Below are 144179 nucleotides of genomic sequence, written 5' to 3' on the forward strand. Positions count from 1 at the left end.
ACTGCATTAGTGGATAGAAACCCTGGTGACATAATCACAGCCACCCATCACCATGACTGCATTAGTGGACAGAAACCCTGGTCACATAATCACCACCACCCTTCACCATGAATGCATTAGTGGATATAAACCCTGAACACATTATGACAGCCACCCATCATCATGACTGCATTAGTGGACAGAAACACTGGTCACATTATGACAGCCACCCATCACATGACTGCATTAGTGGATCTAAACTCTGGTCACATAATTACCACCACCCATCACCATGACTGCATTAGTGAATAGAAACCCTGGTGACATTATGACAGTCACCAATCACATGACTGCATTAGTGAATAGAAACCCTGGTCACATAATCACCACCACCCATCACCATGACTGCATTAGTGGAAAGAAACCCTGGTCACATTATGACAGCCAAACATCATCATGACTGCATTAGTGGATAGAAACCCTGGTCACATTGCGACAGCCACCCATCACATGACTGCATTAGAGGATAGAAAACCTGGTCACATAATCACCACAAAGCATCACTATGACTGCATTAGTGGAAAGAAACTCTGGTCACATAATTACCACCAAACATTGCCATGACTGCATTAGTGGATAGAAATCCTGGTCACATTATGAGAGCCACCTATCACCATGACTGCATTAGTAAATAGAAACCCTGGTCACATAATCACCACCACACATCACATGACTGCATTCGTGGATAGAAAATCTGGTCACACAATCACCACCACCCGTCACCATGACTGCATTAGTGGCTAGAAACCCTGGTCACATAATCACCACCACCCATCACCATGACTGCATTAGTGGATAGAAACCCTGGTCACATAATTACCACCACCGATCACCATGAGTGCATTAGTGGATAGAAACAATGGTCACATAATCACCACCACCCGTCACCATGACTGCATTAGTGGATAGAAACTCTGGTCACATAATCACAACCAAAATTGCCATGACTGCATTAGTGGATAGAAATTCTGGTCACATTATGAGAGCCACCTATCACCATGACTGCATTAGTAAATAGAAACCCTGGTCACATAATCACCACCACCCGTCACCATGACTGCATTAGTGGATAGAAACCCTGGTCACATAATCACCACCACCCGTCACATGACTGCATTAGTGGATAGAAACCCTGGTCACATAATCACCACCACCCGTCACCATGACTGCATTAGTGAAAAGAAACAATGGTCACATAGTCACAGCAACCATTCATCATGACTGCATTTATGGATAGAAACCCTGGTCACATAATCACCACCACCCATCACCATGACTGCATTAGTGGATAGAAACCCTGGTCACATTATGACAGCCACCCATCACATAACTGCATTAGTGGATAGAAACCCTGGTGACATAATCACAGCCACCGATCACCATGACTGCATTAGTGGATAGAAACCCTGGTCACATTATGACAGCCACCGATCACCATGACTGCATTCGTGGATAGAGACACTGGTCACATTATGACAGTCACCCATCACCCTGACTGCATTAGTGGATAGAAACCCTGGTCACATAATCAGCACCACCCATCACCATGACTGCATTAGTGGATAGAAACCGTGGACACATAATCACCACCACCGATCACCATGACTGCATTAGTGGATAGAAAGAATGGTCACATAATCACCACCAAACATTGCCATGACTGCATTAGTGGATAGACATCCTGGTCACATTATGAGAGCCACCTATAACCATGACTGCATTAGTGGATAGAAACAATGGTCACATAAACAATACCACCCATCACCATGACTGCATTAGTGGATAGAAACCCTGGTCACATAATCACAACCAAACATTGCCATGACTGCATTAGTGGATAGAAATCCAGGTCACATTATGACAGCCACCTATCACCATGACTGCATTAGTAAATAGAAACCCTGGTCACATAATCACCACAACCCGTCACCATGACTGCATTAGTGGCTGGAAACCCTGGTCACATAATCACCACGACCCGTCACATGACTGCATTAGTGGATAGAAACCCTGGTCACATAATCACCACCACCCGTCACCATGACTGCATTAGTGGATGGAAACCCTGGTCACATTATGACAGAAACCCATGACATGACTGCATTAGTGGATAGAAACCCTGGTGACATAATCACAGCCACCCATCACCATGACTGCATTAGTGGACAGAAACCCTGGTCACATAATCACCACCACCCTTCACCATGAATGCATTAGTGGATACAAACCCTGAACACATTATGACAGCCACCCATCATCATGACTGCATTAGTGGACAGAAACACTGGTCACATTATGACAGCCACCCATCACATGACTGCATTAGTGGATCCAAACTCTGGTCACATAATCACCACCACCCATTACCATGACTGCATTAGTGAATAGAAACCCTGGTGACATTATGACAGTCACCAATCACATGACTGCATTTGTGAATAGAAACCCTGGTCACATAATCACCACCACCCATCACCATGACTGCATTAGTGGACAGAAACCCTGGTCACATAATCACCACCACCCTTCACCATGAATGCATTAGTGGATACAAACCCTGAACACATTATGACAGCCACCCATCATCATGACTGCATTAGTGGACAGAAACACTGGTCACATTATGACAGCCACCCATCACATGACTGCATTAGTGGATCTAAACTCTGGTCACATAATCACCACCACCCATCACCATGACTGCATTAGTGAATAGAAACCCTGGTGACATTATGACAGTCACCAATCACATGACTGCATTAGTGAATAGAAACCCTGGTCACATAATCACCACCACCCATCACCATGACTGCATTAGTGGAAAGAAACCCTGGTCACATTATGACAGCCAAACATCATCATGACTGCATTAGTGGATAGAAACCCTGGTCACATTATGAGAGCCACCGATCACCATGACAGCATTCGTGAATAGAAACCGTGGTCACATTATGACAGTCACCAATAACCATGACTGCATTAGTGGATGAGAACCTTGGTCACATAATCACCACCACCCGTTACCATGACTGCATTAGTGGATAGAAACTCTGGTCACATAATCACCACCACCGATCGCCATGAATGCATTAGTGGATAGAAACTCTGGTCACATAATCACCACCACCCGTCACCATGACTGCATTAGTGGATAGAAACCCTGGTCACATTATGACAGCCACCCATCACATGACTGCATTAGTGGATAGAAACCTTGGTCACATAAGCACCACCACCCGTCACCATGACTGCATTAGTGAATAGAAACCCTGGTCACATAATCACAGCAACCATTCATCAGGACTGCATTTATGGATAGAAACCCTGGTCACATAATCACCACCACCCATCACCATGACTGAATTAGTGGATAGAAACCCTGGTCACATTATGACAGCCACCCATCACATGACTGCATTAGTGGATTGAAACCCTGGTGACATAAGCACAGCCACCCATCACCATGACTGCATTAGTGGATAGAAACCCTTGTCACATAATCACCACCACCCATCACCATGAATGCATTAGTGGATAAAAACCCTGGTCACATTATGACAGCCACCCGTCACCATGACTGCATTAGTGGATAGAAACCCTGGTCACATTATAACAGCCACCGATCACCATGACTGCATTAGTGGATAGAAACCCTGGTCACATAATCAGCACCACCCATCACCATGACTGCATTAGTGGATAGAAACAATGGACACATAATCACCACCACCCATCACCATGACTGCATTAGTGAATAGAAACAATGGTCACATAATCACCACCACCCTTCACCATGACTGCATTAGTGGATAGAAACTCTGGTCACATAATGACCACTAAACATTGCCATGACTGCATTAGTGGATAGAAACGGTGGTCACATTATGACAGCCAAACATCATCATGACTGCTTTAGTGGATAGAAACCCTGGTCACATTATGACAGCCACCCATCACATGACTGCATTAGTGGACAGAAAACCTGGTGACATAATCACCACCACCCATCACCATGACTGCATTAGTGGATAGAAACTCTGGTCACATAATCACTACCAAACATTGCAATGACTGCATTAGTGGATAAAAATCCTGGTCACATAATCACCACCACCCTTCACATGACTGCATTAGTGGATAGAAACCCTGGTCACATAATCACCACCACCCGTCCCCATGACTGCATTAGTGGATAGAAACTCTGGTCACATAATCACCACCACCCGTCACCATGACTGCATTAGTGGATAGAAACCCTGGTCACATAATCAGCACCACCGATCACCATGACTGCATTAGTGGATAGAAACAATGGACACATAATCACCACCACCCATCACCATGACTGCATTAGTGGATAGAAACAATGGACACATAATCACCACCACCCATCACCATGACTGCATTAGTGGATAGAAACAATGGTCACATAATCACCACCACCCTTCACCATGACTGCATTAGTGGATAGAAACTCTGGTCACATAATCACCACTAAACATTGCCATGACTGCATTAGTGGATAGAAACGGTGGTCACATTATGACAGCCAAACATCATCATGACTGCTTTAGTGGATAGAAACCCTGGTCACATTATGACAGCCACCCATCACATGACTGCATTAGTGGACAGAAAAAATGGTGACATAATCACCACCACCCATCACCATGACTGCATTAGTGGATAGAAACTCTGGTCACATAATCACCACCAAACATTGCCATGACTGCATTAGTGGATAAAAATCCTGGTCACATAATCACCACCACCCTTCACCATGACTGCATTAGTGGATAGAAACCCTGGTCACATAATCACCACCACCCGTCCCCATGACTGCATTAGTGGATAGAAACTCTGGTCACATAATCACCACCACCCGTCACCATGACTGCATTAGTGGATAGAAACCCTGGTCACATAATCAGCACCACCCATCACCATGACTGCATTAGTGGATAGAAACAATGGACACATAATCACCACCACCCATCACCATGACTGCATTAGTGGATAGAAACAATGGACACATAATCACCACCACCCATCACCATGACTGCATTAGTGGATAGAAACAATGGTCACATAATCACCACCACCCATCACCATGAATGCATTAGTGGATAAAAACCCTGGTCACATTATGACAGCCACCCGTCACCATGACTGCATTAGTGGATAGAAACCCTGGTCACATTATAACAGCCACCGATCACCATGACTGCATTAGTGGATAAAAACCTTGGTCACATAAGCACCACCACCCGTCACCATGACTGCATTAGTGAATAGAAACCCTGGTCACATAATCACAGCAACCATTCATCAGGACTGCATTTATGGATAGAAACCCTGGTCACATAATCACCACCACCCATCACCATGACTGAATTAGTGGATAGAAACCCTGGTCACATTATGACAGCAACCCATCACATGACTGCATTAGTGGATAGAAACCCTGGTGACATAATCACAGCCACCCATCACCATGACTGCATTTGTGGATAGAAACCCTTGTCACATAATCACCACCACCCATCACCATGAATGCATTAGTGGATAAAAACCCTGGTCACATGATGACAGCCACCCATCATCATGACTGCATTAGTGGACAGAAACACTGGTCACATTATGACAGCCACCCATCACATGACTGCATTAGTGGATCTAAACTCTGGTCACATAATCACCACCACCCATCACCATGACTGCATTAGTGAATAGAAACCCTGGTGACATTATGACAGTCACCAATCACATGACTGCATTAGTGAATAGAAACCCTGGTCACATAATCACCACCACCCATCACCATGACTGCATTAGTGGAAAGAAACCCTGGTCACATTATGACAGCCAAACATCATCATGACTGCATTAGTGGATAGAAACCCTGGTCACATTACGACAGCCACCCATCACATGACTGCATTAGAGGATAGAAAACCTGGTCACATAATCACCACAACCCATCACTATGACTGCATTAGTGGAAAGAAACTCTGGTCACATAATTACCACCAAACATTGCCATGACTGCATTAGTGGATAGAAATCCTGGTCACATTATGAGAGCCACCTATCACCATGACTGCATTAGTAAATAGAAACCCTGGTCACATAATCACCACCACCCATCACATGACTGCATTCGTGGATAGAAAATCTGGTCACACAATCACCACCACCCGTCACCATGACTGCATTAGTGGCTAGAAACCCTGGTCACATAATCACCACCACCCATCACCATGACTGCATTAGTGGATAGAAACCCTGGTCACATAATTACCACCACCGATCACCATGACTGCATTAGTGGATAGAAACAATGGTCACATAATCACCACCACCCGTCACCATGACTGCATTAGTGGATAGAAACTCTGGTCACATAATCACAACCAAAATTGCCATGACTGCATTAGTGGATAGAAATCCTGGTCACATTATGAGAGCCACCTATCACCATGACTGCATTGGTAAATAGAAACCCTGGTCACATAATCACCACCACCCGTCACATGACTGCATTAGTGGATAGAAACCCTGGTCACATAATCACCACCACCCATCACCATGACTGCATTAGTGGATAGAAACCCTGGTCACATTATGACAGCCACCCATCACATAACTGCATTAGTGGATAGAAACCCTGGTGACATAATCACAGCCACCGATCACCATGACTGCATTAGTGGATAGAAACCCTGGTCACATTATGACAGCCACCGATCACCATGAGTGCATTCGTGGATAGAGACACTGGTCACATTATGACAGTCACCCATCACCCTGACTGCATTAGTGGATAGAAACCCTGGTCACATAATCAGCACCACCCATCACCATGACTGCATTAGTGGATAGAAACCGTGGACACATAATCACCACCACCGATCACCATGACTGCATTAGTGGATAGAAAGAATGGTCACATAATCACCACCAAACATTGCCATGACTGCATTAGTGGATAGAAATCCTGGTCACATTATGAGAGCCACCTATAACCATGACTGCATTAGTGGATAGAAACAATGGTCACATAAACAATACCACCCATCACCATGACTGCATTAGTGGATAGAAACCCTGGTCACATAATCACAACCAAACCTTGCCATGACTGCATTAGTTGATAGAAATCCAGGTCACATTATGACAGCCACCTATCACCATGACTGCATTAGTAAATAGAAACCCTGGTCACATAATCACCACAACCCGTCACCATGACTGCATTAGTGGCTGGAAACCCTGGTCACATAATCACCAGCACCCGTCACATGACTGCATTAGTGGATAGAAACCCTGGTCACATAATCACCACCACCCGTCACCATGACTGCATTAGTGGATGGAAACCCTGGTCACATTATGACAGAAACCCATGATATGACTGCATTAGTGGATAGAAACCCTGGTGACATAATCACAGCCACCCATCACCATGACTGCATTAGTGGACAGAAACCCTGGTCACATAATCACCACCACCCTTCACCATGAATGCATTAGTTGATGTAAACCCTGAACACATTATGACAGCCACCCATCATCATGACTGCATTAGTGGACAGAAACACTGGTCACATTATGACAGCCACCCATCACATGACTGCATTAGTGGATCTAAACTCTGGTCACATAATCACCACCAAACATTGCCATGACTGCATTAGTGGATAGAAATCCTCGTCACATTATGAGAGCCACCTATAACCATGACTGCATTAGTGGATAGAAACAATGGTCACATAAACAATACCACCCATCACCATGACTGCATTAGTGGATAGAAACCCTGGTCACATTATGACAGCCAAACATCATCATGACTGCATTAATGGATAGAAACCATGGTCACATTATGACAGTCACCCATCACCATGACTGCATTAGTGGATTGAAACCCTGGTCACATAATCACCACCACCCGTCACCATGACTGCATTAGTGGATAGACACTCTGGTCACATAATCACCAACACCCGTCACCATGACTGCATTAGTGGATGGAAACTCTGGTCACATAATCACCACCACCGATCGCCATGAATGCATTAGTGGATAGCAACTCTGGTCACATAATCACCACCACCCGTCAGCATGACTGGATTAGTGGATAGAATCCCTGGTCACATTATGACAGCCACTCATCACATGACTGCATTAGTGGATAGAAACCTTGGTCACATAATCACCACCACCCATCACCATGAGTGCATTAGTGGATAGAAACCCTGGTCACATTATGACAGCCAAATATCATCATGACTGCATTAGTGGATAGAAACCCGGGTCTCATTATGAGAGCCACCGATCACCATGACTGCATTCGTTGATAGAAACCCTGGTCACATAATCACCACCACCCATCACCATGACTGCATTAGTGGATAGAAACCCTGGTCACATTATGACAGCCAAACATCATCATGACTGCATTAGTGGATAGAAACCCTGGTCACATTATGACAGCCACCGATCACCATGACTGCATTAGTGGATAGAAAACCTGGTCACATAATCACCACCACCCAACACCATGACTGCATTAGTGGATAGAAACTCTGGTCACATAATTACCAAAAAACATTGCCATGACTGCATTAGTGGATAGAAATCCTGGTCACATTATGACAGCCACCTTTCATTATGACTGCATTAGTGGATAGAAACCCTGGTCACATAGTCACAGCCACCATTCATCATGACTGCATTTATGGATAGAAACCCTGGTCACATAATCACCACCACCCAGCACCATGACTGCATTAGTGGATAGAAACCCTGGTCACATTATGACAGCCACCCATCACATGACTACATTAGTGAATAGAAACCGTGGTCACATTATGAGAGCCACCGATCACCATGACAGCATTCGTGAATAGAAACCGTGGTCACATTATGATAGTCACCAATCACCATGACTGCATTAGTGGATGAGAACCTTGGTCACATAATCACCACCACCCGTTACCATGACTGCATTAGTGGATAGAAACTCTGGTCACATAATCACCACCACCGATCGCCATGAATGCATTAGTGGATAGAAACTCTGGTCACATAATCACCACCACCCGTCACCATGACTGCATTAGTGGATAGAAACCCTGGTCACATTATGAGAGCCACCCATCACATGACTGCATTAGTGGATAGAAACCTTGGTCACATAAGCACCACCACCCGTCACCATGACTGCATTAGTGAATAGAAACCCTGGTCACATAATCACAGCAACCATTCATCAGGACTGCATTTATGGATAGAAACCCTGGTCACATAATCACCACCACCCTTCACCATGACTGAATTAGTGGATAGAAACCCTGGTCACATTATGACAGCCACCCATCACATGACTGCATTAGTGGATTGAAACCCTGGTGACATAATCACAGCCACCCATCACCATGACTGCATTAGTGGATAGAAACCCTGGTCACATAATCACCACCACCCATCACCATGACTGCATTAGTGAATAGAAACCCTGGTCACATTATGACAGCCACCCATCACAGTGACTGCATGAGTGGATAGAAACCCTGGTCACATTATGACAGCCATCGATCACCATGACTGCATTAGTGGATAGAAACCCTGGTCACATTATGACAGCCACCCGTCAGCATGACTGCATTAGTGGATAGAAACCCTGGTCACATAATCACCACCACCCGTCACCATGACTGCATTAGTGGATAGAAACCCTGGTCAGATAATCAGAGCCACCCATCACCATGACTGCATTAGTGAATAGAAACCCTGGTCTAAGAACGCACAATAACTGCAGGTATCGAATGCTAACAGTGATCCGTGTTATTCTGGTGGGTCCCTCTGTCTTGTAGTTAACGAAATTTGGAGCTACTGCTTTCCACAATTACTGATGTATCTGTAAGTTAATTGCTCCTTATAGATGTATCTAACATAGCTCAAAGAAATATCTGACGGAAGTGAAATTTACTTTAATAAGCTGATTGATGATCTTGAATGTTAGACTGAACCTCTAGGCAAATGTTTAGAGCCTGGGCAGATAGTACGTATATCTCAGCAGGATGTAGATCAAGTGCCTTTGGGCATGTTACCTTTCTGACGGAAGGTTTTGTCATCAAGATGCTATTAATCCGCGATCTGAACCTAAAGGTTCTGATGGAAGATTTGGAGAATCAGCTTGATGAATGAGTGAATTATTCCTTCACTTAAGAACACTATAAAGTGTGTAGTGTAGCGTATTGTTAAACCGGAACGTTCGTGTTTTCAACAATAATGGACGGGAGGAATATATTACTCTCTAGTCTAAGCTCTGGCGTGGGAGGCGTTGGAGTTGCTGTTACTGTGTAATGTGGAATCTTTTACAACACCCAGAAGTCTAAAAAATACGAGGAACTTTCTGGAAGGTATCTAAACTATTTACGTGAACAAGCGCAGGTATCAAATCACTCTAAACGCCATTTCTGGTGTTACAGTCGTGATATTCCTGGATAATTGCAACAAAAGGCATAATACCAAACTCACTGACTCTTGGTGAACACTAAGTAGTTGTCCCTAGCGCTTTTGGGTTTTATTCATTTGCTGTTGTATTCTGTTCCTGCCTGAACCTTGTACTGCCAGTCTATCATGTACTGCCAAAGTAACTACTTTGCAGTAACATACATGTAAATCTAGTTTATGCCATTGATGCAAACTGCCTGACGGTCTTATATTGTGTGTTGGGTTTACTGTGTGTTGTGATATGTCCATATCAAGGTTATTGTATGTCTGCTAGTTGTTTGTCAGCGCCTAACATCATAAGATGCTCGACCTTGTAAATGCATTTGTCTGACATTGTTCGCCCTTGACACTGAGATTTCAAAGGTGTGACAGATTGAGTGGCTCAAACGTTAAAATCACAATGGCGGCATTTCATCTATCCCCGAACAAGAGAGATAATTCTATGTATCTGCAGCATCTGTATCACAGTGAGCGTAATGTTAGGGGTCGGATACTTACATCGTGTTTGATAACCCCGTCAGTATCTACACCGAAACGTCATACTATGTGTAGTGTAGGACTCGTATAGTTCCCTCGTTCGTACAGTGAACTTCTAAATGTCATCGTTAGAAGATATCTAAATCCTGCAGACGACTAAGAGTAGAATATCGCAGTTATATATCTTCGAAGTATAGTTAAGGTCATAATGCTCTCTGATTGTAGATGTGTAGATATGCTTTGTGTGACATTAATCCTTTCAGGTGGACGATATCAAAGAATCCCCAAAAAGTAGCCGCCGGTCAAATGGGCCCCGTACGATGTAGCAGTGTCATGCACCACCATCGTGACCGGTAGCAACAGCATCGGCACCAACACTACCAACAACATCTGCACCGGCAGCAGCTCAGTTAGAAGTAAATTCTCATATCATATATACGCATATATCTAGCCCCGACGGAAGAAAACCAACCTTTGTCAAGGATGGATAAGATGTCGCCGTGATGGGATGATTGGCTATAGGCTTCGCTTGATTGAGCGAAATCATTACCAAACAACCAATACCAAAACTCGATTTCAACCTGCAGGACATGGCCATGTTCGTGTTCAAATGAAGCCGGTTGTTGCACGATCAATCACTGCATAAAGAAAAGAAACCTTTCCGCGAACAATGCCTGTACATTTTCCCTCGAGTCGACCTGCTGGAGTCGTCGACAACATCTCTCCGTCCTTGGACACAAGTTCCACGTACGCACGAACACTGAGATTGTGGATTCAGGTACGTGGTCGTTCGATGCGACGGGGAAATGGACTCTTCCCTCATCTATCGAGGTCCCGTGACAGCCAAAACATTTCTTGCATCATCACAATTGGAAGAGAGAACCATCAGGGAGGGTTTGGCGGCTACTGCTCCCATGCACATGATGCAGGAGGATCACCTCACTCATAAGCAGGCTCAGCATTGCCACGTTTGTCGCCAACCCTTCAACAGGGATGTCGTTCAAGATCATTGTCACATCACCTGCCAATACCGAGGTGTCAATCACATGGCGTATAACTTGAAACTGAGAATCGATCCACAAACCGTCTCCATCCCAGTGGTGTTTCACAGTTTGAGAGTTTACGATGCCCACTTGATCATGCAGGCCATCTCAAAAGTCGACGGTGATAACAAATGCATTACCAACAACATGCAGAAATACATCTCATTCTTGCTCAGCAGTCTGAGATTCATCCACAGTGCTAAGTTTCTTATGTCGTCACTTTGTCGACAGTTAGGTCAAGGCCAACGACACCTTCGGCTTCATTGAGCAATACAGCGACACGGTGACTCGACCGCTGCTGCTCCAAAAGGAAGTGTACCTCTATGAATACATTGACGATTGGACCAAGTTCGACGAGACCAGACTTCTCCTCATAGATCGCTTTCACAGCGGTTTGACTGACTCCATCACCTCCTGTGAGGATTACGACCACACACAGAATGTGTGGGAACAGTTGGACTGGCAGACATTAAGTGACTATGAGGACCTGTACTTGAAAACGGACATGCTGACGCGTTCGAGACCTCCAGAATGGCGTGTTTGGAACAGTACCAGCTCGAACTCGCGTGGTACTACACCAACCCTGCCTCCCGGGGATGAAACAAAACGGGAATCCGACTTGTGTTGTTCACTGATTACGCCAAGCACCTGTTCGTTGAGAAAAGCATTCGTGGGATTTCCATGGTCTCCAAGTGGTTGGTGAAATCCAGCAGGTATGCGGAAGGCTATCACTCGAGCAAACTTTCTAACTGTTTCCTCTATCTTGACGCCAACAACCTGTGCGGCTGCACCATGGGAACCACCATGGGGACAACGGAGAAAAGTTTTACGTGATAAACATGATGGCTATCCCTGACGACTTTAAGATGGGTTACTTGTTCAAAGTGGATTTGGAGTATCCCCCAGCATTGCGCGGATTGCAACAGCTAACCCGAACGGTTGATGGTAAACTGAGGCTGACTGCAACTGTACTTATCGTTGGGCATGAAGCTGACTAAAATACATCGGGTGTTCAAATTTAATCAAAGTCCCTGGATGGAACCTAACATTCAGTTTCACACTGAGCTGAGAATTCAAGCTACCAACGACTTCGAGAAAAAAGGCAACCTAGGAACTGATGAATTCAGCGTTCGGCAAAAGCATGGTGTGATCGCACCTGGAGGAATAACTCGGGAAACTGATAGCCAGCCCTGCTTCAACCGGAACAAGCTACTAGTATTCGATAGAGACTTGGCGGCGCTACACATGAACAAAAGCTCATCAACTCAAACTCAACCGACACAAACCACACTGCAACCGACACAAACCACAGTACGACAATGCGAGTTGCTGTACACCGACACCGACATGGACACCGATACAGGCACCGACACTGTTGAATATGCGTACCGACGACGTGTACAAGGACATGGCGACACACAAGCACTTGTACGACACAACCGACTACCCAAAAGATCATCCACATCCAAATCAACAAAAAGGTCCTCGGCAAGATCAAGGACAAATGCGCAGGCACTCCAATCGTCGAATACATCGGCTTGACCTAAGATGTATTCTATCAAGAAAGCCAATGACGGTAAATATCCAAAAGGTGAAAGGGGTGAAGAAATACGTGGTGAAACATCACATCAAACACACGCTCTTCAAACGGGCTCTTTTCGATAAAAGCACTTTCAAACACCCAATGAATGCATTGAGAAGCGGCAAACACAAATTTAACCTCTATCACCCATGGATACCAAACGACGGATTGCGAATTGCATCCACACCTATAGCTATTGCTACCTACAGTCGACAGGGTGAGAAACAAAACGTACAAGTACGCCCTGACTGTCGCGGACGTGGCCAGTCGCTACAAGGAAGCGGAACCTTTGACAAGCAAAGATTTGAGTGACGTCACTCAGGTCTTTGAATGGTCTACAGTCGCTACAAGGAAGCGGAACCGTTGACAAGCAAAGATTTGAGTGACGTCACTCAGGTCTTAGAATGGTCTACAGTCGCTTGACCTGGCTGACCTAATCCCGGATACGAGTTCATGGGACGAGGCGTTCCTGAACTCACAGAAGCCAAGCCATCGTCAAAAGATTCAACAGGACTGTAGCCGTGCGTTTGTGTGGACATAAGTCAGCCCGAGAGATGGTCAACCCTGAAAAATGATCGACGGAATGGGTGGTGTGATTACTGACAGTGGTGTCGGTGATCAACAACAAAGCCGTTTGAATCCTCAATTAGCAACCTGTCGAGGCCATTCAAATGAAATCGGTGACAACCAAATCGGCGGCACAAAGAGAAAAAAATACTGCACCGTCTCGTCTTGAGGTATCTGTATCTGCCCGGTGAACTGAAAGGAAGGAAGAAACGTCGTGCCACAGACCCCGTATGGTCATGAAAACGTACCACGTGGACCGAATGGATATCAAATGCTCGAGACACACCCTCGCTCTATTTTTACTTGGGAATGGTACCGAAATTAAATAAGCCCCTAACGTACTTGAAACCCCTCTGTCATACTACTGTAATCAATCATTGATTGTTTTTATGCAACGCCATTGACCATCATTTGTAAATATGTTTACGTCGATACGTCACTACCATGTAAGCAGATGAATAAACTGCATATGGAGAACATTATCTAAGGGGTGCTGCAAAGTTCATGTCACAACGGAGAGACATGTGACTTCTCCAAGGAGTGCTGTCCAGTCGAATTCGTTGAGAACATTCCGGAAAGTACGGAGCCTCCCAAAACACTGCTGCCTTTGTAATTATAGTGTAGCGGAAAGGCTGCCTGAGATTACCCACTGACACCAACGTTAGATGACAGAACGGTGTCTGTCAATGTTTTGTCATTGTTTTTGCTACGGTGTTTTTATCCTGGTGATCTTAATTGAGAGACTGTTATGTTGAGGATCCTCACTGAGAGTTTAGCAGTTGAAATTTATCTAGATTTTAAACGAGTTAGTTAAATACATTGAGCAGGGATAGTACTTACCGTTGTTTTACGGTGAAAGCAAGTTAAACTGAAACATATAATGTTTGATTAATTTACGAGTAAACATTCATTTCAATATTCTGCTAAAATAGTAATTCGTTAATTGTGATTTCGTTTGAGAGAACGACAAGGTGGTAGGGACGTTTTGTCAGATTTCCATATTATAAGGAATTTATATAAACTATGTTGCAAATATTATATCTGACATACTATGATATATTCAATGCATAATGGACCTGTGTATATAATCTGTTTATAAGTTTTCCAGTAGTTTAGTAATTCCGGAGGAGAGCCACAATCAGTGACCTCCATTCATGGGATTATTTGTCAGTATACATATACACTGATCTTTTCGATCATGTAGGACTTAATTTGTTCCAGTTTAGTAAAATCTTACAAATGAATTATTCTTTTTAGTCATTGTCTTAGCTATTGATATGCAGTTTCGACATTGTCATTGTTTCACTGAAAATGTCAGCTTTGGAAGATGTGGATGTTGACAAGTGTCATGTTCTCATCCACTAGTTGCTGTCTTTCACCCTGGAGATAAACGTGCCTTGTTTCGATATTAGGTGCAGCCCTGCAGTAGACTGAATAAGTCTTATTCGTACTTGGAATGCTTCACCGAAACAGAATTGGTCACTCCCTGTTTTGTTTTAGTTTAACAGCATCATTATTGAAAGTATTGAATTTGACGTTTTCATCCCAGACATTCCCTAAACTACAGCAACGACATCCACGTGTTTGACAACATATACAGCAACGACATCCCCGTGTTTGACAACATATACAGCAACGACATCCCCGTGTTTGACAACATATACAGCAACGACATCCCCGTGTTTGACAACATATACAGCAACGACATCCACGTATTTGACAACATATAATTTTCTAGAGACGTCTTGATTACCTTCACCACCTTTCACTATATCAACATGCACACACTGTTCCCACTGGACTGACATACCAGACACAGAAGGAAATGTAAGTTCCAGATGCAAGTGTACACACAGCCAATTTCAGTCAACAAACTACGACATACGAGAACCCCAGCGTCTTCCTATAATCGACAGAACCAATTTGGATCAAACGCCGATATCTATCATAAAACAATTTCGCTAAACCAGACGATGAGGTTCTTTTATCTTGTAGATAGTATCATCAGTTCATGAACGTTATGTTATGGGGTAGGAGTCAATATGACCGGTCTGGAGGCAACCATGCAGATCTCTTTATCTCTCTGTCTGGACAGATTACTGGGCCCAAACAGCAGGCAAAGTCGCAAGTCAACGAGTAACGTTTGTATAATTTGTCTACTCATCTTGAAGGTTTTCATTTTGCATTACACAGATGCACCAGCTTCCTTCGTGACGAGACACGACTGGTGGTCAATCAGTTTGGTCCTGCTAGGTGTCTTGCCTCTTACATCACATTGGCTCACATGCTGACGACGATGTCGCATTGCATTTACATTTATGAAATATGACACCGTGTCGGTGTTCAGAGATCTATGGTGACTGAGGCAGAAGAATCAGGTTTACATCGAGACTTAGTTTGCGTCAGAAATGACACTAGATTCAAATCGCAAATTCATATATTCAGTTGCTTACGCTTCAAAATGAAGATCCCACGGCAAAAAACCTGCAATTTATTTTTTGTATGTCCATACAACGTCCTGTGCCTCTCTTGCATACAGATCAGGTGACTTTGGGTCACCTTGTCGAGATATAAATGCAGTTTCGGCATTCCAGGGGTTGGCAAGTGAAAACGGGATATCACTACTAAATGGATAACAATCTCTTTAAGTGCAGAGGAAGACGTTTCATTGCTGATTCTCTCACCGTTACCAAGCTAAAGGTCAATACAGCCAAGTGATGGGAAGTATAGACATTAAATGTACGCGTGCGCGTGTGTGAGTGTGTGTCTGTGTGTCTGTGTGAGTGTGTGAGTGTGTGAGTGTGTGTGTGTGAGTGTGTGAGTGTGTGAGTGTGAGTGTGAGTGTGTGGCTGTGAGTGTGTGTGAGTGTGTTTGTGTGAGTGTGTGTGTGTGTGTGTGTGTGTGTGTGTGTGTGAGACAAACAGTATATAAGCATTACCGACATGCGGTAATTGATAACACGTAGCAGACACGTAACACGTAGTAGACCAGGTGGAGAGTTAGTCATGAGGCCAATGTTCAGATAGGATTAACTGGATGATGATGAAAATATGTTATTGATAGCTATAGCTTGAGACAGACAACAACAATTGGAAAACAACCTGCGTTAAATAATTATTTTTCACACATAATTTATATTACGAGATGGCTACATCAATGGATATGAAACATAACTCGAGATCACTATTTACTGCAGGAACTGTTAATGAATCATCAACAAATAATGACCATATTTCTGTATACCTTTAAGAAACAGCATACAGCTAAATCAAAGTGTTAATCTTTTGTGGAACATTTAAAGCTTTTTTAACATTATTCAACAAATCTCAAGATATCATGGTGATAATGACTGAAACAAATAATATGCTGTTATGTTTTATCATAATAATGTCTCTCTCATAAATACTTGTCTTCAGAAGACGACACTATGTTGTGTGTTGTTGACTTTGCCCTATGGCACAGTGAGACACTCTTACTGCTAGTGCTATGCCCAGAATATGGATGACCTCAGTCAGACTGAAGATACTTCAAGTGGTCAAGAGTTGCTGAATGTTAAAAGGGAACGTACATTCATGTGCATGTCGCCAAATCCATGATGCTCTCTTGTAGTGTAAACATGACCTTTCATATCGCCACCGCGCCATGGGAGTCCGCCAGCACATACACCACACGCTTACTGTCTGAAGAAAGTATCTATTGCAACCTAATGTCATACTTTTTACTACGCACGTGAACTTATAGGAAACAAGAGCGGAAACTGGAATACATAGTGCATGCGTCTCTCTAACACCTGCAGATGCATGGGTAGGCACATGGAGGACAGCAGGCTTCATTACATGCATCCCAGCTTGAGCGAAGACTGTGAGTCACCTTCAGCTACATCTATGCTTGACGAGGGTCCTGGATCCGTGTCACATGTCACATAATTCTCTGGACGAATACACATACATCACTGCGCATCGTTAACGGAATAAAACTGTTAGATAAAATGATAATGAATAACTAGAGGCGTATAAACCATTTGATATAATTAGAAAGCATTAGTTGGTTATGTCTATGGTGATTTAAGGCGCAGTTAGCCCCCAAAGGAATTCACAAAGTTTGCATGCAATTAATCTATGACGTAACTGAACCTTCGTTGCCAACAACATATACATTAATGTTCGGTTTTTGCAAAACCTAACAGATTGAGATTATATATTGTTTCCATTGAAACTGCCTCAAACTATCACTTTCATTACCCAGAAGTAGGTTTCAATACTGCCAATAATGTTTATGTATTCCAATTCCATGTTGGCACTGAAGAAACCTTACAGCGCAGTGATTACTGACACAAAAATCTTCATGTTAAGCGTTGAACCTAAATGTCAGTCTTTCACAACACACCGAGAATGAATCACAAATCGATATTTTGTCTTTTTTGCTGGAAGTCCTTACCTCATTCATTTATATGGCAGACATTTCGGGCATTAAACATGGTTTCAGCGACTTCCAGATCCTCCAAAACGTAGTTAATAGCAATAAATGCTGCAGTCCGAACATATTAAAAAACAACACCCCCTGGCACTTTTTGTCCGCTGTAGAAGAAGTCGTGCTGCAACATCTGCGTGGAGACTCACATCTGCAATTACATCCTAGGAAAGAGAGAGAAATATGAAAATCAGTACCGCTTATATCAATGAAGGTTGCATTAATGTTTCTAGATGGTGTCGTTGTGGTCCCTTGTGGCCTCATGTAGAGACAAAGTAGCTGACACAAAGGACTCCTACTATGCAGTCAACGATTGACTATGAACACAATGGCTCACCGGTGATGCCATGTGATGGCAACTAGGTTTCCAGTGAGGCAGGGACCTTGCTGAAATGAGTTGGCCTTTTGTAGCATCAAATTTACAGATGCAGCAGCATAGCATGCCTGTGACCTCGGTAGGTAGACGTCGTGAGCTGATTGCTGTCACAATGACATGACCGTTTCTGTAGAAATCTCACGGAGATAAGAATTACACAGGTTACTGACTGAACTGAGAACATGTGCTAGCTAGTATATGCAAACTGCGTCACCTTCAAGCTCTTCAGAAATGAGCTCACACGATTTGAACACACGTTCATCCTCTTATGCTGCTAAAGAATGGAATGAACTGCCTCACAACTTCCCTTCCTGCTCTGGTTATCACAGACTTTCCTCCGGGAAGCTTTCTGTTGACTCTGTTGACATTTTGTGCGCCATGAGCAGGACATCTACACAAACATGGAACATGTACACCAGGACATGTACACAAGAACAAGTACACCGTGACATGTACACCAGGACATGTACACCAGGACATGTACACCAGGACAAGTACACCAGGACATGTACAACAGAACAAGTACACCAGGACATGTACATCCGGAAAAAGTATAATAGGACATGTACACCAGGACAAGTACATCAGAACAAGTATACCAGGACATGTACACCAGGACATGTACACTAGGGCATGTACAACAGGGCATGTGCAACAGGACATGTACACCAGGGCATGTACAACAGAACAAGTGTACCAGGACATGTACATAAGGGCATGTAGACCAGGACATGTACACCAGGGCATGTATACTAGGGCATGGACATCAGGACATGTACTACAGGGCATGTACAACAGGGCATGTACATCAGTGTATGTACGGCAGAACATGTACACCAGGACATGTACCCCAGGGCATGTAGAACAGGGCATGTACAACAGGACATGTACACCAGGGCATGTACACCATTACATGTACACCAGGACATGTACACCAGGACAAACACAGCAGAGCAAGTACACCGGGATATGGACTCATGCTACCAGGCTAATGTTTCCAGAGCAGCATTCCCAGGCTGAAAATATCAAACTAGTCTTCCCAGACGAAGATAATGATACTAAAAACCTGTTTTCGAGCATCGCACGAAGGAATTGTTCTTCGCTCATCATGACAGCCCAACATTTATAATTCCTCTGCGTCTGGGAAAATGTATGTAGGGCAGAGACGCACTGATTCATCATGGATAAAAACTAAATCCATTTAACTAGAAATAATTGCAAGGATGTTTCGTAAATTTCGGCAATTTGTAGAGCGAATAGAGCACATTTACAACGAACATCCCATGAGTAGAATATCCAGTGTTGTGTCTTGTGATTGAAATGATGCCACCAATCAAAGAACAAACCACTATTAGTACTTTTGAAACCAGAGGTACACGGGGCTCTCGTTAAAAAGTAAAAAAAAAAAAGAAAAAGTGAAAGAATTGCCATGTGTCAAGTGTAACTGCCTGATAAAAATGTTAAATGTAATCTAGTCATGATTCAGGTCTGTATTTCCACAGAGGTTTAGAGTTAGGGTTAGGGTTAGTAATCTAGTCATGATTCAGGTCTGTATTTCCACACAGATATTTGGGGTTAGGGTAAGTAATCTAGTCATGATTCAGGTCTGTATTTCCACACACAGAGGTTTAGGATTAGGGTTAGGGTTATTAATCTAGTCATGATTCAGGTCTGTATTTCCACACACAGAGGTTTAGGGATATGGTGGCTTCTCCATTGTGCTACTTTCAGCACCTACTGTGGTGCATCAACTGCAAGAATATAAAGGATTGGCACCGAGAAAACTCTATCTGCCGGCATTCTGACACATGTAACAGCATTTTCGGAGACAATACTATCCAACAAATAACATTACAAGTCTGGACATTTCAACCTCACGTCTGTAACAACTGTGAAAACATTACCAGCAATCCATGTCGTTGGACATCACAACAGAGGAGTGACGTCAACACTATTTCTGTCATATCGTGACCGCTTACACTGAAGACATTCAAACCTTTTGCAGTTTGCGGTTACAACTCTCCTAATAGCAACTAAGCTATTTCGATGGCATTAGGAACTCCCAGTATGTCTCAGTAATCTTTTGAAAAGTCACATGGTAGACAGACATATTCAGTACAGGTCAGGGATTGACGCACCGGTCACGTCCTGATTTGAATGTGTAATTGGCCAGAAATGTGGTTCAAGTGAATGCTTGACATGCATGTTCGTGTGTTTCTGCCTGCTCTTATTGTTGGAACGTGTTGGAACCTGTTGGAACCTGCTGGAACATGTTGGAACCGGAGCCAGGAGACTTAATTTTTATGATTATAGAAATGGTCTTGTCGCTTTATGATCTTACTACATGGAATTAGATGTTTGAAAGTGACATCAGGTTTTTGTTTAGTTGCCATTACCACGCTGTATCAGCTGCACCATGATCACATCGAAGCAGATTCGTTTCATCTCCTCGCGACACGTTTCTACAAGTGTTTCTTGAGACTGCTGCCCGTACCTGTTCACGCAACACCAGAGGCCAGTAGACACGTGATATACACTCTTAAACAACAATCGTATATAGTGGGACAGTCATTTTTTCTCGATGTTGGTCGTTATTGGGAATGTAATATGTATCAAACATGAAACATAGCTCAAGTGGAAGGAGACAGGATTCTTGACATTTAAACAAAAATGTAATTCAGCATTATGAACGAAATCACGGAAAGGACAGTCGTTCTCAACAAATGCCAACTGTGACTTTTCTAATGTTGGTAATATCGCCATTCTTCATTCTACTGTTTACGAAAGAAACTGCGATGTATGTCGTTTGTGTAAAGGTGCTCCCTATAAAACACGTGCATCTTCATAAGTGTACTATTGCATCTTTCCTTCTTCACTACCTCGCTAGAGCGAATACACCGGACTCAGGGCTCAAATGTTCGCCAGGACGGTCAAGCCGTACCCCGGGTCTGGATGTCAACTGTTGCTGCTAGTTTCACTATGATCAGCCTATGCCCTGCACTTGTCATTTCCCTGTAGTTAAGCTTGTATAGTATAGTCATAAACGTGGAAGTCTGTTGTCAGGAATTACTGAATTTAGAAGCTTCTACTTTCATTCATTAACGCCACAGGGAAGATTTAATGCTTTTCCCAGTATTGGCTGGAAAGTAGAACTGATGCAATTATATTGTTACATTTTACAAACTTTGTGACGTGGTGCATAACATCTGGGTTTACTGCTACTTTGATATCGGAAGGACATGACCAGAAAATCATCATTCATCAGGTTGGAAGATAATACAATGAACTGTGTTTTGTGGAGCTCCCTCACGATTGTGTGTTATTACGGTGAAGACGTATGCCACTTTTACATAAAATCCCGCGTTTCTTGAATAGCCTGAATAGTACATTTGAAAATGCGTACCATGAATAACTCATTTCACCAAATAATCTTTGTTGAACATTATATGCAAAGTAAGTGTGAGGTGGGTTAATAGGGCTTATCTTACCTCACACATAAATGACGTTTTCTGGTTGACTAAGCGCTCTTCTATCATTTTCAATGTACTCCACTTACAAGCGAGATACATTGCAATGTGCCCGTTGCCAGTGGGAACTCATTCGGCACTTCGAGGTAGTACTTCCTGATCTCGAATAACATTACATCACGCAAATGCACTGAAACTACCGACATTTTGCGAAAGCACATCTATGGAAGGGAGACAACTCTAAATTTGTTTTTCTTGTGTCGTCTCCAAAATCTAGTGATGGCTACGAAAAGATCTGCGTCGGATTTCAATAAATAAATTTTGACAAAACGTTCAAATGTGAATACTGAAATGCAAAATGTTACTAAGACAATAGCTGCGGGAAAGAAAAAACCCTACAAGATGCAAGATTCGAATCTTTTGATTCACACAGGTTGGCTAAAGTGTGCGATCCGATACCAGTGCTTCAAACATTTCAAAATTAACACTGAGTTGTCCGGTAAGATAAATGCGTTGTTCATTGGTTCACTGGCACATCATCCCATGTCCCCTCGTGACCAGTGAACAACTTGCAATATCTTTATTCTTGGACCATTCTTCCAGGGAAATATGTCATACCAAAAAGAATAGAATCGATGTATATAGGTCAGAAAGGTGGAAAGTATATACCTTTGACAAAAACAACAGGAAGAGTGCACACAGTTCTGTAAACATACCGCTGTAAATGTCAAACTGTTATGTTTTGCTTTTTGTAATGCAAATGTAACCTCTGGAATACTGGCGTACAGCTGACACGAACAACGCAACATTCAACCATTGTAAACTTCACTGTTACTATTGGAGACAGCCCAATAGTTGAACACGTGCTTTCATTGGCGGCTTGTGTGGATGTCCTTACTAAGAAATATCTAGTATGACTCATGTTGCCAATAGATTATTGAATAACCTTGAAATCTCAGTATATTTGACGTTCAATTCACGTGGATCTAATAAGTCTACTAATGATACCGAATAGCAGTGTTTCCGTATGTTTAAAGCTGACAACTGAACAGTGGAGAAAAAGAAGCAGCACGCAAATTCCACTTAACATCTCCACGTTGAAAGACAGAAATCAATAAGAACAGTCTATGTATGTCAGGCAGAAAGTCAGGATACATGACGTCGCTCTAGAACCATCGTTGTGATCCATAATACAATACTGTACGTTTAGCAAGAACCATGTATCAGTGTATGAAAACAGAATCCTCACATATAACTACATTATGTTTCTATGTAACCCCTGCATTGCACACAGTTCCAACCACGATATCTCTTCGTTTGTATGGTATTTTGAATGATACGTCTTGTCCCCAAACCTGGGATTTCACAGACGTTTCAATGAGTCAGGAACCCTTTCACTATGCGTTTATCATTTACATCAAGGGAACATATAGACAGGTAAACAAACAGACGCTTCAAACTTACCTAAGCTGAACTACATTGGTTAATGTAGTTGGAGTTATTCAATATCAAAACTGCGTACAACATCAGTTTAAACAACTGGAGTGTGTATATCCATGAAAATATACACAAGAAACAGAAAAGAAAACCACAAAAAATATTAAATATGAGAGCATTTATTCATTAGGAAGTGTCACACTTTCCCTGCACTATACGACTTCTATATCGCGCACGTGCACAGTACACCTGTTTAACGATTCCAGGGTGTAGCAGGACGTGCACAGTACACCTGTTTAACGATTCCAGGGTGTAGCAGGACGTGCACAGTACACCTGTTTAACGATCATGCAGATCACTGCCTCTCCTAAATGCTATGTATGTTGTGCCTTGTGATTTGAAACTCATACATGGCATGCTCTACCATCACACTGAGACCACAGCCTCTGCGAAATGCTCTGCATGCTGTGCCTTGTGATAGGATACTTCTAACATGCATATCTTACTATCACACAGGGATGACTGCCTGAGGTTAATCTGAACTTATGACCACTAACGAGGATGATGCACATGTACCGGGAGTTACAAATTGTGTCCGAGAGGGCGTTGCGATATACTGTCTCGACAGACTCCATGGAAACAACATAGACAGGGATCACCCACGGAGGGGTCATACTTCCTGAACAGACTTTTGTGCTCACTGGTCCTCGTTTGTAACGTTAGTTTCACCATACTCCTTTGTCACTGAAGTTGTTGTCAAATAAAGTGTCGTTACACCATGTTTGTTACTTATTCAGGTTGAAGGCATAAGACGAAGCAATGCAATTATAATCTGATAGAAACTCCAGAAATAAATCTGGAATACTTGTAAGGATATTATAGGAAATGTATATAGCGCACATATCCATGCAACTATTGCTTCAATGTATGTGTTTTAGTGGATGTCAAGGCGGTGTCTCAAGGATGTAACACTTGTCAGGGCGATCACGCAAGAATGGAACACTTGTTCGGACGATGGGGCAAGGAGGAAACACTTGTTAGGACGATGGGGCAAGGATGAAACACTTGTTAGGACGATGGGGCAAGGATGAAACACTTGTTAGGACGATGGGGCAAGGATGGAACACTTGATAGGACGATGGCTCACTGCAGGCTTTTCGTATCGTGCCCGAAATGAAAGGAGAATTTAGTTGTAGAAACTTTTCATTGTCATTGTCAATTTTGAGTAACAACAGAACAAAAACCCAAACAAACTGACCTACAGTTTTTTTGTAGCCTGAAGATATTGTTTTGAAAACACACACACACAGAAACATCTCATCATGAAAAGGAGAAGAAGAAACGAGCGATGACTAATAACAAAATACAGTTGTTACATTTCCGTTCCTATTTCCATTACATACAAATACTGTATCTTAACAATAATCTTTACTATAATTTATTATTGAACTACATTAAATATATTAATACTTTATTCGAACAAATAATTTGGTGTAAGAAACTTTAGGCTTTCTATAATACATAAACATTTAGACTTTATACCTGCAGCAGTAGCGATCTATTAATGAGTGTGTATGTATGTGTGTAAGTGTATGTGTGTGTATGTGTGTGTGTGTGTGAATATGTGTATATTTTTCTTTGTTCACGAGTGTACGTGTAAATATGCCATATACATAGGTGGTAACTGCCAAACTATCACTATCTCCCTAATTCCACACATCCTACTTCACACACCACAACAATAACACCATCTCCCTAATTCCACACATCCTGCTTCACACACCACAACACTAACACCATCTCCCTAATTCCGCACATCCTGCTTCACACACAACACTAACACTATCTCCCTAAATCCACACATCCTGCTTCACACACCACAACACTAACACTATCCCCCTAATTCCACACATCCTGCCTCACACATCACAACACTAACACTATCTCCCTAATTCCACGCATCCTGCTTCACACACCACAACACTAACACTATCCCCCTAATTCCACGCATCCTGCTTCACACACCACAACACTAACACTATCTCCCTAATTCCATACATCCTGTTTCACACACCACAACACTAACACTATCTCCCTAATTCCACACATCCTGCTTCACACACCACAACACTAACACTATCTCCCTAATTCCATACATCCTGCTTCACACACCACAACACTAACACTATCTCCCTAATTCCACGCATCCTGCTTCACACACCACAACACTAACACTATCCCCCTAATTCCACGCCCTGTTTCACACATCACGGTATTGTCCTGTCTCACGCATTGTGTGTTGTTTGGAGAAAGTAGACGGAACATGCTCTTAAACATGTGGCAGCCACAAATAATTCTCCGATGATACATGCACTTCAGACTGTCAATGTCACTGACATATTCGCCGGTTGTTTGGTAGCGTTAACACATGTCTCACACACATATACTAGAAAACTGTTCTCCAGTTATATTGCATTAAGCCCACGATGATTTCATGAATTGTAAAATAATGCCAAGTTTCTTGTTGGATTCTTGAAAACCTTTTCTCGCGTTCCGATAAACACTTGGCATGTTTTATGTGCATCTAAAGGTCACTTCAGATGTGTGTGACTAATTGTCTTGAAAGATGTGCTGTTTGAGCCTTACAAGAAAGAAGGTATGCGTTCTTTCATTTGAAATGTCATGCCCTAGTTTGACAGGCCTGCTAAACAATTGATGTGCACTGATAGAACATTCCTGAAATGTAAGAGACATTTTTTTAAAAGAACTTCAGCATTTGATTTTGAAATACGGTTGATAAATTTACAGAATTGATGAATAACGACTTCTGTAATATTCTCTCACAAAGTTGTTTTGGTATAGGCGTGAAGCAATCGTACCTCGCTCGAATAGTATAGAAGCGGATTAATGCATCATGTATCATGTTTAGTTTCTCAGCTGCTCCAACGTCTGACATACAATGTACTTCACTTAGACAAATGTATAGATGTGGTGATATGTTTTCAGTAACAGACTGTGTGCGTTTCTACGTCCCTGTTAAGGTTAAAGTCCACATCAGGGTTTACATCTGTCAAACATGATGTAGGTTTTCACCGTCCCCTGTCAGTCAAGCTGTCGTTTTATACCTACTCTGTGAGTCAAGCTGTAGGTCTACTCCAAACCCTGTCAGTCAAGCTGTCAGTTTATATCTACCTCTGAGAGTCAAGCTGTAGGCTTACTCCAAACTATGTCAGTCAAACTGTGAATTTATAGCAACCTTTACCAGCCAAACTGTAGGTCTACTCCAAGTTCTGTCGGTTAAGCTGTCGGTTTACACAAAGCTTTTTCAGTCAAGCTGTCGAATCATGAGTCTTTGGCTCTGATTTGAATGAGTCCAGGTCTTTGTCAGATCTCAGATGTTGTGGGAAGTCATTCTACAAAACCGGTCTGTCAGTTTGAAAACAGGGGCTGGGTTTTGGTGGAGGTGGTTGAAGGAGAAAATGGTCTTCATATTACAACTATGAACCAGAGGGACAGGAATCTCAACATTTGACAAGGCAAAACTGTATAAACTTTAACCCAAACCCTCAGTAGAGCAGTGTTTCAGCATCAAATGTTTTTCAGTGGTACATCGGTCAGGGCTCCAGTATAGCTTTCAAAAATTGGAATGGTAAAGTTCAAAGGTATTACAAACGATCAGTGACCAAAATTATGTCCGATGCCAGTCTTTATTCTGACCTGTGCCATAGAGTTTTACTTTTGTCAAGGGCCGGATACTTCAGCTTATTTAGTAGAACTTGGAACCATTGCTATATGATGATGATGCACTAACACACGTTCATCCCATACGTCATAACTATGGAAGGTTAAGTATCATCACATATGACTCATGAATATTCCTGTAATTACTTCATCAGGTGTATTAGGATACACGAGCCCAATACTTGAACTGTGCAAGCTCAATTAAACATTCTTGGTTCGTTACGTTGACCCCTTTAAACATTTAATAAAAAAGTTTTTACAATGTCTTATTCAAACTTGGAGAAAATTCGCTTAGACAGTGTTTGGTTAACTGTTGGTTGTTATGCGACTTGCAGTCTGCTTGCAGTCCTCAAAATAGTTTCAAGTGACTACACATTAAGAACTCAGTGTGGGTTCAAGTCTGTCTGCAACGGCAATAGGGCGTTTACACGAAGGGCTTTCCTTGTTGCCCCCATTATTGACAGAAAGCTAATGAAAAACCTAGCAAAAATCTGTCTTGAAAGATTTTGTTGACAGTGGATTAAATGCTCTCGAAGACGCCAATAGTGAGACAGCTGATGTGAAGAAAACAAGTGCGGTGAAATGTAGCTGTTTGCCATCACGTGTGTTGTTTAGTGGTGAAATATAACATATAAGAATGGTATCTATACATTTTATTTGCCTCTTTACATCTAAAGGTGAAGCTTTAAGAAAACTTTTCATATAACAAAAGTCTTCGGGGATATGACTTTTATCCGTTTATGAAAATGGACAGGGTATACTAGCTTTCAAAATATACATGAAAAAACAGCAAACCTGTATCTCTAGTCTGTTATGGATTTACTCTGAAAGTCCTATCACATGGTGTATTTGTATCTCAGACAGTGACAAACGTGAGAAAACATTCATCATATGTGGCATGCGTCGAGCTACCCTTTAGTCACATAATGACATTGGTTTTCCAAGAATATATGCAATTTGTTAAATTAGACGTATTTCCATGAAAGAGAAAACAGGTGAACAGTTTCTGTACAATGACAAAAGTTATTTCGCAGAGACCTTTTATGTGAAAGGTGAGCGACCACAGAATTCACTGAGTGATGAGCTGTGTGTCTGGAAGCAGAGTAACGAGGACAATTCTGGACAGTCGGAATATTGATTACTAGTTAAGCTCATCCGCCTGACACGATTGATCTAATCTGGAACTCATCCATGTTCAATTGGATGTTCCCGACCATTATTATAGATATTAGGATGACTATGTTAAGAGTATCCTCTTTATTCTATTCATTTGTAGGTGTCTGCGGCCCGTAACATTACCGGATGGTGAACATACCCTCCCGTGTAAACCACTTAGCCTTGGAGTAGATGACATGAGGTAAATCCTGCCCCGTAGCGATCTGCTGTGTTGGATCTATAGCGAGATATTCACTGACAATCTAAGGGGTAAACGAATCAAGGAAAATGGTTTCTCAATGCGGAAACCACACTACTTCATTTGGGCTTCATGAAAACGGTTTCCTCGCCACCGAATGAAGCTGGAGATCCCCCGCCGCGTTCAGCTGACAGGATGTACAACTGAGTTTGGTCAAAGCTGAGATGAACCAAACTTACTCGCTGTTGAAAGCTGTTGAATTTTAATAGTTTGAAGTGTTCTATTGTGAGGACAATAGGAAATGTACAGCGAAATTAAACAAATGCCATGATTTTAGACAAGAAATCGCGACAATAAATTATATCAACATTGGTATTTTTAAGTCTACACTCACTCAGTCGTTTGTCGTGGAAACGAGAACTTGAAGCGAGAAGGAAATGTGTGCAGCTTACTGCTACAAGTAATACTCGTCCATTGTTTCATTGTACATAATTCGATCTTGACGACTCACAAATAACACAGAGAAAAGAGTCCACAACTGTGAACATGATGACTCAGTTACTGCCCTAGTACCCCAACGGATTCCATACAAGACGTGGGAGTAAACTGCAATGTTATCCTTTCACTCTTGTACAGTATAAATGCCTAGTACTTTTAGTTTGTATACAGCGGTTAATCATATTGCTCCAGAACTCCCGGTCCGTTATAGTGGGTTCGAGGAAGGAAACATGCAACATTACCATAACGTCAGGGCATGCTGTCTCATATTGTATCTGTTATAGAACATATCCACCATGAATCCTTTCTGCCATGACGTAGCGAGCCTGATGTGGAGAATTTTGAGAGTTAACGTGTTTACTCTCCGTCAGCTGATGAATGGAAAATCACCACTTTGTTAGATAATCCATCTTCAAGCAATGTTTAATCAACCTGGAACATTAATTCCGAAACACGACCGTCAGTTTATTATGAAAGGGTTTTAATATGTAGATCATGATGTTTGTGTTTTACTGGATAGATCATGATGTTTGTGTTTTAATATGTAGATCATGATGTTTGTGTTTTACTGGATAGATCATGATGTTTGTGTTTAATATGTAGATCATGATGTTTGTGTTTTAATATGTAGATCATGATGTTTGTGTTTTAATATGTAGATCATGATGTTTGTGTTTTACTGGATAGATCATGATGCTTATATTTTAGTCTGTAGGCTTTCATGCTCGAATTTTTGTGTGTAGGTCACAATGTTTGTATTTTAGTGTGTAGGTTTTGATGTTTGTATTTAAGTGTGGAGTATATGGTGTTTGTGTTTTAGTGTGTAGGTTTTGATGTTTTTATTTAGTGTGTAGATCATGATGTTTGTATTTTAGTGTGTAGATCATGATGTTTGTATTGTAATGCATAGATCATGATGTTTGTGTTTTAGTGTGTAGGTTTTGATGTTTTTATTTAGTGTGTAGATCATGATGTTTGTATTTTAGTGTGTAGATCATGATGTCTGTATTTTAGTGTGTAGATCATGATGTTTGTTTTTAGTGTGTAGGTTTTGATGTTTTTATTTAGTGTGTAGATCATGATGTTTGTATTTTAGTGTGTAGATCATGATGCTTGTATTGTAATGCATAGATCATGATGTTTGTTTTTAGTGTGTAGGTTATGATATTTTATATTGTAGTGGGTAGTTCGTGATGTTTGTATTTTAGTGGGTAGATAATGATGTCTGTATTTTAGTGTGTAGATCATGATGTTTGTTTTTAGTGTGTAGGTTATGATGTTTTTATTACTCGCCCGTTGAAGATACTGCAGTGTAATATTTTCACTTTAATATTACAGTAGTGTAATACCGCTTGAAGTATGACGTCAAAATGGTTCAAAGCTGTGACGTCACAATGCTAATGTTGATGTCGCGATTTTACTAGACCTTGCTTGACTTGAAAGCTGAGTGCCCTTACACTATAGGCAATTCCGCTTCCGCTCTTTTGATACCAAATCATTAACTTTAATAACAATGGTATTACACGGAAGGTCGTTTAGAATCCTCTATTTATTTTAGTGGGTAGTTCATGGTGTTTGTATTTCAGTGTCTAGATCATGATGTTTTTATTTTAGTGTGTAGATCATGATGCTTGTATTTTAGTATGTAGGTTTTGATGTTTGTATTTAAGTGTGCATGATATGATGTTTGCATTTTAGTGTGTAAATCATGATGTTTGTATTTTAGTGTGTAGGTCATGATGCTTGTACTTAAGTGTGTAGATTTTGATGTTTGTATTTTAGCCTGTAGTTTATGATGTTCAGTGTGTTAAATAACAGAATGGTTTGTTACTTATCCCAACGAGGAGCAGGTAATATCCCCGTTGTGTGTTCAGCTAGTTCATACAGATTGAGAGTCTGTAATCTCGCGTTCCTTACCATGTGAAACACAACGTATGAAAGTATCCACCGACTGGGTTCCAGAGAGAATATGTAAGCAACACGATAGAAATTAAGCGCTGACTGTTCCTCTGCCAGGAGTTACTGAAGTACAGGGTTAGAAAGAACGAATTTCCATCCAATGAGCCAGCTGGTTCACTTTACCTAGAAAACCTGAGCACAAGACAGACATGTTCCCTAGTCACCGTCCGTCAGATCCCACTGGCTTCTTTCAGCTTCCTGACGGCAGATTTGGTGGTGGTAGCGTCCAAGATATTGTGCGGACATGGTTCTTTATGATTTGTTCGTACAAGAAGATATCTGGTCTAGTGTGATGACAGAGGTCTTGAAATTGTTTCCGTTTAGTATTAAAGGCTCTGCGAGGTTCCCCAGTGTATTAGCAAACTCAACTCAACACAGCGCTGGTATGCTGTAAGCACACACAAAATGAGAGACATGATCACCCAGGATACCCAAGCTGCCGTAGAGGCATTTCGTCATTTGACCTACAGGCTTTTTCTGTTGGGTGAGCAGAGACAAACTCATTTGTCTGAGGTGAGACCACACGTGGTTTGTTGTTTGCAGGATAGGACGTCGTATGTACGTATGTACGTATGTACGTATGTACGTATGTACGTATGTACGTATGTACGTATGTACGTATGTATGCATGCATGCATGCATGCATGCATGCATGCATGCATTCCAGGTCTTCCCTGATCACGGCGATACTCTGTTGTATGCCACTGGATGCGGTACATATCCCTGATTGTGGATGCAGTATCGTGATGTAGTGAGGAGAGGTCCCCCGCCTGCAGCAACCCTTCATCAGTGTCATGGCAAGTCATGGTAACAACGAGTTTACGCGTATTTGATGAAATTTCGCATACATACTTTTCGGCACATAATGTATACTTTTCTTTCGGCGGTTTTGTTGTTGTTCATCTTGCAAAAAGTGCAGATAAGTGATGGAAGTACATCAAAGTCTACAAGCAGTGTATACTTATCAGATCCGCTATATTCTCCGCGTTCATAACAATTTTCCACTAGGAAATCATTTTACAGAGTAGTGCCATTAACGAAGCTGTTTCTCAACAGTGTACATACGATTAGCTCATAGAAGAACGTTCGTTTCTCAACAGTGTACACACGATTAGCTCATAGAAGAACGTTTCTCAACAGTGTACACACGATTAGCTCATAGAAGAACGTCTCTCAACAGTGTACACACGATTAGCTCATAGAAGAACGTTCGTTTCTCAACAGTGTACACACGATTAGCTCATAGAAGAACGTTTCTCAACAGTGTACACACGATGAGCTCATAGAAGAACGTTCGTTTCTCAACAGTGTACACACGATTAGCTCATAGAAGAACGTCTCTCAACAGTGTACACACGATGAGCTCATAGAAGAACGTCTCTCAACAGTGTACACACGATTAGCTCATAGAAGAACGTTCGTTTCTCAACAGTGTACACACGATTAGCTCATAGAAGAACGTTTCTCAACAGTGTACACATGATTAGCTCATAGAAGAACGTTTCTCAACAGTGTACACACGATTAGCTCATAGAAGAACGTCTCTCAACAGTGTACACACGATTAGCTCATAGAAGAACGTTCGTTTCTCAACAGTGTACACACGATTAGCTCATAGAAGAACGTTTCTCAACAGTGTACACACGATTAGCTCATAGAAGAACGTTCGTTTCTCAACAGTGTACACACGATGAGCTCATAGAAGAACGTCTCTAACAGTGTACACACGATTAGCTCATAGAAGAACGTTTCTCAACAGTGTACACACGATTAGCTCATAGAAGAACGTCTCTCAACAGTGTACACACGATGAGCTCATAGAAGAACGTTCGTTTCTCAACAGTGTACACACGATTAGCTCATAGAAGAACGTTTCTCAACAGTGTACACATGATTAGCTCATAGAAGAACGTCTCTCAACAGTGTACACACGATGAGCTCATAGAAGAACGTTCGTTTCTCAACAGTGTACACACGATTAGCTCATAGAAGAACGTTCGTTTCTCAACAGTGTACACACGATGAGCTCATAGAAGAACGTCTCTCAACAGTGTACACACGATTAGCTCATAGAAGAACGTCTCTCAACAGTGTACACACGATGAGCTCATAGAAGAACGTTCGTTTCTCAACAGTGTACACACGATTAGCTCATAGAAAAACGTTTCTCAACAGTGTACACACGATTAGCTCATAGAAGAACGTTTCTCAACAGTGTACACACGATTAGCTCATAGAAGAACGTTCGTTTCTCAACAGTGTACACACGATTAGCTCATAGAAGAACGTTTCTCAACAGTGTACACATGATTAGCTCATAGAAGAACGTCTCTCAACAGTGTACACACGATTAGCTCATAGAAGAACGTTCGTTTCTCAACAGTGTACACACGATTAGCTCATAGAAGAACGTTTCTCAACAGTGTACACACGATTAGCTCATAGAAGAACGTCTCTCAACAGTGTACACACGATTAGCTCATAGAAGAACGTTTCTCAACAGTGTACACACGATTAGCTCATAGAAGAACGTCTCTCAACAGTGTACACACGATGAGCTCATAGAAGAACGTCTCTCAACAGTGTACACACGATTAGCTCATAGAAGAACGTTTCTCAACAGTGTACACACGATTAGCTCATAGAAGAACGTCTCTCAACAGTGTACACACGATTAGCTCATGGAAGAATGTTTCTCAAAGCATCCTGTAATTGTTCCTTGTTTTCCAGAGTGATGATGTCTTCCGTTAAGGTATGTTCATGATACCAATGCCAATATCGCCGGAAACAAATAACCGCTCGTATCGTATACGTTGCTGTCTCCGGGTCTCGGTAGCATGAGCCCGCACCAGATACAACGACATTAGGTAGGTTGAGGACCGGCAAGCTGTGATATTTACCGTAAGTGTGTGTAAACACATCACATTGTTTTCATTAAATCTCTTTGTATTTGTGCAGAAGGTCCGGCAGTTGATGTGATCGGATTTTAACAAACTTCTGTCTATCTTTGCTTATAGAACGTCGCATTATCTTCCACAGGGCACAGAAATGTGTTTGCAGTGTGCATGTAATATACGACTTTTTCTTGTTTTCTTGGTAATAAACGTGTGCTCGAACTTTTCAATAACCCCATGGAAACGCCAATTCTGCAGCCTGCATTGTGCCATTAAGGGAATGGTTCTCACAAGAGAGCAGGCCTCCTGGTTGTGGAAGGAAACATGTACATTCTGGTGGGACACCAGTGGTTGTAAATGGGATACTTCCGAAGAGGAAATTACCCCGACTGGCACGGGGATGGATTCTGTTTGTCAGATCACTCTAACAATATGGACGATGAGGGATGAGACTTGGGGCAAATGCACTTTAGACTATTTGTTTTTATTCAAGAGTACATTAACGGCCACTGGCAATATTGTTTCTGAAACTAAACCCAACTGGTGTGTTTCTGCTTAAGGCAATGCAAACTATATAAATACTGACACTGCGAAAGTCCTCATTCGCGATATCTTTGCTTAAATGATGAGGATCCGCAAGAAAAGAGATCTGTATCAGCCTAATCCTAACGCTGAACACACGGTTGTGTGGACTGTCAGTTTGTTCCATATTGATATGCGACGATGGCACGAACTGATAAATCTTTGCTCGTCACTCTGTGAAGCATACTACGTGCTGCTTGTTGATGAAACTGAGGTATCCCAGTCTATCCTATTGCCACTTGCGTAACAGCACAGAGCAGCTGTTGTTCCGTGTCTCGCCATCAATTTGCGTTGTGTCTGTGCTTGCAGCGTGTCTATGTCTAATGTGTGATGTTCGTAATGTTTGGAAGGGAAAAGGTAAAGTCGGTGTATGTAGAGAAACAGACGCAGAGTTACGTTAGAGGATGGTACAGTGAGTGGGGGTCTTGGGTTGGGGATGGGGGTGGTGTAGATCGAATGACGTGCTAGTTAAACGGAAGAGCGACTTCTGACAGCCGATGGAAGTGCTGAAACAGTGCTGAAAGAGAGAGGTCTTGACAATGATTTGCTGACGATATTATTTTACTTGGCACAATTTAAACTGAAAATTGCAGAAATGGAATGCCTGTTTTAAGTATTGTTGTTGATATTGTTGTCTGGGTTCACAACTAACAGGTCACGTTCAGTATAATCTCATAGCAGAGACTGCAGCTAACTCAGAGCCCAGGGATTTATGACTATTTAATTCTAAGTGTAAAACAACAGGAGGTATGTATTTTACTCAAAGCTATAAGGCACTATAGTGTAGTCTGTGACCAGCTACAGCGCATCCTAATAGGGTAATCGTGATGTATCTGTTATAAACGCAGTTTGTCACACGTCACGTTTTCCCTCAGTGCGCAACGAACTTTGCTGGCAATGGGAACACAGAGTTGGCCTCGACCTCCTGTTGTCGGGCAACAATGTGTGCGTTTAGTGGGATAGTGGTACAAAAATATGCTTTAATAAATATGCACGGTTGTTTATTAATTTTATCTAAATATGTAAGCATGCAGCATTTGCAAGTACCACTAATAGTTTAAATACGGCATTAATCTGTACAAATAATCAGGATTAGCTAATGAACAAGTTATATGAAACACTGACAAGATCGTTTAGGAAACGATACAAATAATCAGGATTAGCTAATGAACAACTTATATGAAACACTGACAAGATCGTTTAGGAAACGATACTGATGCTCCAGGTAAGATCCGCACCAACTGATCACTTGTTTTATACATGTATGTTTGCCTTTGTTGTCTTGATATATGTGCACTGTTGTCTTGATATGTGTGCCCCTGTTGTCTTGATATAGGTGCCTCATGTTGCATGGATATGTGTGCCCCTGTTGTCTTGATATGTGTGCCCCTGTTGCCTTGATATGAGTGCCCCTGTTGCCTTGATATGTGTGCCCCTGTTGTCTTGATATGTGTGACCCTGTTGTCTTGATATGAGTGCCCCATGTTGCCTTGATATGAGTGCCCTTGTTCTTTTGATATGAGTGTCCCTTTTGTCTTGATACGTGTGTCCCTGCCGTCTTGATATGACTGCCCCATGTTGCATGGATATGTGTGCCCCTGTTGTCTTGATATGTGTGCCCCTGTTGTCTTGATATGAGTGCCCCATGTTGCATGGATATGTGTGACCCTGTTGTCTTGATATGAGTGCCCTTGTTGTCTTGATATGAGTGCCTCATGTTGCATGGATATGTGTGCCCCTGTTGTCTTGATATGTGTGCCCCTGTTGCCTTGATATGAGTGCCCCTGTTGCCTTGATATGTGTGCCCCTGTTGTCTTGATATGTGTGACCCTGTTGTCTTGATATGAGTGCCCCATGTTGCCTTGATATGAGTGCCCTTGTTCTTTTGATATGAGTGTCCCTTTTGTCTTGATACGTGTGTCCCTGCCGTCTTGATATGACTGCCCCATGTTGCATGGATATGTGTGCCCCTGTTGTCTTGATATGTGTGCCCCTGTTGTCTTGATATGAGTGCCCCATGTTGCATGGATATGTGTGACCCTGTTGTCTTGATATGAGTGCCCTTGTTGTCTTGATATGTCTGTTCTTGTGTCTTGATATGAGTGTCCCTGTTGTCTTGATATGTGTGCCCCTGTTGTCTTGATATGAGTACCCCTGTTGTCTTGATATGAGTGCCCCTGTTGTCTTGACCGTTTACAAGGGTGAGCATCGGAGTATGACGTGGTAAGGCACTTCACCGTGTCCACACAGACCATCTCCAACCTGTGGACCCGATACAGCAATACTGTGACTGTTAAAGACAGATCCAGGTCAGGTCGACCTAGAGTTACCATCTCCACCCAGGACCGCTACATCCGGTTGAGACATCTTCGTTCAAACACCACGGCCACATCATCCACAACAATTTAAATCCCTGGACTGCGCCGAATGTCTGACCAGACGGTGCGTATAGGTTGTGAGAAGCCAGACTTTTCGCGACCTCGACCTGGCTTTGCCCGTGTTTGACAGGACTTCCTCCAGCAAAACAATGTTCAGGTGTTTTCTTGGCTCTTGGCTTTCCCGATCACCCGATTTGTTCCCCATTGAACATCTGTGGGATACTTTTGATACACGCTTGTGCAAACATAATCCGTCACCTCACACATTACAAGAATTGCACGCTGAACCGAACTTCACAGAGATTCAAAGCATTCCTCAAGACAGCATTCGGCATCTCCTTTCTTCTATGGGTCAGCATTGCCAAGCTCGTACGATCTGTGCCGTCTGTGGTTTTACCAAACATTTTCTGGATATATGCACTAAGTACGTAAACACCGAAACAGCATGTCTAGTTTCATTCTTCGAAGAGTATACACATACACACACTCATGCATGTGTGTGCTTCGATTACTCCTGAGAATTTAGAAGCCATGACACTGATCTGAAACTTAGATGGCGTTGACCCTAACAAAAGTATCTTGAGGTCTTCATGTCTACGGGTATCGTCACGAAGCAAACTATCTGATTGTAATGGGATTTGGCTCAACGTGTCCGGCCATGTCAGTCAATTCAGGTACATAATTTGTTTTAGCACCAAAATACTTCAATGCAGAAACTGACATGGTGAATGTTCACTGAGTGTTTACTAAATAAACTAAATCCTGGCTATGGCGTTTGGAGATCAACTTTGAAGTGTTGATAGGTTTTGTCTTGCGCTAACTTCAAAATTACAACCAAACAATTTAATGTTACAATTATAAAGGATTGCACAAGTATGAAGTAAGTACACAAGCAAACAGATAAACAGAACATCACCAAAGGAAACTGAGTTTATTTGTAGTACACTGTGTTGTCAATAACATCCACAAGCCACCCAAATATTATTATTTGACGCTTCTTGCAATAAATCCCATCACTAATTACCGAAAAATGTCAGTAAACATGCAAATTTGTTTTGACTTGCTCCATGCAAAAGCATGGGGATGTTTTAAGTTCACACTTATATTGAATCGAAAAGATTATAGTTTTATACCTCACTTAGGGCCTCTGGCATGTCAGCAAGGGTTGCTCCAAATGAATTGGAAGATTTTACGTGTGGTAGGTATCCAACCTTCCGGTACAGTTTTGAGCAGCTGCGATCAATTTTCGACATTGTGAAATACGATAGGTACCTTCTCCATTTGAACACAGTAAAACTAGAGTTTTTTCGGATACACCTTGCTCCACAATTTGTAACACTGTTTGACGTCATATCTAAGATGTAGTTTTGAATATTTTTTGTAAGATCTATTCCCAGGAAATCGTAGACTTGTTTGTATATATGAAGTGGGTCGAGTGCAATGTCCTCGTAACGCACAGTTAATACGCGGCCAGGGAATCTCTTCTTATAACCGATAGACCTTTCAACATCGGAATACATCTTGCCACATGTTGCCTCTGCAGAAGCAGTAATTCCATCAGGTAGATGCCCGACTTTATTTTGTGAAGCCAAGAGGCCTCGGGGGTCCCGTAGAAGATGAATGACCTTGAACTCAGGATATGTGGACAGGAGGTGATACATGGCGATCATGTTTGTGCGGATGACCTTGGCGAATACTACCCTTGACGTGGCACACGTTGACCGGACTGGTCCGAGGCATTCGTGTAAATCAGATATAGATTTCACATTCCTGGTGCAGTTGAAATAGTCGGTGGTACTGAGACTATTGACCAAGTGATGTTGCGTGAGGGTCATATAGTCCAGGGAGGACAGGTTACACGTCAGTAACGATTCCAGAATATGTTGGTGTCTCTCAACTTTTTTAGAGTTGAATCTGAAACAAGAAATCATTGGGTGAAACCAGAAATCATGAAATGAAACCAGAAACCATGATGTGAAACCAGAAATCACGGAGTGAAACCAATCAGCGGACGTGAAACACGTTGTCACAGATTAACCGCATTCGTGAGCTTTCATTGGACATGTCAAAAACAAAGAACTCGATTCCGTAATATTGTGGAATATTGTAGAATACGGTGCACTCTCGCACGCACGCACGCACGCACGCACTTTGTCCAGCACGAACACCAGCGGTGAGGTCTTATTTGACGTCAGCTGAGTTCAGAGATCTCGCACTGTAACAAACCCCAGTCTGGAACACGATGATACAGTGACAAATTGTAGGTGCTAACGGATGTCTATTAGAGAGTCGACATCTTGCAGGAAACACAAACGACAGGTCTGTCCAGATATAAGCCACTATGGGCATATGTACATGTAGATCATGGTATACCCTACGATAGACGTACATATCTTTGTAAACCCCACAACTGACATATGTAGTTCACGATTTACGCCACTCTTAAAATACATAGCTTGTGGAAATTCCCACGATTTGTATTTATAGCTCGTGATATACCACACTTTTGACACATTATATAGCTCATGGTATACGTTTGACACGTGCACCTCATGGCATACCGTACTATTGACACTTGTAGCTCATTATATCAAATGAAGTGACCACCAAAATGCCACTCACCTTTTGTTGTTGATGTCAAAATAGTGAGATAACTGTTTCTCCATAGAGAATAACGGTTCAAACATGTAGAATACATCCGGGCTCTGTTGTACGACATCACCCGTGAGGCTTGACCCACTCCTCATGTAGGCCAGGAGAACAACCTTCGTAGCTGTGGATGTTGACGCAGAAACATCTAAACACAACGATGGCCTGTTTCACACAGTGTGTACAGCAATATTCATCCAAGATGGCATGACATAAAGATATACTTAGTAACCATTGAATGCTATCGCTGGTCCCGACCCGTGATCTCGGGTTAGAATAATTAAGTGCATTTATGATGCCCTAAACTCCCCTGACTAGGTGAATGACCATAGTGTTTACAATCAAAGCAGGGTTATTACCCCGAATAGCCCAAGCTGTCTGTGAGGCGCAAGAAGGTTATTGCTCACATGAATTATTCCACCGGGTACCTATTTTCTGCTGGGTGAACAGAGGCAGTTTTGAAGAAACTAACTTCGCTAAGCTGAGATCGCGCGTATTACGTGTTGTAGTATCTGCGTGGTATCGATGTCTGCACAGGGGCACACCCGACGACACGCGAGTAGTTCCAATCACCCTCTCCATTCTGACGTAATACGCAAGCCACAAGTTACATCTACACATCACGTGACATCAGATGCTATAAGACATACAGCTGCATGTCAGAATACTACAATCCTCCCACAGTTAGTACTGAAAACAGCCATTATTTTCAAATATAATGTTTGTAAATGTTTAAATCTACCACTAGTCAAACATGCAATAAATATGTTACAACAAATAAATATACCATCAAACATGTTTCACTTTCATAAATACACAATCTCATAATGACATAATATAAAACATTCAAATAGTCATTTCTTTACATAGTCTTCCAAATATGCAGGAGCACCACGTGTCCTTTGAGATCTTCTGAAAAAGGCAGTATCTGCTGACAGTGTAGCAGATCCACTCAGTTCATTTTCTTCTTCAGTTTCAGTCACATTAGTACTCAGATCTACAGGTAGATCAGTACACAACTTATCCAGTAAAGTTCTCTGGCACTGAAGTTGCTTGCACTGGTGACTCAGTTCTGTCTAATACCAAGTTTCTCGGAATCATATCTTCAGGAATCTGAACAAGTTCACTGGATCCTTACATAGAACATCTCTAAAATTGAGCATTTCTTACACAGATAACACCTGTATCACAGTTCACAACCTAGAATTATCCTTGTTGATGATCACATATTTTACAGGTTTGGGAGTTAACTTATCACGCGCGAAATTAGCAATGTACACCAGATCACCAACACTAAACATATGGTGTTTCACACTGTTCTTCACATCTGCATATGTCTTCATCGTCACTGCATAACAGAGTATTCTTGATAATAATGGATAAGGTTTTGAGGAGTACAGCATTGGATACTTAGTTTTAATGTTTCTATGAAGCAATAACAGGAGGTTCACCAGTAGCTCAATGTTGAGTAGCTCTATACATTTGTAGAATTCTGGGCAACTATCGTTTCCAGTTATTCCCATCAGTTGATGCAGAACGGAATGCTTTCTTCAAGAATCTATGATTTAAGCGTTTGATCTATCCATTTCTCTTAGGAAATATGGCCAGGAACGGATATGTTTTATCCCTGCCATCCTCAAGTATTTGACAAACTGTACACTCACAACTTGGTGACCATTATTAGAAACTATACTCCCTAGGAAACCATGTTCGGAAAATATTCTTTCCAAACCTTCATTGAGAGCACTTGATGCAATGTCTTTAATCACCACTGGAAATGAATGCGAAGAAAAGTGGTCTACCAACGTTAACACGTAGGCTGAATCAATAGGACCAATGTCTTGGTGCTGGATGTACAGGTTGGAATGGAGTGTCATTTCTTAAAGACTGATTCAGAGCACAGGTTGCACACTTGTTAACAAGTTGTTCCACATCACAATCCATCTTTGGCCAAAAGAATCGTGTACGAAGGAATTGTTTAGTGCGCTCTATCCCTTGATGTGTCTCATGAGCCATACTCAAAACTCTAGACCTCAGTGATCGAGGAATCACTATTTTCTCTCCTCTCAAAAGAATTGAGTCATGTGTTGAGAGTTCGTTCTTGAACTTCAGATACTCCACCGGCACATCACTCATCCGTCTTTTCAGCACTTCAAACTCTCACAATTTGGATGAACAGTTTTTGATTTCATCTACTGTAATTGAATCAATATCTAGTACACATGTGCCAGCCACAGATCTGATATAATAGTCAGCCACATTATCACATTTCTTGGATGATAAAGATTGTCTTGAGAAGAAATCTGCAATATTAGATTTGCCAGCAATATGTCTAATTTGGGAATCATATCCATGTACTTCCATGCAAATCTGTAAATTCTCTGGGGTAACTGAACTGTTTTCTCTTGCATGAACGGACTATTGTAAAAATAAACTTCCTTGACCAACGATACTTGTGAAAATGTTCCAAAGACCAGATACATCCTAATGCTTCTCGCTCTAATTGTGAATACCTACGCTGTTTCTGTCAAGGAACGAGTAGCAAATGCGATAGGTTGAAAACTACCATCATCTTGCTCTTGAAGTAAAACTGAAACCAAACCAACTTAACTAGCATCACAAACCATAATAGTTGGAGCATCAACATCATAGAAAGCTAAACATGTGGCTTTACTAATAGCCTTCTTCAAAGATACAAATGCTGACTGACAAACATCATTCCATCTCCATTTCACGCCAGTTCTCGCGAGAAGACGTAATGGTTCAGATAGATCTGCAAAACTAGGAATATAATCTTCATCAAGTAATTGCACACTCACCGGTGCTGCCACATGTTCATTTTCAACCATATTGCTACACACTGTTTACACAGTTTGGAAAAGTCAAAATTTATGAATGTCAAGGCAAGTTCGACTAACCAAAATATGGAGAATGTTCTCAATACCCAGTTCATGATGAGAAATATTCACATTGCTTTTGAGATGGTGTAGACGACTGTAGACCAAACTTGCGACATGCCGTGAATCGTGACACTGACGGGTGAGAAACATGTGATGTACGAGAATAAATGGCATCTTCATGAGTGCAAAAGTTCTCACTCAAAGTTCTGTTCGAAAGTTCCACCAATTAGTGAGAGTTCGTATCACTAACATAGTTCATGTCGCATGTGTATCACCTTCTCTTGAGGCATTACGACACATCCCATCCTCGTCGCCATTGTAGTATCTACATCGGACACACATACAACGACATGCGAGTAGTCACCCGCTTTAATCTGACGTAAACGCAAGCTCACAAGTTACGTCTACACATCAGTTGACCTCAGATGATATAAGACATACAACAATATTTTAGAATACTACACGTGTGCTTCGGTGGCGGGACAGAACTGATGTCATGGAAACTCGCCGGAGTCAAGCTGCCACCGGCCACCTGTCCAAGAACTTGCCGAGTTCAGCGTTGCTTAACTCGAACTGATTTGTGACTTGAGCTCTATGCAGAGGTTCACATACAACCGCAGATCTTATGTCTGCTGCTAGGGCGGGTGATTAGAACAGACCTTAATGTCTATTGCTAGTGCCGCCATGGGTCCCCGGTTAGAACAGGTCCTTTAGTTTATTGCGGATTACAGTGTCTTAGGCGTTCTATATTTCCCGCTCAGTAAACCCACTTACCAACAAAATACCTGAACTTTAGTTTGTTGTCACATTTCACCCTTACTCTAAAGCGATGGTATGATATAGTTAGACAAGAAATCCAACAGGCAACTCCCTGCTCCATATGTAGATGCGTGCATACAGATTGATGTTCATAAGTCAACACTTATAATATATGACACAGCTATACATCCTATGTAAAAATATTACACATGACAATACACCGGGTAATTACACATGTTGATAAAATTACACAAATCACATGTTGCGTCTTTAGGTGAGACAGACAGGTTGCCATAAGTTACATGCTCCTACCTGGATGTTGTCCTCTTTCCTCTGCGGTAACACCAGGTACCGGTGGGGGTAGAAGTTCTCCGGAATCTTGGAAAAAAAGCATAGTGAAAACGTGTTTCTCTCTGACAAACTCTAGCACGGAATGAACAGTTTTCAACCCTATTCATCCCCTAATACGATATATATGACCTGGGCATGTGGCAAGGTGGCCACAACACAAAAGGTAGCCGATGTCAGTCCAAATGACCATTCATGTCAGGACTAATGATGATGTCAGTGAAATGTCTCCACGTTAGTATGTTTAATCAATGTCGGCTACTCAACAACACGTGCTGTTCATACACAAAACACTGATATGGTATTGCAGTTTCACTCTTTTATGAGCACGAAATATTCTATTCCCCTTCAAATGTTCACTGTTAAATAAAAAAATGTTAAGCAAAACGATCATTCGAAAGCCTTTCCTCATACATGCCCCTCCTGATATTCACGACACTCAGTACACACACATTGAAGGTGCATTTAATAAACACGCACTGCTTGCACTGTTAAGTTACGAGGCCAAAAGAAAGCAAAACCTCTGGGTTTTCCCAGTTTTTAGTGACATAAACTTCCACAAATATTATTAAAGAATTCATATGTGTTAACGTACCCATCGTACTCCAGTGACGGCTGAAGTAGATGACCACAGTCGTGACAAAGGGCACAATCCAAAGGCACACTTTACGTCCTGACATTTTCAATATAACTGAAATTATACTACGTTGGCACCTGTGGACGTAGTCGATGAAACCTAGATTGGGAATATGGGTGGTCGCAATTATCAGCGGATGACATCGATATGTGCGGTCTTGCTGGTTCCAGTAAAATGTACCAGGGGCACGCTACTGAAGCTATATGTAATTGTATAAGTTGGTACAAACGAACCGAAATGGATGGTGTATCGTTTCGGTAAAGTAAACGTAATGCCATCACATCTAGTTTGTTAATACCATATTTTAACCACGCAAATGGCACGTAATAACCAGCTTCGGGTTAGACCCCAAGTACGCTAGATGTAGGTAAACATTTCAACATTAAAGCATTTCAAGTTTATACGAGAATACTGTTAAATGTTTGTCATTTGTAACTGGGTACATCTGAACGGGATTCTCAGATGTCGGAGATATCTCTGATAAGATGTCGTATGGCCAGGCGTCACGGATCAAGAGGTGGACTGTTGAGTGCAATAACCCAATACGTGCAACACAAATATCAGACAGTTCAGTAGAATCATGTTACATTATCTCAAGAACTGACTTTGTCATGCTACATGGCATTGTAAACGTAAACCCGGCGAACAAACCTTATTGCTCATTATCACCAAGCAGTGAGGAAACATATCATACTGAAGTCAATCAGCGCAAACCCATCAGGACAGGACAGGACAGGTACGTTCAGTCTGCCTGTCTGGTTCTTTAGATAATCAACCTGTAGACAACAACTCAGAATCTGTGTCATGAAACGTCGTATATTCTGTCGTCAGGTAAACTTAGTAGGTGTCTCCAATATATTTTCCAGATTAAAGAATTGTTTCATCGAAAGGCCTTGGGTAAACCGAAAACTGCTTCACTCAGCACATGAGCTGCATCACCTATTGGAGTGTATCATCCCCCACCGTAATCAACAAAATCGGATCCCGAGTCCAGGTCAGGGTCACAAAGTTCTTTCAACGTTTTGACACAGGTAGAGTCCCGAGAAGGGATCTCTGGAGGCACACCAACAGCAGGAAGTCTTCATGATAATTGACAAAAAGCAAACTGGGCCCTAAAACTGGGTTATAATTTGTATTTGCCGCCCAGATGCTGTAAAAAACTAATATCCCGTCTACGTGTGATTGTGTGTTGTTTGAGGCATAATCAGCGATATTCCACCTGCATCACAGCAGTCTGTGGATGATGACACGGTTGGCCTCCTGTGTATCTATCTGCCTGTGCAGGTCACATGGTTGACCACCTGTGTATCTATCTGCCTGTGCAGGTCACATGGTTGGCCCCCTGTGCATCTATCTGCCTGTGCAGGTCACATGGTTGACCACCTGTGTATCTATCTGCCTGTGCAGGTCACATGGTTGACCACCTGTGCATCTTTCTGCCTGTGCAGGTCACATGGATGGCCATCTGTGTATCTATCTGCCTGTGCAGGTCACATGGTTGACCACCTGTGCATCTATCTGCCTGTGCAGGTCACATGGTTGGCCACCTGTGTATCTATCTGCCCGTGCAGGTCACATGGTTGGCCTCCTGTGTATCTATCTGCCTGTGCAGGTCACATGGTTGACCACCTGTGTATCTATCTGCCTGTGCAGGTCACATGGTTGACCACCTGTGCATCTTTCTGCCTGTGCAGGTCACATGGATGGCCATCTGTATATCTATCTGCCTGTGCAGGTCACATGGTTGACCACCTGTGCATCTATCTGCCTGTGCAGGTCACATGGTTGGCCACCTGTGTATCTATCTGCCTGTGCAGGTCACATGGTTGGCCTCCTGTGTATCTATCTGCCCGTGCAGGTCACATGGTTGGCCTCCTGTGTATCTATCTGCCTGTGCAGGTCACATGGTTGACCTCCTGTGTATCTATCTGCCTGTGCAGGCCACATGGTTGGCCCCCTGTGTATCTATCTGCCCGTGCAGGTAGGACATGATGAACACGCACAAAGCAGTTACCTTGCCACCGGATCCCCTTAGTCGACTCATACTACAAACATACTGATGATTCGTATCTGAACAGCTGTCAGAAATTGAAAAAAAATCCACTTTTCATGTGTAAAATTTGTCTATATAATATGTGAAAGTGAGAAATATCTGTTAAACAAAGTTCGACCTACTAGTAACTACAACCTCAGTGGTAGCGAGATACGAAACGTAGGAAAATGCCTTTACTGTAACAAGCGACTTATATCGAACAGACCATGGCATTTTTGCAAATTTGTATGCGATGATATTGAATTACAAAGGACGCCTTGAAAAAAGCTCATTTTGAAATTATAAACGACAGGGGACTTAAAAACATAATAACTAAAATACTGAAACTATTAAGGATGTAGATACCATGGCGTGTCACTATCACTGAAAAGAGGAGGGGTCGTCTCAAAAGTAAACTAGGACAGGTGTCGCATGATGGGGGCTGGGGGATATCAGCTGAGATAAGATAATATCCTTTCAGGGGATTAAACTAGGGAAACAAAAGGCATGTCACAACAATTTTTTATAGACCCGTCTCCGATGTTATCTACAGCAAAGTAGGTTCCTTCCAGAATCAGGTCAACCTCTGCCTTGACTGCACTGATCATTTCTGAACCCATGTTTTCAAGTACATGTTTCGAAACCTCACATCAGGTTCATAATCTTAGTTTTGAAATGACCATTATTTATGAGTAATACAATTTTGTCTTGCTATCGTTGACCATGAAGTATCACAAAGTGGTGATGACTGGTTTTGAACCTGGTCTCGAAAGCGCAAGTGCATGACACGGGTTGCGCATGTAGAGCACGTGCAAAACACATGCAAATCAAGGTGTTTGCTACCAGTTGCATCCCAATTACAACCGGCTGTTTCATCATTTGAAAGCTATTCCATTAAAGTTGTTCTGCTCAGGACATGTACGCGAAAGATTTGCACAAATTTAACATGACACATATATGTGTTTTACATTCATGACGGTTCATAAGTGGGTAAAACAGACAGACAGACAGATAGACAGACCTCAGTATAGAGGCCCTGGCCCAAATCCAAACATAATTCAATTTAAGTCACTGAGTATATTTTAAATTGATCCTCTTCTCAGCATGATGAAAGAAATGTCCAACATCATAAAGAGTGTTTGTGTTGGAATCTTTTAAAATGTTAACAACAGACATAAGGTTGTGTGGTTTCTTTAGAGTATTACTAAGGTATTTCTTTCCAATATCTGCATATAGTGCGCATATAGTGCGCATTCCAGCAAAATATGATATTCATCCTCAGTGGCATTTACATTATACGTTTAGCGTTAGCTACACAGCCTTAGACGTCTATCAGTATTAGTGTATCTTCCCGTCTCTATGGCAGTTTTAATGTTTGAACATCTAAATCTGGAAATAACAGTTCTGACATGAAGAGGTAAATCACAACATAAGTACTTTTCAACATCCAACAAAGATTTGTACGATTTGTAGAGATAACATTTAGGTGTAGACTCCAGAGACGAGTACCATGCCAGCTGTACATTATCACATAACCGCTGTTTGAACATAGATATGAAAGTTTTTGAATCTCCACCACTGTGGCCTAACCAGGCGTAACCAAAACCAAAGTGAAATAGCAAATGTTTAACCTTACTAGCCCATGTAATTCTACCATTAATTGCTAGTATTGTCTTGTTTGCCTGAGATGCTAGCACTGTTTGCGCCTAACTCCGGGCAAGTTTCGGAGTAACTGTTAGAGCTACTTCAAGAGGATCTCCTTTTAGTACCATTTCTCATAAGACCTAAGCGGACACCCTGTCTAAATACAACAACCTTAGTTTTCTTCAAATTTACACACATACCTGTATTATTGCAAAGTAGTTGTAGATTACAGTCATCTGCCAGAGCAGAAACATCATCTGTAAACATTAAGCCCTACAAGCCATCTACATTGCGTGAAATAAACATCCCTCTGCCACCTACATCCTATGGTCTACTGTAGAATAGCCAGGTCTAAAACCAGCTTGAAAGTCACCTAGCACATTATTTTCATCACACCATGTCTGCATGGGTGACTTGTTGTTTGCGAACAGTTTAATGCGAGACATAACTTCCTCTTGTGTTATGGGCTGGTTGAGTGTACCTGTAGAGGATTGAGTGTCAGTAACCTGTAGACTGTGTTGGAGTTGACTTATGTTGTCCGCAGTGAGTACTGTTTGGAAGTGATCATGCCACTGTTTACAAGTTATTAGTTGGGAAATGCGACTGGACATTCTATTAAGTTTAATAAGTTTCCAAACTGTCTAGGGTCTGATCTAGCTGCAAACCACTCCCCATCTAAGCCCTCAGTTTTACAAGCTCTGTTCCCGCTGCTCTCAGGTTTTCCATTCCCGACCAAGACCTCAGAGTTTATGCCTACTATCATTATACAGTCCTGTCGATCTTCGGGCGGTCATGCCACCTATTGTTACGAGAGTGTATTTTCTGTAAATTGTATTATTGATTAAGTGATAAATATTATTGGGTCACAACGTTTAGTGTTTTGAGTGATAGTTAATACGGCTCACATTTCGTATCATAAATATTCAGTGCTTTTCGTACAGTAACAGCAGGCTTTACGGTAGCGCTTTAGAGTTACCTCCCTTTGACTATGTGTTTTGATTAACTTTTAACTTCCGGGAGGCTGATCGAATAACGTCTACGTTGATGGAGAAGGTCGCAAAGTGCTCGAAAGTTCACGAATTAGTGACTTTATATATAACGCCTGGTTATTGTGTTGACCATACAGAGATTAGCTGGAGTACATAACTCTGCCTGCCTCCGGCAACGCTTGACCTACATAACCTCTGCCTGACCGTTTGCTGTGTTACATTCAGTATAACTGTTTCTCGTTCTCAAACGAAGACTTTGGTGCGTTGATATTATATTTCTCAGCCATTACTTTAGAGTTGACTCAGCTGCATTGTACATGAAACCTCTCTTGTGAATCTTTGTATTCTTGCCTTTGTTTGCTCAATATAAAGTAAATGAAAATTTCAGACTTCTCATTGTTATATTTTGCTGGTTCTGAGAATATTTATTATACCTTTTATCACCTCAATTTCAAAAGTAACACTACATATTTTGAAACATTATCTACGATGGGTGATCTAAAGTCTATGATACCCATGCTCTTTTACATATCTCGACATAAACTTATGAAAGAACACACGTACGATATTTATCAATAGATCAGGCATAGTCAACACTTCCAAAAACACCCCATAATCTCTCAGAGATAACCACATGCATTTCATTTCATCCGTCGTCATACCTGGCTGAGCGACCTAATGGCCATGTATAGTCGTATTTGTCCTCAGCTTCGCCCGGTAAACATAGTTTTCTGGATATCCTATTTCATGTCCCACTGAACGCCCAGTTTGGCCCAGTATAAACACTGATTACCATAATATAACTGATGTTTTATTTTACACCAGCTGCACTCGCCAGTTTGGCCCACTATAAACATTGATTATCATTATATAACTGATATTTTATTTTACACCAGCTGCACTCTCCAACTGAATGCTGTAGACACGCAGGTGCTGGTTACGCCCTTTGCAGTGGTCGCTGTCACATTCGCAAACTAGATGTATGTTTTGTTTGAATTCCGAGCACGCAATACTAGATATGGATGTGTGAATCTTCACCATTTTGAAGTCCTCGTATCATCTTCTCTGATATTGCTGGATGTGTGAATCTTCACAGTTTTGAAGTCTTTGTATCATCTTCTCTGATATTGCTGGATGTGTGAATCTTCACAGTTTTGAAGTCTTTGTATCATCTTCTCTGATATTGCTGGATGTGTGAATCTTCACAGTTTTGAAGTCTTTGTATCATCTTCTCTGATATTGCTGGATGTGTGAATCTTCACAGTTATGAAGTCTTTGTATCATCTTCTCTGATATTGCTGGATGTGTGAATCTTCACAGTTTTGAAGTCTTTGTATCATCTTCTCTGATATTGCTGGATGTGTGAATCTTCACAGTTTTGAAGTCTTTGTATCATCTTCTCTGATATTGCTGGATGTGTGAATCTTCACAGTTTTGAAGTCTTTGTATCATCACCTCTGATATTGCTGGATGTGTGAATCTTCACAGTTTTGAAGTCTTTGTATCATCTTCTCTGGTATTGCTGGATGTGTGAATCTTCACAGTTTTGAAGTCTTTGTATCGTCTTCTCTGATGTTGCTGGATGTGTGAATCTTCACAGTTTTGAAGTCTTTGTATCATCTTCTCTGATATTGCTGGATGTGTGAATCTTCACAGTTTTGAAGTCTTTGTATCATCTTCTCTGATATTGCTGGATGTGTGAATCTTCACAGTTTTGAAGTCTTTGTATCATCTTCTCTGATATTGCTGGATGTGTGAATCTTCACAGTTTTGAAGTCTTTGTATCATCTTCTCTGATATTGCTGGATGTGTGAATCTTCACAGTTATGAAGTCTTTGTATCATCTTCTCTGATATTGCTCAGGTTTGGCAAACTTCTCTTTGTGAATCTAGGATTATTTTCAAAGAGACGACAAATATACCAACAAATACAAAGTGTAGTTGTATGACGGATGGAATATGTTCTATTCCAGTAGGGCAGATAAGCTACTACACCTGTGTTTGACGTAGTGACCAGCAATCTAACTCAACTTCATTAGCGTAAGGTTGTGTTTATCACCGACCTTTTAGGCGGATCAGTAATCAATAAATGTTTCTTGTACATACTACAGGAGAGTGATCGTTATTGCAACGTGCACATTAACTAATCGTAAAAGGCCGCGATAACGTTGATCAGTTTGAATCTGTGATGGTAAATCTTACTGTGAATTCACTCGATATATGTTGCTGTCATGCAACAGTGACCTTAGACATATCTCAATCTTACCAGATACCCAGCCGCCTTGAACGGCATCACATTCAGCAAGTAGCACCAAGTAGCACATGATAAGAAAATGTCCAGAATATATAGACCAGTGTACACAACTGTATTGAGGGCCAATACAACGGACGTTATAGATCTGAAATAACAACGAATACAGAATTTTACTGGGTAATCTCTACCCAAGTCTACCCAGCGGTAATTGTATGAATGCTTGCTTGTCAAGTCCGACATGTCGGTGGCAGGAGTTGTCATGTGTTTGTCTTAATGTCAACAGAACATCAGACATCGTCGGAAACGTGAACCGTAGAGCGGCTAGCACAATGCGTCTAACGATGGATGGGTTTACCTGTCCCTGTCAGACGCCCATTCATGAAGACCGTAATAACTGTCTACATATTAGTATCAGTATCAGACATTTGGCTTGACATTTCCAAGTAATTTCAAACAAATATTAAGTACAGTCAAAGAGTAATGTCCAAACTTGGAACATCAATTCCCGGTATTCCAGCAGTATCGCATATCAAGTGACAGTACGAAATATACCTTGTACTTTAGCACGTGCTATCTGCCAATATTACACTGAGCAAATGTGAATCATTTGTATACATAAATCTATGCACTGACACGTTTCCAGTGTAACATTAATTGTTATATGCAGCATAATGTCGGTGATAAACTGGTTATCAGATGCTAATGGTGGCGGAGCGATCGTATTGCAATACTTCATTCGGCAAAGGCATCAGAGGATTGCTTTGACACTATCTCGACATTGCTTGTTCGAGAACTTTATCTAAGCTTGATCAATAACGTTGTTTCCTGCGATACACATGAGGCTCACTTATTGACAACGGTTGAAAATATGCCACAAATCATTTCTGACAGGAATACCTTTCACGTGGAAAATATTCCTACTTGATTGAAACTTGATGGTTCGAGTGTGGACCATGTTACGTGCATATACGCTTGGACCTCCATTATGGGTTTTCTGGACAAACAATGAAATGAACGATCTTCCATGGATATACGTGCAATACTATACTGCTTTGTTTGTGTTTACTGATGGGGTTGTCACTTCATCATGTGTGTCCAGATCATTTAAAAATGCATCCTAGCCAAAACTATTATCTGTAATGCTGGCAACAATTAAACAAGGTCTAATGACATACTGATAAAATATTTGCATTACACGTGGATCTTGAAATGATTTTGGTTTTGAAGATCAGGGAAATGTCTCATGATACACGGATCACTATGCACTGAAGTTGAAATTAATGATGTGGTTCATCAGGTTTTTGTATCTTTGAAGGGTTGAGGAAATTACAGGTGTCAGTCAGTGTTAACAATGGAAGTAACACAGAACAATTTAGATCTACTGGATCTCATCATCGAACATATTTATCACCATCGTGGATAGGCCATTTTAATGCTTTACTGAGGCACTGAATGATTCACAATGCGCGCCCAGCAAAACAGACGTACACTAGAAGGGACAAATATAAACAGGAAAGCAAATTGTTCAGCAGAAGAAACATGAACTAGATGGAATAAATACATGCATGAATGCACATTGTCAGCACAATGTTTAGACATAGCGTAGATGGGATTAATACAAACATGAACGCACAATATTAAGACGTGTGTGAACACCCATCGTAATACCTCAACTAAAGCCTAATTCAGATTTGCACACAACCAACGATGTGCATGGTGTCTTATTTGAATCGATCTGGATTTGCATAGCAGTTACGATGGTTTAGTAGAATGCTTGGAGAACGCGATATTTCTAAACAGGCGCTCTTTCTTGCCCATAGCCTCTGGGAAATGTGTCAGATCCCACTTTGACTCAAGCATTTTCATGGCGCGGTCATTCAATACACTCAGATACAGCGTCTTCTTCGCGTGGTTGGTAGGGTGTGTGTGTTCGAAGCCCACTTAGGTGGTGTAGTGGATACAGCAGCTGTACAGAGACAACCTCGGTGGCGTCGTGGGCTTAGGGTATATACAGAGACAACCTCGGTGGCGTCGTGAGCTTAGGGTATATACAGAGACAACCTCGGTGGTGTAATAGATACAGCATCCGTGCAGAACAAAACCTCCGTGGTGTAACGTACGCAGCATTTGTGCAGAGACAACCTCAGTACTGTAGTGGATATAGGGTCTGTATAGAGGCAACATCCGTGGTGTAGTGGATTGATGAGGTTCTCTGCAGAGGCATGCCCCGTGGTGTAGTGGATTGAGGAGGTTCTCTGCAGAGGCAACCTTCGTGGTGTAGTGGATTGTGTAGGGTCTCTGCAGAGACAACCTCCGAGGTGCAGTGGATTGAGGAGGGTCTGTGCAGAGGCATCCTCCGTGGTGTAGTGGATTGAGGAGGGTCTGTGTAGAGGCAACCTCTGTGGTGTAGTGGATTGAGGAGGGTCTCTGCAGTAGCATCCTCCGTGGTATAGTGGATTGAAGAGGGTCTCTGCAGAGGCAACCTATGTGGTGTAGTGGATTGAGGAGGGTCTGCCGAAACAACCTCCGTGGTGTATTGCATAGATCCAAAGTTACCTCATTTGTATTTCACTTAATCATTGTTCACTAATATACCAGCTCATCTGATCTGACAAACTGACATTAGAAAGGGTCAGTCTGACAGAACTATGCCCTGGAGCACCAGGGGACGTGCCAGCAAAATCAAAGGCTGACATTATGACTGTGTCGACTTGGATACATGTGGTGTAACAAGGACTGACCAGTCTTTAACGTAATCACTTTGTCTCTCATGTTGTATAAATACCTGGTGCTTGCATTTGCAAATACTCCCGATATTTCGTTTTCGTTTTCACACATTTTATTTTCAACTTAGGAAATAAATCTTTGCGAAATTACAGGGGTGTTTTTCGTCTCAACATGCTCGTTTTTTTCAAACATTTCCAATTACGATCATGTAGTACAAGCCAGCAGTGACATTAAGGACTTAAAGGAATCTTTACGAAGTTATCTATAGTTTCTCTCAGATACCAAACAGCGTTTTCAGGAGTTCGTTTCGATATATGTTGACAGCAGTCGTCATTGAGACATTGTCTGTGCTTGTCATGTTGTGGTAGATGAGTATTGCGTGGGAGCTTATGCAGGTGAAATACATTTATGTAGGAAATATAGCCTTATGAACGTGGTATACAGTTATGTAGGTGATATAGCGTTATGTTGATGTTAGCATAATTAAATATAACATTCAATAAACGTTGAAGACCATCGGGTGTACAACTTAGTAAGGTTGTATCATCTGTAGGATACCAGAGGTAGTGGCCCAACTGAGCCTTAAAACTCATCCTGAATTATCAAAGTATTTAACAGTAGGTGATATAGAGTTATGTAGGCGACATAAAATTATGTAGTGATATAGACTTATGAAGGTGATATAATGTTATGTAGGTGATATAGAGTTAGGTATGTGATATAGAGTTAGGTAGGTGGTATAACGTTGTGTAGGTGATGCAGAGTTATTGTAGGTGATAGAAGTATGGAGGCAATGCATCGTTATCTAGGTGATATAACGTTATGTAGCTGATATAACGTTGTGTAGGTGATATACACTTATGCAGCTGATATAACGTTGGGTAGGTGATATACACTTATGCAGCTGATATAACGTCGGGTAGGTGATATACACTTATGTAGCTGATATAACGTTGTGTAGATGATATACACTTATGCAGCTGATATAACGTTGTGTAGGTGATACAGAGTTGTGTAGGTGATTCAGAGTTGTGTAGATGATACAGAGTTGTGTAGGTGATGCAGAGTTATGTAGGTGATATACACTTATGCAGCTGATATTGAGTGATGTAGATAGTATAGGGGTACTCTTTGTCGGAGGGGTACGTGGTGTGGTACAGGGGAGAACACTAGTAACAGACATTATTGACATTTTGTCTTACTGCTGGTCACATGGCAACATAGGCTCTCCAGCTTCTGGCGCATACATTCAGAATCGTCACGTGATGACTATACTAGCAAACCGTTATTTGTGAGAACGTGTGAGTGGGTATTACTGGAAGCTTTCTGTCGTCTTACATTTAAAGTAATTAACTTGGAAAGGGGATTGCTACTATCTAAAAGGTCTAGCCAAGACACTTTCGGAATCAATTCCACTGAGAATGTGATTATCGCTTTAGGTATGGAGAAACCATTATTTGTGTTGCCTGAGATTACAGGTAAACCTGGCACAGCCTGGCCTGACTCTAATCGCCTATACCAGAGACGCGCTGGTTTGTCATTTCACCGTAAGCCTGCGTCGCGGCTGGCAGTCGTGAATATCTGCTTGTGTACTGACAGATTCCGGTAATGGAGCGGGCACTGAAGCGGCGGGGATTGTAGGACGGATATGTGGGTAGACTAACGACAAGTGGATATCAACGCCTGAAAGTAAGAAGAGGAATAATTTCTAGGTTCTTGTGTTCACAAATATATTTCGTCATTTACAAATACTTTCCCTATTCGATCTCGTAACTGCTCATTACCGTGTGCGAGTGTTCATTTAATCTATTTTCAGTATGAATGTTTTAATAACCCGTGCAAGACCCACAATCACGACGTCTCCCCAACCAGCAGGGTTTTGGTGTTTTCTCGATCTTGTCCAATAGGTGAATGCTACACTGTGGACATTAACAACCAAAACAGTTGATATCCAAAAAGTCTGTGTCTAAAGTTACACATATTTTAGAGGTGCTTCAAATTTCAGAGTTCCACCCATTAATTCCTTGCGAAAAACGCATACACTTCTTCACAGCAGCTTCGTCCGCGTTAGGCAAGTGACATGGCTGAGTAGGTCTTCGAACAGACCAAAAGGCTGTGTCAGCAACACAGCAGTGTATGCGCCGTCTGCAGGGTCTGCAGTGCACCAGATTGTATTGGGGGAGCATTTGGCGTTCACAGTGAACTGAGTGTCGTCTGTTGCAGGGGGCTGAAAGATTCAGACTCGTCGAAACCATGAGATGAACCGTAAAACAGAAAATACACATGTGATATTAACTTTGTCCGTTTGATTTTACTTGTGCAGATTATTTACTCTCAGCCATTAGCAGCTTGTCAGTAGCTTCCTAAAGAACATCACACATATGGAAATTGGTTGTGCGCACCCGATGTAATCCAGCATACGTGCTGTTGACGTACATGGAGTCAGTGAACATAGAAATAGTAACATTAGATTCCAAAGGTTATGCTAAAATGAACAGTCAATTGTCCTCGCTGGTTTTGAATTCAGTGTATTACGTATTTACGCAAATTGGTATTCCACGAATCTAGACTACCTAATATGACTTTGAAAGTGATGTATCGTCAGTAGACATTGTCGGTGCGAGTATTCACGAATGTGCCCAGCTTTTGTCTCACTGTATATATACACAAGTATTTCACTCAGAATTACATAAACGTATGATATTTACTTTGTGTAACGTCGTTAAAGATTTCAACCGCATGGGGTTTTAATGATATAAATGTTATCATATGTGGCCGAAAACAGCATACGTTAGGGTCACTTACATGTACAAATATATAGGCCATTTAGCTTCTCTCTCAGTGTTTAAGAACAATCAAAGTTATCCTCGTTAATCCTGTTGAGAAGTTAGCCCAGGGAATCTTCGAGAAACACCTGATAATGAGTATTGTTACGCTGATTCAGATAAACCACTGACCAGCAGTGACGTAGAGGAACCCTTTGAGGGAAAACTTGTGGAGGGCGATACGAGGGGATATTTAGGGATGGTTGGTGTCCCCACTCTAATTCACTTTAACATGATATTGCAATTTGAAATTGCTTTTTCAGCACTTTAATATATGTGACCTTTTAGCGGTTTTATACCAACCTCAAACACACAAAAGTCAAACAAACTGGGGATCGTGAGGCTGGTATAGAGCAACACCGATTCGCTTTGGGTTGTGTTACGAGTGTGTATTTTCTGTATATTTTGTTATTAATTCAGTAATAATTATTATTGGGTCACAACATTTAGTGCTTTGAATACTAATTATGATGGGTCACATTTCGTTTTAATAGATGGTCAACACTTTTGGGATTCTGGTTTTCCGGAATGTATCTGCTCCTAGTTTTCTATGTGTTTACTTCCGGGAGACTTATTCGAGGGCATTCTACAGTGTTGACGATTGTCGTAAGTGCCCGAACTTTCGAGAAATGACTTAGTATATACATATAAAGGCTGGTTGCCGTGTTGAGGGCGACACTCATTCATATTAACTGGAGGATATACATCACTGCCAACGCTTGATCGTCAAAACCGTCAACGCCTTATCTACATTATCTGCTGTCAAACCGATCGCTGTGTTTACATTCTGCATAGTTGATGATCTCTCGTACTGAGACTTTGGTGAGTTTGCTATATTATATCTTGTGATCCATTGCCTTAGATTTTGTCAGAGTGCATAGACTTGTGCTGGAAAATCGTCGAATCACACTCCACGAGTTAGAGGAGACCACAGGCATTTCACACGGATCCATCGAGACAATTCTTCATGAACATCTCGTCATGTCTAAGGTGTGCACACCATAAGCAACTCCATGCTAACCAGATACAACAGGAATCCAGAAGATTTTCTCTTTAGGCTAGTAACCTGTGATGAAACCTAGATCCACCACTATGATCCTGAGAGCAAACAAGAATCCATGGAATGGAAACATGTCACTTCTCCCAGGACCAAAAAGTTCAAAGCCTTCAGATCAGTGGAGAAGGTAATGGCGACAGTCTTCTGGGACAGCAAAGGCGTCATCCACTTAGATTACTTACCAAAAGGAAGAACTTGTTGTTGTGGCAAGTGCGACAGTCAGTCAAGGAGAAGCGCCGGGGCAAGATCAGACGTGGTATTGTTCTACATCAAGACAATGCTCCAGTACACACCTCTGGCGTTGCAGCCGCTGCTGTCCAGGAATGCGGGTGCGAAATCTTGCCGCATCCCCTACTCTCCAGACCTGGCACTAAGTGATTACCATCTGTTCCCAAATCTCAAGAAACACTTGCGTGGTCGTAGATTTCAGGATGATAATGAGCTTATTGCTGCTACCGAGGCTTGGTTTGAGGACCAAAATAGCGCCTTCTATAGAGATGGCAGAAAAGATGGCGCAAGTGTCTTGACTCACAAGGGGACTATGTTGAAAAATAAATGTGGTTCATACCAATATTTTGTGTTTTCTATGCACATCTCAAAACTTATTGACATCCCCTCGCATATCACTGTCGTGGTGAGGCTCACTACTTTTTGATATCCCCTCGTAGGTTTCCGTGTCTGTGACCTCCGGGACGCTAGTCCTATACAGACCATACAACATTTGGATTTGGCTGAACTAAAGTATTTAACGGCGTCAATATCCAATGCCATAACTCTATACCTAAAGACAATAAACAAGACGTGTCACAGACTAATGTTAGAGTAGGTTCCTTAGATGAACAGAGGTTACTCTGACGGGCGGACCGATACATTCCAGCGAAAGGTAAATACATACAGTGACAATATAAATATACTGACTGCAACAGATGTGACACGTGGGATTCTAATTATATTGACCGCAACAGATATGAGGGTCCGATATGAGACTGTAGATTATAATCATACTAACTGGAACAGATGTGGCCCTTCAGATTATAACTATATGTTGACTGCAACAGCTGCGGTACTTGAAAATGTAACTATATCGACTGCAACAGCTGAAGTACTTGAGAATGTGACTATATTGACTGCAACAGGTGCGGTACTTGAGAATGTAACTATATTGACTGCAACAGCTGCGGTACTTGAGAATGTGACTATATTGACTGCAACAGCTGAGGTACTTGAGAATGTGACTATATTGACTGCAACAGCTGCGGTACTTGAGAATGTGACTATATTGACTGCAACAGGTGCGGCACCTGAGAATGTGACTATATTGACAGCAACAGGTGCGGTACTTGCGAATGTAACTATATTGACTGCTACAGCTGAGGTGCTTGAAAATGTGACTATATTGACTGGTACAGCTGCAGTACTTCAGAATGTAACTATACTGACTGCAAAAGGTGTGGTACTTGAGAATGTAACCATATTGACTGCAACAAAGGTGAGACATGAGATTATAAGTATTAAGTATCTCTGCTATTGCAACTGTTTGAGGCATGCATCACATATATATGATATTCTAATATTCTCTTATGTGCACATTCCCGGAACACGTGCAATACTTGTGAGACATTGACGCAGCTTATTCCCCGACAGAATATGAGAATGACATTGCATGGTGCAGGGATTATTGCCACCATGTGAGTTTATGAACGGTCAGTGTCTTGGCAAGGTAGAGTAAAGACAGCGTTTATTCATACTAAAAGTCATATAGTTGCATGACGTCATCGCGCCCACTGTCGCCAACATCACATTCATTAATATACTCATGTAATGCTTGATTTTAAACACAAAATGTTTATCACTTTTGATTTGAATGTATGATTCTCTTCACGATTGTTTCATAAGAATCAAATACTACTCTGCTATTTTAGGCAGTGTGCCCGCTGGTAAGTAGCGAAAGGACGCAAGTTTAGTCGCGCACATAGCTACACACACCTGCAGACATCCTTAAGGGTTACATGTACTCTTGGGGGATACAAATACGTAAAACATTTATTGACATCGTTTGAAATGAAACCCCGAAATTAAAACTACTCATTTCGACATATAATTACCTTAAATCAACCTTTTTGACAGCAGTGCACAATTCTCTCCCGCGAACGACCACAAGCGGGGCTGGCCTCCGTGACATGAGGTATACCTATGTAGGTTGCTGTAGCATTCATGTGCATTTCCAAGGGTAGAATACATTGTTATATGTTTGTCTAAACCTACAGTCGTGACAAGTGTTTTCAAACATGAAGGCTCTATGTTTTCACTTTCCACCGCCATTTGAGTTGGTCACCTGCTTTGCATATTTTCTGTGATACAAATTGTTTGCATAGACGATTCTATCAAAATCTCTTATCATAAAGGTTATAAAGCGTTACAAGCGGTGTCACGCAAAATCTACACTAACCACAAGTCTTTCATATGTAATGGTTAAAGGAGTACTGAAAATGTGAGTTCGTTCTGTAACTACTGGTCTGTCCCGTAAAGCGAACAGGCCGTGATGGAGGTTAGCGTGGACGAGCTTGGAAGGCTGATGGCAGATAGCCAGATATGGGCTTTCCTTTTCTAGTATAATTTAAAGTAGTTGACATTTGTAATATTCGAATCGCTTTCCAAGAGGGTTCTGTATGCTATTTTGTAAATATGTGCAGCATTTGAGGTACTTTCCAACTGAAATTCGAGTGCTATTCACCCACCTATCGAACCTGACTCGTGCGGCAGTCGAAATATATTTTAAGTATGAAGAGTATTCTAACGGCATTCTGATTATTCCTACTGTATTCCCATTCAGCTGAGATGCATTAGTGATCTCATACACATGCAATGAGTAAGAATAGTTCAAGGCTGGTTCGGAGTGCAGTGTAAGTATTGCTGCAATATTCTTACACAGTTTCGCACAATTGTTTATTTTGACATTCACTCCCGAATGGGGTTCAAATTTTGGAAATATTTTTTTCGGGCTGATTCTTCCTGATTCCTGTCAATTAGTAATAAGTGTGAGGGAGCCTTAAAGAATGGACATCCATTTCCATACCCAACAATTTAACTGAAACTGTTTCCTTCCCACTGCTCTGATACCACTGACAAAACCAAATATGTGACGTGTACACCTAAACCTTCTGTTAACGCAAAACGTTCTCAGTTTTATAGTGTATGTGCTGCACTTTTGTAATTCACACATATTATGTTCAGCTGGTAAATTCACAGTTCAAGTCCTCATTCCTGGTGGAAATTTCACAGCTCTCGTAATTTGTCTTTTGCCTGTCTATCTAAGACACCTCACTGTGTTGCCACTCGTTGCCTTTTTCAGAATTAAAATCAGGTGACATCCGGATGTTTGAACGGTGTCTTAATGTACTGCTGTCTATCGTCACGACGGGAAAAAACACAGCCATATAAGTTAACTAACTTGACTTATTCCTGGTGTGAGCCATACACTCAAGGTAGTGAAGAAGTTTGACACTTCTTTGTACATATCCTTGGTACGTTATAATGGCCTGTAGTCCTTAAAAGACGAATGTTTGGTATTTTTGTCGCATTAGTTTATCCCATATCACCATACACCCTTGTGTCAGCAAGAAACCTGTAGTGGAAGGTTTTGTCACCGATATGGCTCAGTCTTCCATAAGGATCCATTGCCGTATAGCGCTTCGGCAAACATATAGTGATGACACCAGTTGTTCCTGCACCGACGGTGGACATATCTGAAAAGACCTCCACAAACATGGGGACCTATGTTTGCGGTATAAGTAGGGACGCGGCATCTAATTGTCTTCGTCAACGTTTGAAATGTACTCCATCTATCACAAAACCTTTCTAATATACACTTGCCGATGCCCTGACTGTTGTTACAGTCATCGAACAACCTTGATCAGGAGTTACTCGTCGCATAAAGCTGCTCTTTGCTTCAGCATACAGCAGCTTGTGGTGAATCAATGCGTGGATATATGAAACAGATGAGGCGACTTCAAGGTATCGTTTGTTTCTGTCATACCTTGTCAAACCAGTGAACTAGTGGACCATCAGATCATAAATATACCGGAGTCTGTTTATACCCGCCGCGGTCCTGCCATGTTAGAGACACTATCCCTGGGAATCAGATACGGCGTGCCCTGGCGCGCTCCAACAACGTTCCTTTGTGCTGCAACTGTTTGAAGAACAAAACGTATCGACATGGCACCATATTACATGTAGCTAAGATTACTCTACCAAAAGTGGGAACTAGTGTACCCCGAAATTCTCATGGAATGTTGTCTAATAAATGAAATGTTTGTAAACGAGTTATATTGACCGGCATCCCAACATAACATGACTCGCCTATTACTTGTGATGGGAAAACATATATGATCGGCGTGGAAGCTGCATGTGGCCTGCAGTCCCATTACACCTGGAGGCTGTACAATCACCTATTTCAAAACGCAGCTTGCATTTTCGCTGTATGGAAGGCTAGTTTATTTATATTTGTCTGAGGAGGTGAACAATGGTTTATTTCCGAACTGGAATATGATGTCCACATGGGGCAAACGTGGTTTAGAAAAGGACGCCGCTTTATATCAAGCAATCTCATAAAACTACCCTATCATCAGGGCGGTTACAATAACTTTTTGTGACACAACCTAATGTATGGAACGGAGAACGCATCACGTTGCCTAGTCCCCACAGTGCTACTGCACATAAAGTAATGTGGATCGGAATTGAAAAACGGTAATCTTCCTTAATGCTCGTTCATTACTTCTTCCCAAACAGCTTGAACACCCAAAGGGTGCCGTGACGATTTTTGTGACAGCTACGGCTGGTTATTTCCTGTTAATCAAAATGAAGAAACATCTTGATAAAATCACTACACCTTCCCCTGACTAGTCAGAATGTGTGTGTGTGTGTGTGTGTGTGTGTGTGTGTGTGTGTGTGTGTGTGTGTGTGTGTGACTACAAGCACGACGCAGTGACAAGAATATCTTCTGAAAGCAGGCACGCAGGCACAGATATTGTTCACTTGAATAAACCTGGTATAATCAGGTCAAAGTCAAAAGTAGGAGATTTCAGCCAAACTTTTTTTTCTGACAGCAACAAAGTTGGAATATCACCAATCTCTAACTTTCGGGACGCTGCAGCAAGCATCCGTGAAAACGTGGTACAAAGAGCATGCCGTGTTTCACAAGAACGAGGTACAAAGAGCATGCCGTGTTTCACAAGAACGAGGTACAAAGAGCATGCCGTGTTTGACAACAACGTGGTACAAAGAGCATGCCGTGTTTGACAACAACGTGGTACAAAGAGCATGCCGTGTTTGACAACAACGAGGTACAAAGAGCATGCCGTGTTTGGCAACAATGTGGTACAAAGGGCATGTCGTGTTTGGCAACAATGTGGTACAAAGAGCATGCCGTGTTTGGCAACAATGTGGTACAAAGAGCATGCCGTGTTTGGCAACAATGTGGTACAAAGAGCATGTCGTGTTTGGCAACAATGTGGTACAAAGAGCATGTCGTGTTTGGCAACAATGTGGTACAAAGAGCATGCCGTGTTTCACAATTACGTGGTACAAAGAGCATGCTGTGTTTCACAAGAACGGTTGAGAAAGGTAGACAACCGATAGAGCGCCTGCTGGAGTGGTGCTCGACATGAAGGGGAAGTTGGCTTCTACATAGTTCAGTCATCTCCTTCGTCATTAAGACTTTTTGTCACTCTGAATCTGTGTGCATAGACATGAAGCAGATGGGGATGTTTTGCTGGCCTGGTCTACTGCTAAGGGTACTGGGAATTCAGTGGGAAGGATTTGGCTATTCAACTGGTTTGATAGTCAATCCCATGTTATGTTTCTTTTCCAAATTCTCCGTTTTGGCTTTTAAGGAACAGAACTTCCTATTGGATGTACATGTTATCTGTGAGGATGTTCAATGACGCGATATGTTTATATCATGTAATGGAAGAAGTGTGTGTGTGTGCGTGTGTGTGTGTGTGTGTGTGCGTGTGCGTGTGCGTGTATGTGTATGTGTATGTGTGTATATATGTGTGTGTGTGTGTGTGTATGTGTGTGTATGTCAGATGATTGATGAACATTTAGACGTTGGATTCACCTGACGAATGCGACAAGAAGTAACCCAGAAACGTCGTGTTGTACGTAGTAAGCTGTTAATCCATAACATGCATTGCGTATGGTAATGCGTGTTTTTATGTGCATGTGTGTGTGTAAATGTTGGTATGGATAGCTCAGGTAAAGCTACTGACAAGGAATGTCCATTACACAGGTGTCTTTCGATTAGTCAGAAAATAAAGAGAATCTAATCGGGTGAACGACTCAGGATGGAGCTTACTATCCAACAACTGAAGCATCACTGGTTGCCATCTCGCCGATATTAGATAAGAACAAGTTTTAAGGAATGAATTATATTTCATATATCTCTGATATTGAAATATCTCCGATATTTAATGACGCTTCGTGTAACAGTGAAATACTCTTATCAACCAAAGGTCATCAGTTTCAACAGTCACAGGTGAGGTTATTGTGAACTTACACTATTTCCATGGTGCCAGAGAAGATATTCAATCATGATAGTTTCTGAGCTAAAAAAAAAAACACTAATAAAGTTTAGATGCCAAATACAAAAGGTGCCGCCAAAGATGTGAAAATATCCACCAAAGCATCATAAATATTTATCCGTGAACGTATTATACAATTCAAAACCGGATCTTTACTTTAAATGTTTTCAAGATCGTTAGGACACAGCAATTACTGTCGACAACCCAAAGTCCACATCCAGATGTTTGCCGGGGATAATTACTCACGCGATACATACTATTGGTGGCGTATAACATCACGGTAAAGATGACGTTATACGAGGGAGAGAGGCTTCCCAATTGTTAAAACATTTGTCCGCGTTTATACGTTTTTTGCTCATATCGATCATCGAGGCTGTCTATTAGCGAGGCCCATTGTAGGGCAGCACTTCACGGTATTTTAATAGCCAACAAAGATCGTAACAATCTCAACGCTTATTACTTCAGAAAAACAACCAGGGCTTTAGCTTTGAAAGTTAAACCATTTCCAACGTGCTCTGAAAGCGGGAGTGAAGCTTTCTGTGCAAACATTTAAAGTAAATCACCGAAGGGAATCCGCTTTAAGGTCTGATTTAATGGCATCGACATCGGTCGTTACTCCGACTAACAATGTATTTCCCGGAGTCGCACAGGGCATCTAATAAATAATCTGTCACTCCACGACGCTGGCGTCCTGGGGCGCAAGCATATGCAGATATTCATTAAGAAAATATGTTTTTTTAGAAATAGGCGCTGTTGAACCTGATTGTGTTTTATAACCGCAAACCACGTCATCTGAAGCAGTAATGGAAGTACAGCACATGTATGTCTTTGTGTGACGCCATCCCACTCATGTGAGGCACTGTATCTTCAATCTGGAGGACGAAGGGCGTCTGGAGCTGCGCAATCCGCAATACACACAATTAACGAGTTAACGCGGTAACGATTGTCACATTTACCCTAAGACCCTAATCACGAAGAGATTTCCAAATGTCATCCCATACAAAGCGGTTTATCTCTGTTCACTCTTTAAAATTGCTCCTAAACTGTCTACCCCATCCATTGACCCCTACTGACACTTTTAACAAGTGAGTGAAGCGCCCGGACAATATATGTGCGTATGTCCAGTCACCATGTCTGCCTCTTTGTCCGGTCATGTACAGACAGTCTTACTCGTCACGTTCTGGTATGTGAAATGTGGTATGCTATATAGGAACATCTATCCTCGACCGATTGGTTGAATGTGGCTTATCACCGCTATATCCCTGCACCATGAGGAGAATGAGCTGGTTTCGAAAACGCCTGTCTGTGTCTGAACCCAGTGTCCGCACTGTTAGGGTACTGTGACACTCAGTCAGGGAACCTGCCTGTTATACCCAGTTCACGACCAGCCTTTGAATGATTGAGACAGACTGTAAATCTATGGAATAATGATCTGAATATGTTCACGAGTAGTGTTTTGTAGCATCAACAACGTAAGAAGTCCCTGCGGCTGATCAAGAATGTATGGATGGTCAGTTCACTCCACACCAAAATACTGACCAATACCCAACTGTCTGGCATGAACTGTATGCTATATTGTGTATCCAGTTGACAAATGCTGGATCCTGGATGATTGTGTGATGTTAGCTGGTGGTATCTCTGACAAGTGAAAGTGACTCTTAGAAGTCAGGGACTGGCTCAGCCACACGTGATCAGTTCCATGTTTCATTTGTGTGTTTGTCAAAATGTTGAATTTGATTGCCGTTACAAATGTCTCATCATGCCAGGGTTGTCGTGGCCCACTGACATCAGAAAACCATTGTCCGGATGAAAAGTCTCGCCCGGTCACCAGACCTCAACCCTTTAGCAAGAAGAATCCTTGCCCTGCGTCACCGAAGAGTGGAACAATGTTCACTTGGTCCAAGAGACGACGGTGCCAGTGTGTAATGACATCAGATCGACTATGCTGCTGTGAGTTGTTGTTTAGGGCAGGTAACATATATTTCGTGACATATATATGTCAGTGATCTGCCAAAGGAAAAACGAATCATATCGATCTGTTAAGGAAGATCGGAAAGAACTGATCTGTAACGCCTCGCATACACGTGTAAAGAAAGAATGCATCGTATTAATCTGTAAAGGAAGACTGCAGCACTTATTTGTAAACAAAAGACGGAAACTAATCTGAAAAGGGAGACCGCATCACATTTATTTGTAAACACAGAAGCATCTCATTGATCTGTAAGGAGAGATCGCGTGGTATAAATCTGAAACGCATTGCATTGAACTCTAAAGAAAGAACGTATGGCATTGATTTGTATTGAGAGAGGCAAGGGATTGATCGGTAAAGGGAGCACGAATCGCATTGACCTGCAAACAAGAACGCATCGGTTTGCTCTGTAAAAGGGGAACGCATTGGTTTGTTCTGTAACGGGATATCTCATCGCTGATGAAGGACAGCAAGGAAACGGGAATAATTATTTAACAGTGACAGCAGATTTCGTTGTAATCCACATCCTGACCGTGCTGGAAAGCGATGGGAGAACCGACCTCGATCCCGTAACCTATCAAGATGAAATGCCATTCATTTCTCTTCTATGCTGTATCATGTCTGTGTAAGCTGTTCAGTCAATCTACAAGCGATATCGCCATTATCTTCATTTAGCAAACATTGAACTTATTGGAAAGACATTAGTGATGCGGGCATGGGCCACAGTTTCAGCAGAACAGGCGTTTTGAAACATCAGCATCTCTTCTGCAGCAATGTCACAGACACCATGAAGAATGCCCCTGGATCAGGGCTGGGCACACGTAACATCCGATATTTGACATCAGTATTTTCATCACAGGTCCGAGAATGGTGTCTAGCGATACGAAGGGTAGGCAGGAGACCCTGATTAAAATGGGGCATATGTCAGGTGTTAGGTGCAGCAGATGCCCGCTGGGTGTACTATATAGGGCTATATCTCAGCGTCGGATCTGTTCCACGAATGTAATGACATATATGGTAGGAAAACTTACATACTTAAATAAACAACCTACATGCACACCAGAGAGAGAGAGAGAGAGAGAGAGAGAGAGAGAGAGAGAGAGAGAGAGAGAGAGAGAGAGAGAGAGAGAGAGAGAGAGAGAGAGAGAGAGAGAGAGAGGATACCACTTAACAGAATAAAATTTGATATGATGTTATCCAGCAGAATAGTGAGCACAGAATACAAATGGCTGTCACTGCAGTTCAACAATGTTTAGTTTACATGTCATATAAATAGCGTACCAGCGATGGTTTGTGAAACGTTATGTCTCTGAATCGTTCGTCTGTCCCTAGCTTTGTTAAATGTCAACTGTTCTCTGATTACAGGTTGTCAGGGCGTGCCCGTTTTCAGATCAATACATTAGCACTGTGATACCTGCGTTAGTCTTGTAACAATACAACCTGGGTAGGAGCTCTATTTCCAAATCCAATCAGTTAAACACAAAGATCACGTTAATAATCTTTGATGTACAACAGATGATGGACACGTATTTGTAGTCTGCCTCCGTCAATAGACTGACTCCACTGTGTTCAAACCTGATATTCGTTATAGAATCCTGCTGACATAGAGATGGCCAAATACAAAGTGGTTACACAATACACTAGGCATTCAGGTGTTGAATGTATATGTGTATAGAGTGGTAATTGATCTTGGGGTAGCATGAATATGTGCATGGAACGATAATTAATGCTAACCACTGCACTATCAATGTTGCTAACCTGAGGATAGTTAGACGAACTTCCTCAGAGACTTATATGCCTTATTTTTCCTTTGATTACTTAGTGTGGGTGAGTGAGCAAGTGAGGAGGTATACACCTTCGCAGATGTTGGCACTATTTCAGCAATATGACGGCGCTTGACACCAGTAATGGTCTTGACACCTGGCACCCGTGTGCTGAACAGAACCCGTTGCCATCTGGCCTTTCAATATTTGGCTAGCCACTGTACGTAGGTTAATGTGAATGAAAGCTTAAACCTCAGTATGTTCCGTCGTTCCGTGCACCTTTAAACATTCGGCATGTCTTGATATAGACGTGCCGTCTTTCCATGTGTCAATACTGGCGTGTGCACTAATACAACAATTTAACTATTTGACGTTGACGTTCTGGGCGTGTGACCCTGTGCTTCACGCAGACGACACACACAATCGTCTGTTCAGCACAGTGACGTCGCCACATCAAATACATGGAATAACTGGTTGTGACATTGTTGGCCACTCTCAAACATGGTAGTATACGTTCCTTTTATCCGACAGTTTACAAAATGAAATCCCCATTGGGTCCTTATCCTTTGAGGCCCGTGTATTAGAAACACGCTGGATTTGTGCCGTGTTTCTTTTTCTCTCCCTGTCCTTCAGCTGGAAGTCCCAGTGCCAGTGCATTCAAATATCGCGATGAGTATTTCACTAATAGCATCCGCACTCTGTAATGAAATTGATATTGGTATTGACACCTTGTGATTAATGTTCCCGCACTCTCACATACTACGTACATCAGACAAACAGATTTGTCATAGTCGTTATTTTGCACAGTCAGCCCATACTGATGAGTGTTCTGACAAATGGGTTAAACCTATTAAATCCCTAGAAAAGCCGAGTAAATAATCGAACTCAAATAAACTTGAGCAGACCGTAATTGGTTGGTTTCACCTTTAAAAACTCAGAATGGCAGAATTCGTTTTACAGAGTTCTGTCTTAGTGTGAACAACGCGGCAGCAGGCCAGTGAGAGATGCACATCAGTCTTCACTGTTTATAAACAAAAATACTATTAAGCGGCGGTGTTATGTCCTACCTCCTAATTCGGCTTGGGGTGAAGTAAACAAAAAGAAAGCATAATGTTCGCCCGATGTCAGGCGAAAGATTCACACTGAATTGATCAAAGGAGGTATGATGGTCCAGCTCAGATTCCGACAGAGCTGACACAGGGAGATATGATGGTCCAATTGTAATTCTGACTGGCCCAGGGAGATATGGTGGTCCAGCTGAGAGTGGGGAGTATCGTGTGAAAGTGGAATGTACATTCCACTACACTATGCAGACAAAGTCAGCTGCCTAGCCCGCTCAGCCACCGCGACATCCACAAAAATGAAACTGGTAGTCTAGACTGCGTACTTTGTGTACCCCTCTAATAAGTGTAAATTGGCACGGCTCTACCTGGCCGCCTAGCTGAGCGGGCTAAGCGGCTGACTTTGTGTGCTGGCGATTAGGTGCCTTACTCTGAGGGTGCGGGTTCGAATCCCGGATGGGATTCAGCCCAAAAAAGTACTAGAATTTGCACTTTACTAAGAAAGTGAAATCACGAATGTGACATATGCTGCATTTGACCACTTTCTAAATGGCATCGTGTAACCACGCTTATATACCTGCCCCAAAGGTCTGGAGAAATCCAGCCAAATCTAGGCCTCCCCACTTCTCCGTAAATATAACAAAGGGAGGGTAACTCTAGGTAACTAAACAGGTCACTTACACGTTTAAGCTGAAGATGAGGGCTCAAATCACATTCAGCGATTTAAACGTTTCTGACCCATGTCAAGCCAAAGCTAATTCATATGGCATTTTAATTAATACACACCTTGTCTGAAGGAGCGACACAGTGATAGGTTGTGTACGTACATTCTTCTACAAGTACATGCATTTCGAGGATGCTATAGGTGTTGGGATTATCAGGAGACCTAGATAATCAATGTTAATGCATTAACACAACTGCACAGCTGACGGGTAAGGAGCATGGGGCTTCCATAGTAGGTTTGCATTCATTCTTGACGGTGGTGTTCCCATTGTGTGGATGTCTAGCCGGGAAAGCAATTAGATATATAACGTAACGACTGAGTGCCTGGTAACGGTAAGTGTTACAGGGGTGTGGTTATATTATAAGCTACTTTGCCGTCTTTTTTTGTTCAGAGTGTCATTAATTCGCGTCGTGAAATAAGGTTTCGTTTGATTGTTGTCTTACAAAAGCGGACATGACCGTGTTGAAACTGATCACTTATCTCAAATACATTAGAAAGAACAAGTACTCGCATTCAAGATGTCTGCATACACATTTCCGTGTTTCCACTTATTTGTATCCTTGTAGTAATTATGATCATCACATTATGGCTATAGGTCCCACATACCATCTCAACAAAGATGTCTGTCAATCTAGATGCAACCAAATTCAACTAAACATTTCCACTGTTAAGCTGTAAATCAAAGGGTTAAACTGTCCGTTTATATAACGTTCAATGCTGGTGAATATCAAGGCAAACTTATTATATATTAAATCACGAGTTCGGGGAATTAGCTCCCTTGACTAGAGGTATGTCTATACCAACCCACACACAACACAACACCTGAGTAAAATAAACAAGGACTTATTACATGTCAGTCACGGGATCTGTTTGCATGATCATTCAGTAACAATATGTTACAATCATAGTTATAAACATCATACGTAGATTCGTTGTACATACTGCCTCAATCACGATACACATTCAGTGTATACAATGTCATTGTTAAATACTCTACACATCAAGGCAGGGGATGTTTATACACTCTACGTTGTACACAATTACAAAACAGTAGAGGGCGTCCTGGAAAATGATGCTTTCAAACTTCTCTGGAATAGGTCAATATACAGCCTGAGGCGAATTCCAGCCAACAAACCTCATCTTGTCCTTTTTGATAAAGCCAATGAAATCATTCATATCATTGAGTTTTCTGTCCCTTTTGACAGCAACGTGATTGGCAAAAGCATGATAAATATGCGGATCTCGCCTTTGAAATGTCTCGCTGCATCCCAAGTACATTGTCGTCAGGCTCCCCATTGTTCTCGGTGTACTTGGTTTGGTACCTCCTGATCTCTTGGCGCAGATCAGGAGAGTGCCCGGCTTCTCCACTAGGAGCACAGGCCTTCTGACAATCTGGGTAATGCAGACGGGTGCAGTGTTGGCAAGCCTTCACATTCTCCGGAAAGTTCTTGGCTAGTTCGACTTGGCAGCGTTTCCAGAGATCCCATTCGCTGTCTGGGCTGTGTGTAGAGGGGCGAGGGCCCTGAGCTGATGATGAGCTTTACTAGCCTGACTGTACATGTGCCAGGATCACCCAAACCCTCTCTGCTACATTTCAATCTCAATGTGTAAAATCAAATGACAATAGCCCATTTATCCCGTGCAATACCCCATGTACAATGCTCGAAGGGCCCAAACAATCTGATTATTATTATCCCGATTTAACCCAAGCAGCCTGTTAGGCGCTAGAAGGTTAGTGGTTACATGACTTATTCCATCGGATACCCATTTTCTGCTGGGTGAACAGAGGCAATTTTGAACAAACTCACTCACACATGCGTTTAACTTATGTTTCGGGGCAGGACCGACGTCATAGACACTCTCAGGAGTCAAGATGCCAAACACGGTCGCCCATTCAAGAACTGTCCGAGTTTGACTGTGCTTAACTTCTACGGATTCGTGTCCTGATCTTTGTGTACAGGACCATACGCCACTACAGCATGGTGTTCACAACGTAATGCAATAGATACAATTTACTGGACAGCCACCTCCTGATTTGTGACTATCATCCGTATTATATGCCTATTCCAGCTATCGCAGATGATCTCCTTTGCAGATAAACCTTACGATGTCGTTGGTATTGTGAACTTGTGATTAGATCATTTAGATGGACCAAGGCATCGATGGCCAGTCGTGACTTGACCAGCGTCAACTACATACAGCCGTAAAGACAGATACATGCATTGCACCTTGGATCTGTTACCTCTGTTTTTTTTCAACTTTACAGGCTTAATTGGATTTGTTTGGGTAAGTGTATACCGAAAGGTATCAGAATCTGCAAAGATATGTTTTACGTTGCATGTGACCTTTATGTAAGTTAGCGCCAGTAAGAAGTCTTACAGATCTCGTGATAAAGCAAAAACAGAACATCATGTCAATGATAATACTGTGGATGTTCCTCTTGAGTGACTCAATGTGTACACCAAATACAACAATATATAGGGTTTGGGTGAAATTGAAGCAATTTCAAGCACTTGAGAACTATGCATGATCCAAATGGTTTGGACATTCTGAATTTAGGTATGAACGACACGCCTCTAATCCCCGTTAATTATTTGATTTGGAGATAGTAACTGACGCTGTTCCGACTCTTACCTTTGAAGGTGTAGGAGCGTCAGTAACATTTGTATTGTCCATCATGGGGTTCTGAGTATCCGATTCACTTGACCGGATCGTACGTTTACCCTGTGACATGCGTTGACGCAATACAGCTTTTCAGCTGGGAAGTGCTGGTCACTCGCTTTGGGTATCAGTGTCTATCGCGTTCGTAGTCTGAGAGAGTATTTAATTGTGCTTCTGTATCTGAATGTAGAATTCTCACAAGATCTTTGAAGTTGGGAGTCTTACACTGTGAGCCAAGATTCGGCAAGCCTTGCAAATGTTGAGATCTGCTCTAATCGAAGTAACAACATGAAGAGAGGGAAATGAACCAAGTTCAAAAGCATATGTATAATGAAAAACTCATTCAAGTGACTTTGGCTCTGCGATATTTCTGCATATCACATATTGTGAACCAGGGACCCGAATATACGTATTTTCGCCAGTATCGTAGTTGAGAGTAAACTCACAGTGGCGGAACGAAGTAGTACAACACAGGCTGGATATACAGTCTCCACTAAATAGCTCGTGGAATATGCCCTGCAACATATGTATACGTTACAATAGCTAAGGATAAGGAACGATTAAATCGTTTTCACAACGAGTACTTATCAATTTGATGGTCACATGTTCAAAACGAACGATATGAAAATGTAAGTATGAAGTCACAGAGTACTGAAGAACTTCTTGACAGCTGTTAGCTATAGCAATGGATATAGACACACAACGTACCAGAAACATCCTTGAAACCGGGAGTCTGGTTTGTATGGGAAGAACCGGATCCCGTAGATAACATTCATCTGCACGAAAGGCGTACATGCGTAGGGTGTAGGATGTAACCATATCGTACCGTAGAGTAAGAACCTAGTCGATTTCAACAACTTAATCTGATAAAAATGTATGTCTGATAACTTCACATAGATTGCGATTATACACAGTATATGAAACCATAACAAATGTGACAAGTCAATGACCGGAGGAGATGCAACATAGCTGCTAACATAAATCTCACATAAACAAGAACGTCCTTGAGAGGTTCACGTACACAGTTCACGGTAAGAGTCAGAAACAAACATGGGAAGAAACTTGCAGATGGTTCTTGAGCCATGCCGAGGATGACTTGATCTTGAAAGCTGGTTCACTCTCATGATTGTTGGGTTCAAGATGGAGTTGTCGATTTTGTCCTAATTGTTGGTGAACGACAGACATCTTAATGATGCTAGAGTTGTCACGGCTTATGCCTCTGGTCTCCTGCTTCTGTGTTCCATGATGATGACGGCCGAGTGACACTGTCTTTGTCATCTCTCATGTCAAACACCGGTGCTTTACTGCGAAGCGGGCCGTATAAGATGAGTACCTGTAGTGTTGGTACCCTGGACATTGGTTTGTGGGATTTTCCACTTGCTCGCCTGTTCCACCCGGTACTGTTGTGGTGTGGATCAGTCGGGTGGATGCTGCGTCCGGTGTTGCCATGTGTGTGGGTTGGTGAGTCGCCGTTGCAACGTTTGGTCTTCCGCCGCTAAGCTGAAGTTTCAACTCGCTCACAACACTCGAGCTTGAGTCAGTTTATTAGAGAGCCACCCCCGGATTTGTGACATCATTCGTATTATGTGCCTATTCCAGCCATCGCAGATACCTACGTTTACTGATAGAACGTATGGTAACGTTGTTATTATGAACTTGAAACTATGCTATTTAGATGGCCAGTCGTGGGTATGCCACGAAGGTATACGTGGCACGCACGTGATTCGACCAGCGTAACTACATATAGCCGTAAAGACAGATACATGCATTGCTCCTTGGCTCTGTTAGCTTTAGAGATATTAGTCAAGGATTAAGGTCGATGCTCATTATCACTGTGACTCTTGACAGGTTTAACATTGAGGGAATTGGGCATATTTCTACTTCAAATAAGTCTCTACATTGTAATTACTAACGTATCAAACAATGATATTTCCGATGGTGGTACTATTACTACAGTATAGCAAGTTAAAAAGAGACGCCAGCTGTGTTCTGTGTGCGTACCCGGTGGAAATTAGGGGGCAAGTGGCAGTCCCTGTACAGCCCGAAGAGAATTCCAGAAACAGAACATACAAACATACCACTTCGTCTAGCAATGTGTGGAAACAGTCTGTATGTGTGACTGGATGTAAAACTATTGAAGGCAGACACACAGGAATTATCTGTCAATTACTGGGATCGAAGCATAGTTGAACTGATACCGTGGCTTTCATGTCACTTTGTGTGGCCAGGTGTATTATTGCATTTGTATGTGTTGAACCATACCATGCTGTTGGCATAAGAACCATTGGGATTGTACAAATTATGCACAAGTAAACTAATGTCACTCTAAGGAATCAAAGGACTCAAGAACATTTTGCAGATGGATGACTTCATTAACATGACATCAACTTTGACCCAAAAGAGAATTGGTAGTTTACACTAAACTAACCTTCTCAGACAAGAATCAGTGTGTTTAAGTGTAACAGTTTTTATTAATGTTGTATATGCCTATATAAACGCTATTACGTCGAAGTTGCAGAAGGTGGATTCATGAAGTAGCACAACATGTGGCTGCTGAGGCTCGCCGTGGTGGATCCCTCCTGTTTGAGATTGTTTACATCTCGCTTCGTCATTCATATAAATCATAGATTACTTCACAGGCCGGTCACAAATTATCAAACGTATGTGACATCATGGACCATAACGAGAAGATTAAGATTTGTAGATGTTCGTGATGACAAAGACCAAAATCACATATCCATTGTATGGGAGCGTAATTTTCTCATTAAGTGTTTGCTCTAAGATCTTGGTCACATATAACCAAGTGTTGCAACTAATGACGATTTCTGTTCTTCCAAATCCACCCAAATTTCCTGCATCACTCTAAATCACCGAAGACATGTACATTCCATTCTTAATTTAATAACCTAATAAAGTTCGCAAAAACAGAAATTTATTTGTGTCTTCTGAAAAAGTATTTCCTAATCCCTGCTTTAAACATTGTTTGTATTTCTAGAAACGTTTTGAAATAGTTGGAATGTATGCAATGTGGATCCTTAAGAAAGGTCAGAGAGTATTTACTTGAATCTTTGCATTCTAAGAAGTGACGAAAGCTCAATTATTCGAAACATTGATTTTGTCAACGTTACACGCCACGATTGCATAAGCCCCAAAGAAGAACAAACTTTCTGTATTCTTTGAGACCTTCCACTAAACATCTTTCCCTTTATGTCATCGACCATTTTCCAAAATTGTGCCAGCAGAGTTACATCGAATATTACTAAAGCTCTTATCCAAAGTTACAGCTGACATGTTGAGTTCAGGTGGAAACCTTACTTTGCATGTATCTGTTTCGGGCTCTTTACCATCGTCAGTTTAGTGATATCGCTGACCTATTAACACGGGCTTTCTTCAAGGCACCTGCAAACACAAAATTCTTAAAGCAAAAGTATATTCCATTAACTCATTATTTAGAAACCGATCTCAGTTACTTAGAAATGGGGGACCGATCACCTACAAATAAATGGTAATACTGTTTGCGTAAAGTTTGAAGTCAAATCGGAAATACTGCGATCTCAGTACAGAATCATTGTAAATACAATGGACGTCTGCATTCACATTGCATCTACAGACCTCCTTCTGCCTACCGATGGCCTTCAATTACCGACGGTATTCAACAAACAACTTTCTTTTTCTGTCAACATTCATCCATTATCAGAATTCGTCTACTGTCAACATTCATCCATTATCAAAATTCTTCTACAATCAACATTCTTTTATTATAAACATACTTCTACTATCAACATGATTCTACTGTAAACATTCTTCTACAATCAACAAGCTTCTACTATACACATTCTTCTACTATCAACAGGCATCTACCATTCACATTCTTCTACTATCAACATGATTCTACTATAAACATTCTTCTAATATTAACAGACTTTAACCATCAAAATTCGTTTACTATGGACATTCATCAAATACTGACATTCTTCATCCATTTCATATCTAATATTTTTCAAATTTTAACATTCTATAAATAGTCGATAGTCGATAGTTTGCAATAGTTACAACACTTGATAAAACGCAGTTTTGTCTTGCCTAGTGCAATAAATTGTATAACTGTTTAGTGTTTCCGCATTCTAAATGTATGTGATGATAGATCTACGGCAGCTACCTTCAATGTAAAGTGATATAAGGTAACGTGGTGTAGATGCATCGTTTGTTTCGAGTCTAGCAAATACCAAGCTACCTTCATATCCCATATCCCATGATACAGGATGTTTTCCAAAACCATACATTAGCTTTGAAAACCGCACTATTCCTATCAGATCAAAAGAAATATATCTAAGACACTGGTTTCTTGTTTCTTGTTACCCATTTCGTTCTGGAGCACATTAGTCAATATGTCAAGTCACGATTATCCTCTGACACAGATTAACATTATTCTTTCACGCCAAAGAGACTGCTGTTCGTGAGATCTACCCTGATATATATAGGGTTACGTTTGTTCTTAAGAACGGTCGTTAAATACCGTACCCTTGCCATTTGTCTGTCGAATTCAATAACAGTGGGAAAATGACAGATTGATATGAAGTCAGGTCAGGAGGAGCAGAGTGTCACATGCAATGAAAACACGGTGTTACTCCACGGTTCAGGAACCAATGGTAGCGCAGCAGGGGATCACAGCGTTGTCTGAAATACGCGACGAATGGAACTCTTTCATCTTATCATCGTGATTTAATTTGGTTCAATGAAAACGATTCAAACTATATTGTATTTTTATTAATGACGTATACAGTAAGAAAATGTCACAAATAAGGCTGTAAATGTATTATGAATGTTCATAATATTTCAGAAGATACGAATATAGCAGCACAGCGACGATAATAATGATGATGAATATTTACCTGTGATATTGTTAAACTTGACTGAAAAAAAATATGTGTATGTCAAATAATGCGCTTTGGACTCTGACGCCTTGGACATTACCTATAACTTGCTGAAGGACCTTATGAATGTTAATAATTTGACCTAAACGACCACGTCAAAGTGACTTCGTCATGAATATGTCTTAAGTGATGTATTATTTCATTCCAGGATGTACTGGTTTTATCTAACACAAAAAGAAAGACAAAAGACTTTCCACGACCATAAACAACTGATTCCGTCAAGAAAAGTTAATCGCTAATCATGACATCTGGTATACAACACGTACTATTACAGATCACGTTATTCCGTAACATTTAAAATTTCAAGTTTTAATAAATCAGTTTCTTTCTTCTGCAAGATTAAGTTCTAGTCTGTCGCTTTATCAAGTTGAAAACCGATCCGCTATTGGATTGAAATGCCAGTGATGACGCAAGAAGACTTAAATATCACGATTTATTGAGATCGCTAAGCAACAGTACATTGTCGAGACATATAAATGTCGTCACACACACAAGCATCACGTCTGCTTTGAAGATCAGTCGGCATATAACTGAAGATACAAGTCAGAGGATGCCAAGCCCACAAGCACTATTTACAGAGCTACAATCATCTGCTGTTATCAATCATTAAACTGTAAATCTATACTTCTGAACTGTTGATAGCCTTGCTGTCTGAAAGACTGTGGGGGACATCTTCTTGCTACACACGTATTCATGTACGTTATAGCTCACTTTATAACAAGGTATATGAGTGATGGGTGAAAAAACCCCGGATTGACACCAGTGATCTAAACGTATATCTACTTGCGTCCCCTTGTCGTTCCAGGATTCGATGATTGTGGTCTGCAGTGTGCAAACCCCACCTTTTAATCGTCTCCATCTTCAAATCAACTCGCTATATTAAAACTGCAATACTGTTTTAAACTAAAGCTGAATCCGATTCGCTCACTCAACAGCGATAAAATACGACTGACTTACATTAATGAATATACGAAGTTTGCGCGTACGTCTGTGCGCTTTCAAATCATCTCTGTTTGGCCACAGTCGGGATGTAGACATCTCCACACATCTCCCCCGAGCCCTGTCCGTTTTGGAGATCCATGCCAGATGTGGCTATATGGGAGAGAACAGATGGATATCAATTGTTGAAGGGTCTGTGGTTGATGGAGGATCAGTGGCAATGATAGCCAAGGTAATGAGTCGTGACTCTAGTGATCTGACTCAGGACTACATTGCAGTCAATAACTGGTTACAGTCGCCTGACCAAAACTGACTAATTGTCATCGTTACAGATAGGTATTGATTCCTGGTCAACCATGTCATTCAAGACAACTACTGCTGGGGTCTTTCACTCGCTTTCAGAGGACGGTATTTCATACCTATGATTTTTGACTGTGTTACTGCAGGAGGCTGGCCCAATTTTAACTGTGTAATTATGACAGCAATGCAAGAAGCAACGCAGGAATAACAACTTAAAGCAGACTGTTCTGTGATATATCGGTGACTGTGATTCACTCTCGGGTACTGCTGTCTTTGTGGGCGGTAGGTACGGTAGTGTAGGTGTTTTGTGTTCCCGACAGCTGAATATATTAAACAAGCTGAATACCTGTAAAGTGGATGAGTGAGTGAGCGAGTGAGCGAGTGAGCGAGTGAGTGAGCGGGCGAGTGAGCTACCATTTCAAGGATACATCGACGTGTAGGTGACAAAACAAACGTGATTACACGTTTACTACTGAAACCATTGTCAAATTATGGTGAAGAAGTTAGAATCAATGAGAACAGAAATATTTTCGGTAGAAATAATGATACGTCACGTTTATATCGCTAGACTCCACACGGCGCCAAGTGCCGACGTTAGGAGCCTTGACAATAGATGTTGTTGACGCCAAGGTGTGACGCCCCAGAAGCCACAATATGAAGCAAGCTTCTATCGATGCCACTCAGGGTACGATCAGAACATATTAAAACGTCAGGAAGATCCATTATCGCTGTTGTTTCCGGACGGATTCAAGGTATTTAATCCGCTGGTGATCAGATGCCCGTAGCATACGCATTATGTAACCATACGTCCGGCTGGTGTTGGGCAGGAATCTATAACGGAAGGGGAATGTCAAAGAACTTAGGAAAAATCCACACCGGAAGTGGTACTTAGGGAAACATGTTGCCATCATTCACCCAAACAACAACAGCTCAACAAGCGGAGGCTGCATTAGAAATTACATCCGGGTATGAGTGTTATTCACAGGAAATGGATCCTAGTATTACGTAACGGTGTCCTTTTTGTCTGGCAGCAATATGTCACACACAGAACAAATGCAGCAATATGTTACACACAGAACAAATGCAGCAATATGTCACACACAGAACAAATGCAGCCAATGCATGCATATTCAACGATTTCGATTTAGGTTTTTTAAACTTTTAAAAAAGAGTTAAACAGAACCAATCCCTGCTTCGGTCACTCCCTGCCAGCATGCTCCCATCTGAGCAATCAACCCCACTCTGTTTCCCGGATGTATCATCTGTGGTCACATCCCGTTTACACTCGTGAATGATTTCGTTTTGACTGACCGTATCATACAACCTGACTGGGATTCCAATATCGACTGTCATGTGGAAAGTGATTCCCTTGAGGAAGGCTCAGGTAGAGAGACTGGTGTGGGATTTCCCAACATGAGACAGAAGTACACAAAATGAAAAACACTTTATCTTGGAATATAAATTTTACAAAAGTATAAGACAGCTGTACCCACAAAGAGCGTTTTGCAATAATGCAAATATGTGCACGAGTACATGAAAATTGTCAACAGTACAACGCCAAAGTGTGTCGTAATTATGAAAAGTCTGCCTTTTTGTCAAATAGGCCGGCAACCTTGTGTACATAGAAAGAACACTGTGATTTTGATGGAGGACAAACCAGCTGCGACATACATGAATAGACCAGTAATGATCATCAGCCCCCGTCACAATCAGTCTGATCCAGTTAACTCCGCTCTGTACCATTTAGTTTGTGTTCACCGACAGAATCAGACTCATCCAACTCACTATAGACTTGTTACCTACTTTGCGTAAATCAGTAAAAGTTACACATGGCGCCTTCGAGCGTATGCGTCAGAGAATGGAGTGACCAGTGTATGACTGTTCTCCTGTCATCATCACTATTTCATCACTTGAAACACATGTATGATGTATTTGGAATCGTAAGGCGGGACTGAATAGTGTGTTTTTTCGAATAAAGGGGGGAGAGTGTTATCGCTTGTATTATACTCGAGTGTTAATTAGACCATGTCGCGCAGACGACAGAATGGCAGTTTTATACGCCAGACTACCCATACCTCCTAATGGATGCAGACAGATGTCTGCTGCTGTGTCTTTCACCTTTCGCGATCACCTGTATCATCATTATTTGAGAGTGGTTCATGAACTCATGGTCCCTTTGTCCCTTCCGCCTACTTTGCCTCTATTGACTGAATATAATATAATAGTGTCAAAATGTTTGATTCTTCAGCATCAGTTGTAATTCTCTTTTTGTTCATATGCCTGTTGTATGCACAAGGAGCGGAGTTTCGGATGAAATCTTCCAAGGAACAATAATCGTCCCTTCCCACCATAAAGACATTAATATGAGTGTCCGACAATATCATAGGACGTATTCCTAAATCTCTGTCAAATAACAGTGTGGCTGGGTGGTCTTGGGTACCTCTCTGCAAAACTATACGCAGGGGCACCTTAAGTGTTCATGAGAAAGTGAAAATACTTCGAAGAATTCTAAGGCTTAGTAACAGACTTTGGTCACTGAGACGTTCAGGTTAACCCCCTATCTGCCGTTAGACGCTGGACGCTGATGCATTGACTACTTGGACCATGACGATACATTGACAGGCACTGTCCTCCTCAATCTCCTGGCAGCCCACGGACACTGGACAATGCGAAGTAATATGTAGTAACATCATGCGGAGACGAAGCTAGATCGCAGAGATAGCGAAAAAACGTCACACCACCAAGAATTATTGACTTGCATCACTAGACAAAATGTAACTCGGAGCGGAGATTGATCATGTTTGTGAATAGACAACAAGGGCCGTATCTAAACCAACCTTTACACATTTACAAGCTTAAGAATCACCGCTGTGAATTTGTGTCGTCAGTTTCGCATCACTTGAATCAGTTTTAGAAAAAACAACGCCACTTTTAAGGGCGAACGTTATTCTGTGATGTTTCAGAATTCTATCCATGATGAAAGAACATCACATACACATCAAATCATGTTGAGGCATTTGTTGTATTGACTATATTGGACACTGAAAGGATTCGTTACAGGAAATGACAATTTTTGCAAATCCTTGTATTGTACATCTGTCAGCAAGGCCGACGGACCATATCGGTGCTTCCTTGGTGTACACACCTCCACACTGGCCTCTCTGTACACCGATCCCTCTTGATACTGGCCTCTCTATACACAGGCCCCAATTGATACTGACCTCTCTATACACTAACACCTGTATACCGGCGTCTAGATATACTAACCCCTCTATACTGGATTTTCTATATACTGACCCCTTTAATTTGGCCTCTTTATACACTAGCCTCTTTATACTGATCTTTCTATACACTAACACATGTATTCTGGCCTCTCTATACACTAGCCTCTCTATACTGATCTTTCTATACACTAACAGCTCTATTCTGGCCTCTCTATATGCTAGCCCATTTGTACACTGGGCCCTCTATGTACTAACCTCTCTATACCATGGACTCTGTATACAATACCTTTTGGAAGTATCTGTATCTGTCCATTATGAAATATGTTTGCATCAGTGACAGCTGTGACTATGATTAGAGAGCACATGAATCACTTGTGACGTTCTTGAACAGAGACGCATTACTTTCCGGAGGAACAACAAATAGAAATATTTAGAGCTTTTCAGGAAAATCGACATGAAATAGCGCCATGTTGAGGTTGATCTTATCTAAGACGCCGTGAGTCATAACGGCCAAATTATCGTATATGCTCAAGAGTAAGACACAAGGAAGACAGACAGCATGAACACAGACCACACGTAGGACCTTCTAAAATATTTCCCACCACGTCTTTGAGAACAATGAGCTGTCACAACCTGAGCCTTACACAATGCAGCAGGGCTTCATGAACACAACAAAGACACGTGTTCACTAGAAATAACTATGTTCATAATTTTCAAAATAAGGAATTCGTTACACTATTTTTACGGACAATTGCTGACATACCGTGCAGGATTACATATGGACGTTGCGTTGATAGTGTCAAACTATCTTGCTGCCTAACTGTCTAACTGCACAGCTGTCTAATTATCTAACTGTCTAACTATCTAACTGTCGAGCTGTCTAACTGTCTATCTATCTAGCTAACTGTCTGGATGTCTGCCTAGCTGCCAAAGTGTCTAACTATCTAGCTATCTAACTGTCCAACTGTCCAACTGTCTAACTATCTAACTGTCTGTCTGTCTGTCTGTCTGTCTGTCCTTCTAACTGTATAACTCTTTACCTGTCTAACTGACTAACGAGATCGGGTCGTCAGGCTCGTAGTTGCGAAAATGGATGCATGTGTTGTCGATCACTGGAATATCTGCTCCAGACTCGATCATTTTACGAACCGCCGCCATGAAGCTTGAATATTGCTGAATCTGGAGTTAAACATCCAACCATCCAATCAATCTAACTGCCCCAGAGGCACGCACTCGACTAATCAATCAATAAAAGAAAGAAATTATCGAACTACTATCGACATTGTTGGCTATTTACGTTATGTGACTGTTGTTTACAACGACTGACAATGGACACCCAGTCAGTTTGGATATTAACGGTGTACAAATCATTAATATTTTTGTCTGTTGACCATCTTTCTCAAATGATTGCTGATATTACAGTTTTAAGTTATATGAATTTTAACCGTTACCAGGGAACCGTTACAAACAGTCTATGATCTTTCAGATGTTCTGCCAGTCAACAGAACATCAAGTACACTTTCAAAAACCTTCCGCGCCCAAAAAAACATATTTGTTCTATGTAGAAATTGAAAATATTGACCTATGCTGTTATTGCTTGCCACTGCTTGCCACTGCTTGCCACTGCTTGCCACTGCTTGCTTCCGCAGTCGGAAGTAGAAAGTACTATGAAGTGATCACTTAACAGATTGTGGGTACTATCTAGTTTGCTGTGGTCTTTTGAACTAGGCAAAACGATAATATTAACCGTGTGGTTTTAATATTTGTAACTCGTTAAGCTTAGATAATTGTAGGGAATGGTTAATATGTGACAAGGCAAATACAGTATGGTTCAAAATTATTGAGAATAGCTAAAGCATTTCATATTATTAAACGAGAACAAATCAGATAAAATTGAATGTATTGTGAAAATGAACTGACCTTTTCATGTTGTGTAGGTAACAATTTAATATTTTATCAAGTCTCCTTGAGCTTCACGGCACAGTCTAAGACGGGTAGGCATACTTCCTATCAGAGAGGTTAGTGTCTCGTGAGTTATGCTGTCCCAGTATCGGACCACTTCTCTCTTCATGTCTTCAATTTTTGTCAACCCCTTTTGATTCCTACATTCCTTCATCATCCCCCAAATGTTCTCAATGGGATTTAAGTCAGGACTATATGCAGGAAATGGTAATGCAGTCACATTTTTCTCCTGAAACCACTGCTTGGCATGTTTTGCGGTGTGTTTAGGATCATTATCTTGCTGCAAAATCCAGTCATTTCCATAAAACACATGTGCACTTGGAAGGAGAAAATTATCTAATATGTTAGTGTAGCGTTGACTTGTCAGATTTCCCTCAAACACGCACAGCGGGGTCGTTCCTAATAAGGATATCCCTCCCCATACATGAAACTTTGGGCTGTATTTAGGTCGTCGATACAACGGTGCTGACGCAGACTTTGTCCATATTTTCACATTATTGGGATATACCCATATTGAGCTTTCATCAGTAAAAATCACATTTTCCCAGTCAAAGTTTTCATGTGCCAAACACCACTCAACACGCCTGTCTTTATGTTCTTGTTTCATGAGAGGAGAAGGAATTCCAGTCTTTTTCTCCCATCTAAGATCAATCAAATTTCTTCTAACTGTAGATTTTGATACAACTGTTGATCCCCTTTCTATCATTTCATACCTGATGTTGGAGATGCTTGCCCTTTGCTTTTTAGACGCTAAAATTCCCAGCCGGACGCGATCTGAGAAGTCCAATTTTCTGGGTCTCCCTGCTCCTTTCTGGTGCCCAAAATCCTTTCCCTCTTTAAAATTCTTCCTAATCCTATACACAGTAGAAAGACGAGTTCCTGTTCTCTCTGCCAATGTATTTACATCATCAATTCCTTGATTACACAACTCAAAAATCAACCTTCTTTAATCTTCAGCAGACATTGTTGACAGTGCTGAGGAAAATGACGTCTGCTACAAATTCAGGGGAGGTAACTCTAATTGTACTATACTCAGTAGGCCAAGATGAGTTACCTCCCTTACACCATTACTTAGTTTTAAGTATCAGTGAATCAGTTGAGGTGTTAGGATAGCTCAAAGTAAGAAGAAAAATTCTCAATAATTATGAACCAGACTATATATATGTTTATAAAGCTGCGTTCATCTTTGTTTTAGACTCAGCGAGTTTCATGAGAGACATCAGTGAGTTGACAGGTTCACGACATCACAACTTCAGTATTTGTTTGCTCTATGTTAGTGTTGATGACCATCCGTCAGTTGTTGTTGTGACTCGATCTATAAACCGATATACACGACGGTTGTAATATATAAGATGAAGACAGTGTCTGCTGCTCTCTCTCTCCCACGACTCACCTTGAATCAGGACTGCACGTGGAGCACAAGGCAGGTTTAGCAAATATACAAGGACCTCATGCCTTAGTCAGTGTCCGCTTTAGACAAGTCACCCTTAGCGATCACCACACGGAAGAGGTCATAGTACCCCAGAATGATGGCAAAGAGATAAACAGACATCTGTGATGTTTTGAAATTTCTACAAATATGCCAATGCTAATCTATTCCCTTGTGCATAAATATCAGAATTTCTGTTCGGATTGGCAGGGGTCTGTACGGGTAGTCTATTCATAATGTGCGTTGAAGATTTGACATCGGACGGTTAAATAGTCAAATATCTTCCGCTGATACACCCACATGAACTAGAAATAACAGAAACTACACACTCTTTAAATGCACACAGAATCATGGTGAAAAAATATCCCAAACCTCTACTTCAAGTACTCAACAGTGCCTATTTTACCAGCCCTCAACATTGCCTTTATGTCCAGTGTCCACCATTTACAAGATACAAAGTCCTCACTCAACATTCCCTTTACATCCAAACCTCAACATTGTTACAGTTAAAAATTGCCGTGACAAAAGGTGTAAGAAATCCATTCAGAACGAGCACAATATAGCAACGAGAAGTCTGTATTCTTCAATAATATTGTATTCAGCAAAACTAAAATAAAAATACAAAAATTCACAAGAGAGCTTTCATGTACAATATAAATGAGTCAAATGTAAAGTAATGGGTCGCAATATGCAGAATGTAACACGGCGAGCGTTCATGCAGAGGTTATGTAGGTCAAGTGTTGACAGAGGGTGGCAGATATACTCCATTTAATCTGTGTGTCTGTGTTGACAACACAGCATCCAGCACTATATACCTAGAGCACTTCCATAAAGGCCTTCAGTCAAAATACAAAACGTACTGGACATTTATGAGTGAGTGAGTGAGTTAAGTTTTACGCCGTTTCTAGCAATATTCCAGCAATATCATTGCGGGGGACACCAGAAAATGGGCTTCACACACTGTACCCAAGGACATTTATGATACGAAATGTGACCCATAATAATTATCACATAAAACACTAAACGCTGTGACCCAAAAATACGTATTACTTAATGAATAATACAACTTACAGAAAATACACTCTCTTAACACTCTCCAGCTTAAGGAAAAGAGAGTTTCACAGAAACTTCTTTTATAATCATAGCAAGATAACAGGCATATTAATATGACATGTAATATTATGAATAACATGAGAAATATCTTGCAGAATTACCATGACATAATGCAAACACAAACATACAACATCGTCAAGTCATCATACATTTACAGGTTGGAAAATGCATTGTCTTTGCCTTTAATGTGTTTGATCACAAGATTGAACCCTTGCAAGGTCACACTCCACCTCATAAGTCTTTGGTTTTTGTTCTTCATTTTATGAAGAAAAGTCAAGGGATTGTGATCAGTAAACACTTCAGTTGGCAAAGTAGTGCTACCTAGGTACGCTTCAAAATGCTGTAAAGCTAACAAAAGACCTAATATATCTCTCTCTATGGTTGAAGTCTGTCTTTGGTGCTTGTCAAATTTCTTTGAAAAATAACAAACTGGATGTTCAGTTCCTGAAGCATCCTCTTGAATCAGGACAGCACCTGCACCAACAACACTTGCAACAACTGAAAATGTAATTTCTTTCTCAAAATGTGGCGCTTACACACTGGATAATTCATGAGTATCGCTTTGACCTTTTCTAATGCAGTCTGACAACTGCTATCCCACCGAAATTTTACCTTTTCCCCAAAAGGCTGGTACGTGATGAAACAACATCTGAGAAATTTTGACAAAACTTTCTGTAATAGCCTGCCATACCCAAGAATCTCATGAGTTCTCTCTAATACTTAGGCACTGGAAAATATACAACTGCTTCCACTTTAGCATGAACTGGCTGTACCTGGCCATGTCCTGCAGCATGCTCTAAAAATTCAACTTGTGCCTTCCCAAACTCACACTTGGCTAGATTCACGGTCAATTTTGCCTCAGACAGTCTTTTGAATAAAGCACGAGTCCTTTTCAGATGGTCATCCCACTCCATGTCGTAATCAATGACGTCATCCATGTAAGCCTCAACTGTGTCAAGACCATTGTTGACGAGTCTCTGGAACGTCGCTGGTGCGTTCTTCAGACCACACGACATAACCTTGTATTGATACTGTCCATCTGGTGTAGCAAAAGCTGATATTTTCTTTGCACGATCTGTGAGAAGGTATCTGCCCGAAGCCCTTCAGTAAGCCAAACTTATATTGTTATGAGTATGTAGTGAGAATAGCTTATATGTTATATTATACATATATCTGTAAATATGTTTATAAAATCTGAAGTTAATCTAAAATACTTTAACTACCTGTTCACCATGAAGCTAAGAAGCTCTGCTTACCACTGACCACTTTCCATTGTATGTGAGTAAGCTGGGGTAAGGAAAATACAATAGGATTATGTAACTACAGCTTGGGTTGACTTGGTTAAGCAGCGTAACACAAAGAGAGGTGATCAGTTCCCAGGTCGGGAGTGAAGAGGATGGCCAGGTCGGCTGTCTTCATTTTGTAAAGTTGAGAGTGCCATGTCGGCATAGTTTATGACAATTATTTGGATTTATGTGATCATATTCAGTGGAAGGAGATGGAACAAAACCTACTGGAACTGTTATGTGCTTAACAAAGTAAGACTTTTAACCATCCACTGTGATACTTGTTTTGCCAGCATTAAAACTATTGTTAAAATTGTTGTGTGATCTCTCCACTCGTAACAAATTAGGGGCTCGTCCGGGATGTGTTCATTTAACGTTGATGGTTTTGTAAGCAGGGATAAAATGGAAATCAGTGCAAATAAAGCACTTATATTCACCACTCGCATATCAATTGCAAATTCAAATTATTCATTGTTTTTTTGTTCAGTGTAAACAGGGAAAGCACAACAATTAACTGCCATGGAATTCAAAGTGAAGGAATTTGTACAGACAATTAGTGTTGAAGGTATCCTTGCATGGAAGAAATCTGAAGTAATACAGGTAGCAAAGTATTTTCAGGTTGACATTGATCCATTGTCTCGGAAATCCCATATTCAAAACCTTGTGATAGAATACCTGGTGGATGAAAATATTTTAGATGACAGCCTTGAACCTAAATCAGAAGTCAAGAGTGAGAAAATTATTTTAATGGAGTTAGAGGTCCAGAAAGAGAAAGAACAGACAGAAAGGGAATTGAGATCAAGACAGTTAGATATTCAGAAACTAGAGTTAGAGCTGAAGATAAAACAACAGAAACTAGGAGATGAGAAGAATAAGGGATTTGATGTGGCCAAATTTGTGAAACTTATTCCCCCGTTTCAAGAAAATGAGGTTGATAAGTTCTTTTTGCATTTTGAAAAGTTAGCAACAAATCTGAAATGGCCTGAAGAATCGTGGACTACACTTGTTCAGAGTGTTCTCATAGGGAAAGCTCAGGAAGTTTATGCTGCTTTGTCCATTGATCAGAGCTCTGATTATCAGATGGTTAAGAGTGTCATACTGAAAGCTTATGAGTTAGTTCCCGAGGCATATCGACAAAAGTTTAGAAACTGCAGAAAGCATGAAGGACAGACATATGTTGAGTTTGCTAGAAGCAAAGATATGATGTTTGATAGGTGGTGTACATCCAAAGAGATAAACAAAGACTATGAGAAATTGAAACAGCTTATGCTGGTTGAGGAGTTCAAAAGGTGTATTCCATGTGACATTAAAACTTACTTGGATGAACAAAAGGCTGAGACATTAGAACATGCAGCTACTCTTGCAGATGACTATGCACTAACACACAAGGCTTCATTGCGAAATGCAGAATATCATAGTAGAGGGAAGTTTAGTTCTTCTAGTCAGTCAACGGCTTCAGGGAGTAGTTTACCAAGGTCAAATGGTACATGTGGTTATGCTACAGGTCATGGGTTGTCTCAGTCTTCATTTAGAGGTTCTAACAATGATGAGATGGCAAGTAGAACGCTTAGTTCAGCACAGGGAAATTCTTCAGCAGGAGTGATGAGTTCAGGGCCAGTTTGTTCTTATTGTAATAAAAAGGGACATTTGTTAAGTTGGAAACTGAAGAAGAAATCTCAGAGTGAACAGTTGCCCCATGCCCTTGCCTCAGTGATATCACATCAGGTGAAGATTGAAGATATGCCGGTAGACAAGTTTGCCTTTGAAAAGGGTTATTCTCCTTTTATGTCTAAAGGACTGGTGTCCTTAGTTAGTGATAGGTCAGTCTCAAAACCTGTAGATATCTTGAGAGATACTGGAGCCCTCCAGAATCTTATGCTAGAAGATGATTTACCATTTTCTGAGAATACCTACACAGGAACCAGTGTCCTCATGCGGGGTATTGGTGGTTACATTAAGGTACCTCTACATGAAGTCTATTTGAAATCAGATTTGGTGACAGGAACTATTAGGGTTGGAATCATGTCAACATTGCCAGTGCCAGGTGTATCACTTATCATGGGCAATGATATTGCAGAAGATAACGTGGTAGCTGATCTGCCTAAGATGAGTAAGATACCGTGTGAAAAGCAGGAGGAGAGAGACGAGTTAAGTGTATACCCTTCTTGTGCAGTTACTAGGGCTATGACACAGCAGAAAGCAAAGTGCCAAGGGAAGACTGACATTCCTAGATCCAGGGAAATTGATTTATCTCAGACTTAGTCAGCTTGATGAAACTGAGGGAGTGACAACTTTCAGTCATAGTATTGGGGATGAAACTGATAAAGAGGACAGATTTGTTTCTAACGGGAATAGACCTACTGGTAAGTTCACTTTTTCTGAGGAACCAATTAGTGATGCTACCAGGGAGAAACTTATTGAAGAACAGAAGATGGATCCAGAACTTAAGTTACTTAGAAACAAAGCTGTCTCTGAGAAAGATAGTCATAGGGAGGCAGTGTGTTATTACCTCAAATCAGATGTTTTGATGAGGAAGTGGAGACCGCCAGACAGTCCAGCAAATGAGGAATGGAAAATATTGCACCAGATTGTTATTCCGCCAATGTATAGACATGAGATTCTTTGCTTAGGACATGATACTCTACTGGCAGGGCATTTAGGGGTTAACAAGACCTATCAAAAGATCTTAACACATTTCTATTGGCCAGGAATTCAGAAAGATGTCAAACAATTCTGTAAAACATGTCACACCTGTCAAATGGTCGGTAAACCAAACCAGAAGATAGCAAAATATCCTTTGCAACCTATTCCAACACTTGAAGAACCATTCAGCAGGGTTATAATAGATTGTGTTGGACCCCTCCCTCGCACAAGGACAGGAAATGTCTATATGGTGACAATAATGTGTGCATCTACACGCTTTCCCGAAGCTATTCCCTTGAGGAACGTTAGGACTCCTGTTGTTGTCAAGGCACTGATTACGTTCTTCACTCTAGTAGGGTTGCCAAAGTCAATCCAGTCAGATCAGGGATCTAACTTTATGTCTGGGATATTTCAGCAGGTTATGAATGAGTTAGGTATCACTCAGTATAGTTCGAGTGCATATCATCCTGAGTCGCAGGGTGCTCTTGAGCGGTTCCATCAAACTCTAAAGAATATGCTTAAGGCTTATTGTGAGGACAATCAGAAAGATTGGGACGAGGGAATTATTACGTGTTGTTTGCAGCTAGGAAATCAGTGCAAGAATCACTAGGTTTCAGTCCTTTTGAGTTAGTGTTTGGGCGGACAGTTCGAGGACCATTAAAGTTTCTGAAGGAGAAGTGGCTAGATGAGAATACCGAAATCAATCTGCTTGATTACGTTTCAAACTTCAAAGAGAGGTTTACTAAGGCTTGTAGCATAGCTAAACAGAACTTGCAGGGTAGCCAGGAAAGGATGAAAACCTGGTATGATACCAAAGCACAACATAGAGAGTTTGCAGCAGGTGACAAGGTACTCATTCTTCTACCAATACCAGGACATCCGTTTAGTGCTAGGTTCTATGGCCCATATCTTCTGCGCAAGAAAGTGAGTGACACAGATTATGAAATAGAAACTCCAGATCGGAGGAAGTCCAAGAGAGTTTGTCATATCAATATGATAAAACCATACTATGATAGGCATGCTGAAAATGTACCACAGACTTTGGGTGTTAACATAATAAACACAGTAGAAATAACTGAGAATGATACATTGCCTGGAGATTCTGGTACCAACAGCAAAGAACCTGATTTGAAGCTTAGTAACTCAGATGTCTTAAACAATCTAGATGCTAAGTTATCACATTTGAATCATGAACAGAAGATAGAACTGGAGGCATTAATTCATGAGTACTCACATTTATTTCCAGATGTACCCTCTAGGACAGACTGTATCTATCATGACATAGATGTAGGGGAGGCAATGCCTGTCAAGCAACATGCCTATCGCATGAATCCAATCAAATTAGCTCAGCTTAGAACAGAGATACAATACATGCTGGACAATAACATCATTGAACCCAGCAATAGTGCTTGGAGTTCACCATGTATCCTTGTACCTAAAGCTGGAGGTTGTGTTCGGCTATGTAATAACTACAAACGAGTTAATGCTCTCTCCAAATCTGATTCCTACCCAATGCCTAGGATTGATGATTGTATTGATAGGATAGGCAAAGCTAAGTATGTGAGCAAATTTGATTTACTGAAGGGATACTGGCAGATCCCGTTAACAGATAGGGCAAAACAAGTATCAGCATTGGTTACCCCAGAAGGTTTATATCAATACAATGTGATGCCTTTTGGATTAAAAAATGCCCCTGCTACCTTCCAAAGACTTATCAACTCCATCACAGGCAGAATTGACCAGTGTGATGCATACATTGATGACGTCATTGTGGCTACTGACGAGTGGGATGGTCAGATGAAGACAACTCGAATGTTGTTTGACTCACTAACACAAGCCAAACTCACTATCAACTTGACCAAGAGTGAATTTGTGAAAGCTACAGTAACCTATCTAGGTCATGTTGTGGGACAAGGTGAAGTCAAACCAGTCCAGGCCAAAATACAAGCTGTGATCATGTTTCCAGAACCTACAAATAGGAAGGAATTGATGAGATTCTTGGGGATGGCGGGATATTATCGCCGTTTTTGCCAGAACTTTTCCCAAGTAGCAGCACCATTGACCAATCTACTGAAGAAAGACTGCAAAATCATCTGGCAAGAAGATCAACAACAGGCATTTGAGAAGATCAAAGCTATTTTGACTAATGCACCAGTGCTAGTTGTGCCTGACTTCAGCAAACCCTTCAAGCTCTATGTTGATGCATGTGACATAGGAGCAGGAGCGGTGTTACAGCAAGATGACACTTTAGGGATAGATCATCCTATCTGCTACTTCAGCAAGAAATTTGACAGTCATCAAAGACACTACTCTACAATAGAGAAGGAGACACTGGCACTGATACTAGCTCCTCAGCATTTCGAAGTGTATCTGAGCACAACTGTGACGCCAATTCTAGTGTACAGAGACCATAATCCACTTGTGTTTGTGAAAAAAACTCAGGACCAAAAACCAGCGATTAATGCGTTGGAGCTTACAGCTGGAAGATTTCGACCTTGACATTCGTCATATCAATATATTGGCTGATGCTCTCTCGCGAGCAATGTAGCTTGGGTCATTAACTACCTGGATTGTATGAACTGTAGACCTAAGCTCAAGTGACAGTTGACATCTTGAATGTGTTTATGACAAATATTGTATATAGTTTTACACTGAAGTTTTTCAACATGCAAAACTTCTTTTTCAAGAGGGGGAATGTTATGAGTATGTAGTGAGAATAGCTTATATGTTATATTATACATATATCTGTAAATATGTTTATAAAATCTGAAGTTAATCTAAAATGCTTTAACTACCTGTTCACCATGAAGCTAAGAAGCTCTGCTTACCACTGACCACTTTCCATTGTATGTGAGTAAGCTGGGGTAAGGAAAATACAATAGGATTATGTAACTACAGCTTGGGTTGACTTGGTTAAGCAGCGTAACACAAAGAGAGGTGATCAGTTCCCAGGTCGGGAGTGAAGAGGATGGCCAGGTCGGCTGTCTTCATTTTGTAAAGTTGAGAGTGCCATGTCGGCATAGTTTATGACAATTATTTGGATTTATGTGATCATATTCAGTGGAAGGAGATGGAACAAAACCTACTGGAACTGTTATGTGCTTAACAAAGTAAGACTTTTAACCATCCACTGTGATACTTGTTTTGCCAGCATTAAAACTATTTGTAAAATTGTTGTGTGATCTCTCCATTCGTAACAATATATATATATATATAGCTTGACCAATATGATCAATGCAATCGACGACTCTCGGAATAGGATACGAATCAGTTTGTGAGAGTGCATTGACAGCTTTCATGTGAGCACAGCAGCGTCAACCACCTCCACCACTCTTCGGCACAAGAAAACATGGTGAACTCCACGCATTGTCACTGGGTTCAATAATGTTATTGTCCAGCATGTATTTCCTTCCACAGAATTTCACGTTTCACTGGATTCATCTGATATGGATGTTGTTTTCAGGCACAGCATCACCTGCTATCACTTCATCTATATCATGGCTAACAACATCATTTCGACTAGGCACATCAGGAAATAGAACTCATAAATCAAATCTGACATCTGGACCTTGATATCTTGCTCTCAGAAGCTGACCAAGAATTGGAAGTAAAGCTAACACTTTCTCACCACAAGTGAAACTTCTCTCTTTTGACTTCCTGTCATAGTTTCATTTCATTTTTGCTTGTGAAACTTTCAAGTTTTGTCTGCCCAACTCACTTGCTTTTGACAAGTCTGTCTGGAAATGTAGACACATAGTCTAACAGATTGATTTCAGAACTGTCAGTGAGCCATTGTTCTTTTAAATGTTTCAGTGACTCACATACTGTGACCAAATACAAGCGCAAAGGGGCTAAACTCTAAGCTTTCCTGAATTGACTCTCTGACCGCAAAAAACAACAAATGCACACCCTCATCCCAATCTTTCTCAAACAATAACTCTTGATCATATTCTTCAAAGTTTGACAAAACCTCTCTAAAACTCCCTGTGACTCTGGATGATAAGCACTAGACTTAACTTGCTTAATACCTAACTGATACATAGCTTGCTGAAACGCATTTGACATAAAGTTTGAGGCTTGATCAGACTGAACAACATCTGGCAAACCAACTAAGGTGAAAATCGTAATCAGAGCCTTGACAATCACAGGAGCAACAATCCTGTGAGCCGGAATTGCTTCAGGGAAACTGGTAGAAGCACACATGATTGTGAGCAAATACCGATTTCCAGATTTAGTCTTAGGTAGTGGACCAACACAACCAATAATAACTCTACTGACAGGTTCCTCAAAAGTCGGTATAGGTTTCAAGGGAGCAGAAGGGATTTTCTGATTTGGTTTTCCAGCAACTTGGCATGCATGACAGGTCTTAAACACAATTCAGTCACATCTTGTCTTAAACTGGGCCAAAATAAACATTGACAATTGGATCAGCACCAACTTTGGCCCCCATAACATCATTACCGATCAACAAATTGACACCCGGGACTGGGAGAGAGTCAAGAATACCAAGTTTCAAACTTAGAAACAAAGGGTAAAAACTCCTTCCGAACTACTGAACCTGGGGACTTACTCTCACAAACAAAAGACTCCTCAGAACCACCTCAGGTGCGATGGACACAAAAGCATTTGGGGAACCCGCGGCCTAATTTCTAAACTGGAGTTTGTAACATGCAAAAATCAAATGATCTGGCTTCTTACAATATGCACAAACATGATCAGAACCAAAAAAGTATAAGCTTGCCACTAGAGTGACTGCTTGGCACTAGAGTTTGAACCTTTTCTAACACCACTGTAACCTGCATTTCCTCAAGTCTTACCAAGGGAAAAGCCCTTTAGCCAGAAAACTTTGCGTTACACAGAGACCTAAAAGAACTCTTGTGAGTCAAACAATAATCATCTGCCAACAGTGCTGCTTTCTGTAAGTCATCAATCTTGTGTTCATCCAAATACGTCTTAACGTCAGAATGAACACTATCCTTGAAATCTTCCATCAAAACTAACTCTCAAACTATCAACATTTGTGACTTCCTTAAGCCCATGCCACCTATCAAACAATGTTTCCTGTTCTCTAGCAAACTCTACAAAAGTCTCATTGTCCCCTGTGAGCATTTTTGAACTTCTGACGATAAGCCTCAGGCACTAAGTCATAAGTTTTCAAAAGTGTACTCTTGACAAGATCATAATCTGAGGTTTGCTGTATTGACAAGTCTGAATTAGCATCCTGACCTTTACCCTTCAAAACAGTTTGCAATAGCGAAGTCCATGACTCCCTAAGCTACTTGAGATTTTCAGTAACCTTTTCAAAATGTAGAAAATATTTGTCTACTTCTTTCTCATTAAAAGGGGATACCAGTCTAGTATGCCTTGCAATGTCAAAAGTGGAAGAATCTGAGGGCTGAGAAAGGTTTTCAAGCTTTTTCATGTCAATTTCCATTTTTTTCAATTCTATTTCCTTCCTATTTCTTTCTCTTTCCACCTCTCTATATTTTCTTCTCCATTTCAGACTTTTTCATTTCCATTTCCATCCATTTCAGTTCCAATTTTTTTATCTCCAACTGGTCTGAACATTTCTCCTCAACCATTTCTAAAACTTTATGTCCAAAAGCTCCCTCGTCAAATCAACTTTCAAAATCTAACATTTCCTCATTGTCGGTTTTGACATCAAGTTTGAAATACGAGGAAATTTGCAAAAAATCTGACTTGCGCAATTGACTGATTGTCTCAGGGTCAGGGGATTTAAGAAACTTCCCAAGTTTAAACACCATTTTGCTGGTTCCACAATTAACTTAATTTTGAAAAGGACGGAATACATTTCACAAATGGTCTAAAATGTCAAATGAATTCTATCCCAGACGAGCCCGCAATTTTGTTACGGTTAAAAATTGGCGAGACAAAAGGTGTGAGAAATGCCCCCAGAACAAGCAAGATATAACAACGACAGAACGAACAAGACATAACAACAAGAAGTCTAACTTCATCAGTAATATTGTATTCAGCAAAACTAAACCAAGATACAAAAATTCACAAGAGAGCTTTCATGTACAATACAACAGAGTTAAATGTAAAGTAACAATAAGTAAAGGTCACAATATGATGTCAACTCACAGAGGTCTTGGACTGAGAGTGAGAAACAGTTATGCAGAATGTAACACGGCGAGCCTTCATGCAGAGGTTATGTAGGTCAAGCGTTGACAGAGAGTGGCAGATATACCCATTTAATCTGTGTGTCTGTGTTGACAACACGGCAAACAGCACTATATATATTCAGTCATCGATTCCGGAATACATCCACTTCTCTACATTCAATATATATCAATTCCTCAACATTTCCCTTGTATCCATATCTCAGAAATCGGCCGTATACATCCAGTTCTTACCATTCCCTTTATATCCGGTCCTCAATATTCCTTATATATCACGTTCTCAATATTCCTTATATATCACGTTCTCAAAATTCCTTATATATCAACATTCCCTATACATGCCGTCCTCAACATTTCTTATCTATCCATATTGGAGACGCGCTTTCAACTAAACTTTCACAGAGCATCACCCAGCTTTTACTCAAAATTTAATTGGTTAGCGCTGCAGCATAAAAGGCCTAATGAAGGCTTCACAGAACTTGTAAATGTGGATGAGTCTATTACACCAATGACGTGAACCTTCATTCGTACATTAGGCCATCATTGCAGTGATGCGTTTTGATACATAAGGCTCATAAAAGTCTGTAATATACATCTTATGCACGATGCCGTTGATACAACTTGCTAATCACTATATATACATATATACATATATATACATAGTATTCACAGGAGTTCTCCTTATTTGGTGCGCTGTCCTGTCTGATTCAATCCTCACATTTCATCCACTATGTCCTGGTTTGAAATGAACCCTGTCTTCCAGTGCCATCATGTTTCTGGTGGATAATTGACTTTCCTTTGTGTTTTTGTGTAACGGGTGTCCCAGTTGGAACCGGACACACTCAACTTTGCATGAATATCTGGTTGTCAGATGGTGATGACTGAACACATGCATTGTTGTATGAACATTTGGTGCTCAGGTGGTGTGATGACTGAACACATGCCGTGTTGCATAAACACCTAGTGGTCAGTTAGTGAGAATAATGCTGCATGAACATTTGCCGTGGCAAGATGGTGAGGGCTGAAAACATGTCATAGTTGGAAGCGCAAAAGGTAATTTGTTTCAGCATAGATTTTTGACGACTGCAGAAGATATTTATTGCAAAAAAAATATGCCAAAAGGTACAGAAAGATGGCTGTTCCTAACTGAACAGGTTTCATCAGAAAACAGTTATGACTCTCTTGTAATCCACATGCATTATATACCTTTACAATGAATGTTGAAATAGTTTTGACGTCTCGTTTATTACCGTGTGGATACTCTACATACTAGCAATGGGCATCTCCGACATTAATAACAAACTATTTCCTTACTTGTGTCAATAATATGACAGTAACATGTGTGAGAACATCAGTGTTCAACTTCCTCCTCGTAGCTATCTCTAGTGTGAGTGTGTGTGTGTGTGTGTGTGTGTGTGTGTGTGTGTGTGTGTGTGTGTGTGTGTGTGTGTGTGTGTGTGTGTGTTGACAGGAACGACACAGGTCATTGTGAAGAGAAATTTGTTTTCATTGCGATACAGCTCGACGCTGGAAGCTCCGGGCATGTTGTAAAAAGGAAGCCCGTACGTGAGAAAAGCTGTCTTTCTGATCCCGTAAACCATGTTCCAAATATAAAATGTCAACGTCAATCAAACGTCCAATACGGACTACTTGACACGAGAGTGGACAACATGCTCTCCAACAACACTCGGAACATACTTGAAGGGGCCGATGTCAACAGGTGCAACAATATCAGCACTACGGCAGTGTCATCGCAGAAGGTCTCAAACATGTATAACAGGTGTTAGATTTGGGAATAAATCTATATAACGAACGGATTCTAGTACACTTTGTTGTTGAGTGTCCTCTGGGATTCGAATCCACTTTCTCAGGGTGGTGACGAGTAGGTCTTACAGGTCTTGAGCATTTTCCGAGTCGTAGACCATAACTAAAACAAATAGTTTGTCAGTCTGCTTCAAAAAGAGCATTTCAGTAGTTAGTAAGAGTACACTTGATATCACTTTATATCACTTTATGTTACTTTATATCACTTTATGTAACTTTTAAAGTTTGAACCCAGTCAGAAAACATTTGCCAAGAACGGCTGTCCGAAAACTTCCTAGGAAACATACATTTTTCAAAACGTAATAGTGGGACGCCTACTCCGTTCAAGCAGACAAGGCCCGAACTGTATATCAACATGGCAGCAGCTTGACTCACTGAGAGTGTACTGTAGTGATTAAAGTCAGGTAAGTCTGTTGAAAAACGATGGCAGAATTCGACAGTTTTCGACGTAAAGGAGAGAGACTGGATCCAACTGTGTTCAAGAAGTTCATCCGTGCAATGTAGGAGGTGTCAGTGTATGGGGGATATTGTGGACAAAGACTGTTTATGATAGACCACAATCTGGAGGCTGAGTTATATTTACTAGGCGTGTCAGGATCAGCTTGATCCACCATGCTTACATCAATGTAGTTTCAGATAATATATATGCCTGCCCTTTCTCTCCACTTCCGGAAGATCACTCAGTTCCCCATGTTCATCTCATACACTTTGGACATAGATCTTTCAAATTTGCAGCTCCAATCCTGTAGAACAGACTTCCTTTTCACATCAAAAGTGCTTCATCATTAGTAACTCAAAACCTATCCCCTAAAAATATTCTACATCCTATAAATGACTAATATTCTTATGGTCATTTTGACGAACGTTCATGTTTTCTCTTAAACTCTAATGATTCCTTTTATGTAGCGCTTTGAGCATGCCCTGGGTGGACTATGTCTCACAAGACATATCCATGCATGAAATAGAAATGCAGCAGAGAGGGTTCGGGTGTTCCTGTCACAGTCAGGTTGGTAAAGCTCATCATCAGCCCAGGACTCTCACCCCCTCTACACGCAGCCCAGACTGCAAATGGGACTTCTCCCAGGAAACACTGCCTAGTCGAACCCACCAAGAACTTTCCGGAGAATGTGAAGACTCCCCAACACTGCACCCGTCTGCATTACCCAGATTGTCAGAAGGGCTGTGCTCCCGGTGGAGAAGCCGGGCACTCTCCTGATCTGCGCCAAGAGATCAGGAGGTACCAAACCAAGTACACCGAGAACAATGGAGACGAGAACAATTGCCTGACGACAATGTACTTGGGATGCAGCGAGACATTTCAAAGGCGAGATCCGCATATTTACCATGCTTTTCCTGAATCTTACCAATCACGTTGTTGTCAAAAGGGACAGAAAATCCAATCATATAAATAATTTCATTAGTTTTATCAAAAAGGACAAGATGAGGTTTATTGGCTGGAATTCGTCTCAGGCTGTATATTGGCCTATTCCAGAGAAGTCTGAAAGCATCATTTTCCAGGACGCCCTGGACATGTTCAGGGTCGTACCATAGATGGACCTCGGGGTCAAAGCCACAGGCATGGCGGAGACGAGAGTAAAGGCAGCGAGCCATGCCATCGTGTATTTTAAGATATGCTGTTTGTGCCAAGGAAGGGCATCCACTGACAAGGTTTTGGATAGTCTCTATAGCTTTATTGCAAAGACGACATTTCATATTGATATTTTCTGTAAGAATGACATTCTGGGGATTGCGAGTGGGAAGTGACGGGTCCTGAGCAGCAAACATTAAGCCCTCAGTTTCACATTTGAGACCAGCCGACTCCATCCAGGCGAAGGAGTCGATGGGATTGCTGTTCTGTTCCACACACTGCATGTACTCACGATGCAATGGCTTCTCAGACACCTTCTCCACAAAGGACCGACTCTGGGCCGACTTGGTAAAGGACTTCACCTGGTTTACTCCCATTGCTGTACCGTCCAGCAGTACATCGCCATCAACAAAATCAATTCAAATTTCTGATTGTGTCCAACAACCTTGGCACGTTTAAAATAGCTGTGGCTTTCATCATGAGTCTTCACATGCATCACCAGGGGATCATCCGATAAATAAATATGTGCAAAAGTACACAATAAAATTCTACCATGAAGAGCCTCCACATTAATCAAACCTCCAGACTTGATTGGCATATATAAAAGATTAAGAGAGGAACGAGGGTGGTGTGCTCTATTATCAGACATGATCCTTCTGGTCAGGCGGTCAATTTATTAATACTGTTATCATTATTATGAGTATTCAGATGTGTAGGTGGCGCTGTTTGGGAAACGTCTAACATAAGTTGATATTGTGTTCTGTGTACATCACGGCGACTGTCGTTTGGCTACAAGATAGGACCTTTTTAGGTAATTCGCTTTGAGTCCTGTCCGGCCTACGCTATAACTGTCATTTCGTGACGTATGTGGGGCTTGAGGATGTCAAATCAATTGTTAGGAAGGCATCTGTTCTAGCAGGAACCTCCTTCCCCAGACTTACACCAGCTAAAACCTTCAAGAATCCATGGTATTTGATCAAGTGTATTTGCAAGACTGACAGCCTTGTTTATGTGTACAGCGTTGGGTTGACATGTCTAAACACTAGAAACTGAACGTATGCTCAATGAAAGGTATCGTCCCCCCGGTTTGGCTCCGGGAAAGATCCATTTGAGTATTATTTATGCCAGTAAGTTGACAACGTATCTGAGGAGTGCAGGCAGGAGTATGTTCCTATTGTCACTCGCTTTAAACATTGCGTCTTACCATTGATTACTGCAAAACAGTCTTGAACTGACACAATCTATAATTTATGCTCATTCATGAAGCATGGACATAAAACATCGAAGACATGGAGTCACGTGTCAGCCCTTTGAAAAGGCAAAGAAATGCATGCATTACGTTGGAAAGTCCTCTTCTGATACATCAGGGCTCTGTATCGTTCATCGTCGTCAAAGACGCGGAGAGACATCTAATCACCGGATATTTCCCACACAGAAACTAACCCCTGTACACTCCCTAATTTACGGGAGGATTCAGAGGACTAGAATAACAAACATGACGTGGTAATTCCTGATGGTAGAAATAGCCATGACGAGGAGACTCGCGCCGGTTGACAAGTAAATGCTGCTAAGTGACATCTCGACAACTAAAACCACACTGGGGACGTTTTTGTTCGAATGTGTTTGAGAAGATGTGTTGATGAATCCCCCTGTTCCTGCAGAGATTCGGCTATCGGTGACCAGTAGGTCAGTGTCAATAGTGGCTACTGACCTGTATGAAGGGGAGACAGCTAAAGGTGTCCTCAATGACCCTAGTCGACCTGTACCTTGAATTCCAGGTGGACGATTGACTCGCCATTGTGTGTGTGTTTGACAGCTGCTACCAAGATACGTTCGCCTTTTCACCTGCCTATTATGGGCAGGTACTCTCAACTTTGTGCAGTCACTTCATACGATTATTGAAAACATTGAAAGGCTCGTCGCTTCTATTTGACCTGATTTATATGTATCAAAGTCAAAACGCGCAAAGATCAAATTTGATTTAATCTGTCATGAAGGATATATGGTGTTAACAAAGATCAGAATTTCATATTAAATACACAAGGAACGTGTGGGCCAAAGGTTGAAATATAATCAACGAAATTTCCTATTGTGTTTTTTGAATGAGCATATATACAACACAATGAAAATACATGCGTTCTGATGATGGGTTATGGTCTATTGGTTTAACGCGTCAGTATGTACTCCTCCGTCCGGGCATCGGTGATTGTTGGTGACTAGGGGAAAGTATTGATTAAAAACTCAGTCAGATCAGGCCGAACAAGCAATATGCATGGAGTCTAGGCTCCGCCTCTACCCCTTTGAATTAAAAGTACCGCTAGTCCTGGAAGTAATCCCGTTTTCATGTGAACAGGGTACTGCCATGTGGGCCAATACCTACATGCTCATCAATCGGAAGGACGTCCAATGTGCCCGGGGATCATTGTGGATATCGTTAGACGAGGCACATCATTACTACAGACTTAGTCTGAGTTAGGGTAGAACCTGTTGGATGAGTGCCGATATTTTAAGTTGACTTGAGATTTCAAGGACTAGGGATAAGGACAACCCTTAAAAAACTGTGGAGCTTTATTTAATGGACCAGGGTCACAGCTCATACCCCGTGGCACACTCGTACAAACTCGGGAAATCAACTTTCCCACACAAACCAGTTCCTTCAGCAAACCCCCCTCGCAAGCCCCCAATCAGTGTCTACCTTACAAGTGCCATTAAAGCGATTACCAGACACTTCTACAGCTCCGTGTCAAAAGCCATGAAAACATTCGAGTTAAATAACACCCTTGGCACTTTTCTGTCCGCTTTGTCTGATCGACCAATAGTGGCTATTACGTATTGCAAAACGGCGGCAAGATAGGTGGATGCTACTGTATGTGTCTCATCATTTAGGTTCTTCAATCCCATACGCTCTGAATGTATCTGGGGCTTCATCCTAGGGCTGAAAAGGATCACCTCCCACATTTCTTCGTTAATTTCAATACCCGTTGAATTTATGGAAGGTTCACCTGAACAAACCATCACATGTAAGGGGAGACTCAGTAGACTGAAGGTTTGTGACAAAATGATTACGTTAGACAGGATGATGTGATAACGATCTAACACTTCAACGTGTTAATTATGGAAATGATGATCCATACACGGGGATATACTGGCGTATAAGGAATGAACAGACCGTATAGAGGAATGTACTGACCGTATAGAGGGATGTGCTGACCGTATAGAGGGATGTACTGACGTATAGGGGATGTACTGACCGTATAGAGGGATGTACTGACCGTATAGGGCATGTACTGACTGTATAGACGGATATACTGACGTATAGGGAATATACTGACCGTACAGGGGATGTACTGACCGAATAGAGGGATGTACTGACCGTATAGAGGGATGTAATGACCGTATAGGGAATGTACTGACCGTATAGAGGGATGTACTGACCGTATAGACGGATGTACTGGCCGTATAGGGGATGTACTGACCGTATAGAGGGATATACTGACGTATAGGGAATGCACTGACCATATAGAGGGATGTACTGACGTATAGGGGATGTACTGACCGTATAGAGGTATGTACTGACGTATAGGGGATGTACTGACCGTATAGACGGATGTACTGACGTATAGGGGATGTACTGACCGTATAGGGAATGTACTGACCGTATAGACGCATGTACCGGCCGTATAGGGGATGTACTGACCGTATAGAGGGATATACTGACGTACAGGGAATGCACTGACCATATAGAGGGATGTACTGACGTATAGGGGATGTACTGACCGTATAGAGGGATATACTGACGTATAGGGGATGTACTGACCGTATAGACGGATGTACTGACGTATAGGGGATGTACTGACGTATAGGGAATGTACTGACCGTATAGGGAATGTACTGACCGTATAGGGGATGTACGGACCGTATAGAGGGATGTACTGACTGTATAGACGGATATACTGACGTATAGGGAATATACTGACCGTATAGAGGGATGTACTGACGTATAGGGGATGTACTGACCGTATTGGGGATGTGCTGACCGTATAGAGGGATGTACGGACGTATAGGGGATGTACTGACTGTATAGAGGGATGTACTGACGTATAGGGAATGTACTGACCGTATAGGGGATGTGCTGACCGTATAGACGGATGTACTGACGTATAGGGAATGTACTGACCGTATTGGGGATGTACTGACCGTATAGAGGGATGTACGGACGTATAGGGGATGTACTGACTGTATAGAGGGATGTACTGACGTATAGGGAATGTACTGACCGTATAGGGGATGTGCTGACCGTATAGAGGGATGTACTGACCGTATAGGGAATGTACTGACCGTACCGTGGTTGTACTGACCGTATAAGTCTTGTCACTTGCGTCCACTGATTTGTTTGCCAGACTCTCTTTAGGTGGGATATAATGACTCCCTTGTACTGGCGATGGGGAATTGTGTTACCTTTCATTGAAATAGTTTAGCTTGGATTAGTGCCTGAATGTTCCGAGATGGCGGGTTTCATGTAGGATTTAGTGACAGCAGTGCTATAGTGTTTGTCTCTAGCGGCCACAGGGCGTTATATTGCGTCAGTAAGTATGTCCCACTGCACTGTTCGGTGGGTAGCCTGCTCAAGACCTTTACCGCCGGAGTGTAAAGGTTTCATAATAGGTGTCTCATGTGAGCGTACTTGGAATTATTCTCTTTAAATGTAGTTTGAGAGGACCAAAGTTAAATAGATACCTCATATTATTATTTCCATTGATAAGTAGGTGTTCGTCTAAAGTATCTTTATTCTACAATAGCCCCACTGAGAGCTGCGTCTCCCACTAAATCCATCACCACAGGGGCTTGTATTGCTGAAAATAATACGTCCAGGGCCTAACAAGCGTACACTGATATATCGTGCCACGAAATAAAAATAATACTCAGAAAGTGTGAATATGGACATCGACTTCAGTCTCTGTAAACACACTGTCTTGAAGCATACTGAGTAAACATAAGTCACTAAATACCAGAATATCCAAAATAGGGGATATTAAGTAATTAAGTGTCATAACTATTGATATTTTTATATTTTTAATTGGATGAATAGTTTAAAAGTGTAACAAGTATATCATAGAAGATCTGTTGGTCAAAGCGGCCGACGTCTCATGTCCACTTGGTTTATTCAGTCCCAATCTTCCTGCAGGAACATTCGTTGAGAGTGGTCACCCTTTGGAGACGAGAACCTCTGTCTAACGTCAAAGGCACGAAAACAAGAGAAATGTGCGCATAACACATTAACTTTGTTATGGAATAACTACCCATATACAACACACCACATACATTGTGTGTGTATAGTGAAGTGTACGCATTATGTGTGATGGTAAATAAACATGGTTTAAGCAACAATAAATCATTAATTGAAAGGAGAATGACTCAGGGAATGGTAAGTTTATCCTATAGTTGGTATAGTTCATGTTAAATAAGGGACTGTAATTTATGAGGTTCACAGTATTATACTATCCAAAATAAGAAACGCTTAGACGGGAAATGTATGCTTTTTGTATTTAGCATCTAAACATAATTAGTGTTTTTTAGCTCCTAAACCATCATGATTGAATGATTCAGTCTCTGGCATCATGGAAATAGTGTAAGTTCACAATTTACCTCAACTGTAGTATATAGTTTACAAACATTTTGCAAACGAACATAATATCCAGTGTGTGGAAAAAAGGTTTCAAATTTTGATAGCCAGTAGGGCTAGATATGCATGAAACTTACTACCCCACTAGATAATTCACTGGCCATTAAGATGAATGTTGAAACTAAGCGAAAAGATTACAAAAGTAGATGAGAATAAGATGTTGTTGGCATGGCACGGGTTTTCATCATTGCTCTGTTAATATGATGAACGTTTTATCAAGCCGTAATCCTGCATGGTGTAAAAGTGTATTACATATTAACAAATCGGAGAGAGTAATATTTTTATGAAATGCGGAAAGACTGTGGACTGGCCCGACTGGAGTTTTTGCTGGACACGGAGAAGCGGGTCTGTGGTTAGTTCACTCACTGATAATGTCATAAAGTATAGATGAAATATATCATGTCTACTTGAGTCAGTTTGGTTGAAGGCCTCTTGGAACCGTCGTCCGCTGTATCGTATAGGAAAGCCAAAGTAATACAAGTATAGTGGTACCAATAACATTCCTTATGAGGTGAAATATGTCCAGCGGGGTTCACCCCCTCCATCCCCATCTACGTGACGCCACACATATGAACACAGCGATCTCTGCAAACACAATCGTCTTTATTTATACTGTAGAAAATAACTTAGGGACATTGGTACTTTTATGATTGATATTTTATCAGTGTGTCAATGAATAAATAGATCATTATTCGAAATTTCAAAATTTGCATATATCCCTAACTATTTTTGTCCAGTATATATGTCAGACAAATTATGAACGTTTTCGAGGAAACCCCGTTTCTTACTAGATGTACGGGCCTGACAAACCCCGCCCTATCTCACAAACATTGCGTACCAGTGTACACTTCCGACTATATGAATCAACATGACATATGGAATCGTACCATATATGGTTTCACAGAGACACATATAATTACTTATTGTAAGCCAGTCAGTTAACCACTTTAATACTAACACTGCCAAGTCTTGACTTGACAATAAACCAGAAGATACGATTATTCCTGTTTGGGACGCGAATCCAGAAGCTCCATAATTTAGGGAGGTTTATTGCGGGCTCCTCTACTATTTACAACTTAATACCTTTCTCAAAGACTGAATAATTTTAAAGAATTTGAGACAACTGTCCTATTGTCCGTAATCCAAGGAGCAGACATTCTTGTTGAGAGTAAATGATGAAGCAAAACAGCAAGGAGTGGAGAATAGTGTGACAGTGGCCGTTGCCTACTTTGAGCGTAAATGTCTCAGCTGGTAATGTCACACTTTGTCTGAGTAAACACCATATGACAATTACCTTAATTTATGACAAATTGTCCTTAACCTTTGAAGGTGGAGATGCAATTACATCTGAGAACTCCACGTATTTGTGATAAATGACCAGGGATCAATGAATGGAGTTTTTTTTATTCCGCCCTGAGGGGTAGTGATGTTCAAAGTTGTTAAGAATTGAAAATAGAATAAAATGCCTATACGGGTTTACCATTACTGAGGCATTTATTTCATTTAATCCATCAACGCAGAAGTAGCTCAAATGTTGTTATTTTGATGTAAAACTGTTTATGACCTTGAAAATATGTGTGAACTGTTCACTGTAAGCTGTAACACAACTGATTGCTGGACGTTGACGGTTGTAAAGCTTGAGATCATATGTGGCTGACTCGGCGGGATTTACACCATCATTATAATACTCGATACTGCCACTCGTGTGGGATCTTTTAGTCAATGCTAAGAAATTGTTCAGCGAATTTCTAACACTGGTTGGCGATTATGATGTCATTGACTAGGATTGGACTTCCGTGTCACACAGCGGAACACACATTCTGCATTACTTTAAACGCATGGGTAGATATTTCAGCATTCTCCGTGATGGCGAGAGAGCATCATCTGATGTCATGCAGGGTATGTCTGTACACCGGCTGAGACCTGTGTAGAAAACAGACATTGTAGGTAGGGTAATGACCAATGGTTAACTTGCAATGCAAAATACTATTTTTAGGGAATGGAAACTGAAAAGCGTGTTTGTTCGACTGCACTTTAAACATTCTATTACATTTACGTTCTGTGAAACCAGGTCAGAGTACCAACCACGCCGTTAGTTACATCAACATATAAACTGGATATATATATTTCCTAGAACATAAACATTTTATGTCAGTGAACAGCTTTCAGCTTTCTAAACATTAAACTCTCTCCTCCATTTGACTCTTTCAGATCCCAACTAAAAACATTCCTATTTCGTGAATACAATGACTGTTGAACTATACGTGCCTCTTTGAGCATACACGAGTGTATGGAATCTAGTGGGATACATTACTACATTATTATTATTGTTCTCTATTTATTGACTTGACTTTAAGAGTACAATAACTCGATGACATTGTCCACAGCCAATCCAGTCCCCTCGATAGCACTACTAAGACTCTCGTAAAAGCCTTAGTTCAGTCAGATTGGCTAAAGAACCTTCATCTGAGAGACTCAAAAACCTACATCTCAGTGGTTCAAAGTCCGGCACGTGATTGGCACTAAAACGTACATCTGATTGGCTCATAAACCCGCTTCTGACCTGCTCAAGAAATTGTAGAAAGAACCTAAATCTGATTGGACAAAGAACCTAAATCTAATTGACTTAAGAACCTATATGCACATTTGTTTGGCCCAAGAATCTACATTTGGTTGGTTCAAAAACCTAAATGTACATTTGAATGGCTAAAAGAACCTGCATCTAACTGACTCAAGAACTTATATGTACAACCTACAGTGACGTCATAGAAGGAACGATTTTCAGTTAGTTGTATAGAAAATGTGTAGGAAGCTCGTCATTTTGCTGATTTCTCAACGTCACCAAAGACATGCCGAATTGTTGTGTTGCCGTCAATTGCTCCTTGGGGGCGGGTGATGGTGTCACTATACACAGATTTCCCCCGGACCCCGTAGTCCTCGGAAACGAGGTTGTGGTCGAAGTGACAATATTATCATAAGTAATATTATACTGACCCCTCATATTGACTGCTTCCAAGAGTGAAATTGTTATGTTATAAGCAATGACATGTAAAACCATAATGCCCATCAATAAAATATATATCTTACTACCAGTTAAAAGTAATTTTGATTTTATATGTCAGTGAAAACAAACTTAAACAGCATTCATCCTACGACAGGGCGTCGCCATTTTTGAAAATCGTGAAGTCACGGGCAAAAGTCCGTTAGAATTATTGAGATTATGATTTGTTCTCATCACGTTAGAAAATCAAAACTACTTTTTACTAGTAGATAAATATGCATTTGAATCATTACCAAAAGGAGTTTACGTGACACAACTTATAACATAAGGACTTCTTCCAAGGAAGCAAGGTGGGGGTCGAAGTGACATTTATATTGCAAGCAATATTATATTGCCCTCCACCTCACTTCCAAGAATGAAACTGTTATGTTATAAGCAATGTCATGCAAACTCCTATTGTCCATCAATAAAATACATCTTTTACTACCAGTAGAAAGTAATTTTGCTTTTGTAAGTCAGTGAAAACAAACTTAAATACCATTCATCCTAAGACAGGGCCTCGCCATTTTTGAGCATCGTGCAGTCAAATCCATTTGAAATAATGAGATTATGGTTTGTTTTCATCAAGTTAGAAAATCAAAACAATAGCTACTTTTTACTAGTAGATAAATATGTATTTGAATCATTACCAAAAGGAGTTTGCATGACACAACCTGTAACATAACCTAAGCGAGGTCGGTGTTGAAGTGAAAATACTGTGCGATAAATTTCCTCACTTGCAAATTTACCTGGTTTGTAACGTTCACTCACCAATATGTAGACACTTGTCAATATACGTCTTTATACTTGAATGAAGCGATCTGCGAATGTATAACAGGAATGTAATTTGTAGACATTTATAGTTTGCCTATATGAATCATAATTCGCACGCATGCCCTCGTGTATGATGTCTGCATCATTACACTTCACAACAAAAACAATGATTCTGTTGAAAGCTACGACAACTTAATAAAAACAAAAATGCAAATATTAAAATTAAAGTTATAGGAGCAATGTCAGGTTATTACCTTGTTCGAGGAATGTATCCATCAATATCCACAAAAACGAGTGATATATTACTCATCTGCAGATTTCACAAGTGATGTGTCTTTTAATAGTCTAATATACGAAAACGTGATGTATCGTTTCAGGTTTTCACATTGCTGTATAGTTTCATTGGTCAGCCAAGATAGCACACCTGGCAACTAATTGCGTAATCTGCGTCATTCGTTTACAAAAGTTATTTAGTTAGCCAATAATGAGCAATCAATCAATGTATTGGCTGTTACTCCTTTGAAAGAAGGGTGTTGTTTTACATAGACACAGACACGACAGAGTGTATTCAGTATAGATTGGTAAATGTACATACATACACACTACCTTTTGACAAATCCCCCATTTAAATCCGCATAAAACTAATTATTGAATCAGCGTGTTATCGGTTAATCCTTTGATTGATCCAGACACAAGAAATGCCAAATGGGTAATCTAAGTGGCGTTACCACAAATTATACCTGTTATAAATTTAACTGAGCATCAAGTGAATGATGACAAATAACGTGTAGGTTTATACCACCTAACACGGATTACAGCATAGCGACACCAAGTGATTTTGACAGAATCGTCTATGAAAACAAGGATTGTAACTCGAAAACTAGGCAAAGCAGGAGACAAAACTAAGTGATAGTAGATGTGAGAACACATAGCTTTCATTTTCACAACAGCTTTCGCGATTTCAGGTTTGTACAAACCTGCAAACGAAATAGTTTAACCCCTGAAATACTGCACAGACCCTCATTTCTATACCTACAATTACGTCACGGAGACGCTCCGCTCTGACTGGTTGAAATTTTGTTTGCGGCTGAGAATTGTGCACTGTTGACAAAAAGGTCGATCTAAGTTAATTAAAGATCGAAATGAGTAGTTTTAATGGCGGGGTACCCTATTAGAATATATGTGATCTTTAAGAGCCCACATCTAATTGACTCGAGAACGCATTTGCACATCTGATCGCCCCGATAACCAACATCTGACTGGATCAAGAAGCTACATGAACATCTTTTTGACTGAAGAACCTGCATCTGACTGGCTCAAGGATATGTATCATATTGGCTCAAGTATCAGCATCTGATTGGACCGAGAACATACATTTGTCTGGCTGAAGAACCTGCATATAACCTCAAGAACAGACTTTTGATTGTGTCAAGAACCGACTTTTGATTGTGTCATGAATCTGCATCTGACTGGCAGAAGAACCTACATGTATATCTTTTGACTGAAGAACTTGCATCTTATTGCCCGAAGAGCCATTGGTTGGAGAACGTACATTTGATTGACTCAAAGAACCTACGTTTGATTGGCTGAAGAACCTGCGTCTACTTGGCTCAATAACCTATATCTAACTGGCTCAAGAAACCCAAATGTATATCTTCTCGGTTCACAAATCAACATCTGACTGGCTGAAGAACCTTCGTTTGATTGGTCCTAAAAGCTACATTTGATTGGCCACAGAACCACCACCTGACTGGTTGAAGAACATGTATCAAATTGGGTCAAGAACCTTTATATACATTTCATTGTTTCAAGAATCTACATTTGAATAGCTAAAGTGCTTGCATCTGACTGGCTCAAGGAGCAACATGTACATTTGACTGGCTCAAGAAGCGGCATCTGATTGATCAAGAACCTACATTTTATTGGATCAGGGATCTGCAGATAATTGGCTGAAAAACCAGCACCTGATTGGATCAATAACCTGCATCTGATTGGCTCCGGAATCTGCATCTGATTGACGCAAGAACCTATATCTGTTTGGTTCAAGAATCTGCATTATAATTGGCTCAAGAACCTACATCTAATTGACTCAAGATCCCATATCTACATTTGATTGGCTGAAAAAGCCCTGCATTTTATTGGCCCAAGAACCTACATTTGATTAGTTCAAGAATCTGTATTTGACTGGCTCAAGAACCTGCATCTTCAATTCAATCGGGCGGTCAATGTTCGCTGCCCAGACCTTTAATACACATACCATAAAAAAGATCCAATTGAACTTGACGTGAGTCATACTTAGTTTTGGAAATAATTGGAATTATAGGAAAATACATTCAAGGTATCAACCAAAGGTATCAAAGGCATTGCGTTACAGTTTTCTCGTATGCCTGAATTTTGACGTCGACCACAATGATAATTCATCTGGGGTAAATGTCTGCATATATCAAGTATATCATATTTAAGTAAACATACAAATCGTGCACACATGTACGCAATGAAAACGATTACTTGGAACTGAGAAAAAGACATTGTCGTAAATATCTAACATAAATACACCGATTCCTATACATTGATCTGAGGATTTCTACGATATAGTGTGCACAGAATGATTTCCCTGTGCGAATTTCTAACATGCTGTGATCTTTAGGATTCCCTTCAGAGCGAAAGACCATGAAACAGTTGAACAAACTTTGTTATCCCGTATCTCTCTTTAATATTTTCCTCCACATATTAACGTATCAAAGTGACGTTGAATACTAGCTGAATACTAGTAACATCTCGGAATGTCGCATGTGTAGAACTTCGTGTACGTAGTACTGATGTTGTAACATTTCCTTCAGTAATATCATAAGCCAAGTGTGTCTCCGTGCAGTAACGACATTTACTGATCTATTCATCTACTTCAATCACGATTCCGCCTTATCAGCCCTGTAGTATATGTTCCTACAGATAGTCAGGGCTTGTGGTAGATTTGAACTGCAACAAAATCACTCAAGCAGGCGGTGGCGCTGTACCTACAAGCAATAAAACTATTGGATCTGCGTGCATCACACAATGTTTATTTGTGTTTACTGAAACACTGAAAAGCAACGTAAAGTAAACGGGAACTTGGTGAAGTGAATGTGTGTATGTTTCATAGCGAAGCTTCACTAATTGCACTAATTACCAAGTAATGAATCTACCCGATTCCGCTGAGACCAACTGTTTACCCCAGCACCTGCATATAACAAGTAGAGGGCCTTCTCCTGTTTGACTCTACCGCGGGGATAATCGTCCTTGACATTTCACCACTCCATCTAATCGTTAGGCATTGCCAGGGGAACATTTGAGGGAGACTCCCACTAACATGCAACATCCAGACTAAATGGACCGTGGTTCCAGATGACACCATGAGTGCTCTCTACTACTCTCAATATAAATATTATCTTTAGAATAGAATTCCGATCTGTGTGTATTGAGATTCAACAACAGTAACCGCGTCTCAGCACTTGGTAAACCGATGTACTAAGGGAAACAAACCCAGTATGGTCAATTTGTCCTAGAGGGACTTCATGCCGTCACATTCAGCTCCTCTGTTCTGTATTTGTTTTTGGCTTCAAACAAATAATGGTGACGGGGTGTGTAGTCTTGCACCTACAGGGACTGAACATCCTGTGTGGCAGCAAATGTCAACGATGTGGATAATCTAAACTACAATTAGAAATTTCAACTTAAGTCAACATCTGGTTTCTATTCTACTGGATGAGGTTGAATGTCATGTTTTATTCCCATGCCCACTTTACTGCTGTTACGAGTAGTCTCTTAGTCAAATGTGAACAAAGATGTCGTGATTTTTAGATATTTTAGTGATAGTGACAAGCTTAGTGTTATCATGGCCGAAGCCGAGGTGTTATTTTCAGCAGCCCAAACCTGCAAATCTTTGCTTGAAAAACGGCACAGTATTTTAAATCATGCCTTTCTATTTAAAATGTGTATTGTACATTTAATCATTATTGCTTTAGCTGAATATATTGATTTAAAAGTGTATTTTACCTATGCTTGCCACAAAAGGCGACTATGCTTGTCGTAAGACTCGATCACTAAAGTGTATTTTACACTGTACATGTAGTCTCTCATAGCCCTCAAAGGGTGGATCGTGATAGTCTGCTTTTAATAACCTGCCTATTGTTTTCATGCGAGGTAAGAACTTAATAAACATATCTGGATGCACTGAGTAAAACGGTTTCTGTTGTCCCCTCCAACATACTGCTTGAATATTGTCATACACTCAACCAGGACTATACACGTTGTTCCCACCCATGTGCAGCTGGGTGTATACACCTCTGAGTTGGTACCTGTAAGATATGCTGTAGTGCATTAATTTCATATATTGTGCTTTTCTACTGCTAGTTCACTGAAAGACTTTTGACTTCATCACAGAATACATAACATGGCTTCTTGCATACAGTGTCCACACTCGTTAAAACGGAGACAGTTGGTTTATCAGTATGTAATAGTTGTGCCGTCACCTACAATATCTTGCGTGGACACAACAATTCGTTAATAGTCGACAATTGCGACACACGGACATATTGCAACCTTGTGAAAGTAGCACGCTTATATGGATCTACGTTCAGTTTGCGTGTGCGCTCAGACATGTAGCTTGAACGCTTTGTGCAAGCACCCAGTCTGAAGTTGTAAATGACAGAAATGTATTTAGCCAATTAACATACTGTGGAGTAGTTTCTATGAGGCGGGATAACCAACTTATTGTGGAGTATTCTGCCTAGTGGTGATGTAGCCACCTTATTGTGGAGTATTCTCCAATGGAGTCAACACGGAATCACATCGCCTGGCCAAATTCAGCCAGTTTTTTCTGAGTGTCCCGAACGATTTTTTTAAAAAATTTCTTCACTAAATGCCACAGATGCAAGGCTCTTATGCTGTCATGCCTTCCATGGAACTCTCTAAAGGCACCCACGTACGCACACACAGGCACGTACATATATACCACAAAGGCCTGTAAGGGAAAGGGGAAAGAACCTTGCATCGTATGTTGACTGGCCTTTAGGTTATTTCTAGCCAAGCACAAGAACTGCGAAGGAATGACCCACGTACACGCCTTACAGATACGTTGATTACAGAGGCTGGTGTAAACAGAGTGCCATTATCGCCATGGGCTGCCAATTTAGTCGTCTGTCTAAAATATTCAGGCAGTGATACAGTAATTGGGTCAGGGTGAATGCATTTTGAATATGAACAGTTGTGATCAAGTACTCACGGAAGCAAGGTATTAGTGCACAATTATGTCTGAAATAAATCTTTCTGTGGCAAAGGTGTAAATTGGAAGGTTGCGCTGCTATATTACACATTTTAAAGTGGGAAAACCGAATTACGATTGCCCTTAAACACAAACACAATAAAATCCATTTAAAAACGCGAAATAGTCCCAGAAAGACCACAGATGCCACGAGGCAGACAAGGGGGAGATGATTATGTTCTATTTTCCATAATGCATATATCGGTACTCACAATAACGAAATGTCGAAATGATGACACAAATGACATAACCTCATAATTCGGTGGGGTCTGGTTAGGTCTTTTATTTTGTATACATGCAGGAAACGTCTATTGATTTTTCCGTACCGTTCAGGAATGATATACATTGTGATTGTCGTAATACCTATATTACATTGCCACCGTACTGCACACAATCTGTGTGAACAAGTGAAACTTATAGTGATACATGTTCCTTATAATGATCTTTCATTTCAAATCTTTCTTAGACAGATAGTATGCTTCAAGGATTCCTTAGATCATTGTGGTTGTTCGAGGTTTCTTTACAAATAGGTTGCGCTGAAGTGTCCTTATATAGATTTTCTACTTCGAGGTTTCCTTACAAACACGTTGTGCTGAAGTGTCCTTAGATAGTTGTTCTACTTCGAGAATTCCTTACATACACACTGTGCTGAAGTGTCTTTAGATATATCTTTTTTACTTCGAGGATAGATGCTCGTCATGTTTGCTAAGATTGATGTTGAACTTCCAGAAGTCTACAGATGCATACCGTAATTGTATTAATTCAGAATGTTGATAGATATTACTCAAGTACATTATGAATTCATAAACACGTTTTGATACCGGTAAGGCTTTCTTTCATAGGATTATAATTATAGGGGTTTAGAAACATGTGTCAAGGTTTAAAAGTGTGGTTGAAATGACTCGTGGGTGTGATGGGAATTTAGTAATGATTGAAAAGAACCATACAAGAAAAGCACAAAGCACAACGACGTGCTCCATGCTGATGGTGACGGACGTCCCTGATGTGTGAGTGATGAGCTAAAGACCCAACGTGCGGTTCCGTCTAACAACCACCTAATCCGCACGGGAATCAATGCAATAAAACCATCGACGTCCATGACTGGGCAAAATGTCAAAGACCAACATGTTGGTATTGGCATTTGAAATTAAATGATGGTAATTGGTATCTTGACACATTTTCAATCAGATCAAATAATCCTGAACATAAATCGGTTACTTTCCCATGATGTTATTGAGAAAATGACTTCAGTCTTTTGACTCGCTTCATTTATAGACACTTTAAGCTGTCAACTACACAAGGTGGACACCTAACATTTCCCGGACATGCCTTAGGCTCTGCCGACCTATTTATTGTAGTTGTCGGAAACTGATGCAAGACACAGAGACATATGTTTGGGAGTATTGTCATTAAAGATGTAGAACGTCGCCCTATAGAATACATTTATGGCGTATATAGTCATGGATTTCATGTCTGAGACAAATCTCAACACGTCCCTCTTGACAGTCTGACATCAATGATTGTGGATAGCGATATCATCGAGTTGGACATCAATGAGTGTTCAAACATGAATAGCGTTTCACCCGAGTGATTCTACAACACGATATGTGTATTCACATCACAAGAGTCTCTCGTCCACACTAAACTGGAACTATCAGTATTCTTATTAGATATTGTATTGTGAACGACTTTCACATTCGCGATTTGTGTTTCCAATCTGACATGGAAGTCAGCTCCTTTCGACCTGTCGTTTCATAGGTAGGTTCGTGAAAACAGGTGTCGATGGGTTCAATTCGTGTGCGGCTTTTCAATTGCTGTCTCTGGTCGTGACGTCCTGACGTGCAGTAAAATGCTATCCATAGTTTATTGAACAACATCTGAAGTTCTAACAACTCCCTCACTCTATAAAGAAATCACACTCAACACGCCCTCATACTACCAAAACCCCTCTCTAACACTATCTTCATTCTACCAAGCTCCACTCTCAAACAAAGTCCTCCCTCAACCAAACCCAATTCTCAAACACTATCCCCACTCTACCAAAACCCATTCTCTAACACCACCTTCACTCAGTCAAAACCCACCCTCTAACACCACCCTCTCTTCTAGTCAGGAAGGCTGTGATCATGATCTGCAAGCAGTTTACACCGGGAACGCTTTAACTGCAACGGTATCCTAGACTACAGACTTACGTGTGTTATAAGAGGAATGTGCGTGCCGCCCCAGCATTAATGCCTACATGCTGGAGAGTGTGTGATGAAGACCATCTGACGGGACAATAACGCCTAGCGGCCAGATGAAGTTTCGTTTTATATCAGCTTTGTACAACATCAATACAAAGTCAAGCCGTTTGTGTAATCAAAGCCTTTGGGAACAGCATGGTAAACCTGAAGTAAATGTAAATTCTACGAACCTGGTTATGTAACGCTTTTTGGAACCATCAAACTTCATGGAGCTTTGTTTAATGGACCACGATGACAGCAGACACCCCACGGCACACTCGTACAACCCCCCTCGTAAGCCGCCAATCAGCGTCTACCTTACAAGTGCCATTAAAGCGATTACCAAGCAGTTATACGGCTCGGCATGATACCATGGCTTGTGTCAAAAGCAAGGAAAATGTTGGAGTTAAATAACACCCTTGGCACGTACTCCTTCCAGCTTAGTGAGAGCGCCCCGTATGGGATGTGATTTATGGTACGGGGGATTATAGGTGGCGTCAGCCGGACTCTCCACCTCCCATTGCTTACCAGTTATCCAAGCATTCACTGACATACACTCTGATATCCTCGGTTGACAGACAGTCAAGTAGCTAATAAAGGGAAGATTTGAAATATACGCATGGGCATTAATTAAGCACCATTAAAATGTTTGTCGATTGTAACACAAAGGGACCAAAACAGAGACGTCAACCAATTATATGGTGGGTATACTGGGGGGTATAAAAAAGGTGAAATGAAGTATTATCATTGCTTTCTTATCAACGCATCAATAAGTGAACAGTGCTGAAACGTTTTTGGATATGCCGAGGCGTAGGCTGTCTAAAAATACCAGATGGCAGATTATTGGTATGCATTAAGCTGGTTTGTCCTGTCGCAGCATGAACATCAATCACACTGTCATTAGTCGCCTTGTAAGGAAGCATGCGGCCACTGGTTACGTCAAGGATCGTCCAAGATCAGGCCGGGAAAGACCACTCGCCGTGATGGCCGTGCCCTAGTTCGCCTAGTAAGCCGCAAGCCCATGACCAATGCCAAAGATCTCAGAGAACAATGGAGAGTGGGTGTTCGTCTGTCAAGCAGCACCATCTGAAGGTGGCTCAGGTCCGCTGGACTCCATGCACGTCGTCCAATCAGACGTCCCTTACTCACTGATAGACACAAGGCTCAACGTTTGGCATGGTGTAATCAACGGCAAAACCAGAATCGGAGGACATGGAGCAGGATTCATTGGTCCGATGAAAGCCGTTTTCTTTTTCGTTTTTTGAGAAGGAGTCATGAGGCTTATCAACAGCAGATGATCCATGCAACTGAACCCTTTGGTGATGACTCTGTAATGGTGTGGGGGTGAATCTCCTATGACTGTAAGCTGAATCTTATCACCATTCAAAGGACACTCAATGGTCAGAGATTCCAACAGGAAGTATTGGAAGCTGCTGTTGTCCCTGCTGTTGATAACCACCCCTTCGTCAGTCGGCCAGTATTTATGGATGATAATGCTAGGCCCCATCGTTCCAGGGCTGTTTTCGCATACTTGCAGAACAACGCAGTTGACAGATTACCATGGCCTGCGAGAAGCCCTGATCTCAACCCAAATGAGGATTTATGGAACCATCTGGGCCGTCAAGTTCAAGTAAGGGATCCACCTGTTCAAAATCTACAGGAATTAGCCCAGACTCTTCATGACGAATGACAGAGGATCCCAATGATGCGCATTCGGCGTTTGATTTCCAGCATGGGGAGGAGGGTTGCAGCAGTTATCCGTGCGAGGGGACGATACACGAAATACTGATGTCACCATAACTGTTGGCTTAGGATTGAACAGTGGACGTTGTTTGAGAACTTTGTGTACTTTTGGACATGATTATTGATAACGTTTTTAGTGCCCACATATGACCGTCAATACATTACAGCCGAAAGTAGCAAAAGTGTTGGTAGTTGATGGATTAAGAATGAAGATTTTTTGGATATCAACTTCTTTATGTGAGAACACAACGTTTCGGAGTTAATGCTTACTCCTTCATCAGGTGATGGATTGACACTTTAAATGATTCCGTTAACGAAATTATAATAATGTGTTTGGTTTCCATATCGCCAGTGACCAGTGCGTTGTGTTAAACACAATCTTATAGCATGAACATGTGTGGTGCTTAACTAATGCTCATGTGTAATATGTTAGTGAAACGTAAGACTGCTCGTGTCATTGTGAAGGATAGTTGAGAAAAAGGCTATTTTGACTTCAGTGTAGGGTTCGTCCAATAAAAGTGACAAAGATGAATGTGCTCATGAAATGTATTTGTTAAACTGTGAACTAACGTTGCATATTACAAAATCGTTACTGGAGTATGCAGGCTGGACTGATATTCTGGTAGACATTGTTTCTCAAGTGGTTCGAACTGAAACTACATAGCTACAATCTGACCTTCGATACAAGACTTTCAGTTATCTGGGCGATAACACAAGCCCTTTATGATGAATATATTCCGACCATATGGCACGGTGACCACACATGCACACCTATTAATTCACAATTTTCACTGACATTCCTTGTCATCCTCCCCAGCCTTGCACGTCTGGCAACGTAATTCATGGCTTAAATAAATCATGGACATTATGAAGTTGAAGCATCACTGACCATTGTATGTCCCATATTCCCTTGTGTGTGTCAGTGAACAGTTAACTTGTCTGTCCGAGTGTTTGTGACTGTGGGCACCGGTGGGTTGGTCACCTGTTCTGTTACACTCTGTATCGTCAGTATGTGGCACCGTGAATTACAAAAATATTCTTTCAACAGAGATTTCAATTATTACAGTTACTGTTCCTCGAAACTGTTTCTAGACCTCGCACTTTCCACTCAATGTTTGACGTTTCAGAACTCAGAACACAATGTTTTGATGTTATATTGAAATCGTCTTCACACAAGGCCAACTGAGAAGAATGCATTTGTTTCAGAAAACGTTGAAATGTCTTTTAGGTTACTAAGGCAAGGACCATGTCCAGATGCTATTTTCACCGGCGATGGATGCAGCATGAATGATGTTATTGAGTTCAATGGGCCATCAACAGGTTACAAAGTAATATAAACTGAAAGCCGTGACTCTTTATTCTAACCATTGACATTCCTGGGAAGAAATCGCCACTATTGAACTTCGCTTTTCATACTGAAGACGAAGGGTATTACAAATCATTACTTATATTGCCATCTTTATAAAAAGACTTAAGTGAAGCCATGTAAACCAGTCTTGTAAACAAATGTACCAGTAACGGCAGCGTATAGAAATCGATTGTTCCTGAATAAGAAAAGGGCACACAAACGAGACATTGGGTTCTTTAACTCTCCTGAATCAAGGCTGTACCTGCGTGGTGGTCTCCACTGGACCCTTTCCTGACACCGCAGTGCTGTATTGATGGTTATTTACATTGCTTTACTTACTCTAGACGAGAATCAGATTCACCGGCCAACACTGACAAAATAGATTTAAGATTCCAATAAAACATAGAGGCATTATGAACGTGCAGCTACCTTGGATTACAAATGCGAGATTGATAGCGATGAAATAATTGCTCGATCTCGTGAATCACAGCGATTTGTAGACGATTGTTTTAAAACATCTCTAGCAGTATGTAAAATATATCATATTTAACATAAAACTCGTGAATTCCTTGGGTCAGAATATTGATGGTCAATACGTAGTAGGCTTCATTCTAGAGTCCAAGAGTGTGAATTATGACCAACGTTAAAGTCAGCAGGAACCTGAGTTCAGTGACCAACATGATCTATTAGCAGTAGTAGAGTCGCTCAAATACTTGTTGGTAGCCAGCGTCTATCCAGTTCAGCTCCTTCTCTTCCACATGGACATTATCACCACTGGATTGTTAAAAAGGAACTGTGACGAGGAGAGATGAAAGGCAAACGCCGCAGGCAAGTTTTGTCTGACTACGCGACATCTTTGTTTCATTAATGAACACGTGTTACTCAAACCAACGTGACACGCAACTGTGACACAAAATGTGGCACTGAAGGTGTTTTGTATGCATTTTAAGCTAGACAAAGAAACACAGTGACATTTTGTTGTACATCAGGTCACACAAAGCCATTTTAAAGGACAGCAGCTTATAACGCCTGACATTGGCCGTCTGGGATCCATGTCTCCATGTGATGCTGGTACTACTGGTTGTACATACATTTGCAATATTGTTTTCTCTGTTACTGGACAAGACAAGCCAGTGATTTATACTAATGAATAATGGAAAGAAAGTCAAGGCACCAGGGTCGATTCTCTTACGAAATGACGTTCACGAAGACCCCTGTGGGGAACACCAGAGATGGTCTTCGCCCATGTGGGTAATCGAACCCGGGTCTTTAAATCTAGGCTACCCCATCGTCCTACCAGCTGTGATTTGCTGATTCCAGAATAACAGATTATACTCGATATAATGTGTCGATGTTTGCAGCTGCATAGTGTGCTGTGGATTGGATTTAAATCAGAGAAAATAGATAATGTCATTAGTTTGCATGCAAGATGACTCGTTTTCAATATCTTACTTAGTGAACAAACTTAGAATGTATTATTAGATATAGCAAAAGTGACTCTGGTAGCCATTACATTAGGGAACCAGAAGAGGTATAATTTGATTTCGTTTAAATATGTTCAACTAGACAATTCGGTTCCAGTGATGTAACTATTAGCAACGACCACATGAAACACCAACGACTATCACCAACCCCACCAGAAAGAACCACTACCACCAACGACTATCACCAACATCACCAGCAAGAAACACCAAGAACAACCACCACCAACAACAACTAACACCCACAAATGCAAAATACAAGGATACAACAGGTAATGCCAACAGTCTACCTCAAACTATAAGGAGGCAACATGTAATGCCAACAGACCACCTCAAACTACAAGGGGACAACATGTAATGCCAACAGACCACCTCAAACTACAAGGGGACAACATGTAATGCCAACAGCCTCCCTTAAACTACAAGGGGACAACATGTAATGCCAAGAGTGAAAGATTCTTTATATAGAATACCTTCCGATTCTTCTCAGCAAGGATGAAGGTATATTTTACAAATGCTAAAATTGAAATTGGACTATGGTAACGAGCAAAATAGAAACAATGATCAGATTTTACTTAATGCTTGTAATTCTTCTGTTTCTTCAAGGCGGACACCTATTTGTCAATGGTTGATCACTGGAGTGTCTGTTCCAGACACGATTATCTACAGACCGCTGCCATATAGCTGGAATATTGCTGAGTGCGGCGTTAAACAAACAGTCAGCTAATAACAGTGATGCATGCATGTAGATAAGATTTAATCCAGCTACCTGTGAAAGTTGTATATTTATATACCAGGGACGCAGTAGGATTCCCTAATATTCTCCAGGTGTATTCCTGCCAGTTAGAAGGATATATATATGATATATGTAATATCATACTTGCATTGATGATTTAAAATGACCTCTTCGGCCAGTTTGGTGTTTTTACGCGCAGTGTGACTGTAAACAAGGTCAGTAGGGGGCTGATAAAAAGTCTTTGCAATTTTGACATGGGTGGTCTAATTGGCTGAGGATTCTCAAGTCGTGATAAAAGTACGAAAGTACGAATTTGTATGAATATTTGTTTGTATCGACCATCTAATCACTTCACGATAGTCACATCTACGCAGAGGAGCTATCAAACCCGATACCGTCAGAAGGTCTTTTGTGCTTTATGGTTTATTCTGACTTGGTTGAGCTGTAGAAAGTAAATATGCCTGTGCTGCATTGGCTTCCATGCGTGTCAACATGTCTTAAGCTTCGGTTAAAGAATTATACTATTAATAACTTGTACACTTCCTGCCTCCACGCCGTAGTGTGTGTCTACCATGTCAGAACTCAGGCCAGAGGAACACTCGGGAACAACTAAATGACACCAGTATAGTTTACAGCTAATGATCATGTCCAGGGCATCGCTCCTTGATTCCAGAACTCCTCGATAAATATCGTGTGCGTCCTCCTGTTGCTGATCTAGGATGAGAGCACCGAACAAACAGGGCGATGCCCGCCGTACGCTTCAGGCCATGCATGAACTCTTCAACATACATGTTGAATTGCACTCGATTGTGACAGACAAAAACATCCCCGCATCCCCTCTGGCAAATTACTGCAAGGAGCAGGGCAAACATCCCATTAGGAAAAACAACATACTGAGAGGAGGCGAGCCAACTGTGGCGATCCCTAACTGTGCCAGCCAATGATAGGACCTGAATATAAGGATGTCGGTTGATGTGTAGATAGTCTGAGCGTGTACACTGGCGTACAGGTGGGTATGTATATAATGATATGGTTGGAGGTGTACATAAGGACAGGGTGTGAATGAGTCATGATGATGGATGAGTGTGTATCCATGATGATGGATGTGTATATAATCAAAATGATGAGTGTGGATATAGTGATATTGATGGATTGATACAATATTTTTCTGAACTGCTCTCAACGTGAAGAAATAGTATAATTTTTGTCTCTCAAATTCAAGAGGACTGATAATACTTTTCGGATAAAGATACTGATAAACAAGACCCCTTGCATTTCAGTACACTTGTTCTGGGTGTCAGTAATCCCTTTCGTGATCCCAGTCTTTAAACAACAGCAAACAGGACCAACCGATTCTTGGTCTTTGTTCACTTCCACAGTATACAATTATCTTTTCAAAGATAGTTGATAGTCACTTGTACCTAGTTCTGGTGAATGTGGTAGCCATTCGAAACCACTTTTCCTGCACAGATGTCATGATAACATTTTGGAGTGAGTGAGTGAGTTCAAATTTAACGTCACATCGGCAATATTTCAGCCATATCGTGACGGGAACGTAACATTGAATATAGGAGTAGTATAAAAAGCTGTCGACGAAGGATAGTAAAACAACTAGAACATCACAGAAAAGAATGTAAAACTAGTAGCTATGCCTAAAACAATTTATCTATAGAGGACAATACATTATAGAACTGGGCTATAGATTGCTAACAACTGAAGGTAGATCACCATACTAGGGACCATGGGGACTTACAGTACCTTAGCTACCTGCATGGCCCCAGCCGTCAGCAATTTGGGAAATCTAGCCATATAATAAAAAAAACACTTATACTACGATTAAAAAACCTGGAAATTCAGAATTTACTTTGAATGTTTGTGGACTTACGTACCCTCTCAGGAGGACAATAGTTTTACAGTACTTCAACCCCCTTTGAGGATACAGCCACTAACAAGCACAGTTATGAATTTAAACTTCCAATAATAAAAAATTTATCTATTTACAATTCAGTCAATAAATCTAATTCTTATAAAAATGCAATGATTAAATGAGAGCTTATGCTATTAAAAAGATCCTTCAGAGTTTGTGAATTAAAATACTGATCCCTTGTGATGGAATACTCAACACAGTCAAGCAGGATATGCTTGACTGTGATTCTTCCATCACAAGGGATACAAAACAGAGGATCGTCACCTTTAAGCAAATATTTATGTGTATATCTTGTGTGGCCAATACGACATCGTCGCATGATGCCTTCCTCAAATCTGGACTGACAACCCAAGTAGGTGTAGCCAATATACGGTTTTATTTCATGTAATTTATTGATACCTACTTGAGTGTCCCACTTCTTCTGCATCAGATCACGGATATACGTTCTAATGCTAGCTTTGTAATCTGAATATGGAAGAAGAAGTGGCGTCACAGATTTGTTGAGTGCTGCCCTGGCAGCAAGCTCGGCCATCACATTCCCAGAAATACCTACGTGACTGGGTAACCAACAAAAGACGATGTCGTATTGGCCAGTAGCAAGTTATACAGTTCAGTAATTTCAATTAAAAGTGGATGTTTGCAAGAAATATTTTTATAGAACTATTGTCTGGTAATCTAGAAGATGTTGTTCTGGAATCAATGACAGTGGCACAAGCAACTGCGCCACCGTCCTTGAACCCATCTGTAAATAAGGATTTGTAATTGTTATATGTATGTTTCAATTTATTATATTCTTGTTTATACTGTAATTCATTCGTTTCTGAGTTTTTAAATGTAGTCAATGTTAGGTCAACCTGTGTGCCTAATGTAGTTAATGTTAGGTCAACCTGTGGCCTAATGTAGTTAATGTTAGGTCAACCTGTGTGCCCAACCAACTGCCAAGGGGAGAGGAAAGAAGACGGAAAGTAGCTATATTGTCCAGCTTAATACCAGCAGCAGCAATAAACGGCTTTATTCTGAGCCCAAGAGGTGGAACAAGAGAAGACGTTTTGCTATACAAATCCTCATAAGGAGGACCGTAGACACAGTTATATGCAGGGTCAGATTCGTTAGAGTATAGTTTTGTGATATATTGTAAAGATAATTTGATACGGCGTTGTGCAAGAGATGGTTCATCGGCCTCAACGTAAAGACTGTCAATAGGGGAAGTTCTGAAGGACCCAAGACAAAGTCTTAGACCTTGGTGATGGACAGGATCAAGAAGTTTAAGGTTGCTTTTGCAGGCTCTACCACATGCGATGGAGCCATAATCAAGTTTAGAACGTACGAGTGATCGATATAGATGGAGAAGGGAAGCTTGATCCCCTCCCCATTTAGAATTTGACACCACTTTCAATAGGTCAAGTGCCTTCAGGCATTTAGTTTTAAACGATTTAATATGCGGTAAAAACGTTAAGTGTGAATCAAAGATTAGACCCAAGAACTTGGCTTCCTTCACAACTTTAATGGGCGTGCCATCTAGAGACATTTCAGGGTCTTTATGTGGTTTGTATTTACGACAAAAATGTATGCAGTTAGTTTTCGATTTGGAAAATTTAATGCCGTTTTCAAGGCACCATTCATTAATCTTGTTTAAACACAACTGCAATTGCTGCTCAATGGTATTCATATTTTTTACCACGACAAGAAATATTAAAATCATCTAGAAATAACGATCCATCAATTGAATAGTTTAAAACTTTTGATAAACTGTTGATCTTGACACTAAAATGTGTGACGGACAAAATACTGCCTTGTGGAACACCCTGATCCTGATTGTAATGATCAGACAGGGTAGAACCCACACGGACCTGGAATTGCCTGTCATTTAAAAAGTTTAAAAAGGCAATAAATTCTGGCAAACGACCTCGCAAGCCAAAGTCATGTAAATCTCTGAGAATCCCATATTTCCAGGTTGTGTCATATGCTTTTTCGAGATCAAAAAAGATAGCGTGTTGTTTATTAATTAGTGCGTTTTTCACAAATGATTCCAGTCGAACTAAGTGGTCGACCGTACTTCTGTTTTTACGGAAACCACACTGTATATCTGTTATGCGGTTATTTGTTTCGAAGTACCAAACAAGTCGATTGTTTATCATGCGTTCCATGGTCTTGCAAACACAGCTAGTTAATGAAATCGGACGATAATTGGATGGATCCGTATGATCACGTCCGGGTTTAGGTATTGGTACTACTATGGCGTCACGCCATGAAGGAGGAAAGTTACCCGATGTCCAAATATCATCAAAAATATTTAGGAGAGTTTCCAGACAGGATTCTGGTAAATGTTTCAGGAGTTGATAATGTATGTTATCAGCTCCTGTAGCAGTGTCATGATCTTGATCAAGAGCAGTATGGAGTTCATGAATAGAAAACGTTTCTTTATAATCTTCCCCATTATCAGAATTGAAATCAATAGTTTTCTTTTCTTGTTGTTTTTGATATTGCTGGAATTTTGGTACATAATTTGAAGAGGAAGAGTGTTTAGCAAGGGTTTCATCCAGTTTATTAGCAATATCTGATTTATCAGTAAGCAATTGATCTCCATGTTTAAGATGATGGACAGTAGATTTAGTACCTTTACCTTTGATTTTCTGGACCATGTTCCATACCTTGGACATGGGTGTCCGAGAATTTATTTTGGATACATTATTTTGCCAAGATTGGCGTTTGTTTTGTTTAAATGTACGCCGTGCTTTAGCATTTAAAATCTTAAATTTATTTAAATTATGCACCATATGCTTTTTTCCTTGCCTTCCTAGCTTGTTCGCACTCATCGTTGAACCATGGTTTTCTTATGTGTGGAACTACAGAGGACTTTGGTATACACTCATCAGCTATGGAATTCAGTTCATCAGAAAAGCATTTAATAGCATCAGGAACGTCAATAAAACGTTCAGGTTTAAGTTTTTCAGCACACAGTGTCTCATATAAAGCCCAGTTAGCCTTTTTAAAATTTCGTCTTGATGATGGAGGAACATCGGATGGAGTTACAGCTTTTAATACAGTAGGAAAATGGTCACTTCCACAGATGTCATCGTGGACTAACCATTCAAATTCATTTAGTAATTCTGAATTTGTCAATGACAAGTCAAGAGCAGAATGAGTCCCTGTGCCAGGGTGTAAATATGTGTTGGAACCATCATTATAAATACATAAATCATTGTCAGAACAAAAGTCCTCCAACAATTTACCTTTAGTGTTTGTAATTCTACCCCAGAGTGGGCTGTGTCCATTTAAATCTCCCATTATAATACAGGGTTTCGTGAGTTGGTCATGTAGAGCTTGAAGATCAGTTTTGGCAAACCCCGAAGACGGCGAAATATAGAGAGAGCATAGCGTAAACGCTACATGTAAAGTAATTCTCACAGCTTGCATATTAGTAATAAGTGGAACAGGGCTTTGAATAACGTTTTGTCTGATGATAATAGATGATCCGCCAGTGGCCCTATCACCCGGAGGTGAAAGACAATGATATGCATGAAAAAGACGAAGTTCAAATGTATCTGTTTGTTTTAAATATGTCTCTTGGAGGCATAACGCTGAACGTGTAAAATCTTAGACTAATAGCTGCAATTCATGTAAATTAATCCTCAATCCTCTGCAGTTCCACTGTACAATATGACTGGAATAAACTATCTTTTTGGGGATGTATTGGGAATCTACCCCGCACTCTTTTGGAGGACGACACGCTATGTGCCCTAGAATGGACGTTTTCAGAAACGTCCATGTCTTCAAGAGACCCGTATTTATTGAACAATTGAATTTTGTTTTGTGACCCTTTAGGAGCTCTGCCAATTTGTTGTTTTGAAGTATCAGGCTTTGGCTTCGGTTTACTTTTCACAGTTTGTTGAATATCAGCTGTCGATTGAGACTTTGAATGTGACTGAGATGACGATTTGTGTTCAGAAGAAGACTTTGAGGTAATAGGAAGTGATTCCTCAGTCTGTGATGATATAGCACTGCACAAAGGCTGTGTAGAATCACAATTTACCCAAGTCAAGGTAGTTTGGCAGCCTGTGGTTGATGTTGTTTTAGAGCTACACCCTGATGATGTTTTTTGCTACTGTGGCATAACTTTCCGAAAGTTCAGATCTCTTTACCAGTTTTTTGGTCTCAGAAAAAGAGATATTTTGTGTAAATTCTATTTTATTGATCTCCATTTGCTCTTTCCAAATTGGACACTGTTTAGAAAATGACGAATGGTCCCCTGAGCAATTGGTGCATTTTTTATAATCACTGTCACAATGTTCTGTTGTATGTGTCTTCTCACCACAGTGAGCACACACAACAGACAATGTGCAAGTATTTACACCGTGTCCATATTTCTGGCATTTAAAACACCTGTGCGGGTTGGGGATGTAGGTATCAACTGGAATGTTACAGTAGCCTGCCTTCACTGATTTGGGAGCATTAGGACATGAAAAAGTAAACAGATACGTGTTCGTTTTGATGGTTTCACTGTTTCTCCGAGTTGAAAAGCGCTTGACATAGAGAACACCTTGATCCTTCATTTCAGATCCTATATCAAGTTCCGACATATCATCAAACAATCGGTCTCGATCTCTAACGATACCTTTGCTTGAGTTCAAGGTTTTGTGTGCAGAAACCGTGACTGGAAAGTCCACGAAAGATTTGATGTTCAGCAAATTAGTTTGCTTTTTCCGGCACTCTACTAACAGGGCACCTGAACGTAAGCGTCTTATGTTCTTCACATCCCCTGCAATACCTTGAATACCCTTGGACACAGCAAAGGGGTTCAACTTCTATGGTGTCTTGTCAGGAGTCTCAATGACAATGAAACGCGGCCAATACTCTATCGATGCAGACGGTCTATGGTCAGTATCAACGGGTCAATATCAAGTGGACGTTTTGTTTTTTTGGTTGGGTTCATAAGCCATGCTTAGTTTAAATGGTTCATCATCCGAGCTCCTCACCCACCACGGAGTATCACAAGGACAATACTAAAGTAAGCGGGCCTCCAGCTTACAGCACCAAGGATACTCGGATGACATACTCCAGCAGAACAATTAAAACATTAATAATTCCACCAGATTGGCCCGAAGTGGTGTGTTGAGCAATAGGAACACTGGTCTTGCTCCCATTGCCCTCAACCACCAGGATCCCCACCTCCACCGACACAGGGCCGCAACCCACGGCAAACGGGTTGGTGGACCAAACACCCCTCCGGGTCCACTACGGGGGTGCCGGCGAGCTCTTGGCGTTACCCAGCACCCACCACGAGGAGGTGGCTCGCCACGGGTGCCTAACATTTTGGAATGTGAGCATTGTATGTGCTCATTTCTCGACGATGGTCGTACGTCTATGTTGAACATGAAAACATGCTCGTTTGAGCGCAATGATGGTTTTGAGGAACCTAGCCCCTGACTGAAAACTCCCAGTTATCTCGTTCGCTCTCTTGGAAAGATTCGTGCAATCAGTCTAGGAACTTCAAGTCCTGGTGTGAATGGTGGATGTGTATTGAATGAATGAATGTTGCCATAGCTGTCTTGCTGAACCTGTGATGGTTTAAACTTCTTGATGTGAGGATATCCAACGAATCCCCACTCTGTGCTTTCCTGTTTGGTCACAGATTTAGTGCAGGTCCAACACTCGTCAGCTGCTACCTGTCTTGTCATAATCATCTCGGCTGCTATTCTGTATGCTAACGGGCATTACAAGTGGTGATCGTCGATTCTCTCTGCTAACAGGGCATTACAAGTAGTGATCGAGGATTCTGTCTGTTAACAGGACATTACAAATAGTGATCGACGTAGACAGAACCCAGACTTTTGTCATTTGTGGATGAAAGATTGTGTCTATTGCCCTGTACGAGAAGCCTTGTGACCACGTCTGGAATGCACCTATTGCTCGGCCCTAAGCTGTTGATAACCTAACCTTTTATATGTGGCTGTGTTTATTCACCCACAGTTTAAGTGGGTTATATGATGGCAGCGTATTAAAAGAAAACGTAACACTGACCAAATCTGTCACCTTGACCCAGCAGTATCCAAAGATTGTCCCTCCTCACATAATGACTCCACCTTGTCGTGAGTAGGTCATACAAATCATGTTATGAGAGAAATGCTGATAATCCTTGTTGAATGATCCGTCAAGATTTCTTGTCACTGGAAGAAACATTTCACATGTGTTCACAACTGTAGGGCTTTGAATATCAAGACGGAGTGACGCTGTCGGTGTGCTTGTCAAGGGAGATCGGAGTTTCCCAAAAATGTTTACGGTAAATAAATGCAAACATGAATGATCGCGATCTGAAATTATTTTGAAATTTATATTTTCCACATGTTGTATGACCTCACGAGTAGTAGCAGCAGCAGCAGTAGTAGTAGAGGTAGGAGTAGTAGCAGCAGCAGCAGTAGTAGTAGCAGCAGCAGTAGTAGTAGTAGAGGTAGCAGTAGCAGCAGCAGCAGCAGCAGTAGTAATAGTAGAGGTAGCAGTAGCAGCAGCAGCAGCAATAGTAGTAGCAGCAGCAGCAGCAGTAGTAGCAGTAGTAGTAGTAGCAGCAGCAGCAGCAGTAGTAGCAGTAGTAGAGGTAGCAGTAGTAGCAGCAGCAGCAGCAGTAGTAGTAGTAGCAGCAGCAGTGTTAGTAGCAGCAGCAGTAGTAGTAGTAGAAGGGGTAGCAGCATTAGTAGCAGAGCAGCAGCAGTAGTAGCAGCAGCAGCAGTAGTAGTAGCAGCAGAGGTAGCAGTAGTAGCAGCAGCAGCAGTAGTAGTAGTAGTAGAGGTAGCAGTAGTAGCAGCACCAGCAATAGTAGTAGCAGCAGCAGCAGTAACAGCAGCAGCAGCAGTAGTAGAGGTAGTAGTAGTAGTAGTAGCAGCAGCAGCAGTAGCAGTAGCAGTAGCAGTAGCAGCAGCAGCAGTAGTAGTAGTAGTAGTAGTCATAATGTATAAACAAACCAAATTCTAATGTGTCCCGTGGCCGGGTAAAGTGTTCAGTAATCAAAACACGTGAGGAAACTTGAGCAAAAGTTACAGACGTGGATGTCAGCGTGCAATGTGTTTGTTCATGTTTGTTGACATGCCTCTGTTTGCTTTAATTTATTTAGTAACTATCGGAGTATGTTTAATTCTCCGTGATTCGCTTGAATTGCTCAGTGTTTGCGATCGTACAGTTATGAGTCATGTCAGCACATCATCTCATACAAAACATGGTTGTTACACAGTCAGTAGTCTACATCATCGCATACAATATACAGCACCTTGGTTGTTACACAGTTAGTAGTCTACACCATCTCATACAATATACAGCACCTTGGTCGTTACACAGTCAGTGGTCTACATCATCTCAAACAATGTACAGCACCTTGGTCGTTACACAGTCAGCTAGTCTGCATCACCTCATACAACATGTAGCACCTTGGTCGTTACACAGTCAGTAGTCTACATAATCTCATACAATATACAGCATCTTGGTCGTTGAACAGTCAGTAGTCTACATCATCTCATACAATATACAGCACCTTGGTTGTTACACAGTCAGTGGTCTACATCGTCTCATACAATATGTAGCACCTTGGTCGTTACACAGTCAGTAGTCTACATCATCTCATACAATATGTAGCACCTTGGTCGTTACACAGTCAGTAGGCTACATCACCTCATACAATATACAGCACCTTGGTCGTTACACAGTCAGTAGTCTACATCACCTCACACAATGTACAGCACCTTCGTTGTTGCACAGTCAGAAATCTAAATCATCTCATACAATATACAACACCTTGGTCGTTACACAGTCAGTAGTCTACATCATCTCATACAATAAACAGCACCTTGGTTGTTTCACAGTCAGTAGTCTACATCACCTCATACAATGTACTGTACCTTGGTTGTTACACAGTCAGTAGTCTACATCATCTCATATAATCTAGAGCACCTTGGTTGTTACACAGTCAGTAGTCAACATCACCTCACACAATGTACAGCACCTTGGTTGTTGCACAGTCAGAAATCTAAATCATCTCATACAATATAGAACACCTTGGTTGTTACACAGTCAGTAGTCTACATCACCTCATACAATAAACAGCACCTTGGTTGTTACACAGTCAATAGTCTACATCATCTCATACAACATACAGCACTTTAGTCGTTACACAATCAGTAGTCTACATCATCTCATACAACACCTCGGTCGTTACACAGTCAGTAGTCTACATCATCTCATACAATATACAGCACCTTGCTTGTTGCACAGTCAGTGGTCTACATCACTTCATACAATATGTAGCACCTTGGTTGTTACACAGTCAGTAGTCTACATCACCTCATACAATGTACAGCACCTTTGTTGTTACACAGTCAGTAGTATACATCATCTCAGACAATATACAGCACCTTGGTTGTTACACAGTCAGTGGACTACATCACCTCTTACAATGTACAGCACCTTGGTCTTTGCACAGTCAGTAGTCTACATCACCTCATACAATATACAACAGCTTGGTTGTTACACAGTCAGTAGTCTACATCACCTCATACAATATACAGCACCTTGGTCGTTACACAGTCAGTAGTCTACATCACCTCACACAATGTACAGCACCTTCGTTGTTGCACAGTCAGAAATCTAAATCATCTCATACAATATACAACACCTTGGTCATTACACAGTCAGTAGTCTACATCATCTCATACAATAAACAGCACCTTGGTTGTTTCACAGTCAGTAGTCTACATCACCTCATACAATGTACTGTACCTTGGTTGTTACACAGTCAGTAGTCTACATCATCTCATATAATCTAGAGCACCTTGGTTGTTACACAGTCAGTAGTCAACATCACCTCACACAATGCAAAACCTTGGTTGTTGCACAGTCAGAAATCTAAATCATCTCATACAATATAGAACACCTTGGTTGTTACACAGTCAGTAGTGTACATCACCTCATACAATAAACAGCACCTTGGTTGTTACACAGTCAATAGTCTACATCATCTCATACAACATACAGCACCTTAGTCGTTACACAGTCAGTAGTCTACATCATCTCATACAACATACAGCACCTCGGTCGTTACACAGTCAGTAGTCTACATCATCTCATACAATATACAGCACCTTGGTCGTTACACTGTCAGTGGTCTACATCACCTCATACAACATGTAGAACCTTGGTTGTTACACAGTCAGTAGTCTACATCATCTCATACAATGTACAGCACCTTGGTTGTTACACAGTCAGTAGTCTACATCATCTCATACAATGTACAGCACCTTGGTTGTTACACAGTCAGTAGTCTACATCACCTCATACAATGTACAGCACCTTGGTTGTTACACAGTCAGTAGTCTACATCATCTCATACAATATACAGCACCTGGGTCGTTACACAGTCAGAAGTCATCACCTCATACAATGTACAGGACCTTGGTTGTTACACAGTGAATAGTCCACATCATCTCATACAACATACAGTACCTTGGTCGTTACAGAGTCAGTAGTCTACATCATCTCATACAATATACATCACCTTAGTCGTTACACAATCAGTAGTCTACATCATCTCATACAACATACAGCACCTTGGTCGTTACACAGTCAGTAGTCTACATCATCTCATACAATATACAGCACCTTGGTCGTTACACTGTGAGTGGTCTACATCACCTCATACAATATGTAGCACCTTGGTTGTTACACAGTCAGTAGTCTACATCATCTCATACAAGATGCAGCACCCTGGTCGTTACAGTGTCAGTAGTCTACATCACCTCATACTATATATAGCACCTTGGGTGTTACACAGTCAGTGGTCTACAGTAGTATAGATAATGAGAGTTCTGGACCACTTTTCAAAAACCCCCTCTAAAAAGCCTCATTTACTAAATGAGGCTTTGATGGGACCCTTAGCTCTTGCTACTATTGCCCCTACTACAAAACCACACCATCACGTTTACCGTGACTTGGCAGGCGGTAACACTGTGCCGTACGGTACGATCAATAATTCTTCTCTTACAAAACCCCTACCCGGCCCATCCCTCAAGTAGTATAAGTTAGGTTCGTCGGCTTTCATATCCACTTTATCTATGTTGTAAGTTTTGACTGACCATATAGGATCGGTGGCTCGCTTACGGCTATCGCCCTCGTGTTCACCCGGCTGGTATAGATACCTCACTAGGGCCCTATCCGGTATCTGTTTCTCCTTCCCACGCAATGGAGCGGCCGACTCTGCAACTATTGATTTTAGTTTGATAGCGTCTGCCGGTTTCTTACCGGTGAGACGGGTGACTTCATGGTTGATTGCCGACACCACCTCGGGTAACCTCGTGACCCATTCGGTCGATCGTTTTCCAGGGGTGGTCATCTCCCTAGCATACTGATGGCCGAACAAGCGCTCAGCCAAAGTCCTATTAAATCTCTCAACTATAGCTTGGCTGCGATGGGCTCCAGCCGTGCCACGCCTGACCTTCGTATCGTGTTTGGCTAGCAGTTGTGACACGGCACCCATGAACTCCCGTCCGGGGTCAACTTGCAGCTCTGTTGGCCACGTCAGCGGACTGCGTTTGTATATACGTTCAAATCCTCTGGCTACCTGGGCCGAATCTTTCGTGGTCAAGGGTTCGGCTTCCTTGTAACGACTGGCTACGTCCACTACGGTTAAGGCATACTTGTACCTCTTGTCGTGGGGTAGGAACAGTAGGTCTGCCTGGTGAACGCTATTAGGTATGTTAATACCGAACCTCCTTCTAGGCACGTAGCGTGGTGCAGGCAAATAGATCTGCCACAGGGCTTGTTTTTCAAGCCACGCTTTGGCTTCCTCCGGGGGTACTCGCGCTAGTTTAGCTAGCTTATCTACTGCGCTAGCTCCTTTCCAGTACCCACGCGGGCTGTAGTAAATAGACTCAAATTTTTTCATGTCCATACGCGTATGTGTTTATACCATCAATAGCTATCCAACGTTTCGTGTCCATAGGTGATAGGGACGTCTTGTTTATAGTCAGTCCGTATATCTTATGCCCATCACTTCTAAGTGTGTTCATTTTATGTCTAAAGGTACGGGTCTTGAACAGGGCTTCCTTGAATCTGGCGTGTTTGATGTGTTGTTTCACCACATACTTCTTAACCCCCTTAGCCTTCCGGATCTCACTATTGTCGGCTTTCAGTATGGAGTACATCTTAGGTCTCAAACCTATGTACTCGGTTATGGGCGTGCCAGCACACTCGTCCTTCATCTTACCTAGGACCTTTTTATTTACCGTGCTGTATAGGGTATGGGTATTAGGGTAGTCGCTGGTGTCGTATAAATCGAGGTGTTTTTTCATGTCCTCGTACACGTCCTCGGTTCGAATCTCCATCAGCAGGGAATCCGTGTCAGTGTACAGCACTTCGCACCTGTCGCCGTACTGTTTCTTGAGCTCGTTGTAGTAAAAGTCGTACATCAGGTGTTTGGATAAATCGAGGATGCTCATCCCCACGTAAACAGGCCGGTTGAATTTTATGTGACTTTTCTTCATGTGTAGGGCAGCCAGGTCGTCTGTGAATATCTTGCTACGGTTGAATGCCGGACTGGCTATCAATTTCCTGAGCTTGTCTTCCTCACTAGATCTAACCAGCTTCACGGTCACGCGTTTCCTCAGGTTCTCCATAGTCTTACCAAACACCGAGTTATTCATGAGCTTGTAGAGATTTTTCTCAAAATCACTGGTGGCTTTTTTTCGTAGGTCTGTGTTCATTCTGATGTAGGGCTCCATCCATGGGCTCTGGTCGAACATGAGAACCCTGTGTATTTTGGTCAGCCTCATACCCAACGACAGGTACAGCTGTAGGTTGCGATAGTGAACGATGTACTTGGTCTTATTCATTAAGTTAGGCACGAGTTTTTCAACGTCTGTCACACGACCACCTGACAAGTTATGTTGGTACTCAGACATCCAGTCTGGGTTAACCCTCATACGTTCGGGTGCAAGGGGATAGCTGTTGTGCGATGTGTGTAATTCCTTGGGATACTCTAAGTCAACCTCGAGGATATAACCTTTGTTCGAATCTGGTGCAATACTCATAACATCAACGTGGGGTACCCATTCGAATCCCCCTGTAGGTAGATACTGGCTCATGGCCCAGCCGTACAGGTTATTTGCGTCGAGGTAGAGAATGTGATTGGTTGGTTTGTTAGGATCGTAACCTTTCACGTATTGATTATTTGCTTTAGCGTATCGTTTGGATGCCATGGAAATCCCACCTCGCAAGCCTTTCTCAATGAATAGGTGCATGTCGTAATCTGTGAGCAATTCTAAATTAACTCCGGTCTTTCTAAGCAAGGCGTCCCACGACAGACCTGGGCTGGTGTAATACCATGCGGGGTCGAGTTTATACTGTTTTAAACATGTCCGCCTGAATGTTTCAAACACGTCGGCTAACAGCAGTACATCTGTCCTCAAGTACAGGTCGTGATAATCACCCAGGTTCTTACAACCCAGTTTATTCCATACGTTAGTCGCGTGCGAGTAATCATCTCGTGAGACGGACGCCTCATTCAGCTTGCTATAAAAGCAGTCAATAGGAGGTAGTCTGGTCTCGGTGAACTTAACCCAACTATCCATGTACTCATATGGGTACACACCCTTCCTCATGAGCAGGGGTCTAGTCTCGGCGTCTGTGTATCGATCGGTGATAGGGAAGGTATTGTTAGCCTTGACCAGACTGTCGAGTGACGACAGGAGGAATTGAAACGAGTCAATGAACCTAAGTCCGTTTAAGCTGAAGGAGATGTATCTCTCCATGTTGTTGGGGATGCACGATATATTACCATCGATTTTCGCGATGGCCTGCATGATCAAGTGTGAGTCGTACCCTCTCAAGTTGTGAAAGACAACGGGAATGTTTATTGTCTTAGGATTGATTTTAAGCTTGAGGTTGCACGCGTTGTGAGCGGCGCCTCTATACTTACCAGTTATGTGGCAGTGATCTCTCACCGAATCACCGTTAAGCGGTGAGTCACACACGTGACACTTAGTGCTACTAGCGTGAGCTAGCCTGTCGGCTCGGGTCATACGCATGGGAGCGATTCTATACAATTCATTCCTAATAATTTTTTCTTCCTCCTGCAAACACTTTAGAAACCTTTCAGCCGCGTCAGGGCCCCTATACACTACCGGAGCTTTCGTTTCCCCGTCACAACGGACAACAATGTATCCAAACGAACAGGCTTTATGCTCTTGTGTCTTGTGGGTGAAGCTACCCCCACTAGGGGGTGTGGGGGAATCCCCACCCACAACTAAGGCTTCGAAGTCGGCGTATATGATATAAGGCACAGACATTTGGTTCTTGTGGTTACTGAATTTTAGGATATTTTCACCTTCCTTAGGCATGTCGACTCGTATGGCCGTCTGCCCCACACCTTGGCAATCATCCCGGTGGGATTCTAATAAATCAGCTCGACTGAAACCGTGTAGACATCGTACACAAAAATGTTTTTCCCCATTGTGTTTCGACTGGTCGTGCAACAACCGGCTGAGATGTTTTATCCATGTGTAGTGAAACTTGTCACCTCGCTGGATCATGAATATATTGATAACTTGGCAATCCTTCACCGTGCTGACCCTGTGTACTATTATTGTATTACCTTCGTGCCCAAAGACATTTATAGCCAGATTATTCTGTTTTTCTACTTTAGTGATCTGGGATATGGGGGTGGGTTCATCTATACCATCCCAATTAAGCCCATCATCTTGGGGATAGCTAGAAAGCCTATCTGAATGAGTGGCAGCTGGAAATAAGGCTGACCTGATAGATATCCTCATGCAATCGTTTCCTCTATTCTTAACGTTTACTATGGCATGTTTGTTCCTATAGTAGGGGGGTAAGGCTAGGTATGACCCGCCTCTGAACGGCACGTATTTAGCTATGTCTAGATAGACGTTATCGATTTTATCTACAGCCCACCCGGACCCCATGTGCGTGTAGCGTTCTAGGTATTCTCGTATCTGCTGAAAACTATTATCGATTGATGCGTCAATGGTCTCTGTATGTGTGGCGACCTCTTGTTTGCCTCGGAAGTAAGGTTGCAAATACTCAGTGACCCCTGTGGTGCCCTCCTTATCGAGCGACATTTTCACTGTGATCTGAAACTTGATACTTCCTAGATTATTTAGTTCCTGGTTGACCTTATCAGCTATCAGAGGCTTAATATCTGTAATGTCTATGTTTCTATCAACGTGCATGCGCCAACTTCCCAAATAGTTACCTACAGCGTGCTTAGTGCGCACGAACTGTAGGTCAATAGCTCTATTCTGTCGTAATAATTCTACAAGCTGTGGTTTTCTCATACGGGAATACCCGCCTAAACCCAAATCGTGTGCCTCGGCTTTCAGTTGTTTTACAGTGGGACGTGCTACGGGGGCATGTGATAACAATGCGGTTAACCCGGCTCTCCCCAGGTTTGAATAACCCGTGTGTCCAAGCTGTTTTGCTTGAGTTTTTAACTGTTTTACCGTAGGAGGGGCTTCTAAACCTAGTAATCTCAACAATGCTGGCTTCCGCATTCTAGAATACCCGATAACACCTCTCTGCTTTGCGGCCCGCTTGAGCTCGCGCACAGTAGCCATAGTGTTTACACCTAAGAGAATCAATGTCTAATTGGTCGGCAGTAACTCTTAAAAAATATTTTCTGGTGGCCGGGTACAATTCTAGACATTCTGTCAAAGCGTCCCACGTACCTGGTAAAATATATAGTGTGGCTGTTTCAATCCAGTACTCGCCTTGGGTATAGTATTCCTTGTATTCACTTATACTCGAAAAAACGTTCTATATGGTATTGAGACGCGATATCCCGCTCCCATTCGAAGGGGTGAGTATACTTAACACCCTCTTTAATCCATACCACGTCCACTATTATCTTAAATCTGAAGCTACCCCATAAGGCCAGTTCATATTTGAATATGTTTTCCACAGACATAGCTATACGTAGGTGTGTATAATCTCTAATTGGAGTCTATCTTGAGCAGTCGCCTACGTTCTTTTATGTAGCCTTTTTTATTCTCGTATATGAGTTGATGTCTGACTACGTTCGCTCCGTGAGCTTTACATAAACAGTAGTGCCCTTTAACCCCGATACCACACACAGAACACGTGTAGTTAGGACTTCCCATATGGAAACAACAGAACCCCTGATTCCTGCATTTCCTACCACAGGCCTCGGTCTTCCCCATAAGTATATATTCGCATCGGTATGGAGCGGGTCTCATGTTTACTTATATAGGTATTTTAGTTTAATTGCTTCGCAACCAACGCAGTAGCTGCTATACCCAACACTATGAAGCCCAGTTCACGATTCATTTGTCCCTTGGATGGTGTGTAGTACTGAGCGAGTGTGGGTTTATTGAGCGGTTCCAATTGTTTACCAGTTAATAGATAGTATTCTTTCATTGCTTCATCAACATCGTTGAATGTTTGAACGGCATGGTTTTCACGCGTGAGTTGTTCGTTAATAAAATCGATCCTCTGGAGGCGTTTTTTAGCGTACTCGGCCTGTGCTCTTTGTAATTTCTCAGTAGCGAGATCGTGCCGCTTCCTTTCTTCCTGTATTTCAGCCGCGTGATCATCTCGTAGTTTCGAGAAGAGGAAATTACTCCCGGAAAATGCCAGGGCATTCACTAACGCCCCACCGACCATCATAGCTATCGTGGCCATCCCTATATTTATTTCATTATATTATCAGGTATTATTCCTTGTTTTACTAGGATGTCTTTTGTGGCCATCGCCATACCAAGATTCATTATGAGCATACCCATATCCTGCAGGTTGAAATCTAGCTTGATAGTTGGTTGTTTAAGCACCATTTTAGTCAACCGAGCGTACCCTACGGCTAGACTAGCGACCACTGTGGCGTGGTATGCGTCGTTGACGAACGTTTTCCCCTCAGACATTATGTATATGATATAAAATATTTTAAATTATAACATGATATGCGGATCAACAGTGGGGCCTGCCGGCGGCTTGGGGGTTACCTCACCGGCAGGGGGTGTGGGGGATACCCCCACACGTGTGTATAACCACGAGATAGCCAAGGCAGCAGTTACACCTACAGCCAACAACAGTCGGGTTGGGTTGGTCACTTTATGTTGCCACCGTTTTTTACCGGCAGCTACTCTCTTAGGATTCTTCTGTCTGGTTACTGTTTGGGGTGTGGGGGGTACCCCCACTGGGGTCTCCACCGTCACTGGTTCCTGTGAATCCACTGGGGTCTCCTCCTGTGCAGCATCCATCTATAATATTATTATTATTCTTTCTCTCAAATTGGCAATGTTTTGCCGTGATAATCGCCGCCGTCACTGGAGCCAACAACATACCATATTTGTGGTACAGCCCGCAGCTGATAGAGCTCACGGCGTGTTCGATAAAAGGGTCTTTATCTAGGTCCTCCCACAGGTAAAGTCGGCGCTCTGGTGGAATGGGAAGGAAATGTGACACAATACCGGTATATATCTGGGTCATAGCCGATCCTATTGTCTTTGTCATTTCTGCTCCGAGTCGGGACTCGTATCTAGCGTACAGCTTATCGATTTCTTCGGCTGACATTTTGTTAATTTTATCCGGGGTGTAGTCTCCAAAGTAATGTTTGGCTTTGCCGCCAACAGCCAACGCCACCAGTTTCTCTCGCTTGTCATCAGTGGGGCCTGCAGGCGACAATTGTTCGAGCAATTCCTCACACTCCATCTTATAATATAACAAGTAAGATTTAGTTTTAACTATATAATACCCGATACAGGCAAAACACAGAGAAATGAAAGTTAAGTTGCACACGACAAATACTTCAAATATCATAGCTATATGCTTAGCTTTGCTTAGCTTTGCTTAGCTTTGCTTAGCTTTGCTTAGCTTTGCTTAGCTTTAGCTTAGCTTTGCTTAGCTTTAGTATACTATATATGCTACTGGTTGGTCGGTTTTTAGAACGAGTTTAGCGTGTTTAGTTTCAGCGAGCTGTTTCTTCACCCGTTCCCGTTCTAATTTACTCATCACATCGTTCTCTCTCAAACACTCCTCAAACGAATCCCTATCCTTGCAGTGAAATAAGGCCACCCATCGCGTCTGCTCCCTGAGGTCTTTCAACACCGAGTTGAACTTCTGCGTTAGCACCCAGACGCTGTGATTTGCATGCCGGCCGGAGAAGGCCAGGTACGATAGCATGTCTCTCTTTTTTGTTATCTCGCGATTAGCGCTGCAGTCGTCCAGTATAAACAGCGTCGGTTCCCCTTTAAATTTCTCGTGAAGAGCTTTCAACCAGTCCTGCAGGCGTGTTCCAGGGTCGATTTTGTGTACATCCGGGTCCGTCATCACCCAAGGTCGCGCGTACGTTTTATTCATGCTCAGAGTAGGGCACATGATAACGATGTTATCGAACACATCCTTGTAGTAACCCTCCAACATATCCAACACGAAAACGGTCTTCCCACAGCCAGTCTGCCCGCATATGATAGCGCAGTGTGGGTCAGTGGGGAGGGGGAGACCCCCACACCCCCCAGAGGTTGGTAGTTTATTGGGGGGTATGGGGGGGTATCCCCCACTAGTAGATGGCTTGCACAAATCTCCCATTGTCTATATTAAGTTGCGCGTCCATAATAACGTACAGATATAATTTCAACTTACCAGCGGTTTGGGCCTTCTTATTAATCTGGATGGTTATCCCTTCGCTGCCGTTATCTATACGACGCCCGCTACCGTGCAGTTTATCATCATCCGTGGATCGCATGTCCAACCATAGGGCGTACTTGGTGGTCAGGTATTCACCGATCTGCACGGAGCCTAGGTCCAGGTCCTTTGTTATGTAATCCCCCACTGGTAGCTTTTTTATCTCATCCCACTGCTGGTGTGGCCTCATACCATGACTGAACAGCTGGTTGGGCACGCCCTCGATGGTAACTTCCACCTTTTCAATCTCGGGGTTGAAAAACTTCTCGCTGTCCCTCCGGAATGGATCGTAATCCTCCACGGGGACGACCAGGATACCTTTCATCGATCGCGCCGGCACGTTCAGGTTGATATTCCACACAGTGTCGCTCTTATCTCGCACGACTGATCTATGCCTCAGTACGCGATCGTACAGGATGGCCATCTTCCCAGAGTACTGGTTTCGAACCTGCCTGGCCAGCTCCGGGCTAGTGACCATGTCGAACTCCAGAGAGATGTTGTCTATGGCATAACTGGCCTCATCACCGTTCGGCGTACGCACTACTTTGCTATAGTCGTTAAACGTGAGCTCGTATTCGAGCCTATCACCCAGCGCGGCCTGGTAAAACGGCGCGTGTCCCGTGAGCAACTCGAAGTCGAGCGGCACGCAGAATCGATTCCCGTATGCTAGAGCTATGGCCTTTTCACCGTCCGATAGCTTGTCTTGCTGGTCTTGCGTGAAGACATACCCTATGCGCGCCCGGGTTGATTTGCTGATGCCCTGGTACACATCATTGACTCGTTCTCTCTCGCTTTTCCAGAGATCCTTGTAGCAGTGAAACACGTCGCTGTCGTCGATACTCAGTACCTCGTTACCGCTGATCTTGACGGTCGTTTTCTTGATGATAGCTCGACCCACGTTCCGCACTAGCTCGCGTTTGTCGTTGTCGGAGGTCAACGTGATATTGAACGCCAGTCGAACAGTGCCTGGTACAATGAGGTCATTCTCACCAAGGTTTGGAAATCTAACCAGCAGAGTTTGATTCTGGTCTATCTTGCTGGGATTGTTGGTGATGGTCACCGACTGTCGCACGGCTCTGGCACCTAATGGCTCTCTCAATTTTCTGAAAGGATCTAATTTTCTACCGTACATTGTTATATATAAATAAAATATATTTAAATACTAATGGATGAAGACATACCTATGGATGATATGCGGGGCGCTAGTGCCCAGGCATCTGATGAGCAGGAGACCTCATTTACTAGTTTGCCATTGAGCCAACAACTTTTAGAAACAACGGTAAATGATTATTACGAAAGTTTAAAAAGTGATAAAAACTACGTTGAACCAAATGGTATATATCATAAGAATTTTTTTGTTGATACAAAGGGTGTTCTACGTCTTAAGTCTGCCCCAGGGGTTGACCTCTTTAACAAGATCACTAAAAAACCACTGGCCTTGTCAACTCTAGCCAGCCGCAATGGTGGTGCTAAATTTATCATTGAACATCTAAACATGCCTGATTACGGTGGTGCAATACCTAAGACCGTTAAAGAAGATCTGCAAGCTACCAGATCCCACCTCACCACTATAGATGAAATGACGCCAGAGCGTGCTACAGAAGCCTCGGACAGCATAGAAAAACTGTTGAGCACCTACTGGGACAAACCGTTACCGGGGTTTGACTTTCCGGTAAGGGAACTGCGCGGCTTAGACGAAGCCGTGAAACGCGTGCGTGGAGAACTCGTGAACAACATGGGGAAACTGAACGAAATCGACGAGCACATCGCTAGGGAAAAAACCAAACTCACCGAAACTGACGACGATGATATGAAGAATCGTATCAATGAACGACTACGCGATTTAGAAGACGAGAGACGTACACGATTGGAAGCCGCTTCCTCGA

At 41.6% G+C, this 144179-nt stretch overlaps 1 protein-coding gene across 1 annotated transcript; it reads right to left on the reverse strand.

The window, feature by feature from the left end:
• Positions 1 to 38512: 38512 nt before the first annotated feature.
• On the reverse strand, positions 38513 to 87881 carry LOC137298808 (carbohydrate sulfotransferase 3-like). The gene is made up of 4 exons (XM_067831082.1): positions 87639 to 87881; positions 43996 to 44071; positions 40008 to 40158; positions 38513 to 39299 (listed from the first exon to the last, which is right to left on the reverse strand). Exons 1-4 carry the CDS (start codon positions 87879 to 87881, stop codon positions 38513 to 38515), a joined length of 1257 nt encoding a protein of 418 aa, XP_067687183.1.
• Positions 87882 to 144179: the final 56298 nt, after the last annotated feature.

The sequence above is a fragment of the Haliotis asinina genome, chromosome 10 (genome assembly GCF_037392515.1).
Source record: "Haliotis asinina isolate JCU_RB_2024 chromosome 10, JCU_Hal_asi_v2, whole genome shotgun sequence".
Taxonomy (NCBI): domain Eukaryota; kingdom Metazoa; phylum Mollusca; class Gastropoda; order Lepetellida; family Haliotidae; genus Haliotis; species Haliotis asinina.

Bases quoted from the DNA above. Each gene is read 5' to 3' on its own strand.
- LOC137298808 (XM_067831082.1), bottom strand. From the start codon at position 87,881: ATGTCGTGTGGTCTGAAGAACGCACCAGCGACGTTCCAGAGACTCGTC. The intron at 44,072-87,638 runs GTACAGCCAGTT...TTTTTTTCCAAG, and splicing joins ATGCTGCAGGACATGGCCAG to ATTCCGGAGAACTTCTACCC. The intron at 39,300-40,007 runs GTGAGTGGCATT...TTCTTGTTTCAG, and splicing joins TTTGACATCAACAACAAAAG to ATTCAACTCTAAAAAAGTTG.